This window comes from Abramis brama, assembly GCF_963993115.1.
Source record: "Abramis brama genome assembly, chromosome: 7".
NCBI lineage: Eukaryota > Metazoa > Chordata > Actinopteri > Cypriniformes > Leuciscidae > Abramis > Abramis brama.
The window spans coordinates 44,297,802-44,419,901 of NC_139969.1; the positions used below are offsets into that span (position 1 = coordinate 44,297,802).

The 122,100-nt window shown below is 38.4% G+C and overlaps 2 protein-coding genes and 3 long non-coding RNA genes across 6 annotated transcripts; 3 read left to right on the forward strand and 2 right to left on the reverse strand.

The window, feature by feature from the left end:
* Positions 1 to 16,536: 16,536 nt before the first annotated feature.
* LOC311087382 lies at positions 16,537 to 23,237 on the forward strand. Its single transcript, XR_014607251.1, has 3 exons — positions 16,537 to 16,844; positions 17,926 to 17,993; positions 23,111 to 23,237. It is a non-coding gene; the product is annotated as an uncharacterized lncRNA (long non-coding RNA).
* Positions 23,238 to 28,476: 5,239 nt separating this feature from the next.
* Positions 28,477 to 32,607, reverse strand: LOC311087377. Its single transcript, XR_014607247.1, has 3 exons — positions 32,423 to 32,607; positions 30,751 to 30,877; positions 28,477 to 30,417 (listed from the first exon to the last, which is right to left on the reverse strand). It is a non-coding gene; the product is annotated as an uncharacterized lncRNA (long non-coding RNA).
* Positions 32,608 to 74,458: 41,851 nt separating this feature from the next.
* On the reverse strand, positions 74,459 to 82,085 carry LOC311087394. The gene is made up of 3 exons (XR_014607264.1): positions 81,775 to 82,085; positions 76,154 to 76,240; positions 74,459 to 74,528 (listed from the first exon to the last, which is right to left on the reverse strand). It is a non-coding gene; the product is annotated as an uncharacterized lncRNA (long non-coding RNA).
* A 2,881-nt stretch (positions 82,086 to 84,966) lies between these two features.
* On the forward strand, positions 84,967 to 90,839 carry LOC311087336 (uncharacterized protein). Its single transcript, XM_084120676.1, has 6 exons — positions 84,967 to 85,466; positions 85,707 to 85,752; positions 87,698 to 87,771; positions 88,514 to 88,612; positions 88,929 to 89,209; positions 90,376 to 90,839. Exons 1-5 carry the CDS (start codon positions 85,165 to 85,167, stop codon positions 89,182 to 89,184), a joined length of 777 nt encoding a protein of 258 aa, XP_083976802.1. The 5' UTR covers positions 84,967 to 85,164; the 3' UTR covers positions 89,185 to 89,209; positions 90,376 to 90,839.
* Positions 90,840 to 103,322: 12,483 nt separating this feature from the next.
* Positions 103,323 to 121,130, forward strand: LOC311087347 (stonustoxin subunit alpha-like). 2 transcript variants are annotated; one of them, XM_084120690.1, is made up of 5 exons: positions 103,323 to 103,452; positions 107,550 to 107,736; positions 112,437 to 112,548; positions 118,698 to 118,733; positions 118,931 to 121,130. In XM_084120690.1, exons 4-5 carry the CDS (start codon positions 118,700 to 118,702, stop codon positions 119,449 to 119,451), a joined length of 555 nt encoding a protein of 184 aa, XP_083976816.1. In that variant the 5' UTR covers positions 103,323 to 103,452; positions 107,550 to 107,736; positions 112,437 to 112,548; positions 118,698 to 118,699; the 3' UTR covers positions 119,452 to 121,130. The 2 variants fall into 2 exon arrangements, with proteins under 2 accessions (XP_083976816.1, XP_083976817.1); XM_084120691.1 differs by lacking the exon at positions 112,437 to 112,548.
* The last annotated feature ends 970 nt before the right edge of the window (positions 121,131 to 122,100 follow it).

Genomic DNA, 122,100 nt, shown 5'->3' on the forward strand with positions numbered 1-122,100 from the left:
AATAAAACAAATACAAACAAGTAATTTCACTATGTTCGCCAGTTGGTAAAGTTGAATGTGTACTGTTGGCTATACTGTAATTTAATCGATTTATAAATGTAATAAATATGACACTGTTTCTTTAATAAAATGTTTTATGGTATTGCATAGATTTTAATTACCTTTAGGACTGTGTCTCCGTGTTCCTCATCTGAACTAATCTGAAACATATTGAAATATTTTGCAAATAAATTAAAAAAAAAAGTTAATTAAAACTGGTATTGTTCATAACAGTACTACATGTAATATGTTCGTGCTCTAACTTATGGTATGTCAAAGGGTTAGTTCACCCAAAAATGAAAATTCTGTCAGTAATTACTCACCCTCATGTTGTCCAACCGCATAAGACCTTCGTTCATCTTCGGAACACAAATTAAGATATTTTTGATGAAATCTGATGAAATCTGAGAGCTGGATCACTCCTCCATAGGCTGCTAGGTGGCCGAAACAAACTCCGAAGATGAACGAAGGTCTTACGCGGTTGGAACAACATGAGGGTGAGTAATTACTGACAGAATTTTCATTTTTGGGTGAACTAACCCTTTAATCATACAGCTTTACTTTAAAAAAATAGCCTACCGTTATGACTGCTTCACATGGTTTATCAGGTGAAACCTTCAGGAAAAAAAAAATGTCTACTCATTGGACATTTCCATCATGTTTAATGTTCTTTGTGGTTTTCAAAAGTGATTGATCAATTTAGCCAATATAACCACACAAATTAAACATGCTCGCTTTTTTTCAGATGCATACATACATCTTTAATCTGTTAGACTGGAGTAATGATAACTTCTAATAAAGTACAAAAAATGACATAACATTAAATCTCATTAAATTTCTCCATACTTTTAAAAAGACATTTAGTAAGAAATGGAACTTAAAAATAAAATAAGTACTCTGGTTGAATTTACCACGTAGCTTACACCATTTATAGAAGCATACAAGATAATTTTTACAGGAGTATATATTTTTACTGTTAAATGAAAAAGGCTGCCCGGTCCACAACCTCAATTCCTGTACATTTTTAAGGTGGAACGAATAGTTCGACGAATAAGGAACTGGCGAAAAAGGAGCTGGAGTCAGCCTTGTAGTACAAAAAAGGAATGAAATAATTCATTCATTTAAAAGAATTATTCTCACAAGAGAAGAGATGGTTTGCACCACATTAAGCTGCTAGCTAATTTCCATCTGTTGTCCCTGGGGAGATTGGAATTGTCCTCAACTATACATTGTGGTTTAATCAGGATGCATGTAAATTAATGTTTTGAAATTATGCTCTTTCATGTGCCCGTTTGAGACAATAAAAACGTACCTTGTCGCCGATTTCAGTGTCTTCTTGTGCTTTAGGTGGCTCCTGCACATCAACGGCAGCATGTTTCCTGTGACAAATTAATTTTTAAGCAAATTTATAGACAGAAAAACTGAAAAAAGAGAGCAAGAGAGAGTTACCTTTCAATGGCAAAATTCTCCATGAGAATAAGGCACCACCATTTTCGAATAAGAGGAAAATCCAACTTGCGTGGGGGGTGGGGGGAGTGTTAATAGATCAATTTAATAGATTATATTATCTAGTTAAAATTATTTTTTTTAACAAAGACTTACAGCTGTAAAATCAAAGGGTGCCTCAAAGACCATGTGCAGAGCATACTGAAATTAAAAAAAAAAAGGATATCAATCAAGTTCAGGCAACCATTTCATGTTTTCATTCTTATGATTTCTGTAACTTTTTTTCCAACTTTCCCTTGTTTCTCACCATCAGCATGAAGATCCCACAGTCCACAGAGCCGGTCAACTGTTGTGGAACATCCTAAAACAATGCAATTATCATTAAGTTATTCCTGGAAAGGATGTGAAAAACATATGAAAACACACAATCTATAAAAGTAGCTTATGTTTTTTGAAAGCCTAATACAGCTAACCTTGTTCTTGATCAGCTTCCATGGTCCTGGAGCGATTCTGTTTGTCAATTTACTGCAACAAAATCAAACAAAAATATTTGTTCTAAACAAGTTTATTCGTTCTAAAGCAAAAAAAAAAATGACTGAATTGCAAAAACAACATTTCAAATTTAGAATATAAAAAACAGCATGCAGAACATCATTTAAATGAACATCATGCCCAGAACAAACAGCAGTGAACATAAATGACTACGTTTACATGCAGCCAATACAAAATCCATGTATACAGGAGTAACTCTCTCTGCTCACGCATGTAAACGGGTTTTTCCGAATGTTTCAGAAACCCAAATAGTGACCTTAACCCGACTATAACCCGATATTTGACAGATTGTAAACGTAGTCAATGAAGAGCAAACTTTGGAACAGCGAACTTCGAACAGCAAACCTTGAACTGCGAACTCTGAACATATTTATATTTGTAAGTGCAACCTGAAGACAGTCACATATTTTACATCACCAATCCCGTAGGGGTGAGTTGAATCAAAAAAATACATAGCCTTGTTTTTAGGCTTCAGAACCTGTGAAATACAGTTGTTAGTATATTGAATCCTAATATTACTTTAATCTTAAAGAGTTAGTTCACCCAAAAATGAAGAGAACAACATACACATAGCATCCAGTGTCCTGGCATCCAAGCAGGGAGCAGAATGCAATCCTTGGATCCTATGTTATCCTTGGGGGATCATAAGATTCATTAATTTGTTGTAACTGCATTTATAACTGTTCCAGTTTTAGATAAAATACAACTTGATGGACTTACTGGAAACAATAAAAATGGGTCCAAATCAAATGGTGGTAGCCAGGTAACTACAACATAGGAATTTGCTGCAAACACATCTGTTCCCTAAGCATAGCATTCATTTGCACATCCATTACAAAAACACAATTACGTCTTCAGGTGATCATGAGTTATACAGTTGTAGGCAAAAATACCTTTTCCTTAGCCACCATGACGATCACATCAAGACAGCTGTTTGCAATCTGTTTTTAAATATATTATATATTAGTTATATAATAACATAACATTAGTTAATTACTAAAAAAAAAATATTAGCTGTATGGTCAATTGTTCTATTTTTTAAATCATTGTCTGTCCACTTACTGTTGCCTCAAGCGCTGCATTGAGGCCCAATGTAAAGAAATCTTTTCGCTGCAGTTTAATGCTTCCAACTTGAGCAATTGACTCATCTCTGTCCTTTTCACTCAAAATCTGGTCAAGCTTTACCACAGATTAAGATAAAGAGACCAAAATTACATTCAGTATACACAAAATGTGTTAATAAAAACAAACAATATTACCATTGATGACTGCCAATCACTTGGCTGTAAATCCCAACAGCTTCTACTGGCAGACAAGTGTTTAATGCCACAAACCATTCCTGTTGCAGCGAAGACATTTTGGAAATAAATTATAAACAAAAGAAATACACCACATAGTTTCAAAAGTGTGTTACCACCATTTAACCCCTGAATGAAAACACTCACCACCAGTTGTAACCATTGTAGCAGCCGGGGTACTGTCCTCCATCACAACATCAGTCCCACCTGGTTCCTCATGGGAGAAACAAGGATTATCTGTTTAAGAGAGTTAAAGCGGTCTTGAATTGAACTGTACTGAACTCAATTCATCAGTGGTTAATGGACCATTACAATATTATTAAAAAAGTAATTGTGTGCACATCCCACCTTCTGGCAGGTGCAGGACAAAAGAAACTAATAAAGTGAAAAAAATGTAATGTCCGCAACACTGCTCTTTGCTCCCATATTTAATAAAAAATGCAACGTTTTGACCCAGCAGGGTCGAAACGTTCCATTACAATATTATAACATAGGATATTTTAATGTCTATCTACAAATATTAGTAGGTTCAAATAAAATAAAAAATAAAAAAACAAAGGTAATTTACCAAACACAGCTTGTCCGTACACATTTTTCACCATCATGCCCCCAAATGTCTTCTTTAATCTTTCCAGCACTGTGTTGTTTTTCTTTTCATTATAGTGATGAATTATCTTCCTCATTTGAAAGAGATGGGTCGATGGCAAAGACATGTTCAAAAAGTAGTTGTTTTTTTTCATCTTTGCGAATAGTTGCTCTGCAACCTGGCTGTTCACTTTGCCAGCCAATTGAGGCACTAGAGTGAGCTTCCTCAACACATCTTTGCTGTCTTTCGTATTGGCTTCATGAAACCGATCATACAGCACATAGTGATCCGATGAACCCGTCACTGGGTGGCCATCAAGGTCTGGCTCTGTCTTCTTAGTGTTCAGCCAAGGTAGCGACACTTTAAACTGTCCACATTTGGCCAATTCGACGTTGGATTGAGTGGGTTCTGCCAAGCGACCTTCAAATGGAGAGATAGGTAGGTTTTCTGATGCCCTTAAATTCAAATGAGTTGCAAGACCACGTGCAAAGTCATAAATTATGACATTTGGCATATGCTTCCAGGATAATAGTAAGTCTGCAAAGTCGCGAGGGCTCTCAGCTCGGAGATTGCATTTGATACTGTAAACAATTCCACATGGGCACATAATCACTGCCCAGCCTCCTAAAAAAAAAGATATTATTGACATCCAATGAGTAAATCAAAGTATAAAATTAGTTTGTTTTGTTTCTTACTAGACATTAACTAGATTGCAATTGAAAATATTATGTGCAAGACAACTTAACTTACCAGAGGCCCGCCAGATTTTGTCAAAGATTTTGTCATACGTTTGTCTGGATTTCATTTCATTTGACAACCTCAGAAGAAGATCACTGCGGGATCCATTGGAGTCCAAGCCACACTCTTTACATAACTTCCGAATGACCCCAACCTAACAAAATATATAGTCTTGTTAAAAAGGTAATATTAAAAACACAACACAGTCGGGTGTTTTTGACTAACAAATCCTACCTTTTGTTTGTATAGTTCTTCTCTGAGTCTGTCCTCTGTAACCATAATTTCAGAAATTTCAGATACAGACTTCGAAACATGAATCTTTTCAAACTCTATGTTTAGTACAGAGTCTGAACGCCGTGTGGTCTTCCCTATCCAAGGAGCCCAAAAATGGTATGTTGGTGATACCGCACATGGATTGTGTCTACCACCTAAAAACCACAAAAAAAAACAAAAAACATTGTATTATGTTGCATTTTAAAGGGATAGTTCACTTTGAAATTAAATTTTGGTATGTTTTATCTTACCTGAAGGGCATCCAAGATGTAGGTGTCTTTTTTTCCGCAGTATTACATACAGAATTGTTCTGAAAGAAGAAGAGTCAAAATTAGTTTTTATTTTTGATTTTATAAATCTGTTGAAAATGTTACAAGTTCATGAGATAATTAACTTCATGACCCTATAAGCATAGCTGCTTTATGTCCAGGGAAAAGGATACAGAGGCGTCAGAGCTGGTTGTACAGAAAAGAGATCTTAATATAATCAGCAGAGTAAAATAAGCTGATAAGTGTTTTCATATAAAAATAATAGATCCATTATAAAATTAGGCTCTATGCAAGTCAATAAATGCAACTTGTTGAAAAAATGTAAATGACTTTGCAATTTATGTTTCTTTTAGGTAGCCTAGCTACTTTACTCTACATCTGTTGTTATTTGTGATTAGAACTCATGACAACACACTACAGAAAATATGATACACTAATGTTGAGAAGAAGATTCTTACACTTCTTCTGAAGTGCGCTAACACGTTCATCCAGTGAAACCGAATGCCCCATGTTAACATAGGCGTGGTTTCTGAGCTTGACACTAAAGTATGTTAAACTTCTTTGAAATTGTGTCAAATACACTTCAAAAACAAATCGCTTTATTATGCATACCAGTGTGTATACAACTGGTGAAACATACGTTTTTAATCCTTGATCTGTGAAAAATGGCTGTGACGAATCTGTAGCCGTCTAACATCTGCTGAAATCCAGGTAAAACTATCTGTGTGCACTCGCGCGTCCCCAGTTGATCCGTAACACTGGCACAGACAAGTAACGTTAATGTAATACAATCTTACCTAGAATCACAATATAATGAGGTTCCAAATGTCACACGCCATGCAAACTTGAAGAAGCTGGGTAAAAAACTGAGATATTTTAATGAAACCTGAGAGATTTACATCCCTCCGATAAACGATTCATCAGGGGCCTGTTTCAGAAAGGAGGTTAAGTGAAAACTCTGAGTATGTTAACCCTGAAATGATAAATCTGTTTCAGAATGGGAGGTATGTCAAACCTGAGAAAGCAGAGTAAGTCAAGCCCGTTTCTGAAAGAGAGGTAACTTATACTCAGAGTCAGTTACCATGGCAACTTACTCTGTGAAATTAACCTGGTCGGGAGCAGGTTTTCTTCGGTAAACCCAGAGTTTATTTCGGTCTCCTCCCCTTTGTTAAAGAGGAAGCGGTGTTTAAACACCTCATTCATTCTTTCAGTACATTTTTATTAATACAATTATAATAAATCAAATATTGATATTTTTACTGATGTTTTTTTCTTCTTTTTTTTAAATAAGATGAAGTCTATATAACTCCTTATCTGGCAACTGAAAATACAGTAGTAGATTAGAGTTACATAATGTAGTTCTAAACAAATTCTACAGAATTAAACTGTGGCATTTACTGAGAATCACTGAACTGTGTTCATCTGTGCACCAGAAGTTGATGGATAAGAATAAGATAAGAATACCTGTTTATACTTAGATTTAAACTTAGATTCTATAGGCTAATCCACATAAAAATGTTTCAAATCTGAATGTGTAGATTGTTTGATGTGTAGACACATAATATTAACATTACCTCTGTAGGCCTCTCTGTGGCAGCAGAAACTCTTTATCCCCATCGTCCTGTGAAGATGAGCATTTGGTCGAGTGCACTTTATAACACTATTTGTCATAATTTCTGGTGTATTGAGTAGGCGACTTACGACTGCCTGGGGTTCTGTTGGGACAGGAGGCTCCAAAAGACAGATATTACCATCTGTTGGGACCAACAAAAAAACCAACCCAAAGTAAAATAAATGGAAATATCAAAAAAAGCCTATATAAAAATAACACATATGTAAACCTCTTACATTTTATGAGGCCCTTGGATCTTCGGGAGGGACTGGCTCTGCTGCACTGCTAGATACTGAATGCTGTTTAGTTATTTAATATGTCAAATGTTTGTAAAGTCAGGTAGCCTACACCCATGATATGCTCAAGCCTTACATGACTGAATTATGTTTTTATATTTCATTTTCAGCTGCTGCCATGTTCTTTAAAATTAGGTTGAATAACATACTGTTCTTCCAGTTTCACCTCTGATATTATAACAGTTGGGTAAGTTACTCTAAAATAGTTATTAATTACTAACTACAAATGACATCTTCAACAGTGTAATTAGATTAATGTAATAATGACTATCTTTAGAAAGTATTGGTCTACTTATTACTAATTACTAAATCCCATGTCAACCTCAACCACTTGAACAATACAAGGAGAGACAAGAAACTGCACTTTTAATGCTTTCAAATAAACAAATATACAATTGCATGAATTATTCTTGAATTGACCAAAGTGTGTAGAGGGAGAAGGTTACATTAAACATATACCTTTTAAAAATGTATGTTAAATATACAGAATTGTTCTATAGTCTAATGCAATTACATCAGATTTTACTTTAAATTACAGAAGAATTAAGAGTAAGCCCTTTAATTAAATTACAGTATTTAGATTACTTGGTAATTAATTACACCCAACACTGTATAACAGTAATTAAAATGTAAACGTACGCATTGACTCGAGCAACTATTTTCTCCCTAGCTAACTCTCTGTCCTTCGCTGCTGCAGCCGATATTTAAAATAATAATAATATGTGTTGGTACTCTCCATATGCTTGCAGAAGCTCATCCAGTTCTGCTGGTGAGAAATATGAAGACCTCTTTTTGTCTGGCGCTGTTGCCATGGTGACTCATAACATCTGCGCTCCATTGATAATGGCTTTTTATAGTTGTGGTGCACGCGCTTAACTCAGAGTCAGTCAACTCAGAGTTGATTGAACTCATTTCAGCTGTTCTGTAACCGAAAACTCAGAGTTTCCCATCTCAGGGTAAGTCAACTCAGAGTTCAAGTTTTAACTCAGAGTTGGTTGAACCTCCTTTCTGAAACAGGCCCCTGTTCCTCCTCGTCTTCGTGTGCTTGCTACCACGTTACGTGACACATAATCAGACCCTCAACAAACTACTTGTCTGGCCTTAAAATTAATAATACAGAATTGTTATCACTTCCGCGTAGCCACGCGAACCGGAATTATCCAGACAACGCTTTATCTGTACAGAGGTAAAGGGAAGGGAAGGAGGCCTTCACAGGGGAGAGACTAGTTGGAACTTCAGGACTGCGTTGTCGTCACGTCCAGGCGCTGGTCCTTCATCAGATCTGGATACGGCCTGGATCCGGCGGACTGCGGTAAACCTCTGGATAAACAGAGAGACTAATATTAGCATAGACGTCATTCTTCTTATGATGTAACGAGTACATCAGGATTTATGGGAAGTGTTCCCGGTTCCGGCTGACCTAATCTATGCAGCCTAACATTGAATTATAGAAGTCTATAATGTGTTATGTGAACGCTAGGTCAAAGAGATGTGTTTTTAGTCTGGCTTTGAACTGACAGAGTGTGTCTGCTTCCCGGACAATGGTAGGAAAACTGTTCCAGAGTTTTGGTGCTAAATAGGAAAAGGATCTACCGCCAGCAGTCGATTTTGATTATCTAGGTATTAATTTAATTTAGGCCGTTAATTTTGTGAATTGGTAAGTTTTGTCAGGGTGTGAAGAAATATAGAGCTGAGTATCATCAGCATAACAGTGAAAACTAATGCCATGCTTCCTAATGATATCTCCCAAGGGTAGCATGTACAGAGTGAACAGCAGCGGTCCTAGTACTGAGCCTTGTGGTACACCATACTGAACTTGTGATCGATGAGACATCTCTTCATTTACTGCTACAAACTGATAACGGTCAGATAAGTATGATTTAAACCATGCTAGTGCAATTCCACTAATGCCAACATAATGTTCGAGTCTATTTAAAAGAATGTTGTGGTCAATAGTATCAAATGCAGCACTAAGATCGAGTAACACTAATAGAGAGATCAGGGCCGGACTGGGACACAATTTCAGGCCGGGAAATCCTACACCCATCCAGGCCATCCTATGCACCCAAATAAAATTTAGAAACACGGACAACCCTATTTTTTTTCTAAATTACATTTATTGGTCTAAATCCTTAGGCTGGGGCCGTGAAAAATAATTAAAGGTCCCGTTTTTCCTGTGTTTTTGAAGCTTTGATTGTGTTTACAGTGTGCAATATAACATGTGTTCATGTTTCGCGTGTAAAAAAACACAGTATTTTTCACACAATTTACTTATCTGTATACCGCTGTTTTCACTGTCCTAAAAACGGCTGATGACTTCCTTGTTCTATTAAGTAACGAGTATAATACCATAACGTGGAGATGCATGCGCTCAGTGTTATTGTTACAAAGGTGATTTGACTCCGGGATGAAAATAACAGCGTCTCGACGACATGGCGACAAACACACTCTACAAACGCAACTCTTCCTCTTCACCGTGGGAGCGCAACAAGACCACGCCCCCTTTTTTTGTGTATTCCTGTGGGCGGAGGTTAGTCAAAAAACTGTGCTAGCGACGTCATTAAAGCAGGAAGTAGAGGGATTTAGTCCAAACCGGCCGTTCGCTGTAGGCTTTGAAAGGGGACTTCTGTTAAATAAAATATCTCGCTTGGCATTGAACTTTGAGCTTTATAATTTTACAGGTATTATTTATGCTCTAACAGCAACATTACACACTAACTAAAGTTTGAAAAATGGGATCACGAAGAACAGGACCTTTAAAGGCTTTCTCTTAAACGGTACCCTCACTTCCCTTTTCCTTCTCTTCATTTTCCCTAATATCTCTCCATCTCTCCCTTCCACCAGGATCATCAGCCTCATACACTAAGTAAAGTGGAGTACTAGTGTTATTGGAAATTTAAACTAAAACATGACCATCTATATACTGTACATATATTGTTTGCCCAGAATCTACATTTATTTTAGTAAAAAAATTAAGTATTATATTTATGACAAAATGTTGTTGGTTTCTTAAAATTACTTAAATATTTTTCTTTAAAAAAAAGAAAAAAAAATCTTATTTTGCTTCTACATGTCATCTCACTCCCTGGCTGAATCTGATGTGTGATCATTGCCCCACAGCTAGTGATAGGTTGACTGTCTCCACCTTCATTTGATTAAAAAAAAAGGGAAAAAAAAAGTTTTAAACCTCACAAATGGACAGACATAATTGTCTAAATTGTCTAAAAAATGTTATTGCATTATTTTTTGTTGATGTCTGCATTATCACTCCCGTCTCCCTGCTCCCAGTACCTACCATATAAATGTTAATATTTGTCTGCTAAATTACTAATGTAACTTTACACTAAATAATATCAATCTCCTTTAGCATAGGCTACAGTATTTTGAGTGATGATAGTAATAGGGGCGCTACCGCTTACATTTGCTAGCATTTCAATACTAAGTTAACGAGGAAAATAATACAGTATTTACAGATGAAACTGACCTGCACTTGAAGCCCTGAACAGGTCATTCATTTTGCAACATTGTGCTGCTTGTTCTCTTGAGTGCTTTCTTTTTCATTGTCCTTTCCCTCTCTGCTCCACCTGGCTGTTTTCTCTCCATCATCGGGTGATGCTCGCATTTTCTGTTAAACCGTTTGGCTGAGGCTTAAAGTCGAATCGTATCCTTGCCAGTCAAGACTAACAGATTCATGATTTTATTTTATAATAATAATTTTATTGAATGACGAATTCGAAAATGATCACTGGTAAAGGTAGTAATATAAAAAAAAATATATACAATTTTTTTTTTAAACTGGCAGCAGGCCAAATAGTCGCCAGGCCACCGGGAATTCTCCCGGTGCTCCCGATGGCCAGTCCGGGCCTGAGAGAGACACAACCACGATCGGATGATAAGAGCAAATCATTTGTGACTCTAACGAGAGCTGTCTCGGTACTATGGTATGGTCTAAATCCTGACTGGAAATCCTCGCAGATGTCATTTCTTTCTAGAAAGGAACACAGTTGTGAGGATACCGCCTTTTCTAGTATCTTTGACAGAAAAGTTAAATTCGAGATCGGCCTGTAATTGACTAATTCTGTACGATCAAGTTGCGTTTTTTTAACAAGCGGTTTAATCATAGCCAGCTTAAAAGTTTTTGGTACGTATCCTAATGACAAAGATGAATTAATGATATTAAGAAGAGGATCTATGACCTCTGGAAGCATCTCTTTCAGTAGCTTAGTCGGTATAGGGTCTAACACACATGTTGTAGATTTAGATGATTTAACGAGTTTAGTAAATTCTTCCTCTCCTATAGCAACGAATGAATCAAATTTTTCCTCAGGGAGACTACAATGCACTGCCTGATGCGATACTGTAGTAGACGGTTGCATAGTTATAATTTTCTCCCTGATATTATCAGTCTTGTTAGTAAAGAAGTTCATAAAGTCATTACTGCTGTGCTGCTTGGAAACTTCTGGGCTTGAAACTTTATTTTTCATTAATTTAGCCACTGTTTCAAATAAATACCAAGGGTTTTGTTTATTTTCTTCTAATAGGGTTGAAAAATAAGCAGATCTAGCAGCTTGTAAGGCCTCTCTGTAAGCAATCGAGCTCTCTCTCCATGAAAAGAAAAAAAAATTCAATTTTTTTCTTCGTTTCTTTTTCTGCAGGCTGCTGGTAACTAATGCATGTTGATCACTCTAGGAATTTGTCAGATGAATAAACGCAGATGCCATTAAAATCTTAAAGCACCTGCAGAACACAATGATGTGATATTAATGTCTAATGCTCCTGTGGAGTGTAGACAGCCTGGTCTGACAGCTTCTAATGGCATTAACACTGCACTCTTTGAAAATGGTTGACGGTCTTTGTATTCAATTAGACTTTAAAGCCCTTAATAGCACAAGCACAAAACCTAAACATGCTTTCCCCCGTGCTGATTCCATATGTTCTCCTCACTAATAATAATAATAATAAAAAAAACTCAAATTCAATCCAACAGATCAATATGTGGACTGCAGTGGGCAAAAAAAGGAAAAGCTACATTTGAGTCTTCAGGCCCTCCTGCTGGTTGGAAGTGATGGATTACAGTTAAATTGTGAATTATGCAAACACCGTTTTGAGAAGTGAGGAACTCATTCATTGCTTGTTTGATTAAAAAGCTTTGGCTGCCGGCCACCCTTCAGCAGCCCTTTAAACCATTTGAGCATACGGGGGAAAAGTTAAAGTTTGAAGTTCATTTTCGTCGTGCTGCAACTGAGTGGTTTTTAGAGTCCACTTGCAACGGTCGAGCTCTTCACGGACTGCTTTTGTGGTTGATTGGTGTTTTCGTGCTCAGCTGTCATGTGGTAATGTGTGAATTTCTGGTGGGGGATGTTGGATCCTCTGGTCTACTGAGTTTTCACACTCTTTCTACTCGTGTCTCCACAACTGCTGACGATCACAGGGTTCTCAAGTCTCACGCATTGCCCGTGAGACACATGCAATTCAACCAGTTCACACGCTCACACGCCACACCATATATTTCTCACACTGAAAAGGCAATGCCAACCAAGTTGTCCTGCAAGCTTTATATATAACGTTGTATACGAGGCGAAAGTGAAGTTTCTTGCCGCCAGCACGTATCTCGGCCAGATTGCGTTCGTTACTAGGCAACATAGATGCGCGAACACACGGAAGTTGACGGAACATTCTCGGCCACCGTACGTTCATTACTAGTCAAGTCAAGACAAGTTTATTTATATAGCGCTTTTCACAATACAGATTGTATCAAAGCAGCTTCACAGTATTAAATTAAAATAATACATCAATGTTTGTTTCTAGTGGAAAACGTCCACGTTTGGTAATGCTGATCAATAGTATTGTTGATTGATTAATTAAATTAAATATCCCCAAATATCCCCAACTGAGCAAGCCAAAGGCAACACCTACCTAGGTAACCAACAACATCGTGCAAACACACGTCGTGATGGAGAAGGTAAGTTGGAAGAAAGCTCGTCTGACATTTTTAGGCTAGAACATTTAATATATAGCCCATCGTATACATTATTATTGATGCAGTCAAAAACTCTACAACTACTTTGCAACCTGATATCCTTAATCATTGCCATTGCATTTGTATTTTTCAAAGATGTCAGAGAAAAAGCAGCAAGATATTTTATCATTCTGGGCACCAAAGGGTAAGCCCCCTAAAAAGGTTGCCAGAAGAGTATATTTGATGTGATGAATTGCTCTGTCATTTATCAGATTTACCAATTGTTATAATTTCAATTTGTGCTGGTTAATTATGAACAATGGGTAAAATTGGGGGGGCGGGGCTCCATTAGGGCTCCTCCCCTAACCGCATGTGATCTCACTCCAAGCTTTTGATAAAACTTGAGAACCCTGCGATCACTAATGCGTGACGGAGCTCAGTTCCAACCCTAGACCTTATCATCAGGCAGACGACCTAGTCAGGCATGAAGATCCAGTGATACCGAAAGATCTTGACATTTTATAAGCCATAAAATCCAGGAATCAGTATTTGAATTATGTAATTTAAGTCATTTAAATTGAAGAAGAGTTGATAAATTAATTCAGAAACAATTAAAATGGAATATGGGCTGTGTTTCCCAAAAGCATCAATAATCAATTGGCACTAGTGGTCTCTGTGATCTACTTAGGCTTACGATGCTTATGGGAAAAGCAGCCCTGATCAATTCACAATTAAATGAATCAGTAGCCTATTACATTATTATTATTTTTTTAATTTCACCAGAAATAATAGAAATGTACTAAAAATGCTGCTTTTTTATTGTGCAAAGAGATTCACGTTTTTAATATTGATGATCTGATTTCTGGACAGCTGTTTATATGCAAGGAGAGAAAGTAGATCATTTTATGGCTGATGATGAATCTTTTGCCTTATTAAGAATGACTGAATCATTAGAGAGATTGAGGAAGATTAGGAAGATTCAGAATAATGCAAAAAGGTCAATTAGCCTGCCGACAGTGTGCTAGTTCAATATAATCAAGCTTGAGTGTTTGGCTAACCCAGATGCTTTGTACCAGCCGTGCCTTACAGTTGCTTGTGCTCAAGGTTAATGAGCATTACTGTAATGTGCTTTAATGGAAATATAATTGATCAATGCACATGCATGGCAGAGAACAGACACACTGGTCAAAGTTGGCACATACCCTTTTTGTGTTTTGGCTAGTTAGCAAGCTAAACAAACTGTTAATTGCTACAGACATAGCTAAATATCTTATCAGTTTTGGGTGGGTGAGTTTTCAATATCTCTGTAAATAATCAGATGTGTGTGCAATCAATCACCATCTCAACACTCAACCGGTTAAAGTTGTGGCCCATCTCTTAAAGGGGAAGTTCTGATATTCAGTTTGTCTTAAAGGAGAAGTTGACTTAGTTTCTTCAGCATGCGCCTTAAGCAAGTGTTTTCATCAGCTTCTTCTGCATGACTTTATTAGTACAAAGTTGTGCTATATAATACTGCAAGGCTGGTAAAAAGAGGAATGAATTTGAATCTAAATTTGAACTTTTTGCAAGTTGAGTGCTTTTGACTCTGTATGGGATCAGGTGAAAGAGTTTTAACTTTAGCTCTGGTAATTCTTCCAGCTGTGTACCGAGCCCTTGCACATTTACAAAGACTTTATGCTTTACAAAGATGCCTACACACACACACACACACACACACACACGCACACACACACACGCACAATCACACACAACACTCATGCACTGAAAACAAATCCTGATAATTTCAAATGATTTTTTATATATATATATTAGGGCTGGGTATTGACACAAATTTCACAATTCGATTCGATTTCGATTCACAAGCTTGCAATTCGATTCGATTTCGATTACGATTCGATTCGATTCAGTATTGATTATTTTGGATATCAGGTTCAATACACTGCAAATTTTCTCAAGGAAAACAAATCTCTTAACTAAAGCTGTAAACTATGGGAGTCAGTTGTAGCCTATAGGCTTCATTGGCCTACTATAATATTGAAGGTAAAAATGAACTGATTTGTATACAAACACTTAAATTACACTTATTTATTTTTATAATAATAAAGTTATATGAAATTATATAAAAATGTAAATGGTAGTTGTCATAAAAAACTTTCCAGATTTATTCAAACATGCATTAAATATTGAAGATCATTAAAATGATAATGAATATGTAATATGGTGCATATATTTAACAAAATGCTCCTCTCTAGAGTTAATTTTTCCAGCTGACTAACGAGTTTATGGTCACTGGATATGGTTTTTCTGAGGTAAATGTGACGTTACATGACATTGTTAACAAGCTGTTTTACTGACGTCTTTCCACGGTGATTGAGCACTGATTAAGCGATTCCACGTGACATGATACGGACTTCGATAAGTTGTACTCTATCATTTAACACACTTTCAGATGCTCATTCATTTCTCGTTTATTTCACGCTGTAACTGGTGTTATTAAGGCGGAAGAGAAGATCATGTGTTTCTCTTCAGCTGAGTCAGAGCGATCTCATGCCACAGCGACAAAAAACTATATATATATAATTTTTTTTTTTAATGTGTGATAGTTATCAGTGCATTGCACTTGTAAAAACACACTTAATGACCTTTTTAAACCAAAAATTGTAAAAAGAAAAGGTCGAGCCTTATTTGTTGGCAGATGCCACTTGGTTCGATAAACTGTGTCGAATGCAATGAAATGTACACATTTTAAAGTGTCATTTAAGTGCTGTTTTCAAGTACTACTTTCAGCCACTCAAATGCAGTGACAAATTATGAATGATGTCTTTATAAATGATGTCTTCAAAATCACACAAGGCAAATCAGTTAGATCCTAGTACTTTAGTAAAAACAAAAACAGTTAAATAAATATAGACATTGAAAAGAGTATATTTTGGCTCCGTCCGTCCATGCACATATGCAGATACAGAGCTGTATCTTGTGAGGGAAGAAGTGAGAAGATGGAGGCGACCTGATAACAGCCTCTTGTGTGACTCAGGTCAGGCAGCTCTGTGGCATCAGTGGGCTGAGTTTCATCTGCAGGCCTTATGACACATGAAAACTATATAAATACAGTTTGAAAATCATTTTTTATTGTTTTCTCTAACTTTAAAATTAAGTAATTAATGATCTAAAATTAATTGCTGCTTGACAGAATCTAGTTTTAAAAAAGCTGGCTAATTTAGCTGCTGTTTGGTGGGATTAGTTCACCAATTAGGTGATTAGTACTGTTAACATCCATATTTAGAGAATGAGACTGAAAGAATGTGAGAGAGAGAGAGAGAGAGAGAGAGAGAGAGAGAGAGAGAGAGAGAGAGAGAGAGAGAGAGAGAGAGAGAGAGAGAGAGAGAGAGAGAGAGAGAGAGAGAGAAATCCTTGCTAAGGAGGGAGGGAGAAAGGAAGGGGACAGTAATGAAAATTAAAGAGAAAAGGTTGGGTGGGTAAAGTTCCTCACACCAAGTTCCAGACAACTTCTCATCTGGATGATAAAGTCAAACCCCTTTACCATTTATTTTATGATTTTATGAGGGAAAATAAAGAAATATATAATCTCGAAGACAATTCAAGCTCATTTTCTTTCTTTTTTTTCCCTTTTTCTTGTGAATGAGGAGATTTAGAGCAGCCTTGCCGAGGACGATTGAGGGAGATGGATGAAAATGAGTCCACATCAAAAGGTCTCAAACTGCACTAACCTTCAATCTACCAGAAGTGGACCGGTGACCAGGCCTGTGGAGGAAAAGGTGAATTTACATAGAGGTAGCAATGGTTTGCATTGGACCTCAAACTGAGGGTAGGTGAGCTATACATGAGACATTTACTTAAACCTGTTATGCATTTAGTGGTAGTGCATGCATTTAGCTCATATTTAATCTTCTGATATTCACATCACTGGTCAGTCGTATCTAAATATGAAATTCTGTACCTAAATGAAATCTGGTTCCTGGGGGTAATTGCTGCTATCTCAGTGCAAATATACAGCATTCACAGCCATCCAATCTTTTTGCAAGTTAAAAGCTTCCAAGATTTTTACTTTTAATGTTTTTTATTCAGACCCATGTGTCCTGACATGACATGTACATGTTTTTCAGATATTATCTATTTGTTGTGTTTTGCAACTAAATAAGAGCATCTGCTCTAGTATGTCTCCTAAACATTCCCTGTCACAATTAGAAAGCAGTGCTTTCCAGATCTTTAACAGAAGTCTTGCTGGCATGTGTGCTTACTGGCATATGGTGTCTGATACACACTTTTTATACATGAAAGCTTGAGAAATCTTTTTTTTTATTTTTTTTATGGAACATTATGTGAGCTAATCTGACCATTGTAATTTAATCTTATTTGATTCTTAGGGGAAATCTTTATTGATCCTTAGGATCCTTATGGATTTGTTCAAAATAATGAATTTCAATTAGCAATTTTGGATAGGGATGTTTCAATGCGTCAACCAGAATAATAGCTAATATTGTGCATTCTTATTTTGCAGTTTTGCCTGTGATTTTTTTTTCTTGCAATAAATAAATAAAATAAAACATCCAATGACAAACCGTGCTACCTCTCCTTATGAAAATATGGAAAGGTCAGTGAAGCATTCACACCAGATGTCATATAAAGAAGAGAGATTATCTTAAAGGTGTGAATTTTCTTCTCTCAATGAACAGATAATTGCTATAGTTACCAAATTATTTGATAGCATATTTCTTTTAGTTTTCTCTTCATTTATTAGTACTTTTGTTGCTGCTGCCGATGATGATTTTGACCTTTTTTTGTTTTTGCGATGTGTATATGTAATTGGTGTGCAATTGTGTTTGCTTTTATTTGTAGATGATGAAGTCCACAATTCCAAGAAGAAAAAACGCTGTTATTAAAGCTTTCAGCAAAACCAGACAAAGGTATGTATAGACAAGCAAATACACACAAACTCTTTTTTTAGGAGTCTTTGGGCATTTTAAATTGATGTGGACTGTAAATGTAATTTTCACTTCCCCCTCACACACATACAAACATGCTCTCATTATTCTTTTCATTATTTATTATTTCTTCTCCTCCTTTACCCTTTAATTGACTCCAAACAGAACATCAAAATACCTCTTTTCCCCCTCTGTTCCTGACTGACTGATCTATGTGTGTCTACTTACCCACTTAACCATATTTTGGGGACACATTTGTACCCAGAAGTCAGCTACCCTGCGGGTGCCTCCTCAGCGGCGCTACGTCACTCACTCTTATACAGTGAACGCGCCATCTGCTCCTCAGATTTTCCACCGATGAAGAAGAAGCTCCTTCGGCAGCAAGAGGAGCTTAGCAGCGAACGCAGCGTCTCGTTCCATATTCAGAGAACATGGGTTACGCAAGTAACCCGAGACGTTCTCTTTCATAGGTTCATCCAACGCTTTGATGACGCAATGGGAACGATATACCACACACGCCAAGCTAAGCACTGCCAGATCTGGCCCAACAAGGAACTCTCCTTTAACCTTTTTTTTTTGACCCAGACCAAACTCAACTAGGACCTAAGCGACCAGTTCATATGGAAAGAACCCGGGAACCAGGGGCTGCATCTAAATCCAAGTAATCAAACCTGATAAAAGTGTGTGGAGAGGACCAACCTGCCGCCACACAAGTATCTTCTAAAGGAACTCCCTTAAAAAGAGCCTGGGAAGACGCGATACTCCTAGTAGAGTGAGCTTTATCGCCCAGAGGTCAAGGACGTTACGCACCTCATAAGCCAAAGAAATTGCGTCTATCACCTTGTGCTGGATGTGATAACTCCTGTCAGATGTCAGTTCTGCTGACGAGTCCAGACGAGTCCATACTGCGTCATCACTATGACACACCCCTTATAGCATTGGTCCTGGCTTTTGTTCAGTTCCGGGACTGATCCCGGCAATGTTACTAGGTCCCCATCTCGGCATCGATCCCGGCATCAATCCCGGGACGTGTTTGCGTTTACACAAAAGTCTCCGTCAACGCAGAAGTATAAATCAGCCTTAAGGGCGTTCCCATTGCGTCATCGCTAAGCAGTGTCCAGTGAACCCATGAAAGAGAACAAAATCACTTAGCATCCATACCTTAAAATCCCTGGTAACAACTCCAAATTTGGCACACACCTAGTCAAAACCCATATCTATAGGAAAACAATATATTCCACTTTTTTCCATGATACCACAATTTTTTTGCTTAACATTGATGAAACAGACAGCTATATATTAAGACCTACTGTATCGCACAGATCTAATTTTACACATCAAATGTATTTAACCGTTCATTTAAGACAGCAGATAATGTTTGCGTGAATTTTCACCAAGACAGATATTTTAAAATACTGTCTGTAATTCTGTATTCGGATCTGTCAGTCAGTCAGCGCGTGATAGATTGTTTTGCTTACATCAGCATGAGATTAAAAAAATTGCATTCATTGGTTCAGACTCATGCCATCGAGAATTTGCTATGAATATTCACAAAGTTGGAATGCTGCGCTGAGAGGAAGCGCCAGTCGTGGAGAAGCGAGCAGAGAAAAAACTTTTTGAACATTTTTCAAGGAAAAGGAAAGGTACTACTCCTCTCAGAAAACGTACAAATAAAGATACCTTTAGATGTTTAATTGCAATTTGGAGCATTGGGATCGCTAGACGAGGGCTTAATGAACACATTTTGGTGAAAACCTCAAATTCAACAAAATTCAAAAATGTAAAAAATTTTAATTTAAATTTTTTCACTTGTTTTGCCTGTAGTTCGAAATTAGCCCATGCGCACTCTGATTCATTTTGCCAGCACGACACACACACACACACACTGACTGACTGTTTATATCTGACCAATTATGGGGTGAGATTTCGGTCACAATTCTGCGCGCGCAAGATCACATTTTGAGCGTGCAAAAGGGCATTTCGCACGCGCGTGAACTGAGTTTTGCGGAGAAATGTTCGTCTCGCAGATAAGAAAATATTGCGAGCGAACGAAAATCAATTTTGCATTTAAAATAAGTATTTGGATGTGCGCGGACGTTCTCTTTCGCGTGTGCAAAGTTTCACTTTCTTGCTCCTTTCATACCAACCGTGAGCGCTCTCTAAGCGCAGACGGCTCGCTTGCTCAACACAACCCAGCGTTACAATATGCCATAATTCCAGCCAATCAGAGATGAGACTGCTAAATTCTGATTGGCTGGCTTGAAAACCAATCACAAGACTCCCTGCATTACCGACTGCGGAAGAGAACTAGTGCAGTTGAGTAAAGTTGGCGAACTTCCCGGGTCAATAACTCGTGAGCTAAACGTTACTGCACAAATAACACCTTTTTATTGTAGTAATGTAGACAAGCAGCTACAACCTAATTTTCCTCCAAACGAGCTTTCCCTCGCAGTGAACAAAATACATTGATCTCTATGTGCAGGCGGCAGCTAGACAGATCCGAAGGGACCGTCTGCAAAGTGCAAAACCCGAAAAGCGTTACTACGAAAACAGTCAATAACTTCACTGTCACACACTATAGTGTCATCAAATTCAGTTCACACATCACTGCTGTCCTGATGGTTATACTACAACACTTATTTTGTATAAATATCGTTTTGCGTATTTTTTACGATTATTATTTATGAAAAATATTCAAAAACTTCACTGTAATTCACTGTATTGTTGGCAAATTCAGTTCACACATCACTGCTGTCCTGAAGGTTATACTACAACACTTATTTTGGGAAAAATATATATTTTAAATTATATATACAATTGTAAATGTATAATTTTTATGATTTTTATGAAAAATATTCAATAACATAACTGTAATTCACTGTATTGTTGCCAAATTCAGTTCACACATCACTGCTGTCCTGATGGTTATACTACAACACTTATTTTGGGGAAAATATATTTTAAGTTGTATATACAATTGTAAATGTAGAATTTTTATGATTTTTATGAAACATATTCAATAACTTCACTGTAATTCGCTGTATTGTTGCCAAATTCAGTTCACACATCGCTGCTATCCTGATGGTTATACTACAACACTTATTTTGGGGAAAATATATTTTAAATTATATATACAATTGTAAATGTAGAATTTTTATGATTTTTATGAAACATATTCAATAACTTCACTGTAATTCGCTGTATTGTTGCCAAATTCAGTTCACACATCGCTGCTGTCCTGATGGTTATACTACAACACTTATTTTAGGGAAAAATATATATTTTAATTTGTATATTGTAAATGTATAATTATTATGATTTTTATAAAAAATATTCAATAACATAACTGTAATTCACTGTATTGTTGCCAAATTAAGTTCACACATCACTGATGTCCAAAGTTATTGAATATTTTCATAAAAATCATTAAAAAAAATCATAAATTTACAATTGTATATACAACTTAAAAAAACATTTTTTCCCAAAATAAGTGTTGTAGTATAACCATCAGGACATCAGTGATGTGTGAACTGAATTTGGCAACAATACAGTGAATTACAGTAAAGTTATTGAATATTTTTCATAAAAATCATAAAAATTATACATTTACAGTACAATTGTATATACAATTTAAAATATATATTTTACCAAAATAAGTGTTGTATAACCTTCAGGACAGCAGTGATGTGTGAACTGAATTTGCCAACAATACAGTGAATTACAGTAAAGTTATTGAATATTTTTCATAAAAATCATAAAACTTCTACATTTACAATAGTATATACAATTTAAAATCTATATTTTTCCCAAAATAAGCGTTGTTGTATAACCATCAGGACAGCAGTGATGTGTGAACTGAATTTGCCAACAATACAGTGAATTACAGTGACGTTTTTGAATATTTTTCATAAATAATAATCATAAAAAATATGCAAAATGATATTTATACAAAATAAGTGTTGTAGTATAACCATCAGGACAGCAGTGATGTGTGAACTGAATTTGATGACACTATAGTGTGTGACAGTGAAGTTATTGACTGTTTTCGTAGTAACGCTTTTCGGGTTTTGCACTTTTCAGACGGTCCCTTCGGATCTGTCCCGCTGCCACCTGCACATAGAGATCAATGTATTTTGTTCACTGCGAGGGAAAGCTCGTTTGGAGGAAAATTAGGTTGTAGCTGCTTGTCTACATTACTACAATAAAAAGGTGTTATTTGTGCAGTAACAACGTTTAGCTCACGAGTTATTGACCCGGGAAGTTCGCCAACTTTACTCAACTGCACTAGTTCTCTTCCGCAGTCGGTGATGCAGGGAGTCTTGTGATTGGTTTTCAAGCCAGCCAATCAGAATTTAGCAGTCTCATCTCTGATTGGCTGGAATTATGGCATATTGTAACGCTGGGTTGTGTTGAGCAAGCGAGCCGTCTGCGCTTAGAGAGCGCTCACGGTTGGTATGAAAGGAGCAAGAAAGTGAAACTTTGCACACGCGAAAGAGAATGTCCGCGCACATCCAAATACTTATTTTAAATGCAAAATTGATTTTCGTTCGCTCGCAATATTTTCTTATCTGCGAGACGAACATTTCTCCGCAAAACTCAGTTCACGCGCGTGCGAAATGCCCTTTTGCACGCTCAAAATGTGATCTTGCGCGCGCAGAATTGTGACCGAAATCTCACCCCATAACCAATGACCAATCCCTTGGTAATGGCTAGAAGACACACTCTGCCTTATATAGGCAGGAATGCAACAAAAGAGACACACACATAAGAAAGCTGGCAAAGTGCGTCATTCAGATTAGGAGCTAGAAGAGAGAGAGAGACAGTGTCAAGGTGCCAATAGAACAATTAATAAATATAACAGAAAGCTAAAAGTCTTGCAATTATTTGTGTTTGTGTTATAGTGTTATGTAAAATGAAATTCACACACACAGCATAGATTGAATAAATACATTTATAAACCAACCAATATCACAGAAGCAAGAATGCTGTTGTTCTGAATATTCAGTCCAGCACAGCTGCAAGTGTACAATGGTTTATTAAACTAGGAATAAATCTAGAAGAACTTACGTTACTGACAGGATTGTGTGTTTCGTCTGCAGGTCAAAGCAGAAGTTTGTGGAGCAACACACAGACTGACAGATGTTTCACAAGTTTCCACTGCCGTGTTTAAAGAGCTCTTCATTCACTGCACACACTGTAAAAACACACATCTTAAAGCTTGTGGATTTAATGTAGGAAATGCCTGAGAATACAGACAAACTATTTGATCCAATAGCATCTGTAATTGTCAGGGTGTGTGCAGGCAGAAGAAGACGAGGAAGGTAGAAGGTTCCAAACAGAGGGAACTAAATACAGACACTGATGAACATAAACCAGGTGACACAGATGAAGGTGATTGACAAGACACAGGTGATGATGATGAACTAATGAAGGTAGACATGGCAACGAATAAGTGGCGGGAAAACAAAAGACATATGACTAATAGGACTAAACAGGAACACAACTGTTACAGTACTTCCCCCTCCTGGTAGGCGCGTCCTCACGCCGTGGAGGGACCAACTGCAGAGGGAGAGAGGGACCAGGGCGGAGCTGACGGAGCAGGCAGCCAGGGCGGAGCAGACGGAGAAAGGAGCCATGGTGGAGGTAGGGATGACAACACCAGGGGGCTAAATGAGGGGGGCAGAGCAGGTGAGAGAGGTGACCAGGGTGGAGCTGTAGAGCCAACGAGACAGGCGATGGCAAAGATCCAGCGGGACATGACGGGACCGCCGGCTGAGGCGACTGAAGTGCAGCCGGGGACACAGAAGGGCGCAGTGAAGACAGAGTGAGTGAGGACCAAGGAGGAACTGATGGGAGTGTGGAGTTCAACTGAGCCGGGGGGACAAAGGGACGAGGCGAAGCCAGAGGAGTGCAGTCCAGAGTTGAGGGAAGGTGGACGAGCGACCAAGGTGGATCCGGGGGGACGAGGGAGCCTGGCGGAACTGGTGCATTGATGGGCAATGGTGGAGCTGAAGGAGGTAAGAGCCAAGGGGATGTCAATGGACTGTTGGGCGGAGGCGGAGTTCTGGTCGAGGAGGATTGAGGCGGAGACCGGGCATCCACCGACCCTGAAGGAGTTGGTAGCAGGCAGATCCTCAGCAACTCCACCTCCTCAAGGTGGATACAGGAGCAGAGGGGCTGCCAGGCAGTGGTGGAGGAAAGGTAGAGAGGTAGTAGATGGGAGGAGGTGGGAGAGGGAGGCTGGTTGGGAATTCAGGCTCTGGTGTCAAGACGGGCTCCGGGCTGGACAGGACCAGTGATGAAAAAGTCTCTGGGCTGGACGGGACCAGCGGTGAAAAAGGCTCTGGGCTGGATGGGACCAGCGGTGAAAAAGGCTCTGGGCTGGACAGGACCAGCGGTGAAAAAGACTCTGGGCTGGATGGGACCAGCGGTGAAAAAGGCTCTGGCTCGGCGGGCATTACGTGATGCGCAGGCTCGGCAGAACTGACGTGATGTGCAGGCTTGGTACTGACATGATGCGCGGGCTCAGCGGGACTGACATGATGCGCGGGCTCAGCGGGACTAACATGATGCGCGGGCTCAGCGGGACTGACATGATGCGCGGGCTCGGCGGGCAAGACGTGATTCCGGGCTCGGCGGGCAAGACGTGAAGATTCTCAGGCTCGGTAAACATGACGTGAAGATTCTCAGGCTCGGCAGACATGACGATAGGAAGCTCAGGCTCAGTATCAAAGTCAATTAAGTTAATTACCTCAGAACTTTGGCTGTGGATAGGAACAGGGGACTCATGAAGAACGGTCTCGGCAGAACGGGACTCTGGACAGGCGGTCTCATGTACAACAGTCCAAAAGATACCGAACCGCCAACTGATGCAAATGAGCCAGAATCAACAAATCGTCGATGTAGTTCATGATGCGAATACCCTGCAGACGCAGAGGTGCCTGGGCTGCTTCTACGCATTTTGTGAAAGTGCGCGGAAGAACTCGATATTGGTATGCTTTGTCCCCAAAAGCAAACCTCAGGAACTTCCTGTGATATGGAAGGATGGAAATGTGGAAGTATGCGTCCTTGAGATCTATTGTGACAAACCAGTCCTCGGATCTGATCTGTGGCACAATTTGTCTCATTGTTAACATTTTGAACTTTAGCTGCATGACTGACTCGTTCAGAACTCTTAGATCCAAAATGGGACGCAAACCCCCATCCTTCTTTGGAACGATGAAATGCCGACTGTAAAACCTGGTGCCCTAGCTGGAGGAGGTACATGTTCTATGGTCCCTTTTTCCAGATGAGTTTTCACTTCTTGTTCCATTACCAGAACCTGCTCGGGGTCCACCACGGTTGATAGGACCCCTTTTCTATAGTCTGCAGGACCCAACAAGAAATATTTGGCAGTAGCTTCCACGCTGTCAAAAATTATACTAAAGATACCAGCCTCTCGAGACTGGTTTCTGGATTTAGTTGTTGTTAAGCAGTCAGTTTGTCACCCCGAAACGGCGAACCGGCGGGGAACAACTGAACTGACTGCTCTGGGACCCTCCTCGGAGGGGGAGGGCATCCCGAGACCACTACGTTTCCAGGTGAACCTTGAGATATGTGATCGCCAGAGACCACCGCGCCCTGAATCACACGAGGTGGCAGGATTAGCATAACGTTCTCTTGAGGGCACCGAAGGGAGACGGGCACTGTATAGTGAGATGTTTACCGCTCTACTTCAAGGGGGACTACCCTCAATGGCCTGTGCCCTCGGGCGTCAGGACCTTTTTCACACAGCCTTCTTGGAAATAATGACGGTCTACAGATCCGTCTTACCCCTTTAAGGCTGCGGTTGAGCACGCTTTCTGTGTCCCCAGCTTCTTTCTTTCTGTGGGGGAGCACGGGAAGCCACGCTCTGTTTTTGTGTGGCACGGTGTGAGGAGCTGGCTTTAGATGTTTGGGGCTGCTCCTGCTCAGCAGCCCCGGAGACATGAGTACGGCGTGGGAGGAGTTTCTGGAATGCAGCCGAATGCTTGGCTGATTCCTGAAACCTCTCAACAACCGAGTTTACTGCGTTGCCAAAGAGGCCATAGGAAGAGATAGGAGCGTCCATGTTTTCTAAGTGGTAATGTAACTGGAAAAAGAGAGACATTATCAATGTATAGTTGGTAAGGTTGCATATACTTTGTGAATTATGAAACATATAGTTAATAACTGATAAAGAGTTATGACTGGTCAGTTTGAAAAAGAAGGAGGAGATCAAAACTATAAAAGAAAAGATGAAATGTCTGGAAAGAAAACAAAGGGGTGTTTGGTTGGATCAGTAGCCAACTGTGTAACTTATTTTTCCCTTAAGTTTGTTTTGTTAGCTTGTTGTTTTGTTTGTTGTTTTGTTTTGAGTTGTGCTTTTAAAAAATTCCTTTTGTTAGTTTGTTTTCCAGCAGAATTTCTGAGTTAAACTTGGACTTGCAAATGGACATTTTGCTTTCGACTGTGTTGCACCTTTTTTTGAATTTGTGACATCCTGAATAAACGTGAATTCTTCCATGGACATTTTTGAAGGTTTTCCAATTTTTTGCAGCTTGTTTAGCCAACGCACTGACCATCCTACAACAGTATGCCTACCACATTTACCTTTACCTTACCTTTTGCATATTCAGTGTGTGCAAATTTGACCAATTCCAAACCACATCAATCTTAATAATTAGCATTAATTTTGTTTTTAATTATTTATTAATGATAATTGTTCATGAAGGCTGGAAGTGAAAAACGCCTTATATTCAGATAAGGTGCATAAAGAAAACCTGCTTAATAATTATGCACACCTAAAATACACAATTAATAGTAGTTATTAAGATTGATGTGGTTTGGAATTGGTCAAATATGATCAGAAAATCAAATTGCATAATTACACATGCACTGTACTTACCTGGACTCCATTCACTTACCTTACTCCACTGTACAATTAAGAGATTTGACAAGATACTTAGCCTGCCGATGGTTATCAGCTGTGTATATGTCACAAACACATTAATATACTTAACTATATACATTTATAACATACTTATGTTAACCACACGAACGTTGCAAGATATTATCATGAATAATAAATACTAATAATGTGTGTGATAGTCTTACCTTCCATAATATAGAGTCTGCGTGGCTACAGGACCTTCCCAAAGCAGCGATGCACGAGCATCCAGTAGTCTCCACTGGTCCCTGGTGACTAACTAGCCCCACGCAGAGTGGTTTGGACTGCTCGACTGGCTGGGGTCACATTTGCTTTAAAAAGACGAAATCAGAGAAGTCCAAGAGCAGTCCAATTTTTACACTTTTCAGTCAGGGCTAACTGCTCAGCTAGTAATTTATCTAGCTGTGTTTGAAGATCTTGAATATTTGCCTCAGACTTTTGTGCCTCTGCATTTTTAGATTGCACTTCTTTACATTTAGCATCTATACTTGAAGATAGACACGTTGTTAACTCGCGTAGCCGTGTAAAACTTATGAAGTTTAAAGCCTCAATTATTTCACCATGTTTTGATTTCTTTTGATGTTTGCCAGTTGTGTCCCACCATTGGAGCATTTCCTCATCTGGACATTTAATCCCAATGTACTCTTTCTTGAGTTTACACAAGGTAGGCTCAACTTTTTTGCTCCATAAAGCAAACAATACATCACTATTATCAGAATTTTTCCCTTCCAACCCTGAGGAGATCTGAATATTCACGGATTCACAAATTATACAGTAATGAGACTATTAAAGCTATTCAAAACTTTCTAAATTCTGTTTCATTCAATTCATGCAAATGGAGACTTTTCCTATCATATCCTAGCTGCAAGACTGCCGAATGACTAAAGAAATGTTCTTAACAAGATGGTAGAAAACTTCTTGTCTGTTCCACCCACTGCTACCAAACCAACGACGGAAATAAGTGCAGTTACAATAGCTTAATATGTGGGAGAGCGTTGCTATAGAGAGTGACGATATTGTATTGCAATATGAAGCACTTGGCATTTACCAAGGCAGCCAAGCTTTATGGACTCCTCGAGTTCAAGAAATCGTAAAACTGTCCATGATTACTAGAGTAGCACTTCAAAGTCAATACCAAATCAAAACTAGTTAGCACATTAGTTGTAATTGAAAAGGTTTAATGACAAAATATAGTTATGGTTACACTTAAAATAGTTACAAAAGAGATGTATGAGATGATGATAACTTATACCATTAATCTTACCCAGCATATATGAAAAATGTTACCAGAGAGAGACAGTTGGATACCAAACATTTATAAAACTGTATGATAATTGTTAACATTTTATTAACAGTGGAAGAGGCGGAATAAGGCTTATACTGTAGCGGAGCGAGAGCTCTTTCCATGTGGAGTCTTTGCATTAAAGTCATACGAGCAAGTGGATTCTCTCTTCTGGAAGTGGACCTTCTCAGTTCAACTCAGCTGTTATTGGTCAAATAATCACAGACAGAAACACATACAGGAGAACTGAGAGCTCTTTAATTATATTAATGATAGAAGAGAGAGAATACAGGACAGTCTCTGACTCGATATGAAACACTTCTATAAAGACACAACAATATTACAAATAACTCTCTTCTGATTTCCATGCAAGCTCTGGTTAATATTTGTATATAAACTTCGTACTCTTCTAATATATTCTGTGCACTTTAAATCAAGTCTTTTTAGGGATAGTTCACCTGAAACTGTCCACTGACTTCTAATGTATGGACAAAGAAATCTCTAAATATTGTCTTTTATGTTCCACAGAAGAAAGAAAGTTATCCAGCTTTTGGTCGACATGAGGGCATATGTACATTATGTCAGTTTTAATTTTTGAGTGAACCATCTTTTTAATAGATTTACATTGAATCATTTAGCAGATGCTTTAATCCAAAGCGATTTACAAATGAGGAGAACAATAGAAGTTAAACTAACAATATTCAAGTGCTGTGAATAATAGCGTGAATAGTAGTTATTTGGTAAAAGAGTATAATGTACATGCATTAGAAACACAAGCAAGACTATGACATTAAACTACTTGATGTTGTTGATCTGTCAGTCTATCGGGGGAATTAATGAGAATAAACCATGCTTTATACAACCCTCCTCTCCATCGTATGATAAAGTCCTGCTGATACAGAACGTCAGCAGAAGCATCAACGGCACATCAATACATCTTTAATAAAACTCTGTTTACCGTATGTGTTTAATGGAGCGCAAACAGAGCAATCGAGTTTTGAGTTTTATGAGTCAAGAGTTATCTCTAATAAACCTAAATGTCACAGAAAGGAAGGGTGTGTGCAGTGAAAAGAATGACATTGACTTCATTTATTGAGTGCAGATGTTTAAACTGAACTGCAGGCGGTCTGTGAATGAGACGCAGGCTTTTGCATTGAAACACAGCAGGCAAACGCTGCACTACTGTCTCGAGAGTGTTCGTCCCGGCTGTGTGTCGAACTCTGATGTGTGTCAGTTCTACAACAGCAGTGAACAGACTTCATTAACCCTCCAACATCAGGCCTCAAGAACATGTACAATACACAGTCAGCCAGTGGGTTTAGATACACAAGATAACTAGACAAATACCAAAATATATCAACCAATGCAAAATTGTTGTCAATGTTAAAATATTCTGTAAAACAACTCAGGATTACAAAGGGGAGAATGAGAAAAGTGTAAGTCAGAAGCACCAGGAACAAACTGCCCAAAATTTTCTTGCGCTGTAGAGAAGTAAGTGATACACGTGAAAGACCGCGACAAGTGCCAACAAAACACAGAATGATTATCGGGTAGGGGATTAAACAGCTGATCGATGCAGACAGATAGCTAAACAGCAGAACAGAGTTAAAGTCTGCAAAGATCAGAGGAACAAACCAGATGATCACAGAAACGCCACAGCAGATTTTTAGTGAATGATGAGATCTGTACCAGATAGGATGAGAAACCAGAAGATATCGTTCAAAAGCAACACATGCCATAAAATACACACCCACAATCAAACTATACATATATGCATTCTCCATCTCCCATATGAATGTCATCATTAATATGGAAATGATCTGAATGAGATCTGAAAGAATCAAATGAAAAACAAACACTGGAGTGGAGCGATTAGATTTGATAAGAGCACACAACGCAAACAGAGTTAAGATCATGATTGGAATTTCAATGGCTGACATGATCTTCATAATTAATGGGTCTACAGACTTAAGTTTCCAGAAAAATTCCCTCATCATTTCATCTTTATAATTTACTCTTATATTTTTTTTATTTCTTATATTTACTACACTTGATCCGTTGCTGCTGGCATTGATATAATAATCTTCACTTGATCCGTTGATATAATCTACTCCACTTGATCCGTTGCTGCTGGCGTTTTGTTCTGCCATTGTTTTATGAAATCTTGACAGGCAACACTAAATAACAAACCAGTCATTAGTTTAAAAAAAACATGCATTCATTTACTATTTACTACTTAATTAAAAACATTAGGGAAAAAATATGACATAACTTGTTTTCTGTGTGATTGTTGAAATAAAGTTTCCTCAGTTTGCTTTACATGTTCTTTAGAGGAGATGTGTGTAATGTTAGAAAGCTTGAAATACGTGAAATGTAAGATTAAAGTTTGGAAATCCTCCATTTGAACAATATCACAGAAGCAAGAATGCTGTTGTTCTGAATATTCAGTCCAGCACAGCTGCAAGTGTACAATGGTTTATTAAACTAGGAATAAATCTTGAAGAACTTACGTTACTGACAGGATTGTGTGTTTCGTCTGCAGGTCAAAGCAGAAGTTTGTGGAGCAACACACAGACTGACAGATGTTTCACAAGTTTCCACTGCCGTGTTTAAAGAGCTCTTCATTCACTGCACACACTGTAAAAACACACATCTTAAAGCTTGTGGATCTAATGTAGGAAATGCCTGAGATTACAGACAAACTATTTGATCCAACGTGTGCAACTGTAATTACCTTAAAGACACAATTAACTAACAATGGTGGTTTGAGTGAAAAACCAGTCTAACTTTCACAAACGGTTCAGCTCAACTACGACGACTGAAGTAATCTGAAAACGCTTTATATCTGATGCTTTCAGTTTTAAAGTTCACTCAATGTTTTTAAGTCTTTCCCCGCAAGTGTTTTTGCTCATTTTCACTAAAGCTTCATGTAATATAACATGTAATATATTAAAAGAAAGAATCGACACTCTGATTTAAAAAAACAAAAAAAAAAAAAACAAAAAAAACATGCATTCCCTTTTTTAACAACACTTGAAGTGGGAAAGTTTAACAAAAATAAATAAAATAAAAACATTTTGAGCAAAAAGCTGAGTAAATCATGTTTATATCAGACTTCATCCAGATCATATTCAGAATGATGATAAAAACTCAGATGGATTATTTATTTAGTGATGTAATATTCATAGTGTACTCTTCAGTAATACAGGTATAACAGAAATGTTCTACAAAAGTGTATAATATAGCTCTGCCATATCATTTCACTGATCTTTATTATAATGTATTTTGTTCAAGAGATTATATCTGCTGCTGTACTTTTAATGTACTCTAGGTATTTATTTTGCAATGTACACAACAAGATAGTATATTAATGTTTTCTTGATTTTAAAGTGTGTGTGTCTTTACATTTATATATATAATATAATATAATATAATTATTTTTGCACTTTTAATATATCATTTTGAATACTGATTAAAACGGCTTTATAATAAACTATTAGTGTAATGCTAATATATTTCTAATGAGCTGAAATGCTATTAAAATATTCTTGAAGTGCATTAAAATTTAGCTTCAAATATATGATAACTGTAGTTTAAGAAATATGAAAGTATATTTTAAATGAAATATTAAAATATATTTTAAATGAACTGTAAAGAAATATAATTAAATGCACTAAATGTACTTGAAGTGTTTCCATTTTAGCACAATTTAAAATATTAAAATATACTGCAAATAACTTAAAATTGAGCATATCTTGAAATACACTTAATATACTGTTGTTTCAAAATAATACATTTAATACGCACTTGGTACAGTATAATTTAAATATATTAAGTATGTCCAAAAAGCACAATTTAAATACATTTCCTTTCACCTGGGAAAAGGATGATGAAGTTTATGAGCTGATCACCATCATCAAATGAATATCAAGAACCTGAAATGGAAACTGGTTCTGACAGGACCTTAAAGAAAACTCTGTGGTGAGATCTGGTATTTATCTCATCTCCTGAAGAACCCCTAGTATCGAAGTAGCTAGGTAGTCTTTTGCTGTCAGGTCAGAATAGGATTAAATCCTCACTAGCTTGTTTAGCCTATACCAGTAAATCTAGGCGTGTCCCTACACTCTCGTGCAACAATAACAATCATTGACAACTAGGCCTATTGATCAAACTCATACTTACCCTCCAGCAGAATCTCTCCTGGATCCTTCGTTGTCCTTGGTCTCGCAAGATATACTATAATGCTCTTTCTATTACTTATAGAACTGTCTTTGTAAGCTGAAGTAAAACTGAACAGTGCAGGCCAATCTGCTGACAGTATTCTGCAACATACGTCGTTGAAGGGTGATTCAGTTTGTCATGCAGTTCCTGCAAGTTCCTCTCGCTTTTATTGGTAACCACACCTATCTGAATGTATTGGTCAATTTTGCAATGATTTAATTACAAGCAGATTTTTCGCAACTGAAGCTAAAATATCTACAGGTGACAGATTCTCATGTCTCTTTTGGGTAGCTGGCTTTTCGTGAGAAATGAACATTACGGGAGATTTTGAGTTTCCTTCGTTATATAATATAACTTCCATTTATTCAGGCGTGTTATGAATTTGTATTGATATACAATATATATATAAGGTTTAATAAGGTTTTTTATAGGATCTATAAGGTTTTTATCAGGATCTCTTCTGATAATTCGTCCTGAGCCTAAAGCCATGTCAATAATGTCACATTAGATTTTTTCTAGGTTTTCATCCCATTTAAAATCATCTCCTGATGTGGCTTTATACAGTATTTTTGCTTTTGCACTGTATCCTGGAATTAAATCTCATACAAAATGTAATCTTCCTAAGAGGCTTTACAACTGTTTTAAGCTTGTTATTTGTTTATCCTTCAACTCTGTGAGTTTTCCTTGGGTTGATTTAGCTATGCCTCTATCCGTTCCTGAAACTTCAAATCCTAGAAAATCAACCTTTTCTTTTCCTAACTCGAGTTTTCTCAGGTTTAAAAGAAAACCAGCGTCCGCTAATCTTCTAATAGTTTCTGTCAAAATATCCATGTGTCCGTCTATTGTTTTTGTGGCTATCAGCATATTGTAAATGTAAACTGTAATCGGTAATCCTTCTAAGACTTCCAATATTATTGCCTGGAACACATTTGGAGAATTACATCCCTGTGGTAACCTGTTATAAACATATTTCCCTTCAAATGTGAAGGCTGTTTGTGCGCGACTTTCCTTTGCTAATGGTACTGACCAGAATCCGTTTGCTAAGTCGATTTTAGATAATATCTTACCATCATTTAAACCATTCATTGCGTCCCTTGCATTAATTCAATTTCTGGTATCAGGCAGTTACCTTGTTTAATGCTTTATAGTTTCTGACTAGTCTCCAACTGCCGTCCGGCTTGGATTGGGGAATTTGTTGGACAATTTTCCTCTACACTTATTACTCCTTTGCGAGATAATTAACTTATTGTTTCTTTTATCTCTCCATACGCAGATTTATTAAGCGGGTACTGTCTTTGCGGTACTGGAATTCCTCCCATTGTGGTGTACTCATATTTATCTGATAGTTTTCCACGCAGTTATTCTTATATTTTTCGAGTAATTTTCTTAACTCGTCCTTTGGCAATAGGGTCTCGTTTATAACCCTATTAATCTCTGACTCCAGGTCGACCTTTTTAAGCCATCTGATTGTTTTATCATTATCAGGATCTTTTTCCTTCATTTCTTTAATTAAAATAGCATCTTTTAGACACATCAAATTGGAGCTGTCCACTATACAGTGCGATTCTCCCACAAATATCTATCTCTGGATACTGGCTTAATTTCATTACTAAAGCCATATACTATTTTCCATTTAATTTAACGGCACCTGGAGGCAATTTGATTACGGTCGTCACTTCAGTGCCTGGGTCCAAAAGGAATCTAATACCCTTATAATTTATCAAAAATTCCTGCTCTGGTTTATTCAACCAGATCAGAGGCGATGGTCGCTTTTCCAGCAGTTTTATTGTCCTATTGTTTATTCTCTCTCTCTGTTTTATTAGATTTGACTGCGCGTGCCCGCTTCTCTTTTTGGTTCTGCTTTTTTATTTATCTTATTCATATAATTTCATCAGGAAATATTAATTATATTTTATATTAATATAATTTAATCAGGGCTTTTCTCTGTTCTTCAAAAATGTTTCTCATTTTTGCCCGTACTTCTGATTCTATAAATGTACTTTTTCTTTCAGGCTTCTTATTCTGTGCTGGTCTGGCCTGCAGTTTAGGTTTTTGATCTACGTTTTTTGAGGGTTCATATCTGCTTGGTCTAACTTTATTTCTATCATTGGGTCTGATGTTTACTTTTTTAAAGCTAGCTTTTTGTTTGACTCTAACCCCCTCTGCTGGACTACTCCTGTCTTGGCCTGAGTTTTCCTTCATCCTACTTAATTTCCCTGTCATATCTTGCTGCAAATGTAAACAGTTCGGACCAATCAGTCTCTGACCCCCAGCTTACTATCTCCCTGCAGCCTGGCAGTTCTGGGATTAGCTTTTTTAATTTGGCCAACATTTTCATTTCAGTCCAGCCTTGGCTGGCTTTTTCAGAAAGATATGGCCGATCGTTTCGCTAGATAAGACCCTATTCCTCAGCTGGGATCGTGCAGAGCCGTTTGAAGCACTTCAGAGCCCTTTGAAACTGCATTGATTTTGACTTCAACATGTTGGTTGCCAATGAAATCCATTGTGTGGATACAAATCCTGAAATGGTTTCCTCAAAAAACTTTATTTATTTTCCACTTAAGAAAGAAAGACATGAACATCTTGGATGGCATTTGGGCGAGTAAATTATCAGGAAATTTTCATTTTGAGGTGAACTAATCCTTTAAGTATCAACTATACAGGGCACACATCCCTAAAGTGTGACTGAACTTCAGTCATAAACAAAAGAAATGGTTTGAACTGTGCCTACCTTTAATTTCCCAAATCCATAAAAAAAGGCAAGAATTTATTGAACATCAATCATGAACTTGGAAATCAGGTCAGAGTCTCTTGTATCAGTTCCATTGGAATACTTTTTTTTAAATGGCAAGCCATTCAAAGTCCATTAGTTTCTGTAACAGTGTGCATACATGTGGGTTAATTCCATGCATTTTCTTGTTTCCAGCAGCAACTTTCGACCCAGTTTCCGGGTTAATGCCCACAAGTCCTCTGTGGAAAAAAAACACACAACATCCAATTATCAAAAAAAAAAAACAGTATACACTTAAACAATAAAATACAAAATTTGTCAGACACCTCATAAATTACATTTAATTTAAATTAATGAAGAGTTAGGGTCATATTTAATTTTATCCAAATTTTTTATATAAAAATATTTAGCCTTCCATGTTTACAATAAACAAACTATATCATTATTATACAGATTTAGTTTTAGTAATTTTAGATTTAGTTATTCATGCAGTGAATAAAATAATTCTCTATTCAGTGTGTGGTTAGCAATTTTTTGTTGTTCATTTGAAAACTTTTCCATAAAATATCTAATCCTGATAAACTTTCCTAAATTGAAAACCTAAAAAAAAAAAAGTCAAGAAAATTTGAAAGTCCACAATAAATATTGTGTAAGATATTATGCTGTGAAATACCTCTGAATAAATTCCAGCGTGCATGCAGCGTAATCCTGATAAACAAGATTAATTTGTAATAGGTCGCAAACAATGCTGCCAGGCCCTCAACAAATGCCTCTGAAAATGGGCCCAGGACAACTTCCCTTTCGACTGACAACATCCACTTGCATGGGGTCATGGATTCACCTATAAAAAATAACAAAAATACGGCAGGGCATAGATTAATAAGTGTTGTAAAAGTATGGTTCATGGGTAGCTCATGATAAAGGGATAGTCTGAAAAGAATGAAATGAAGTGAAAATTACCATGATTTACTCACGCTATAGAAAATATCCATATTTAAAACCATATAAATTAAAATATCTAGCTTTCAGCATATTTATGGCGAAAGAGTGAACTCTGATGTGACGCAACAAAGAACACGTAAGCGCAGAGGACAGAGCGCAAAAAAAAAGACTCGAATTAGAAGTCTAAAACAATCATTTTTAAAGACAAATTTTGATATAAGAGAAGACCTTGAGTTTGTTACACAGCCCTATTTGTTTGAACCACGAGAGGCGTTAAAGCTTGCACTATACATCATGTCAGGAGTTACTTTCTTTTGGCATAAGTCGACTTTAGTTTAACAATGTATATTTTACTTACACAAACGCATCGCTTCGCTTCAGAGGGCCTTTATTTACCCCTTGGAGTTACTTTTTACTGGATTACTTTTATGATGGATGATGCACTTTTTAGAGCTTTAAAATCTCATCCTCCATTCACTGCCATTATAAAGCTTGGAAGAGCCAGGACATCTTTAAAATAACTGATTGTATTTGTCTAAAAGAAAAAAGTCATATACACCTAGGATGGCTTGTGGGTGAGTAAATCATGATGCAATTTTTTATTTTTAGATAAAGATACTATAAACTATGGATTTATAATGAAGATTGTTACTAAGGAGAGAGAATGGTTCAGAGATAAAAAATAAAATAAAAAACAGGGCACAGAGAGAGCTAACTATGGAAGGAATATAGGAATGAGAATAGAATTGTGAAATAGAATACAGGGACAGAGGTGGCAAAATTGTATTTTTAAAATGCCCATTAAAGTGAGAAGAAAAAAACCAGTACAGGACAAACAGTTATCCATTTAAAAGCTAGAGAGCAAAGAAAAGTGTATATGATGGAGACACAGACACAAAGTAAAGTAAAAAAGGTGGAGTGGCGTTTATATCACGGCGCTGATGGTAATATGTGACCTCCATCAACTTGTGAAGTTCTCCTCTATCGGCTCCAGACATTCCTTCAGTAGAAATTTACTGAGAGAGACAAAATATGTGGGCAATCAGGTAGGCCTACACCACATATAAATCCTGATTTAGGCACATTTCTATGCAATTTAACATGCTGCACAAAACTCAGGATTGTACATTACTGCTCTCATTATTACAAAAGTGACAGATAAACAAGTTCAACTGCAAAAAAAAAATAAAAAAAAAATCAAAACTTCACAAGCTAATAAATGCACAGCAATAAAGCATGTGCACAGCAAATACCAATGTACTTTCTATTTAAAAACTAAATTACAAATATGAATACCAAGCACCCTTACAAGTAATATTAACATAAAACTAAAACAAAAAATACTTTATTACACCATCTTAAATCGAACAAAAACGTGCTATTACATTAGCTAATGGCTTGGCAGTCAAGTTAAACACTTTTTAGTTGCATAAAACCTACACAGTTTATTTGCAATGTTTAAAAGCTTACATATCTACTACCAATAACAATGTAAAATCATTTTATACCGAACAGTTATCAAAAATGTAATAGTAAAATGACAGCCCGGCCACACTTTCACGGTGAAGAAAATATAACAGTTAACGTTAGCTTGCTAATCGTTCATCTGTGTCTGGACTCATCAAGCAAATTCAGTATCATAAAATTGGACAAATAATCTAGATTATCCATTTTGCAACGTCACAAAATAAAAATAATAGTTAATATATTGTGGGTGTAACAGGATTTCACGTTTACACTAAAGCATGAATTACTAGCTACACACCTCGTCATCTCACTCTCATTCGAGGTCCTCCTCCGGTTGTCCGGTAATTCGTAGCGCGCATGAGGTGAGCGCGAAAATTGAGTGGTGATGATGATGCAGCGCGTGGAAAGTCCCAACTCCCAAGATGTCCACTGAAGATGACGATTGACGAAATGACATCACACGCACTGCGCTACTCCAATGTCGTTGTTTAATCATGGGAGTTTTTTAAAAGCCAACAGTTTTAAAGTACTAGAGGTGTACGTTATATAATCAAATGTCAGAGTTTAAATGGTGTAAATAATTCGCTAAAAAAGGCTGTATTTATTACAGTTGACTATTACTTTAGTGTTATTGACTTGTGAAGCGGCAAAACTTTTTGCAACCGTTTTTTCCTCTTAAAAAATAAATATATAAAATAAATTACAATGGTATGCATGATATCCAGTAGCATTTACTGCATAAGCATGTTTCCACAAGTCATAGTAACATGCATGCTCCCACATGGCAAAATACAGTAATACTGTAAATTTAAAAATACAGTAGTCTATTGTAAATATTTACAGTAAAAACTACACCAATTTTAACAGTGTACTCTTCCCCTTTCTTGCCTTGCAATGGCTGCCACAAGAGACAAATCTACTTGTGGTTTAAGAGGAGAGAGCTTTTTCTTACTTCTGCTCTCCCCTCTGGGTCAGAATCTGAATATTCAGACGGAGAATCGGAAGGTTCATCATCTACACTCATTCTATATGGTTCACTACCATGCTCTAGGGCAGTGGTTCTCAATTCCAGTCCTCGGGACCCCTTGCTATGCACATTTTGTATGTCTCTCTTATCTGACACACTCAGTTCAGTTCATGGAGTCTCTCCTAATGAGCTGATGATCTGGTTCAGGTGTGTTAAATAAGGGAGACATAAAAAATGTGCAGAGCAAGGGGTCCCGAGGACTGGAATTGAGAACCACTGCTCTAGGGGGCTCTCCAGACTACTCTTCCTCTGGATAAAAGGCAGGGAGAAGTAGAGTTGGAGTATGTTTGGTTAGAGAGAAGCATGGCCTCCTTCTGCTAACCTAATGTGAAGAGTCCGGGTTGAGAATCTGTTGTTTTAAGCTCATCCAAGTAAGTGTTGTTATCATTGTTTTTGCTGGGTTACATCATTTCATGTAATATGTTTGGTGTTAATGTTAGCCATTTCTTCCATCCTATGCTGTACTGTTCCTTGTGGGGATTCTACTTAGTCATGCCAATATCATCATTGGATAACTTGAATCAACTGAGATCTGGGATGTTTGAGTGCTGCAAGGACACCGTTATTGCAACGTACCCTAAACTGAAGCCTGGATTGACTGAAGCTAGAATTTGAAATAAACTACTGGACTTTTTGCTCTTTTCTTGTATGACAAAACCCTATCTTCACCTGTACCTTGCGCAAAGACCTTTCGAGGAAAGCCATTTCATGGACGATGACCAGATAAGCGCGGTTTCTTGTATCTTTTTTCACTATGACAACTTAGAAAACATACATTCATATCTTCAATTGTTGACTCACTGTGTTGATGGTTTTGTGTGACATATCTGATATAAACACTTCTGCAATTACTTTTGTGTTTGTACTTGGTTTGAGTGTTTCTGAGTCTGGTTAAATCTATTATAGTCAAAGTCTCCCTTATAAATTTATTTGTGATGCGAACTTCTGAGAGTTCTCAGTTGGACGGTTACAACCTCCCAAAAATGGAAAGTTCTTATGGTTTCGCTCACCACTTGAATGACAGGGTAGACTTAGTGCTTATCACATTTAATGTTTGCCTTCACTGAAAAAGCCACTGTCGTCTCCTATTGCCCCAAGAAAGGGAAAAATGTCCTGCTAATGAGCACTATGCACAAAGATGCACCAGACCAGACCGAAGACCACAAATGGTCCCGGACTACAATGAGACAAAGGGAGGGGTTGATCATTTGGACAAGGTCACACACCTTCAGCTGCCGATGACTGCCCGTTGGCACCTTGACAATTTCTTCAACATCACTGATGTGAGCAGACAAAGTAGTGCAGACAAAAGGCTGGAATGTACCTTCTGGTTGTAGAAAAAATATATATGCTTTTCATATTCTGTCAAACTCATATATTTGCATAAACCACTTAAAGTCTCATAAAACAATTTCTGACACAATGCTCAAATTTACTTTTTATAGGTGGTTTTGTAAATCTTTCTTTCTTCTTAATGAACTGTCATGTGTTCCGTACTGATGTTCTGATGGTAATGATGTTCAGTTTTAGAAATATAATAGGCTACTTCTAAATGCTTGAAATTGTGTATGTTTTTTTTCCTGGGGTCAAATTGACCCCAAACATAACTCAAATTGTTTTTCTTTCCAAATGTTATAAATTACAAATATCTATACTCTGCTGTATCACAAGACAGTGTACTCCTGTTAACATGTGGTGTTCATTGAATAAACAGTCTGAAAAATAAATGTATGAACTGGTGTTTAGCCTCTTTATTTCTTAAGCTCTCAAATTTAACGTGCTTAGCTTCTCTAATATACATTTATTTACCCCTATAACCAGGGACGTCACTAGGATTGGAAGACAGGGGGGGCTTAGCCCCCAGGGTATTTGTAACTTGCGTTTATAGAAAATCTTACAGTGAGTTTGAGTAAAAAACAACTATGTATATGTTTAGCTGTATTTGTCTCTTCAACCCCGTTACCATCTTTTATGGTGCATGTACAATTTCTGGTAAGCTACGCTTTTTTATTATTTCAATTCAATTCAATTATTGTGATTTGACTTAATATTGACTCATTTGGATAAATATTAGGTACTCAAAATAGGCATTAATTTTTCTCAAGAAAAAAACAACTCACCTAATGCTGTAAACATACAGACAGTCCTATCAGCTGGTAGTATTATTTAAGGTTAAAAATAACTCAAATTAAATATAATGCATTTTTTTTTATTATAATAACAACTTTATTTAATGATTTAAGTAAAAATATAATAAATATGTAATATAGAACACATATTTAGCAAAATACTCTCTATAGCTCTTGTTTTCTCGCCAACTAACGTATGGCTTTCCTGAGGTAAATGTGACATGTTCTCCAGCTGTGTTATTGACCTCTTCACGCTGATGAAAAACACTGATTGATCGATATTATGTATGAGTAATATACATTTAGGTAAGTTGTAGCCTACTAACGTTACTGTATCTTTCGACAGTGTTCGTGTTTTTTTACTATTAGCTAGTAGAGATGATCGGTTCACGTGCGCTATGGGATCGCTATGGGGTCACGTAAAATTTACAAACGCCAAAACGGTATTTATTGTTTGAATTTCATAATAAAATTGACAGAATCTGAGAGTTGAGATTCTTTTATATCATAAAGTAACCTGCTCTGTCTAGTCTGTCGGTCTCCGTGTCCTCTTTGCTTTGCGATTTTTCTGTGCGTGAGAAAATGGATGGGTGGCGTGTGAAAAGTGTAAATTGCGTGTGTCTCACGGTGAATGCGTGAGAGTTGGCAGCTCTCTGTCCAACTTCCGACTTTTCAGCTATTTTTTGTAGCTGGATATATATCATTTGTTGCGTCTAAATATGAATGAGGATACGGTTATTGATAAATCGAACTGTTATTGTTGTTCTTATTATCATTTAGGGGGGCTTAGGAACATTTTGGGGTAGCTTCAGCCCCCCTAAAATAGGCCTAACGACGTCCCTGCCTATAACTATGGTAATCTGCAACTTATTTATTTGGTACTACTGCCATCTAGGGGACAATAATAGGAACAACAACTTATCACCACAGGTAAGATATATCATTGTTTTTATTATAGAAATACATTACAGCATAGAAAACATCCTGTTGCAAAAATAAAACAAAAATGTCTTAATGCAGATTAACGATGTGTGATGAGAATTTATATATATATATATATATATATATATATATATATATATATATATATATATAAAGAATAAAATGACCATGACCTCAAGAGGAACATGAAGACTCAAGGTATTAGGGGTTTCTCTGTCTCCACACGGGATCGCTGGTTGGACACCTGGCTGAGTCAGCAGCTCTTTCTGTGCTCCAGTTTCCCCACAAACACATGCAGGACGCTCGGACACTGATGACTGAGGCTTGTGTTCAAGTGGAGTAAATATTTAAATATGGCAGTGGAGTCGTCTGTGTATTTGTGTTGTCACGATCTTACAAGTTAATACGCTTTTGACTGAAATATGGAAGTCTGAGGTTTGTACAAATTCGGGTGTAGTTATCAGACTGTGTTTATAGCTGTGAGAAAAGTGAATTGCTCAAACTGTGTTATCAATTGTCCGAGCTGAAATCTATCTGAGAAATAATTAGTGAACCAGGCGAGGCAGTGATTTGAGAGACCCAGACTCTTTAGCCTACCAATAAGGATGGTGTGGTTGACGGAGCCGAAAGCCTTGGACAGGTCTATAAAAACTGCTGCATAGTAATGTTTGCGGTCAGTAGCAGATATGATGTCATTTATGACTTTGAGTGTGGCTGAGGTGCACCCTCGGCCAGCTCGAAAGCCCGATTGCATATCGGAGGCTGTGATTTGATTCAAAATAGTCAGTGATCTGTTTGTTGACAAGGCGTTCAAAAACCTTAGAAAGCAGTTTCAACGAAAGATTAAATACAGCAACAAATGAATTGCTCATGGTTAGTTCATGCTAGTTAATACTTTAACTAACGTTAACAAATTAACCTTATTGTAAAGTATTACCGATTTTCTTTTCCAACATCATGGCATCCTCTTTTAGACTCCTAATATCATTACAAGTGAATATCCTCAATTCTCAGTGCAAACATGATTAATTTAAGACATTAACCCTCTGGAGTCTGAGCGGTTTTCTGGGCCCTTGAGATGTTCTGACATGCCCTGACATTTGTGCTTTTTTCAGTTGCTTATAAACATATTAATGGCAAAGGTGTAAATTCACTCTATAAAGCACAAACAGGGCTACCATAATATGTGAGCCACGTGTATGTACATGTTTTCATTTTTGAGAGAATAATGTTTATGCATGGTTATTGAAAAAACTAAAAACTAAAATTTCTGAAATAAGGCCACAAAACACATAGTAAATATGTGTCAATAAGACTTTTGACTAATGGATGTCCTCGCCTAGAGTTTTTTCTTCAAAATTATGTGAAAATAGTCTTGCTTTATCGTTCACATAAAACCATACATTGATTTAAATTGATGTAAAACAGGTTTTGCTTGGAAAGCCAATATGCGAGGGGGGCGTGAAGGAGGAGTGGTTTATACCTGAGAATACAATGTCCCACCCACTCTGCATAATGAGCCATTCACTCAGGTGTGAAACTGACTGAGCCACAATGCAAGGACAAAAGATATATTTAGAAGAAGACTTATATTGACCATTTAAGATTTTGCTTACATCTATCTTGTAAATATGTTTTGCCATTTTATTAAAAAGGTTACAATTACAACAATAATTACAATTTCAACAATATTTCAAGTGTACTCTTTCTTTGTAAAAAAAAAAATGATTATAGGCCTACATTTTATCTATGTATTCATTAGTTTGAATTTAGTCAACATTGGAACAGCTAACATCTTAGTTGATGACTTTATTTTTGACAAAAATAGTATATAGAAATTGCTAAACAAAAGCTTATTTGACGTGGCAGTATATTCTACAGTAAAAACTGTACCCAAATCTAGTCAACAAGATGTTGTCTTTCATATTTCGCCTGACTGTAACGTTGTTTTCATGAAATATTAGGGCATATTGTTAATTTGCAGTTTAATACGTTGCTTATACAAATAGCCTACATTTTATTTTAACATATTTCAGTCGATCGACTCGCGATCTTCGCAGTAGGCTAGTGAACGCACCGGAGAAATGCACATTTATTAGGCTACATAGTTTTTTGTTTTGGATGGTTTTGTTTAGAACCAGCTTTCTGTAAATATATTTCACATTTTTTAGACATGTGAGGCGAGTAGGCTACGGTCTGGTTCATGATGATCTCCAGTTCAAGCACCTTATGTTGTGATTGCTAGCCTATATTTACTTTAAATCCAGGAAATTTGTTAATGAAAAAATTATTAAAATTAAGATACAACTGATACAAAACGAAATTCGTTTTAAAGAAAGGATTTGTACTTTCTGTTTTGAGGTCTCTGTGAAAGTTTGAAAGTCTTTTAGTGCTGCTTTCAGAGCGCTCGCGTCCATAATGGAGAACTGTCACGTAATATTGTTTTTTCCTCATAAATGCGAACACGAAAAATAAAAGACAAAAGACTTTTAAGTAAAACTTACTCCGAAATTGTGTCCTCGGCGGAATTCGCTCTTCAAAATGCTGCCGTTCGTCGTCTGAGTTACAATCTTCCTCTGAGGAAAAGGTGCATTGTTCCTCGCTGTCCAGAATCATCTGAAGGGCGTCTTTGGAGAAGCGTGCCATACTCAAAACGTGATGAACTATCAGTAAGTCTGATGAAGAAACTGTGTTTTTATGGCATTGATCGGGGGGCGTATGCGATGCATACTAGATCACCTAAACTATTTACCATTTCAATAGCACCGGGGGGCGGGGCGGCTGCAGCTCATTTAGAGATAATGAGGCAGAAGGAAAAACGGTACCTCTCCTTGCTTTCAAACGGATTACATGAGTTGAAAACATTTGTTTTTTATATAAATTACTTCATTTAAAAGAAGAGATTTCAAGCTTCATAAAGACATAACTCACGTGCCTGTCTGAGAAGTATTCGCTGAGTTATGATTCATTTTCGGACGCGTTTCAGAATGGACTACACTGGCAGAGAGAAGGCAGAACTCGCCTCGTGTTTATTTTTCTTTATTTGGCAAAAAGCACAACACTTTGTTTTTATTGTGAGTATACACAAAAATAATACACATTTAACAGAATCGATTGATGTATGAAACTTGTTTTTAAAATCAAAGTCAAAAGAGTATTTTTGGGTCTCAATTCAACTCATAAGGAAAAAAGCGAGCAGATCACGCCGGCGTGATTGCCGACCTCTGAGGGTTAAACTATTAAGGTGTAGAAATAATTAACAGACCTTGTTTTTGAATGGTACCACACATGTACTTTTATTCATTTAAAACTGTTTTTACTGCTGAACATTAAAGAAAAGCATCCCTTCACAACACCAGACGTGCTTTAATGATTTGTTTGTATTCTGAACTAATACATTCATGTCCCCTGTACTGCCTTTCTCACTGCAGGTAATGTGTTTTAGTAGACGACCCTATTATATTGCTCTGTTGGGACACATTTGCTCCCGAGGGAAAACCATGACCTGAGGCTACAGCTGGGATCATGAATTTTTCCAGGGACCTGTATTTATTATGCATGAATGATTTTAAATGTCTTTTAAGGACAGACATTTCGTTGAAACTCCTTCCACAGGGTGCGCAGTGAAACGGCTTCACTTCGCTGTGAACAACCTGGTGCATTTTAAGGTGTGACGTCTGACTAAAAGCTTTTCCACACTGAGGACAGATGAAAGGCTTCACACCGGAGTGAGTTTTTAAGTGAAGGTTAAGGTTTTGTTTATGTGTAAAACATTTCCCACACTGCGGGCATGTAAAAGGCTTCTCATCAGCGTGAGTTCTCATGTGCATCCTAAGGCTTCCTTTCTGTCTGTAACTCTTCCCACATTGACTGCATGTGTAAGGCTTCTCTCCAGTGTGGATTCTTATGTGTTCTGTAAGAGATCCGCTTTGTTTAAACCCTATTCCACAGTAACTGCATGTGAAAGGTCTTTCTCCAGTGTGAATCCTTGTGTGATCCCTAAGGCTTCCTTTACATGTGAAACTCTTTCCACACTGAAGGCAGGTGCATGATGGCCTTTTAGCTCCTGATCTTCGAGTTTTCTGTGAAACATTATTTTTGGTCTTTGAGCGACTAGAAGATGTTCCTCTAGTTTTGATATTCTGAGATTTCTGATGTTCTTCCTCTTCACTCAGTTCTTCACTTTCCTCTTCACTCAGTTCTTCACTTTCCACTTCACTTTCCTCTTCCACTTTAATCACATCTGAAAAGAACAAATTAATTAAATCCCCATTTTCAAAATTTAAATTCAATTGAAGATGAATAAAGATAAAATGAGTGACCCCAGTTTACCCATCTAATATCGCATGTGATTCTTCAAAATTTGTGAAATTGTGAAAGTGACGCGGTCCTTCGGTCCGAAATCAGCATTTAAATTTTTCATAGTGACTCTTAATTTTATAATGACTTTATCTCAAACTGAAGACTGGAAGTGGTTTCATCTTGACCTGCTTGATAAGTGAATTTTTTTCACAGCAAAGCATCAAACTCTTTTTAAGACTGCTAGTCAAGAATGTGAAAGGTAGGCATTTTTTATAATTAAGATAGAAATTCAGCTTTTTAATACATGTAACCATTATGATCAGCTCTTAACGAGTGCTGAGTATTCCCTCTAAACCGGAGTGTAACACCCGCAGGTGCCACCTAGCTATGCAAAAATTCATAATCATATTTATCAAAACAAGTACCTTGATCAACACAAAATAGGTATCATTTGAAAGCTTAGAATCTGAACTTTACAATGAATGTGGCCAATTTGATTAACTCCCAAGTAGTGCCTAAGCCAGCTGGAGCTTATGCTCCTGGTGGGGTCACCCAACTTTTTCTAGTATTTTAGACATAAAAGGTAGATTTGAAATGGGTCTATAATTTGCTAGATTATGCGGGTCTAATTGTGGTTTCTTAATGAGAGGTTTTATAACTGCCAGTTTAAATGTTCTTGGAACATGACCTAAAGATAAAGACGAGTTAATAATATTGAGGAGAGGCTCTTCCACTACAGGTAACACTTCCTTCAGTAGTTTAGTTGGTATAGGATCTAATAAACATGTTGTTGTTTTAGATGAAGTGATAAGTTTATTTAACTCTTTTTGTTCTATAGTTGTAAAGCACTGTAATTGTTCTTGCGGGGTGATAATTGAGGCTGAATTATAAGGTGCGATTGAGGATTGAACGTTTACAATTGTGGTTCTGATGTTTTCTATTTTCTCAGTGAAGAAGTTCATGAAATCATTACTACTAAACTGTAACGGGATATTTTGTTCGGGTGACGTCTGTTTATTTGTTAGTCTAGCCACGGTGTTAAATAAAAACCTAGGATTGTTTTGGTTGTTTTCTATTAGTTTGCGGAGATGCTCAGCCCTGGCCGCTTTTAGGGCCTTTTTATAACGTGACATACTGTCTTTCCACGCGATTCTAAAGACCTCTAAATTAGTTTGTTTCCATTTACGCTCTAAATTACGGGTTTCTCTCTTTAGAACATGCGTAGTATTATTGTACCATGGTGCTTTAATTTTCTCTGTGACCTTTTTTAATCTAACGGGTGCAACAACATCCAATGTTCTAGAGAGAATGGTGCTCATAGTGCTTGTTAGTTCTTCTAGTTCATCTGTTTGTTTGGGTTCAGGCAGCAGCTGAGACAGATCAGACAAGCAACTCGAGAAATTATCTATGGTGGATGGAAGGATTGTTCTGCCTGGTCGAAAACGCGGCGCCGCATGACATATTACAGCAGTACGTAATATGCAAGTTACCAAGTAATGGTCAGTGACATCATCACTTTGTGGAATGATATCTATATCGGTTGGATCGGTTCCATATGATATAATTAAATCGAGTGTGTGATTAAGACGATGAGTTGGTCCGGTGACGTTTTGTTTGACCCCAAAGGAATTTAATAAATCTATAAACGCAGCCCCTAACGCATCATTTGGATTATCTACGTGTATGTTAAAATCTCCAACAATTAATGCTTTATCTACATTGACCAATAGATCTGAGAGAAAATCTGCAAACTCTTTTAGGAAATCAGCGTAAGGCCCAGGCGGTCTATATACGGTAGCCAAGGCTAGAGATAATATGGATTTTTTTCTAACATCTAAGAGTGTAACATTTAGTACAAGTATTTCAAACGAAATAAACTTATAACCCGTTTTCTGAGTAACATTGAGAATATCTCTATAGACCGCTGCAACACCGCCGCCACGACCAATCAGACGGGGTTCGTGCTTATAGGAGTATCCTGATGGAGTAGACTCATTTAGACCGAAATAATCATTAGGTTTAAGCCAAGTTTCAGTAAGGCAAAGCACATCGAAGCTATTATCCGTGACTATTTCATTTACAGTAACTGCCTTAGGTGTGAGTGATCTAATGTTTAGAAGACCTAGCTTTAGAAATTGTTTTTGGTTACTAATAGCAACATTTTCTGGTTTAATAACAATTAGATTTTTTCTAGATCCTGCAGTACATTTATTATTTGATCTCACTAAACGAGGAATAGACACAGTTTCTATGCAATGTTCTACACTATTTATATCAGTTAATTTGGTGCAGCAGAGACTATGATGATGACTATGGTTCTTTTGAAAATGTTATTCATCAAAGAATCATGAAAAAATGTATCATAGTTTCCAAAAACTGTTTTCATATTTCTAAAGGATCCTGTGACACTGAAGTAATGATTTTGAAAATTCAGCTTTGACATCACAGGAATAAATTACATTCTGAAATATATTCAAATACGATTTTAAATTGTAATACTATTCCACAATATTACAAGTTTTACTGTATTTTTGATCAAACAAATTCAGCTTTGGTGAGAATGAGCTCTTTATAAAAAAATATTTTGTTCCTTATGTATATGTATAAGGAATATTTTGTTCCTTTGTGCTTTTTTTGTTCCTTTGTGCACTGGCTAAGGAGCATGAGTCAAACTGAAAAAATAAAACCAAAGTTTTTCTGAGGTAATGTGTTATGTAATCTTGTTCAAATGGATTTCATAAAATTGGTATCGAAAAAAGTATCGTTCAGGAACCGGTATCGGTATTTTTTGAACGATACCCAGCCCCAGAGGTGGGTAGTAACGAAGTACATTTACTTCGTTACATTTACTTGAGTATTTTTTTGGAAAAATTGTACTTTTAAGAGTAGATTTAAATGTGGGTACTTATTACTTTTACTCGAGTACATTTCTAATGAAAAAACTGTACTTTTACTTCGTTACGTTGGGCGACGTTCCTCTCGTTACTTTATTTTAATGCAATGTGTTGTTAAATGCGTAAGTGCGATGTATCTTTTTACTGGGCTTGAGCGATGCTCAATTCACAAATGAATCACTCTTTTGAGTCGATTCTGTTCAAAGACTTCATCAAACAAGTTGGCAGATCTGTCTAAATCGGTTCGCGAATCAGTTTGAATGATCTGTTCAGTTCCTGCACGCACTGAATCGTCTGAAGCGATTTCAATTCACACTCGACTCGGAGTCGTAACAGGAAGATTTAAGGACATCAAGAGCGTTGGATGAAGTGGCAGTGGACCTACAGTACAGTCAAGTGAGAGCAAATCTTCAAATGCATCATATATTTGCCAGCGATTAAGATCTTTATTAATTGAACATCTTCGTAAGCCCGTTTTTTGTACATACATTAATTTATACATTAAATAAGCTACCATTGTTCACAGTTTATGAACACCCGCCATCCCGCGGTAGTGGGTGTGTATTGTTGCGCAGTGGCGTGCGAACTCGACTTGAAAACGAATGCCTTTGCCTGCCGTAGACACAGTTAACCAGTTTAAACATGCTTGCAGAAATATATATTTGATTATATTTTGGAGAACCGACAGAAGAAGATCCGTCGATGTACTATTGTTTGTTTTTTTGTGTTCAGATGTTCAGTAGCAGTCATGAGCACATGTGAAGAGTTTTAACTCTTTAATTCTTCTCTGTGTCAATTACATGCCTTTGAATGCAACACTCTGCAGATTCACTTTATTTCGACATTGTCTAATAATCCAAATGTAGTTGTATAAGTTACTATGATACAAACCAAAGGACAGGCAATGGTTTTCTTTTTTCGGGTTACAGATGGCAGAAATAATGCTTTTTGTTGCAAAGAGAGCCAATCTAGGCCTACTTATGAAAATAATAGTAATTTAAATTAAAAAAAATCTAAATAATATCATTTTATATATATGACTACTTCACATGCAAAAGCCTCTAAGTACCATCTGAAATTTTCTTCTAAAAGAGCATTTTTATCAAGCTTGTATGTTTATGTTCAGTTATTTCACTTAAATGGCAATGAAAAGTACCTATTAATTGTCATTAAAGTGAAATTACTGAAATTAAATATACGAGCTTGATAAAAATGCTTGTTTTAGAAGAAAGTTTCAGATGGCAGGTCATGGCACTCAGAGGCTTTTGCATCTGAAGTCTTCATATATATATATATATATATATATATATATATATATATATATATATATATATATATATATATATATATATATATATATATAGGCCTTTATGATCCGAAGTAAGTTACTCGCTACTTGAGTACTTTTTTCATTGGATACTTTTTTACTTTTACTCAAGTAACTATTAAGATTATTACTTTTACTTTGAGTAAATATTTCTATAAGTACTTGTACTTTTACTTGAGTACAGTTTTTGGGTACTCTACCCACCTCTGCCCAGCCCTAATGCGCGATGGGCGCCGCCATTTTAGTTTGTGCCGCAGACGCAGAGAATCGGATCTGTTGGATTTACAACACGTGAATTCATCCACTTCTCCCGAAATACATAAAAGTAAGTGGCTTGTGAACTGGGAGAAGAATAGAGTAAACTTTAAAGTTACTTTCACAATGTGTATCTGAATAAAACGTGTCTAATTATAATGGAAAGGATTATTATTGCCTCTTTGACATCCGTGTGTATTTTACAAACTCTAAATGTACTGTTTTTTTTTAGTACTTATATGTCTGAAACCTAAAATAAACATTATGTGGTTGAAAACACTGAAAAGTTGTGATTTATGACAGCTCTGAGCACGCCTGTCTCTGGCTCAGCGCCAGCCAATGCGCGAGAGCACATTTGAATTTAGCAGTTGATCACGTGATGCACTGACCGTTCTAATCACACCGGTGTGATCGTACACTCCAGGGACCAGCCTAGACTGATCACACCGGTGTGATCGTACGTGTGAAAGGGTTAATATTAAAATGGAATATGCAGTATATGCTTAGATAAAGAAGCAGGTGAGCAGTAGAAGAAATTAGCTTGATTATGAAAGCATGGCTGACCGCCTTGGTCAAACAAACATTCTGTTTAATGCTCAACTAAGGATTTTTCTATGCTGAATACTTGTGGTCCTTGTCTGGATGTCTCCACTGATTACTGCTACGGGGAATGGTTTGATGTTTCCACATTAGACATACATACATATATGTATATATTAGGGCTGGGCAAAAAAAAAAGTTTTTTCGATTAATCGTTTTTTTTAAAAATGTGGTCGATGCAAAATTGATTCTCAAACGCCACAAATCGATATTTTCCATATTTATTTACCTATTACCCAAAAGCCAGTATTAGTTTTCCTGCACTGTTCATAGGCTTGCAAACTCCATGCTGTGAGATTTTGTTTGTTTTATCTTAATCATAAAATAACCTCAACTAGTGCTGCGCGATTAATCATATCGCAAGCGCCATGTCAAGCCTACATAATTATATGACTCAAAATGCTGCGATATTATGTGAAATAAACAAATTTGTGCTGTTAACGTAATTAACGCAGCATCTGTTAATTTTTATCATCCTTTGGCTAGTGTTACATCATCCCGCTCTTATTCATGCTAATGTTTTTAAGCCATTCATCCGCGACAAGATAAAAGAGAGCGCGCTGCCTGTGAGTGTCCTGACGGTGACGCACAGAAAGACTCGCGCTGACAGCCCAAAATACAGTTCTCTCTCTCGCGCTTGAACGAACAATAACACACACAATTATGCCAAAATGTGTTTTTGTCGAGTATCTTCATAGCATAAGAACAGTCTGATGATGAACGTGAAGAGTTGTGCCTCATGAGAGAATGAGGCGTGTGTGAGCAGCGGCTGCTCTTAAAGGGACAGTACACAGTAGCCACTAATTATCTCTGTTGCTAAAGTTAATCAAAGAACAGAGGGAACAGAGAACAACACTCACTCTTGACTAAAGAACTTTTGTAACTTTAATAAGGATTAGTCTATAAATAATTTATAATTAATGCAGCACAGACTGTTTGATAACTTTATTCAGTTTCTGTATGTCCTCCCTGTTAGACAGGAAGAGCACAGGTAAATAAAAAAAAATGTTCATCTTGCATTAAAATCCTGTCTATTCATTGTATGCATTTGAAATATAGAGTTGGGTTCTGTTTTAATGTACTCAAGTGTACCTAAAGAAAAAAAAAAAAAATTTAATATATAGGTTTGTAGCTCTTCATTTCTTTTTATTAATTAACCACTTGTAAACCTATGCTCACTGTTCTTTTTTCTTTTTCTTTTTTTATATAAATATAGGATTTGTATTAAATCTATATTCATTGAGTGGAATCAAAATCGAATTTAGAATCGAAAAATCGAGAATCGAAATTGAATCGAATTGTAACATCTGAATCGATACCCAGCCCTAATATAGACTCATTGGTTTAAACATGTTGATGCCTATGACCCTCCCTAAAAACAGATATTTACTCAGAGAAGCACGTGTTGGTTTATAGGGTCAACAGACCAAGCCTAGTATGTACTAGACTAGATGACTATTATTTAAACTTATAAAATAAGCTGATTTATCTAATGGCCTGGATCGTTGTTCATTGGCACAGCCTGTATTTCTTTAAGAAAGAGAGGAGAAAGCAGAGAGAAACAATATAGGCTACTGATCAAAGGCGATTGTGAAAGTGTTCATAATGTCGCTTTCCAGGCAACCTGTGTTTTTCCAACCTTAACCGGTGAAAGTGCACTGGAACGGCAGTCCAACCCGTGACTTCCCACCCGTGAACTCGTACTAGATCGATAGACACATGTTTGTATAATATTAATGCGGGATTCGTGTTTATTGTAAATAGACGTTCGTGTAGAAACACAGATTTCGACCGGAGGATCGTCAGAATTCACAGATCATGAAGACGGATCTTGTTTTTAGATCATATTAATGATATTAACATCGTTCTCTCTCTCGCTCTCTCTCAGACTCACACACACACACACACACACACACACACACACACACATCGAGAGAGAGAGAGAGTTATGCTCAGTCAGTTACAGTCACTATCGCTACTGTAGAAAGATCACGAACCTCTTTGTTCCTCAGTGTCTTCATCTCTCACTCCTTCACTCATGTCTTCACACTCCTCTTTAACAAACTCCATCATCATTTCAGCAGGAGACTCTCTCTTCTTCTCCAGTGTGTGTGTGTGTGTGTGTGTGTGTGCTGGTGACGGAGGAAACCAAGCGTGCCGCACGCGATAGTTTTTTCCCCAGGATGGTAAGGGAAGGTCCCGCCCTTTTCGCCTCTGATTGGCTAGAAGGGCTCTTCTCCGATTGGTTATTTGATTTGGCCGTGAAACGTCATCTCACGTTCATGGCAGACTGTCGGCTAGTCTGTTTTGATCGTCTTTACAACAGAAGTAAACGAAGTCAATCCAACATAGCCTACTAAGAAAAGCACTATATGTGCTTGTCTTCAGATTTATATTCCAAGTTCACAATTTCATAACCTGTTTAGATCTTGTTTAGATTAGTCTTAGCTGTTTGGGGGAATTGGGAGTACAAATCTGACCAGCCTACGTTTCGTAAACTCGCCGCGTGGCTCTCAAGTACCGAACAGTTAGAGTAGGCTACATAAGCATATTTAGGCATTGCCTGGGTTAAGGATGTATGCAATACAATAAAACGGCACTATTTTGCCCAGCTGTGTGCAGTGCAGTGCACTATTCTAGACTAATGAAAACTAGTGATGATGCATCATCATGCTCAGCTTGGACTTAAGATTCATAAAATAAAACAATCACACAGAGGGAGCCATCACCCGGAAAACACAAGCTTGTGCCAGCCACTCAGGTGCTAATTAACATTAGTCTGGCAGCTTCCCACGCACTCCAATGGCTCAGCATGGGATGGCCTGGAACAATACAGAGCTATTACAATTCAATAGGATGTTGGAGACAGAGACATTAAATTTCCATGTGTTGGAGACACCGCCCGGAACGTCAGAAAGACCTTTCCAACACCAACACCTACAGAGGGTTTTTACATACAGGTGATAGCCCTAACAGTTGCGTCTGCATTGCTTTCGGAGACTGATTGCAGGAAGAAGGTCTTTTGGAAATGCAATAGTAAGGTTTACCCCAATGAAAATCATACAACATCCCTTATGAAAATTAACCATGGTTTTTTTGTAGTAACTATGGTTTTTTTGTAGTTACCATGGTTTAACTATGGTTTTTGTAGTAAAACCATAGTAACCATAAAATGAACCATGGTTTTCAGTGTACTTTTTTTTTTTTTTTTGAGCATGTTTTTGTTCAGTCCAATGTTAATCTGCTGTTGCATATGTTGCACTGACTTGTTTGGTGAAAAAAAAAAAATTCCACAGCGTAGTGTATCTGCAAATATGTATGTGAATAATCTGAAGAATTTTCTACAATTTGAACTATTTTAGTATTATGGCAAACATACTAAAGTGATTTTATGCCCAACAGTGTAGTTGGTTAGACAAAAATCTGGTGATATGAATGAAGTGCAAACAATACTATATGTAGTTTCATTTATGATTGGTTGATGTATTTAATATTTGGCATAGCAACAAGACGCTGATTGGTCGAAATTGCTTCAGCCAAGGAATTTTCCAACTGACAACTGGAAGCAGGCTATTTCAATTCAATAAATTGAAATAGCGAAACGAAATTGAAAGGTGAGTTCTGATAATTTATGTTTTTAAGTAATTCACAAGTTGAAAATATAAATGTTTCAGCCACTTGACGTTAATTTAGCGTGTTAAACTAGCTTTGCACCGAATGCTTTTTAGTCATATGTATGACTAAGTTAACGTTACACTTTGTAATCTTTGACTAGTAATAAGTCTTTGCGTGTACATAATATGGCGTTTGTTCTCCATTATCCACTATAACTGTTAAATGTTAACTTTGCTATTAGGCAATATAAAACTGGTTGCCCAAGGTCGCTGCAGACGTTACTGCATTTTCATATGGAGAGCGGGAACTTCGGAGCACGAGCACCACAACAACCATGCCCTCTATATCGTCAGAACACACACTCGAATTATATGATGAAGAGAAGAGGAAATTCAAAGGTGAGTTTTATGTTTATGTCTACCAAATAACAAATGTATAAAGCGTTACAGCTACTCAACATGATAATAGCGAGTGTACATTGTGTAATTAGGTACGAATCGAGTCGGTGATATTAACCGTCTGCAAATATATTTTAAAGCAATTGAGTTTCTGTGTCGTGAGTACACATTTAATAGGTAATTATTGTAAATGAATGCTTAACCAGAGGTGCCGGTGCACTTTACATTAGTCCACAATACTGTATGCAGTTGAACAAATCAAATCAAATCAAATCAAGTATATTTGTATAGCGCTTTTCACAATACAGATTGTATCAAAGCAGCTTCACAGTATTAAAATAAAATAATACAACAAAGTTTGTTTCTAGTGGAATTTATTGATTGATAGAATAAAATTAAATATCCCCAAAATATCCCCGGTGACTGAACACCACCGAACAGTAACGTTAACTACACAGATAAAATAGTTGATCACTCGTTCTCTGTGTTTAAATGAATGCGATTACCTGATTCTGCCCTAATATACAGGTCATTCATTTTAACAGAAGTTTGTTGAAACTCAGCAAATGTGTGTTTGATTTTTAGATCATGAAGATGATGGGGTAATCTGCCAGTGCTGGTCTCACTGATCATCACACATCTGAAAGTCTTCCTGCATCCTCAGCTGTGAGGCAAGCAAGTTATCAGTACAATGAGTTATTTCAGTTTTTTAATCGTATGATTTTTTTTTTTTGGTGAGGTTGAATTTTTAGTCCTAAGAGTTTATTTGCCATAATGACAGAGTGATGTCAATCTTGATAACCCAGCAGGCACAGGATATAGACGTCGGTCATACATTGGATTTTGGTTGAAAATGAAAGTCAGGTTGATGTCTAAATCCAATGTTTGTTTGAACGTTCCAGCGTTGGGCAGTCGTTGAATTTTGGTTGGAATAAACCAAACAAAAATGTGAAATGCATGGCCGTACACTTATTACCAGCTTGACTTAAAACTAACCAGATTTACTTTATTTAATCTCCTGGGCCCAGTTTTTCAAAAAATGTAATCTGGATCAAATTGATCCGGATTTGGAAATCCCATGTTTTGCTATCCAGGATCACCTGATCCATTTTACTTTTATGCCAGTTTTTTAAAGGAACCTTGGATTGGATCACTGTGATCCAAATACCAAATTTCAGGATTACCAAATCCTGTTTACTAGAGCCTTAACTGGAACCAACAGTGTAGCCTACTGGCTTAGCAAAGAACAACAGCTGGCAAAATACCAGCGGCCACAAATAACCATTGTTTATTTTAATTTTAAGAAACAGAAACACTGTAATAAACAGAAACATTTTACTTTCCTTATGTTGTTATAATGTTAAATTGTAGATTTTGTTGTTTTACCATATCTCATTAGATGTGACATGCTTCATATATGCTTCAAATATGAAGAAATGTATATATCATCAGTAAGCATTGATTTTGTGATCATTCACTTAAAAAAAACTCTGGTTTTATTTGGTTAGAAAATCACAACTGAATCCACCCTTCTGATGGGATCAGGATAATCCTGTTTTTTTGGATCAAATAGATCCCAAACCGAGTTCAAAGTTCTGAAAGACCCAAAGGGCAGGTTTGATCCAGATCGGATTACATGATCTGATCTTAGTTCAGAATCCCTCTATTGCTTTTGAAAAACCCATTTCCAAGATTTGATCCAATCCGTGATCCGAAATCCCACTGGATTACTTTTGAAAAACTGGCCCCATATTTTGCATTTTAAAGCCACCATGATGGTGGTTAGCATTTGCTTTAGTTGTGCTCTTGACCCTTGACTCTTTAATATAAAAATTTCTCTAATTGCTATAATTGTGTGTTTATAAAGCACATGTGTTGTAGCTAAAAAAAGCCATGAGATCAGGTGATGATGACGATATCATCATGTAATTGCCTGAATCCCAGATCTTATTCAGTGTCTAATGCTTTGATTATCTAGGACTTGTGGTTTTAATATTGTTTTATTCATAATAGAAGTCATTTGATTCTACAGCATATCTAGCAGTGTTGCTTATCAAATAATAAACTTGGTTTTTAAAAACTTTAGTGCACAAAAACCTTTCATCTATGGCATTACTTAGACGCACACAGACATCAAGAAACAGCATATGAATCTCAACGATGGTGACAATCAAACAAAATATCCAGATAATCAGATCAACTCTGAGCATAAAACAAGCTACAAAAAATCCAGCTGCATAATTTATTAATGCCGCAATGCATGCTGGGAGATAAGGGTGAGTTTTGATTGGTAGTACCCAGCATGCACTGCAGCATGAAGCATTTCACTGATTTTCACCATTGTTGAGAGTCATACACTGATTCTTGATGGCTAAGTAATAATGCAGAGGAAAAAGTTGAATGTTTTTAAAATCCTTTATATTATTTGACAAACAACATTGCTCTCATGCTGTAAAATTAAATGGCTTCTATTATAAAACAACATTAAAAACACAAGTCCTATATAATCAAAACATTAGACACTGAATAAGATCAGGGATTCAAGCAATTACATGATAATCAATAAACAGCCAACATCACCTGATCTCATTTTCTCATGGCTCTTTTTCCACAACAAATGTGCTTTATAAACACACAATTATAGAAAATTATTTTTTTTACTAAAAAGTCAAGGGTCAAGAGTCCAACTAAAGCAAACGCTAACCACCATCATGGTGTTTTAAAATACAACTACTGATTTCATTAAAAAGGAAATTAAATAAAGTAAATCTGGTTAGTAATGAGTGAAGCTGGTAATGCTGTTTGTGGAGTTGTTGTGAAGAAAAGACTAAATTAAATCTGTTCATCATAAAGCGATCATGTCTCTTCATAAAATTTGGACTAAACTGCTCAATTCAAATGCATTAGTTTTACAATATCTATGATAAACTTTTTAAAGCATTAAAGTGGTAGTTGCGTAGCTGTCTATGGTTGGTCAGAAAGCTCTCAGATTTCATTATTAAGATATGTATATCCCTTTATTTACATTCTGAAAGTATAAAAATATTGTCCATGTGACTTCTTCATCTTATTTTTTAGTGAACATCTTGCCTTTCATCATACAGTAGCCCTAGCTCTACTTTGCACAATCAAGAGTGCATGACAAATTAAAGTTAAAGCAATATTTTTCACAATTTCTCAAATGTGGGAACAAGCTTCTATCATAAAAGTGCACAGTATGGAGAGGATTAGCGCTGTAAAATAGGGCTCAGCTAACATTTAACTTTTCTGGGTGCTTTATATGAAGCTTTAAGAGAATCGTTTAAAACTGCTGTGCTTTTGTGTGAAACTGTTGTTTTCTTATCTGCATTTCAGTAACTCCAGAAAATGGACCGAGTGCATGCTGTGGTTGAGTTAAGGTGTTTCCAGGATTCCTTAAAGGTATAGTTCAGCTAAAAGTCATTAATTACTCACCCTCATGTCGTTCCAAACCCGTAAGACCTTCGTTTATCTTCAGAACACAAATGAAGATATTTTTGATGAACTCCAAGAGCTTTCTGTTCCTCCATTGGTAGCCTACGCAACTAATACGTTCAAGCCCCAGAAAGGTAGTAAAGACACCATTGAGGTAATCCATGCGACTCCAGTGGTTTAACCTCAATTTAATGAAGCAAGTGCTTTGTTTTGCGCAAAAAACAACATTTACAAAATAATATTATCTAAAGCACATTCAAGGAACAACTTCCGGTCTTGAGTCAACACAATACGCATGCGTCATAGTGCTCCCCCTACTGGACTGCAGGTCATTATTATTTTTACAAAAACAAGCAAAGCGTCGCTTCATAAAATGGATTACATGGATTACTTCAATGATGTCTTTCCTATCGTTCTGGGCCTTGAATTTGTTAGTTGCATTGCTCCCAATGGAGAGACAGAAAGCACTCAATTTCATTAAAAATATCTTCATTTGTGTTACGAAGATGAACGAAGATGAATCGAAGTGGGAGTGCGCTCTATGGGCTGAAATATGTGCCACCAGAAACTGAATTTGAAAAAAATATATTTGAATTTGAATTGCTAAACTTGAACAATTGCATTGGAAAACTGAATTTGAATCAAATAATTTGAAATTGAATTTATTTGTTTGGAACTGAAGTCCAATACAATTTGATCCTCACTGAAAATTCAACTCTCTATATATCCTCACATTCAGTTCTCACAATTCAGATTCAGATCACTAAACTCAATTTCAAGTTACTGTGACAGACGTCCGGGTAGTTGGAGGATGAAGGAAGAGCAATCGATCGCAGATCGATAGATAGAGTTGAATTTTCAGTGAGGATCAAATTGTATTGGACTTCAGTTCCAAACAAATAAATTCAATTTCAAATTATACAATTCGGATTCAGTTTTTCAATGCAATTATTCAAATTAAACAATACAATTTCAAATTATGTGATTCAAATTAAGTTTTTCAATGCAATTATTCAAGTTTAGCAATTCAAATTCAAATATAATTGATTTAAATTCAGTTTCTGGTGGCACATATTTCAGCCCATAGCGCTGGTGTGAGAACCTGGCAGATCTATAACCAGTACAATTTGACTCTAAAATCTTGTTCAGTATTGTTAATATATTTTGACATCCACACAGAATTGTCTATCCATGCACAGATCTTAAGCATTACATTTAATGACTTTGGACAACTTGTAACTGGCAAAAATGTCATTTCTAATTATCATCTTCCTTAATGCAGACAAGAGAGAGTGTGAAACCATCAGCTGTGTGCCAGGTAAATAGTGAAGGCATAGTGAATACCATTAATAAACATATAATGATTATATGGTATGTACTGTATATCTCAATTTTCTGTCTTTTAAAATTGTTTTTCTTTTTCTTTTTTTTGTCCCCAGCCTGCCAAAAAACCTGTCCAATCTATACCAACATGAGGAAAATAATTGTTGGACTGGAAGAAAGTGAGTTCTATTGGCAATTCAAGTGTATTTGCGGTAAGTTTATTTCTAAACCAATTACATTTTGTATAACAAATGTCAGTATAACTCCCCAAAATATGATAAACATTAAAGGGATAAGTAACTTACCAAAAAATATTGTATATCTGTCGTCATCTACTCTCACGTTTCTTCAGACCTTTATGACTCTGTGGAACACAAAACAGGAACTTTTGGAAGAATGTTCTGATTTGTTCTTTTCATGTAGTGAAATTTAACAGAGCCAATCTTTTTTGATTCATTACCTGGGAAATGAAATATATTTAACACAAAAGCATGGAAATGCCAAAACGGACAGTGTTTATTCCCTCCAAAAAAGAAGTTTTCTCTGACATACTTGTAAATGACCACGGTCAGGCCCCTTCAAACACCTACAGAACTGTCCTTGCTAAAACATGCAGTGTTAATCTGGAGCACATGCCAGTAAACACCCCACGAAACCTTAAACAAGACCAGAACACAGTATATGCACAACGAGGCAACCAACGCATCTCACGAGATGAACTGTTTAGTTTGCATGAATTGGCATACCAACTACCCGGATTCACGTGGCACATTACCACATTCCCGGACCTTCTTGTTTATGCCGGCATGACAGACATTGTTGATTTGGCATGTGCAAACTTAGAGGAATCAGTGAGGTTAAAGTTATTGTAGGTGCTTTGAAAAAAAAACGTTACCAATATAAGTGTAGTGTCCTGCCGCAACCACTTCTTACGAGATGTGGAATATTGGGTTAAGACACATGTGGGAAAAGGATGATGTGAAGGTCCTGAAAGACCACGATGAGCAGCTCATTGATTCCTCCTGTCCAAATGAGTTTGATGCCCGCTATGATGCCTTCGCAAAAGGATGGTCAGAAGGATTCCTCTGCTACTTCGACCATCACATGAAAGCAGGCATTTGTGAAAACATGGCTGCATACTACACAACACAATTCTGTGCATTTACAGACAAAACAATACAAGTGAGAGCATCAACAAAATGATAAAATCCCCAAAGGAATGGCAAGTGGACGCAGTGGTGCTCTCACTGTACTACATGCAGTCATGCTTTTTATTTGAATTTCAGAGGGCAAAATGTGGCTTGGGAAATTATGCAATGAAGCAGAACCTCAATGACGGATGTGAAAATGCCCCCTTTTCTTCCTTTTAATTATCAAAAGGATCAAGACCAACACAGAAAATGAGCCATACTTCTGTCTTCTCAGACATCTTTGGCCAAGACAGTAATGGAAAGATAGTAGCTTGCATGCACACTTCAGCAACGGAAAACGTTCAGGCTTCTGACTAACTTCAGATGTGGGGAATACTCCACAACAGGGAAACGGGTATGACTGCGGTGTCTTTGCTGTAGTGAACGCTGGCGCTATCATTGACAACACACCATTAGGTCCAGTCAACAGTGTCGAGGCAAGAATGTGGATTCATACCCTTATTGAAAAGTATGAGCCTCCAAAGGTCAGAAGGGCGGGACTCTCACACGAAAAACTGCAATGCTTTAAAAAAGAAGTACAGACACATGAGGCACAAAGCAGATTACACTGGTGCCCTGAAAAGACTAGAGACTGGACTCTCTGCTTAACCTCAGCGTGTAAGGGCAGAGATCACTGTATCCTGAGCATTATTTGCAGACGGTGGTAAATGCACAGAATCAGCTGACCGGATAGATGTTGCTTGCACTGATTATCATAAATGTCGCATGTGCTGTTCCTGAGGCAACACATCTGAAACAACACAGTGAAATGTGCTAACACTGTGAATGGAAAAGTGCAGGTTTCGCTGATCAATACAACTGAGAGTGAACTGTTGCAAATACCCCAGAAAAAGAAAAAGGAAAAAAAAATATATATATATATACTATAAAAAAAACTATAAAATATAATACTATAAAATATATATTATAATATTATTCCACATATATATTATTATTGTTCCATATATATATAATTATTATTATTCCACACATATATTATTATTCCATATATATACTCTTTGTGCCTAATTATTATGCAAGTTGATTTTCTGATAATATTTTTCCCCAAGCATCTTTTAAATCTCTTTTTTGGCTCATTGTATCTGTATTTTCATAAACAGTTATATATCACTTAAAAATGATTAAATACAAAATTAATAGTAGTTATTAAAATTGATGTGGTTTGGAATTGGTCAAATGTGCTTGGGGTAAAAAATGTGATCAGAAAATCATAAATAATACATATGCATGCAGTGTATATAGATGGATAGAAATATATACATATGTATATAATTTGTCAGGGTCCGGCCAGACTCCATCACCACCACATCCCGAAGATCCTCATCACCTGAATACTGATCACCTCCTCATCATCACAGGCAGTGTAAGAGCACACACCTCACTCTGCCACTGCGCCTGGTCCTGTTTTGGGCTAGGACTCACTTACCTGTTGTTCCTGCTAAATCCAAAGTATATGTTACCTCCATTGTGTTCCTGGTCCTCCATGTCTCCTGTCCTGTGACTGCGCTTCTCTCACCGTGGACGTGTGCACCGTCTGTCATCCACGATCTCCTCCATCTTCTCCATCACGATAGACTGTCAGTATTCACTCCGGTTACGTTCACCTTTCACCTGCCGTCTACCACCTTATCGCAAATAAACTGTTGCTCATCATCATTTTCTCTTTCCTGAGTCTCTGTTCTGTAACATAAGTAAGGGTTAATGCCCGACGAGGTGTCCATTATCAGGTATTAATGGACGACGGCGAGGCGTGAAACGGTTGCCTCCGCCGAAGTCCATTAATACCTGACAATGGACACCTCGTCGGGCATTAACCTGCTTATACCATGGTCACTTGCCAAATAACACATTTTTAAAACATTAGTTTATATTTTAATTAGTTTTACAATAGAAATCTAAAGTTTTTACAAACAATAACTTGGTTTCCCTGGTTACGCCTGACGGTTTATTTACTAGGTGTCCTCGATCACTTTTTAATGGACACCCTGCAGCCAATCAGAATCGAGTATTTACCCAGACCATGGTATAATTATCATTTAATAGCTATATATTCTTTAGATAATGTATATTCTATGTATGAATGTCTGTGTGCCAGTCTAAATCAAATTTGAAGAAAGGTATACCATATCCATATATTTAATATGGTCATATATATTTACCATACTCACAACTCTTGCCCGTCACGCCCATTTTCAGATGCGGAAGTAAAATTTTCTCACAAAAACGACTCCAGAAGCCACTGTAGCGTATTTATAATTTTTTTTAAAAGAAAATCTAGTTCCTACATTATTTTTCTATACATTGACTTGTTGGGTCTTCTAACCTGCAAGATGCTCTTTAAGTGTTTGAACAATAAACAAAGGTAGAATATGTTGTTTTTAGATCTATAATTTGTGTACAGGCATACGAGGATGTGTAGACGTTAGGAGAACCTTCCGGGAACGTTCCCCTAACCTATAGGGAACGTTCTATTAACGTAAAGAAAACTTTCCTGGCTAACCAATAGGGAACGTTCTTGGGAACATTCTGGGAACCAAAAACTAACGTTCCCAGAACGTAAAATTGTTAGCTGGGATAACACTGTTTGACAGATGTATCGCTTTTATTTCCTTTTCCCTTTAAAATATTCACAAACTTGCCTACCATGTCATCAACTATCTGATATTCCGATTCTCAAACATGTGAGTGTGTTTGGTCATTTAAAAACCTTTATAGATAATCTTGATCTATAACGTGAGATGGGCGCCACAATGTTTCTTTGCGCCGCAGTTCAGAGAATCCTGTGAGCCTGTGAGCCAAAAAATGACTAAATGTAAATCAGTTTCTTCCAAAATACATGCAAGAAAGTGGCCGGTGAACTGTGATAAGAATAGAGTAAACTTTATTGTTATTTCCACTATGTTTGTCTGATATGAATAACACACGTCGGCAAATTATATTTGAATAGATTCTTATTGCTGCTTCCACAGACATCAGTGTGTAGCCTATTTTATAAACTCCAAATGTATTGCTTTACTAGCTTATGTGTATTTAAATGTCTGAAACCTAAAATAAACATTGTGAGGTTGAAAACACTGGATAGTTGTGATATATGACAGCGCTGAACGCGTCCGACTCTGGCTCAGCGCCAGCCAACGCGCGAAAGCACAGTTTGAATGGCAGTTATGTCGTTTTTTCGAAATAAAAATCCCATATATGGGACTGTACCGCTCAAAAGGTTAAACATTTCATTTGTAACCATGAATACAAAAATTAAACTGAGGGGGCACAAATCAGATCTGAGGGGGCGATGCCCCCTTTTGCCCCCTCGTGGCGCCGGGCCTGGCTAGTTACCTACAGCTCCGAAGCGGAAAACAGACACTTCACGGTGCTGTAGGATTTTGGGCTTCTCGTGAGCTTCCCATTTGTTGTGTGGGCAAATCTCATATGCTTTTTACATGTATGATATAGTTGTGTGTTTGTGTTTGTGTTAATAAAGCTCTTTCTTTGAATAAACAGCACGTCCCTGGCAAATTTTCCTTTCCTCAATAAATTAATTCATGTCCTTGATGGTAATAATAGTGTAGTCCAGGATAACAATGACATGAATATACAACATAATATCATATATTACACAAATAATTTTATATTTATATATAATTAATTTTATATTTATATATAATTATTATAATTTTGGGGTGGGGTTTAAATTTATAATGACCCAGGGTGACCAATAGTAACAGATCTGCCAACCAATCACGAGTGATTTTTCTTGTGTAATTGTAGTGGTTTCAACCAATCCTGAGTGAGGAAATTCAAGCCATTCTCTGGCAAGGCGCGGGCGCTGCTATTCATATGCTAATTAGAGCCATTATCACCTCCGCAAGCTCTGCACATACGTCATGGTTTGTTTCCGTCAATATGTGGCACAGACGAACGCGACGTTCACAGGCTTCAAAAAGAGCTGTTCAGAAAACATCGTGATGATTTGTGATAGTGCACTTAAATTTGACAGATAAATGAAATCGTTAGGACGTGCTTTTTTAAATTGAGGATGATTTCCAAAATTAAGCCTTTTTTATCCCAGAAAGATCTGGAAAAAAAATTCATGCATTTCTCACTTCGAGATTAGACTATTGCAACTCGTTATATTATGGTGCTCAAAATAAAGTTTTAGATAGACTGCAGATGGTCCCAAAATGCAGCTGCAAGATTGCTTACAAGCACTTGCAAATTCGATCATATTACTCCGGTGTTAAAATCACTACATTGGTTGCCTGTCATTTTAAAATTTTGTTATTTGTATTTAAATCTCTACATGGTTTAGCCCCATTTTATATTGCTGAACTAATCCAGGAACAAAAGTCAATGAGATCACTACGATCACAATTTCAGAAACGTCTTGTTGTTCCTCGGTCTAAGATGAAGTCTAGAGGGGATTGCGCTTTTTAGTCTAGATGGGATGTACCCAAAAAGTGAAAGTGAGGAGCATTTATGGGTACAAGTCGGGAACCGGCCTACTTTACATATTTCAAGGGTGCTGAATCCAAAAAAACTGGTACCCAAGCACAATTTTGAGTTTTTGACCTTCTAATTTGCATATCAAAATGGCCGCCAAATTGCCTATCTTGCTCAGTCGTTGGACCATTTTCCCCTAGTTTTTTTGTAAGTAGGCAATCAAGATGAGGAAATTAAGTTTCTAGATCGATAAGGGTCAGAGCAAAGATATAATGGAGGCTCACTGCCTTTTTTATGTATATATTTATGCAAAATACCAACTTTTAAGGTGAAATTAAGCATTATTTGTGTCATTTTTTAAGGCCGACATACATATTCAATCAATATCACTCTTAAATGTTCCCAGTGTATATATGATATGTGATGTATTCCATATTACATAATAACTAAGAAAAACACCATTGCAAGTTGTCTGAGATTTCATTTTTTATGCAAATTAAGGCGAGACAGGTGAATAGGGTAACATTTTTAACTAGCAGATATCACCATGAAACTTTCACAGTTGATTACCTACATTAAGATGAGAAAAAAATGTATTACAAGTTTTCTGTAATTTAATGTTTAAATATGCAAATTAGGCAATATCTAATCAAATGTGCACTAATTTGCATATATTTAAAACAACGAAATCTGAGTATTGGATAAAGCCAGGTTAAAAAAGATTTTTTCATTGTGTTCACATATTAGATGGGAAAAAAATTACAGAGGGATTTATGGATATCTACTTTTGTTATCCTGTAAATCAGAAAATACTGTCAATAACCTTAAAAAAATGATTTTCGCCATGTTTTTTGGAATAAAATGTTATATAAATCAGGCTAGATTTAAAATGCCTGATGCTCGCAACTGTTTTCTCAGCTTCCATTGCCCATAGAATATATCTGGTGTGGGGCACCACAGGGAAGATGGTAGAATTAAAAAAACAAAACAGGAAAAAGGTGTTTTAAAATCGGCACATGAACTGTTTAAAAAGTTAAATGTTAAATTTATATCCTACATAGGCAATGCATCTTGGGAGAAAAAGTTCATTTTTTCCAATTTTTCTAATGTTGTATGGATAACATGAAAAAATGTAGCTAATTAATTGGTCATTAAATGTTTTAAAAGTTGCAAAATATTACCCTAAATGAGCAATGTATCTCGGGAGATGGTCATATTTTGGAAAAAATGCATGAACTGTCATTTTAGTCTAGATACATACAAAAATAGCAATGAATCATTTTTCCATTAAATTTATTCATTAAAAAAAGGGTTAAAATTAAAAATGTAAATGTAATCCACAGAATATACTATACACCTCTGAAACGTTTTAGAATGAAACTGATTCCCTCCCCTGTGTGTGACAAATGTAGCACTGGGGCAATCGGCAGCTTTCTCCATGTATTCTGGGAATGTCCTTCAATCCTCAACTTCTGGGTTGATGTCTCTTCTGTATTATCACAATTTTTGGAACTGACAATTAATCCTGAACCATGTCTTTTCCTTCTTAACGATGTATCCTCTGCTGCCCTTACGTTAATTCAAAAACGGACTCTCTTCTCAGGATTAATAGCTGCCAAGAAAACCATAATTAGTTCTTGGTTTCCTCCTCATTCTTTATCAAAACAGCAGGGGTTGTCTTATGTTACAGATATTGTCCGTCTGGAGCGATCCACTGCCTTAATTAATAGGGCAAAGATTAAAACTATTATGCACTGGAGCCAAGCTCATATGACCGCTTCATTTCTATTCTCAAAACCTAAATGATCTAAGTTTGTTTTTCTTTTAATTTTATTGAGGCCTCAATTATCTTTATTTCAATAGACATTTTCTTCCTGTAAATCATTTATCTCTGACTATGCATATAGTTCAATTTTTATTTTGCATTATTTTTATTTTATTAGTCCTTCTGTATGTGTATATGTTTCTCTTCTGTATATCTGTTTTATATTTGTTATCAGTTATGTTTTCCATATTGAAGTAATTTAGTGAAAATTTGTCAGTTTGAATGCTGATAACTTTGTTTGCAAGAAAATCAATAAAGTATTGGTCACAAAATTAAAAATGTAAATTATTTTTATTCATCTCAATCCATCCAGGCCCACCCATAAATTAGCCGCTTCATCATCTGTAGGCAGATGATTTAGTCGGCAGATGATTTAGTCTGCCTTCATCTTCAACTGCAGCACGACTAAAGAAGGGGGGAAAAGAGCAGAGATTAAAATGGATGTAGTATACTTTGTTTACGACACATTTAAATAGCACATAAATTGCTTAAAGAACACTTAAATCACAGGGACGTCTATCGTTTTGTACAATTGCTGCCCCTGAGGGTTGTTCCATAAAAGACGCTTAGAAAAGCGGGGATTAAACTCCAAAACCGGATTTGAATGAGCCTAACATATAAGTTGGGGCTAAAGTGGTTCCATAAAAGGTAATTGAAGTTCACGCAATCTCACTAATTTGATCCAGGTTTATCAAGTCTAGATAATTGCGTGTGGACGCGTTTTTGAAGCAGCCCAGTCAGAGGTCAAACAGCGTATATATTTTGTGCTGTTTTATGCGTTTGTGACGTGTTTTTTCCCCCCTCAGTGCAAAACTTACATTTTACTGTTATATTCTCCATCTGTAAATGTTAGAAAGTCATGCAAATGTATCCATTTTGCTGCTAATCTTCATATTGAACAAGCGCTGCTGCGCGCAAAATACGAGCGCAATAATTCTGACTAAAATATACATTTTGCTTGGAAAATTAATATGTGATATTTTATAACACTAGAAATATCTTCTAATTATAATAATTTATCTTTGGATAAGTTGCAGTGAACTTCTAGCGAACAGAAGTACTTCTAGCGAACAGAAGTAGCCTAATTCAGGGAAGTTTATTTTAAGAAACTAAATATATAAAGATACAAAATATAGTTTTACAAGAATTACAGCTTTTAATGCAATACTTTTTTGGAGAAAGCAAGAATCCCCAGTTTTAAATGAGTAGATTTAGTTTCTAAAGTACACTATGGAGAGGATAACATGAAATTAAGAGCAAATTTTGAAAAGATATGTGCAACTCTAAAATCAAAGAATATTCCATAAAATAAAGGAATATATATTAGCCTACATTAACTACATTTTTATACAACCCTCCCTCCCTTTTATTTCTAGTTATTTGTTATTTTATTTATTGACTTATTTAATATTGAATATTTGATATTCAAATAATATTACTTGAATAACTATTAGGAATTGTGTGTCATTATAAGAGTTTGATATAAATATGTGAATGTTAAATTTTTATTAATATTTATTTATTGTTTTTTGTCTTTTCCCCCTTAAATCATATCTAAAAAAAATTTACTAAAAGTAAATCATATAAAAAAGTCCGATCAATTTTTGTTCCAACGCGACGCCTGTGACGTTTTCGCTGCTTGGGGGCGGGGTTTGTGGGCTGGACATTGTACGGACGTCATTTGTGAAGTTTTGGAGGGATAATTTCTGTATAAATACTTTTGTATCATTTATTTATCATTTCGCAATGGATCGACGACGACGACTCGCTATCAGGAACCGGGTGATCAGCATTGCGGTGTTGTACCTGCGTTGGAAGAGGGGAAGACGGCAGTTCTGGGTCCATCCCATTCTGCTTGGCCGGCAGCAGAGTGGAGAATATCACCGTCTCGTCCAGGAGCTGCGACTGGATGATGACCGGTTTCAGCAGTACTTCAGGCTGTCGAGAGAGCTATTTGACGAAAGTGGGGCCGCAGATCGCCAAGAGAGATACGGTTTTCCGACTGGCTATTTCTCCTGCCCAGCGCCTTGCCATCTGCCTTCGGTAAGTTGCACATTGAAATATGTTGCCGTAGATTTGTTTACTCCTGTTGAGATAGCTAGCTACATTTGGCCCCTCTGTGGGTGAAAATTGTCTTAATTTTCTTTTAATTTAATGTGCTTTGTAGGCCTATGTAATGTAAAACGCACATAGATTCATTTGATCATTTCTAGTGTTTTATAATATATAATATCCATAAACTTCAACAAAGATGATCCTGTCCCTGTATCCAACTTTATTTATTATTCTAATAACTCTTTTTTGCAACTTCATTATCGGATCTAAATATGTTTTATATGTGTTCCCCCACATTTCCACACAATATGTCATGTAAGGCAAACAAAGAGAAATGTGCATTAAGTGAAGGCAGCTCTTATTCACAAAATCTCTTGTTTTGTAAAGAATAGAAATAGACTCTGATACTTAATAGATACTTCAATGTTACTCCTACTACCTCCAAACAACATAAATTTTGTTGTACGTTCATTTAATGATAGCTTGTTCAAAGCAAACCATCTATTTAACTTGTATACACTAACTTATATGCGCTTGGCATAAGCCTCTGATAACATATGTTTGTCCTACTTTTTCTCTCTCCCTTTTCATAGATATCTTGCTACAGGTGACTCATTTTGTAGCATTGCTTTCGGCTACAGGGTGGGTCACTGCACTGTAGCAAGGATCGTGAAGGAGGTGGCAGGTGCCATTTGGGATGTCCTGGTGGAGGAATACATGCCCATGCCGGACATGCAGGAGTGGAAGGCCATTGCACAAGGCTTCAGTTCCCGTTGGAACTTCCCCAATTGCCTTGGCGCAATCGATGGAAAACACGTTGTCATCCAGGCCCCCAGCAACTCTGGGTCGTTATTTTTTAACTATAAAGGTACCTTCTCGATTGTGTTGTTGGCGGTAGTTGACTCCAACTACCTTTTCAGGGTAGTTGATGTTGGTGGGTACGGCAGGACGAGTGATGGAGGATCCTTGCATAACTCGGCCTTTGGTGAGCGCCTTCGCGACGGTACCTTGGACCTCCCAGCAGATGCGGTCATCCAGGGATCGGAGCACCGAGGAACGATGCCCTTCGTGTTTGTTGGTGATGAGGCTTTCCCCCTGCGCCGAGACCTGATGCGCCCCTACCCTGGTCTGCATGCTCCTGGACCACAGAGAGTATTTAACTACCGTCTCAGCCGTGCCAGGTTAGTAGTGGAGAACAGCTTTGGCATACTAGCTTCTCAGTGGAGGATGTACCGGCGGATGATGGGCGTTAGCCCCACCACTGCAGAGCTGTGTGTCAGAGCAACGTGTATTCTCCACAACTACCTGCGTGTGAGAACACTGCAACAAGGGCAGCGGACCTCCTGTGCTGGTGATGCTGGTGATCCTGGTGGCGACTGTCTGAGGGAAATCCGAAGATTGGGGGCACGCAATGCCACACAGGAGGCCCTGAGACTGCGGGAGCAGTTTACCTCCTACTTCTTTGAGGAAGGAGCAGTCCCCTGGCAGGTCCGTCCTTGATGACATCGGTGCAACCCACCGCAAAAAAGTTTTTTTTTTAAAAACAGTAACGGCTCTTTTAAGAGCCACCTCACTAGCTCATTAGAGGCAAAATTCCAAAGTTGCAAAAGCATTTCAACTCTCATTTTCATCCTCATTTTATTTTACCCCATGAAGCACTCTCTAAATGTTTGTATCAATAAAAATATAGAGCACTCTCTAAATGTGCTGATTATTATTATAATTATTGCATTATAATTATATTATAATTATTATTGATTATTATTATTGCATTAGGCTTAAAAGGTCATTCATTCTTCAACAAGATAAAGATAAATTATAAACACGCAAATTAATTAATTTATTGATTGAACAACAACAAAACAAACAAAGCATTGAACACAAGGCCAAACAATAATCTAAACAATCCTCTCAAACAGTGAACAAAAACAAAAGTAAAAAAAACACAAATTAATTGCTGGTAACATTTCCACCCTCTCTCTCCTGCCTCTTGCCAGCCTCATAAATTAATTTATGGATGTTAAATTTTATATCGGCCTTTGCCGACTCCGTCAGTCGGCTGAACTAAGGGAGTATGCCCATAAAAAACAACTCATCCTCATTGTTAATGGACAAAAGACGTGGCTGAGGTGCTCGCGCTCAAAATCAGAAAGTGCCTTCTTGTGGCGCTTCCTCAGTGGCGCCTGGTAGGATGGTGATGGCGCCGCTGCTGTTTCCAAGACATCGACAGCAGGTGGAGGTAGAGGTGGAGGGGGCGGTGTGGCAGCAGGAGGGGGCGGTGTGGCAGCAGGAGGGGGCGGTGTGGCAGGAGGAGGGGGGCGGTGTGGCAGGAGGAGGGGGGCGGTGTGGCAGGAGGAGGGGGGCGGTGTGGCAGGAGGAGGGGGGCGGTGTGGCAGGAGGGGGGGGCGGTGTGGCAGGAGGGGGGGGCGGTGTGGCAGGAGGGGGGGGCGGTGTGGCAAGAGGGGGGGGCGGTGTGGCAGGAGGAGGGGGGGGCGGTGTGGCAGGAGGAGGGGGCGGAGTGGGGGCGGAGGAGGGGGCGGAGTGGCAGGAGGAGGGGGCGGTGTGGCAGGAGGAGGGGGCGGTGTGGCAGGAGGAGGGGGCGGTGTGGCAGGAGGAGGGGGCGGAGTGGCAGGAGGAGGGGGCGGTGTGGCAGCTGGAGGGATGATACTCACTAAACAAGATGAGGAGGAAGATTCCAAAGAGTATCACAATAAAGATTATGCAAATGGCCCACTTCTGCAAAAATCAACAAACAAGTATACATTGTCATTTGGTGCCTATGATGGCGGTGTGGCAGGAGGAGGGGGCGGAGTGGCAGCAGGAGGGGGCGGTGTGGCAGGAGAAGGGGGCGGAGTGGCAGGAGGAGGGGGCGGAGTGGCAGGAGGAGGGGGCGGAGTGGCAGGAGGAGGGGGCGGAGTGGCAGGAGGAGGGGGCGGTGTGGCAGGAGGAGGGGGCGGTGTGGCAGGAGGAGGGGGCGGTGTGGCAGGAGGAGGGGGCGGAGTGGCAGGAGGAGGGGGCGGAGTGGCAGGAGGAGGGGGCGGAGTGGCAGGAGGAGGGGGCGGTGTGGCAGGAGGAGGGGGCGGTGTGGCAGGAGGAGGGGGCGGAGTGGCAGGAGGAGGGGGCGGAGTGGGGGCGGAGTGGCAGGAGGAGGGGGCGGTGTGGCAGGAGGAGGGGGCGGTGTGGCAGCTGGAGGGATGATACTCACTAAACAAGATGAGGAGGAAGATTCCAAAGAGTATCACAATAAAGATTATGGCCCACTTCTGCAAAATCAACAAACAAGTATACATTGTCATTTGGTGCCTATGATGGCGGTGTGGCAGGAGGAGGGGGCGGAGTGGCAGGAGGAGGGGGCGGAGTGGCAGGAGGAGGGGGCGGAGTGGCAGGAGGAGGGGGCGGAGTGGCAGGAGGAGGGGCGGTGTGGCAGGAGGAGGGGGCGGTGTGGCAGGAGGAGGGGGCGGTGTGGCAGGAGGAGGGGGCGGTGTGGCTGCTGGAGGGGGCGGTGTGGCAGGAGGAGGGGGCGGTGTGGCAGCTGGAGGGGGCGGTGTGGCAGGAGGAGGGGGCGGTGTGGCAGCTGGAGGGGGCGGTGTGGCAGCTGGAGGGGGCGGTGTGGCAGCTGGAGGGGGCGGTGTGGCAGGAGGAGGGGGCGGTGTGGCAGGAGGAGGGGGCGGTGTGGCTGCTGGAGGGGGCGGTGTGGCAGGAGGAGGGGGCGGTGTGGCAGGAGGAGGGGGCGGTGTGGCTGCTGGAGGGGGCGGTGTGGCAGCTGGAGGGGGCGGTGTGGCAGCTGGAGGGATGATACTCACTAAACAAGATGAGGAGGAAGATTCCAAAAAGTATCACAATAAAGATTATGCAAATGGCCCACTTCTGCAAAATCAACAAACAAGTATACATTGTCATTTGGTGCCTATGATGGCGATTTCAGATCACTTATCCATTATTTATGTTTTATTTTTTGTTTGTTTGTTTAAATAAAATACTGTATGTCGTTATATTTCCTATATTTTTAACTTTAAATGTAATGACGTTTTGGAATAACAAAAATAAATCTCACTGTATTTTAACCATCGGCTGCATATTAGTTTCTCTGTTTTTGAGTATGAGTATTTTGAGCTTATGGAAAAGAGGAAAAGTAATTCTCTGACTATATTATTTTGAATAATTATGTATTATATTTTAAATATATGTATTTGTTAATAATTATACTTTTTAAATTATTAATTATTACTGATATTTATCCATTACAGCCAGTGGCAGTTCTAGAGGGGGGCCAGTAATATGTACTGAATATGTAATGCAAATGTAAAAATATAATGGAAATGCAAATACATTGTTGAATGATTGTAAACATGGTATTTTGCCTGTTAATGCCTGGCAGTGCAGTGCAGAAAATGATATGACAACAATAAGGTCTAACTGGCCCCTCTAACAGTACAACTGGCCTCAGTTTGGCCCCCCCAGTTGAAATGGTCTAGAACTGCCACTGATTACAGCTAGCCTGGAAATCCAGACCTAAATCTGAAAGAAGAATGGTCTGGCATCGACTAATGAAAATCGCCCAGCTCGAGGGGCGGCACCAAGCATGCATTTGAAAATCTCACTGCACGCAATTGGATAACACTACGACCAATCAACTTATCACCATCCTTAGTATCATTATTGTATTATTACTGTTATTGTTATCACTGATATTACTGTTACCGTCACCACAAAATATTATTATCATTATTATTATACATGCTATTACTATTTAAATACTTCTACTTATTACTATTATTATTTGTCATTGCTGGGTTTTTTTGTCGTTGTTTTTTTCATTACTGTTATTATTACTGCTGTTTTATTGTTGTTTTTGTGTTCTGTTGTTGTGTTCTGTGTTCACCTTATGTATAATAAAAAATAATAATAATAAAAAAAAAAAAAAAAGAACTCTGGATTTCCAGGGTACATTACAGCTGCATGAAGAACAAAACTTCCAATCATCTCTAAAGCCTTAATATCTATTATAAAACGCATTTAAAATAAATGAGTGCATGGTATGAGTGCTGAACTCCCTTGTTTTACCTTTACATTCCTCCACCTTTGCCGCAGGGCTGCCAGTGGTCCCGGTGGTCTTTCTAAAGGAGGTGAGTTTCTGATAAATGATGAAAAAATAAGAATAATTTTACCACAAAATGAAAGAAAAGTAGAAGATTTAACATTAAACAACGTCTAGACAAAGTGACACGGTCCTTATTCCAAGAATTGTTGGTGCACAGAGCCCTGAAAAGGGAAACCACTTCATTTTGTGGGTATGTGTGGATAAAAAAATACATTTTTACTCAACAGTTGTTACTCTGGTTAAAGCAGTTTCTGTTTATTTTGTAAAAGTCTTGGATGGTTTGCTGAATCGTTTTCGAGTTTACGACCCCACTGGCAACTACAAGTCAATTTCTGAAAATACTTGGGACTTGGGAAATGGACTGTTGAGTACCCAGAACAGTGGAGGCTGGCTGACTCTTAACAACTGTGGGGTTTTGGTTTGTACAGTAAGTTAAATAAATGCTATTATTTATTTATTTTATTAAATTTTTATCTACATTACTTTAACAACTTTTATTGTTTATGTAATATGTTTATTGCATTAGATGGCAGAAATGGAGGTGAGGGACAAATGGACCTCTATGAAAAACAAAGTGATACAGGGAGAAGATCTGTGGCATCTGAGAAGATATCACGCATCATCAATGGCAGCATATGCTGTTGTTGGATTACATTTTTATTAAATGTTTAATTTAGTTTTTCCACTGCAATAGTATATAAACTGATAAAGTTTAGTAGACTGATTTCAGATGATTATTGAGTCTCCAGCAAGAGTCTCCTTTCCTGCCAGACCTGTTTTCTCTATTGTGTTTTAAATGAGTCAGATCACTGAGATTCTCACCTTTCGGAGCCCAGACGTTGAATAGTTAGGTTGATTGACTTTCTCCTTATTGTCTTTAATGGCTCTTTGAGTCCCAGTATCACTCAGATTGATGGGATTAGCACACGAATGATTCGTCTATGCAATTTGCAATGCAATAGACTGTTATGCTGATTGAATTAGGACTGGTAGTGCTCTCAGAGTAGGGTGTGTTCCTACTTCATTTGCATGCTTTGTTCAGAGTCTCCACCTCTATGTAATCCCTCCCCCTTGGAATGTATATAACTACAATGCATACTGTATTAGAGTTAGATCATGTTGGAAGTACTACAGCAACGTACAGCGGAGTTCTCAATAAAGAATAACTTCCGTTGAACGCGATCCCGACTGTCTCCTGGTCTCTGCTTCGATGAAAGAAAACTTTCCAACACTGTTCAGCATATGAAGTATAAAAGGTATGTGTAAAATGTGTGTCCTCATTCATATAAATCAATTTAAAAGTTTAATAATTCAAGTAGATCGATGATTTTTAAAATATAGGACAGTCGAGGAGGTGGGAAAAAAAGGAATTTGTTCTCTTGTCAGTGATACTGAAATTCAGGTATAAGACTTTACAAAATTTAAAATGGCTAGATATTGTTTGCTATACTAAATATTTTTTTCAGGAGTTGTTTCAAGGAATTGTGAAAGGCTCACTGAAACCCATGTGGAACAAATGGTGGCAAATAAAGACTGGGAAAATGACAAAACCTAAGAGCTTTCATCCAGCCTTGTCAGCACATGTTGAGGAACTTCTAGGACACATCGACAACATTGTGTTTGAGCAAAAGAAGGACAAAAAGCTTGAACATACTGACCTTTCAATGATGACATTAACTGAAGCGTGTGCGTGAAAATGAAATGAATCTTTTGGCTGGGAAGCCATTGCTTGTTTCGGTGAGCTCCTGATAAATGATGAAAAAATAAGAATAGTTTTACCACAAAATGAAAGAAAAGTAGAAGATTTAACATTAAACAATGGTAAAAAACCAAACATATTACATGCAAAACAAGACCGCCGTGACACACGACTGTTTGCAGAGGCTGTGGATTACAGGTAATAATGTTGTAAATAATGTTCAGTTTCTTTGACAGACCAATTGTTTTGCTTCATACGACCTCAATGAATCGTCAGGAGCCACAGGTATTACTTTTGTTTTGCCTGTAATATGTTTTTTTGACTCAAACTGCCTGTAGCTATTGACTTGCATTATATGAATCATCAATGACCACATTTTCAGCTAAAAATCTTTACTGTTTAACTTGTAGTTGCGTAGCTGTCAATGGAGGGAAAGAAATCTCAGATTTCATTAAAAAGATCTCAATTAATTTGTGTTCAGAAGATGAATAAAAGTCTTACTGGTTTGGAACGACATGAAAGTGAGTAATTAATGACAGAATTTACATTTTTGTGTGAACTATCCCGTTAACGGCAAGTAGAGACTTAAGTGTTTTATATAAACTTTGAGTACTTGTGCAAAAATGATCAAAATAAAAAGAAAAGATGCACAGTGGCACTGTTTTGCATTGTTTCTTTTGTGAATTTGTTTTAATATGCTTAATAAATAAAAAATGGATCAAAAGTAAAGCCCTTGAATATGTCAAATTTACTGTCCAAATATTTTTTCTTTGAATGCATGTTTACTGTGAAGTAGTGGCTGTGAGTTAGTGCTAACAATAGATTATCAGGTGGTATTTTAGTGTAAAAAAGTACAGTAATTCACTTTACTTTTTACACTTTACTAGTACTTTTTATTGCCTAAGCATTTTGTGTTAAAAACAGAAAAAATATCAGTGGCATAAGACCATAAGATATAAGATCATGTAAATGAGAAGATTCATGAAATTCTAGATATGTAGAGCGAGCGAGTGTGTTTGTGTACTGTCAACAAAATGAGCTGGCCCTGATCCGGCATGATTCTGGACCAGATCCAGAACAGAGCTGGACCAGATCTAGGGCCTCATTTATAAACGTTGCGTACGCACAAAAGAAGGCGTACGCTGCTCTCTACGCAATAATTGGTATTTATAAAAAGCAAACTTGACTGGAAAATGTGCGGTCCTTCACGCAAGCTCTGACCCAGGCATACGCACAAAAACGGGTGAAATGAGAAATGGAGACACCGTCGGCAGATGGAAGAAACACGTGAAAGTGTGTGAAACTTTAGACCGTTGTGTAAAAGAAATGGCAATACTGCCTCTCATAAATAACATAAAGACTTTACAAAGCAAGTCTTACAATTAACAGCCTACACGAACACCCGTTTGATCGATCTGCAGTGTATAACAAACAAAATCAAACGAACACTACAACAGAAATGCAAATTAACACATATTTGCAAAAAGAAAAGTGAAATATGTTCTGCAATAATATTGGCATGTTATGCAATTCATCCTCATAACACATCTGTAGCTTGTCAGATGCAATCAAATGGGTGGTAATAAAATGCCATGATGCCATCACAATGCGTAATGATGTACAATGGCCGTCAAGACGCACATTAGTAATGCCCACACTGTGCCCTTCAAACAACATTTAGTGAAGTTACATTTCCTGTTTTTTTCCTCTCTGTGTTTGCCATGATTTCGCAATCGATGAATATTAACTTGTGGGCGTTTCACGGACTATTTATGGGCAACTATGGGCGTGACATGAAGCCGCAAAAGCTGTGCTACATTTAGAATTGATTGTGATTTATTAAGGGAAAACTGCGTAGGATGTGCGTGCGCACGGTTCTCTTACGAGAGGTCTCTCGTACTGCGTAAGATATCTTACGCTAGGGGAAAATCCTTTTTCCGCGAGATATTGAAGAATTGAATATTAATTTTTCAATAATGCAAAACGCGTTGCGGCAGCATACAGACATAGGCGAGGCAGCTCGCGCGCCTATTGGCTGCTCTGTGGCAACTGCAGCAAGCCTATCGAGCGAGGCCTGGTGTGACGTCAGACCCAATGAGGGCCCTTCGCGCCCGCTGCGTCACATCCCGCCGAAACGGGCGAGGCCTAGGCCTATAAATACCGCTCGCAGGCAGCTATTATCTGATTTTTCAGCCTTCAAGCGAAGCACACGCATCGCTGGATCCGGAGAGAAGCCGCGCCGTCTGAAAAAGCACCTTCAGCGGGACGAGTCACTGAAGTCGCTGGCCGCGCCGCCTTCCTTGCCTTCCTGCTGCGCTATCCGGCGCTCATATCCTTTCACTCTCTGTTATTGTGTGTGTGTGTGTCGCCGCCGCGACACACATCCTAAAAGAGTAGCGTCTTTTTTAAGATGCCTTCCTGCGGCTCGTGCAGAGCCACACTCAGCGACGGGGACCGCCACGTGATCTGCGTTTCCTGCCAGGGTGAGGAGCACGCAGTTCTCGCGTTCGCTGACGGCGGCTGCCCTCACTGCGAGCTATTGCCCATGGCGACTCTGAGGACTCGCCTGGCATTTTTCGCCGAGACTGCTCCCCCGCGGTATCGCGCCATAAAAAGCGCCGTGCCCAGCGGGTCCCGGAACCTTCTCCCAGCCGGCAAAGATTCCTGCCCGCCTGCTTCACCGGCTTCGTCAGCTTCTCTTCCTGACGGACAGCGGCCGCTGTCTGCCGCCGCTTCCATCGACATCGCTGACGAGGAAGCCCTGCCGGGAGAGGATGGTTCCTGCTCTATCCTGGCGTCAGGCAGTGAGGATTGGGCGAGCTCTGAGGATCTCGCGCCCCCTGCCCGCACATCGTCAGGCAAGAGAGCGTCCATCGAGACGGAGCTCATGCGAGTACTCGCACAGGCCGCGGCGAGCCTCGGCCTCGAGTGGTCTTCGCCCGAGCAGCCCGCTCACAACCGGCTGGATGGCTTTTTTTCTGCCCGGGTAGCGCGCTTCGCCTGCGTCCAGACCAGCGCCTTTTCTTCCTGAGCTACATGAAGAAGTCGCTAAGTCCTGGAACGCCCCCTATTCAGCTAGAGTGCGTCCATCTGTTTCTTTGGCATTCTCTGCAGTTGACGATGCCAAGAACAGGGGATACCATTCGCGGCCGCCGGTCGAAGAGGCGATAGCAGCCCACTTATGCCTGCCCTCCGCTGGACGGCGCGCTAAGCTGGCCCTACCCTCAAAAGCAGGCTGGCCGCACGACGTCAAGCCTGCTCCGCCGCGCTTTCTTCTTTTTTGCAAGCTGCGTCAGCGCTGCACACCATGGCCACGTTGCAGATCTTCCAGGCCGATCTCCTCCGAAAGCTGGATGAGAAAGGACCTGACGCGATCTGCGTGCCGGACTTAAGGAGCGCCATGGACCTCGCTCTCCGGTGGCTAACGCTCTCAGAGATGGCCGAGTCCAAGCGCACTGCGTTCCTCGACGCTCCGCGTTCTCCCGCTGGCCTCTTCGGATCCTCCGTGAAGGATTTTGCGGAGAGATTCGCCGAGGTGCAGAAAGCGTCGCAGGCCATGAAGCACTTCCTCCCGAAGCGCTCCAGCTCTGCAGCAGGCCGTTAGAGTTGTGACGTTCGCGAACGAACCGATTCTTTTGAACGGCTCATAAACATGAACGATGGGAGCCGAGTCGCGGCTGGAGGGGTGCCGTTCTTTCTATCGTTCTTTTTTTCCTATGCGTGTTTCACACAGATGCACACAAATTAGCTCCTCCGCGAGACAGAACAGTTATAGGGGGAGGGGCGCACCCAGCGCAGGGGTGCTACTGCCTAACAGCATGATGATAGTTGTGCACGCATCCTTCACGTGAGTACTCCAGTGGAAAAAAAACCCTGCGTGCCTCTGTCATTGGGTAGAAGCTAAAGGCTAGATGTCTCGTGCGCGCTGCTGGCCAATGGAGGTCGACGTCCGCACGTGGCGGCCATCTTGCCACAGTGTGCTCGCTCACTCATTTAATGGTGCATATACTTTTAAATAACCATAACTTGCTCAATTTTCTACCGATTTTCAAACGGTTTGGTTTGTTATAAACGTCAGAGATGTATTTATGACACTACATACATACACTGCATACATATGAATAATTATAACATACATGTTCAAGCATTCGGAATTATAGCCACGTTAATAACGTTTGTAAGAAACCAAACCGTTTGTAAATCCGTCAAGATTTCAGCGAGATATGAGGATTTGTGTGCATGCTGATCACTCACCTAATGCAGTGGTTCCCAAACCTGTCCTGCCGGCACCCCAACACTGCACATTTTCTTTGTCTCCCTAATCAAACACACCTGATTCAACTCATCAGCTCATTAACCCATGTGATAATGAGCTGATGAGTTGAATCAGGTGTGTTTGATTAGGGAGACAAAGAAAACGTGCAGTGTTGGGGTGCCGGCAGGACAGGTTTGGGAACCACTGACCTAATGCACAGCTTCACTGCGGTAAGATGGCCGAACGGTGATGCCGGAAGTGACTGCGCCATAAGACATCTAGCGTTTATATATGATATCTATGGGAGCGGAGCCATGACTTGTGCACGCTGCCGTCACATGCTTACTCCAGTTAAAAAAAACAAAAACAAAAAAAACACGTGCGAGTGCCATGTAGACATTTCCATTTTATTTATTCTAATTTTATCTACAGTATATATTTAAAACTTTAAATATTTTTTGTTTTCTATCAAAATGTTCTTGTGTGATAACAATGTTCTTGTGTGGAAGTGTTTGTAGTAAAAGCTGTTTTGCACAGAAATTCATTGCAGCCGGCTTTGTTTTTGATGTTTATTTGTGAGTAGGTATTGTATGAATAACATAAGTCAACGTAGCTTTACACATACACACACTTTGTACTAAAGGTAAATCCAAAATAGTGATGTCACTGTCTAAGCAGAGGGATGTTGTGCAACCCTATGGAATATAGTCCACACATGACAAATGAGGTAATAATCAATATTTCAGAATAATTCAAACTCAGATATTGGTGTGTGATATCTGAGTTTTAATTATTTGACTACAAATCTCACCTCATCATTCCTCCCAGTGATTATTTCCAGGATAAACTGAGATGCCCCCAAGCTGGCTTCTTAAAACTGACTAAATATTTAAAAAGAGCCAAAAGAGCCGTTCTTTTGAACGGCTCTTTGAAAGGAACGGATCGCCAAGATCCGGATCCCCTCAAAGAGCCATAAATCCCATCACTACAGGCCGTGCGAAACCGTCTGCCCAGAGCTCACAGCCACCGCCCACCGCCGCCACTTCACAGCGCCGTCAGGCCCGAAGCGCGAGACCGCGCTCTCGATCATCCAGCCGCCTCGGGCCGCGTTAAAACCGAGCGCTCGCAGAGCAATCGGACCTAGATTCATGCCGAGGATCGGCCGATTGTTTTAGCCTTCGGGCCGCTTTTCGGCCCGCACAATTTTTGCTAGCTGGGCAGGCCTCGCTCGCCTATGCGTCTGCCGTAAAGTTTTGTTTTCCCCTAAAAAGGGTGGTTACGAAATTGACAGTTAACATTTGAAATTATTTTTCTTTTATAAATACCTGACAATGCCTCATGACCAGGCCCGCACGGAATCCGCGCCCGCAGACTCCCGCAGAAACCTTCTTCTTCTTCTTCTTCTTTTTTGTTTATTGGCGGGTGGCATCTAACGTCTAGGTGCATTTCCGCCACCTACTATGCTGGAGTGTGAGTCGGAGTAAGATCATAATAATAATATAAAAAAAAAAAAACAATAAAAAAAAAACTAAATTCGATTCAATAAACCACTTTGTTTTAAAAACTCAATCACCAACTTATATTTACTTTCTTCACCATCTAACAAATTCTTTACATTTATCCCTCCCCCTCCTATGTTTTTTAATTTCTCCCTGAGTTTTCTTCTATTTTCCTCATATTTTATACAATTACATAAAACATGTTCCACTGTTTCTCTCTCTACCTCACATACACACAAGCCTGTGGGATGCTTCCGCAGAAACCTCCGCAGATTTCCGCAGTTTTCCCCGGAATGTAGTGTCCGTCATTGACAGGCTACAACCTGCGCGCGCGCGCACGCGATTGTGAGGGGGTAGTAGGCTGCGCTGATTCCTGACATGTCATGACTCACATGTAAAACACAAATGTGTAAACACATTTTACATGTAAAATAACATATACTGTATAGACCAACGCTACTTTTGCGTCATCGAAGGGCAACGCCCCTTTTTGGGGGAAGACAAACGGATTCCCCTGAGAACAGAACTCGCTCGCTCTAGACCTGCAAAGTTTCTTGATAGCAAAAATGGCACAAACATACACTCTCTTTGCCGGCCGAGGACCGTGAGCGGTATTTAAAGAAGCTACTGGATAGGGAGTTACAGAGGTGTCCCTTTGAAATGGTCGAAAACTGGATTAATGACCCCACGCAGTGGCCAAATATGGACTATTCTGACATCTACCACTATCTCGTGGAATCACCAAGTAAGTAACGTTAGCCCTTTTTTTTGTCATTAACACACTCACAGTATGACAAACTAGACGATGAGGCCATGTCAAGAGGAGTCGGTGGTTTACTTGGATCATATTTCACTTGATTTAAGCTATTGACAGTTTTGTTGTCGACTAGCTATACTAGTAAGAAACCCTCAAACACTGTAATCAGAACAATCATGTCAGAGGCTAAAAACATAAATAGTCCGTACCTTAAGTGGGGTAGAGACAATGAAAAACATGCCCCATACATAGGTCCCATACATATTTTGCCGTACACTGTAAACCTTTTTACAACTTTCAAAGTCCTAGCACTTTCTAGACACAAGCAGAAACCAGCCAAGTCCACTTTAGTCCTAGCCTGCCACTATTTCAACAGTAAAATCAGTTAACAGCCAAGGTAGCGTGCCTAGTGAGAACGTTAATCACGTAGCTGCTAGCAGCTTCGTCTTTCTAAAGTTATAGCTAGTCGACAACAAAACTATGTCAATAGCTTAAATCAAGTGAAATATGATCCAAGTAAACCACCAACTCCTCTTGACATGGCCTCATCGTCTAGTTTGTACTATTTTTTACAGTCTATGAGTTTGTCATACTGTGAGTGTGTTAATGACAAAAAAAAAAAAAATAGGCTACTTACTTGGTGATTCCACGAGATAGTGGTAGATGTCTGAATAGTCCAAAGAGAGTGTATGTTTGTGCGATTTTTGCTATCAAGAAACTTTGCAGGTCTAGAGCGAGCGAGTTCTGTTCTCAGGGGAATCCGTTTGTTTTCCCCCAAAAAGGGGCGTTACCCTTCGATGACGCAAAAGTAGCGTTGGTCTATATGGTGTATTTTTACTTACATGTTTGTTGCGTATGTGATGGCAATTATTAACGAGTTCCTTTCCCGAGATCACTATGGCAACCAGTAACGGCTTGTCAATAGAGCTTAAGTCCCGCCCCTTCCGCACTTGCTTGGACCTAAATTCGCCTTTGGCTAAGCCACACCCTAGAATGTAGATTGACCAATCACAGCGCAGCCAAGAACGAGCTCCGACCGACCGAGGTCCGACACTTTTTCACAGCGCTCCATTGACTTTAACGCAGGCGTCTCATATTTTTGGTCTCGGCAGGCTATTACCGTCGTAGTTTTATCAAAAATATGGTTAAACGTTGTGCCTGGGGCATTTGTAACACAGATACGCGTTTCCCAGAGAGGTTGGAGGGGGGTTATGGAGCTAAAAGAGTCTCAATAAAGATAAATGCACACACTACATTCACATATGCACACACAGGATTCATAATGCATACGAAGATTCACAAATGCATACAAAATTCAGAAATGCACACAAAATTCATAAATACACACACAATTCAGAAATGCAAACAAAATTTACAAATGCACACAAGATTCAGAAATGCTCAGGACAAGATTCAGAAATGTATTTCTGATGCACACACAAATATATCTTGATTTACAAACTGCTTGCGGTCTGTGAACTTCACTGCATTTGTGTGTGAATTCTGAGACTCCCCTGACTTGGCTCGACACACAAATGCCTTTTTTTTAAACAGGGAATGATCTGCGACCAATCAGATATCTCCCTTGTTTTAGCCAATCACAAGAACGCACCCCACGTGGGGGATTGTTTACTTATAAGCCAATCACATGAAGTGCGGGCGCGGGCGCGGTGGGTGGAGTTCTGTCAGTTGGTTGAGACCTCAACATGGCTTCTGGCAACGACAGGGGAGCGGTAAGTATAACTTGACGTGTTTAGCTAGTTATCTCCTTGTTATGAGATGTTGTGTAATTGTTAATGTTAACCGGTTTAATTGTGCAACTATCAACATAAGCTAGCGAGCTGAGCTAGCGCGTCTGCATGCTAATATAGGGTCAGGCTAGTATCTTTCCATAAAGTTCTTGTGAATTAAGTGACTGTTTGACCCAGTTTCGGGTCCAATTTTGCGTTGTATGTGAAACCGGCATAAGACGAAGCTGAAGTTGGCCTCCAATTCACAGATTCTGATTCTGCATTTAAGGGGAAAGTTGAGAAAAAGTTTACAGACAGCAAGTGAATAAAATTAAATGTCTATTTCTCTCTATCCCTTAGGAATCACTGAAGCGTGAAATCCTTCAGAGATTGCATGACCGACTGCTACACATCTTGGAGAGGCAGCCTCTTGACATGGAAGGGTTACATTTTGTTTGCCATCAGAATTTAGTTTTATTAAGTGCTCTGGATGACGCAGTGAATGTAGGTGAAGAATTACTGTATGCACTTACAAATTTAAGTACTGTTATCCAGCAGGAGATAGAGAATGAGCAGACATTTATAACACTGGATTTGCAGAAGGGCTTTCGTGGGCGTCCACGATTGACGACGTCAGCAGAGACCCTCACACATCTTCTAGAACTTGGGCTGCCATCAAAATGCATCGCTAGACTCCTCGGTGTGTCGAGAGCTACGCTTTTTAGGCGGATGGCTGAAAATGATCTGTTTATATCTGCCTCATACAGTGGCTGCAGTGATGATGAATTGGACTCATTGATCACAGGAATTAAGAGCACAATGCCAGATGCTGGGTGCAGAGTAGTCAAAGGTGCTCTACTTGCACAGGGACACAGAGTGCAATGGAACAGAGTGTATGCATCCATGCATCGCGTGGACAGTGTAGGTGCGCTTTCCAGGATGACTCGTCTGAGATGTGTGGTGAGGAGGACGTACACGGTTCCTTACCCGAAGTACATGGTGCACATTGACACCAATCACAAGCTCATCAGGTATGTCTGCACACTATCTGTATAGTTCGTTTTTGTTTCTAGTTGTGTATCTGGCATTGTGTATATTGCATCACATCAACCAGAGTAATAGATCACAGTGAACTTCATTGAATTATAGTGCCATGAACTGATTTTATTCTGCTTACATTCCCATAGATATTGTATTGTAAGACATAGGCTGTTGGAGATGTTATGTAGTGTGTTTTGGACTTAATACTTGTCTGATTTATTTTAACCTAGGTACAACTTTGTTATTTTTGGAGGAATAGATGGCTATTCAAGAAAGGTAAGAATTTTACCTGTCAAGGACAAAGAACTGCAAAATGTTACTGATAGACCCCATTTTAAGCATGGAAGATGTTTTCTTCTCATACGTTTCAGTTTATTTTCTGTACAAACAGGTAGTGTTCCTTAGAAACTGTTCAGTTCAGTTCAGTTCAACTTTATTGACAGACTCAAGGTCCATTAGAAAACCATCCAACATTACAGACACTCAACCCCTCCCTAAAAAAAACAAAAAAAACAATTACCAATTATAAAAGACAGTTATACCAGTGCTTCCACAGATGTGACTGGTATCGCACAACACTTTCACTAGGATTTGCCAGTAACTTAATAATACCATTCTGAGAACCATCCAGTCGACCAATAAATTTGTACATCAGATTTCTCAATAAAGCCTGGAAAGTGTTGACTCTTGCCTTACAAAACAATTCACTTGCACTACACCACCTAGGTTTTTGAAGCAATATCCGCATACAGTCATTATAGGCCACCTGAAGCTTATGTATGGTTGTCTTTTTAAACTTGGCCCACAATGGGGCAGTGTAGAGTGGAGTACAGTAGGCTTGAAAGAGCCTTATCTTAACATTGTCTGAACACATATAGAATTTTCTTGCTAACATGTTAGCTTGAGCATAAATCATACGACACTGCCTATACATGTCATCATCATCAGACAATTGATCTGTGAGGAAGTGCCCCAGGTATATTTGCCTGACAGATAAAAAACTGGAAAGTTGAGGTCTTTATCCCCTTTTGTTCTGCATATCATGACAACACTCTTCTTAGCATTATACTGCACATCATATTTGAGCCCATAATCAGAACATATATTCAGCAACTGTTGAAATCCAGCACTGCTAGGGGAAACAATAGCCAGATCATCGGCATACATAAAATGATTTATTAAAGCGTTACCAATCATACAACCGGTTTTGCCGCCTCTTAGTTGTTCTGATAAGTCATTCATATACAGGTTGAAAAGGGCCGGGGAGAGTAACCCCCCTTGTCTTACTCCATTACCAACACTAAACGTTTATATATATATATACGTTAAATATATTTGACTTCTATGGTTTTCTGTCATCAGCAGTGTAGCCTACCCCTAGGGTCAGTCCATACCAACTCACCTGTAACCTCCTAATTCATGTTATAGATTTTCACTGTAATTTGAAAAAGTCAGAATCAGCCGGTCTTTGCAAACTCCTATAGCTTTACTCCAAATACTGATTAAATTATGCATTTTAAAGTGGGGTCTTCTGATCCTGATTCTTTGTATGTGTATGCTAAGCCTCACCAGTTGCTTATTTTTTAGATTTGCCCTGAACATCCAAGAGACCATTAGGATAATTTGCAACATGAATTCTGTATGTATTTTTGAAATGTGAAAACGAACGGAGAAACTAATCTTTGAAAATTAAAGATTGTTTGTTTGCATTAGGCTATTTACATGAATACATGTAGCAAATGTCCTTATGTTCTCTTGGATGTTCATGACAAATTAAAAAACAAGCAACTGGTTAGCCTTGGCATACACAGCATATTCCTGAGTCCCGTTGATTTTTAATAGATTCTTTACTTGAATGGTTTCAGGAAAGTCAATGACATGAACATGTTAACTTTGAGGGTGTACTTTTAACCTTTAACAATTTTCCTGCCATGTTTACATCTGTCCCATTCAGTGAACTATTCCTCATACCAATGCAGTTTTATCAGTGCTGAACTCTTTATTATGAACTGAACTCAAATTAACTGTTTTGATGATTTCTCATGTCATGAAATCCCGTTGTAAATTGAATGATTCAATAGTTCAATAGTTCTTACTGTTCCACCTGTCATTTAGACATTGTTTTTACCCCTTCAGAACTTTGTCAGCTGACTTATTTTACAGGGGAAAATACACTCTTGACAGTATTGATGTATTATTCTATTTGTTCCTGTATGTGTAGATGATGTACCTTAAAGTAGCAGACAACAACCGATCTGATACCCACCTGGCATTCTTCAATGAAGCTCCTCTGAGGTAGTGATGTTATTTAATTGTAATTATTATTGTAATTGCGTAAATTTGAGGCTTCCCTCAAAAGGCTTCATCAGATAAAAAAAACACTCAAATTATTATTGCACATATAGTAGTGCTTTGCAGTTGGTTCAAAGTAGCATAGTCTGAACACATGCTTGGACCTACAAGTGGACGGACATCATCATCACAAACCCCTCCAGGTCACTAAATTGCATCTGAAACTTGTATAAGCTCATTAGCACATCTATGTACAATTGTTAAAGATGATATTACAGAATTCTCAATGGTCTCTTTCTCTTTCACATGACATGGGCTACTTTTAAATTGTTGTCTCTAACATTAATCAACTACAGTATGCTGTAACCTCACACATACTTACTTAGAGTTATATATACAAACATACTTCGAGTTGACTGAACTAATTCTGATCAGCTGTTCTGGAACTCAGAGTTTCACATATCAGGCTCAGTTTTTAAGCCTGCTTTCTGAAACAGGGCCCAGTATTCTTGCTTTTTTACCGGTTTAGGAAAGAAAAACAATTGAAGTGACTTGTATTTCTCATTATACGTTATGAGCACCTACAGATCAATTATACTACATACAGTACATAGACCTGTCAGACCATATTTTATTACAATATTATGCAAAAATGCAGGGAAATTTAAAGGATTCACGTATTATTTGTTGGCACTTCTGCATAATTGTGTCCTTGATGGGACCAAAATTCATGTTTTATTTTCAGAGTGAGAGGAGATCACAGAGGGATAGCGGATTTAATGTTCTCAGTTCGTGGAACTGACATTAACAGCTTCATTGCGGGGAAAAGCGTACACAATCAGCGGTGAGTAAAAACTTAATTTTGGAAGCCTAAAGGTAGTATTTATTAAGATGCCTACCATAAGCATTTGTAAGAACAGACAATATCCTCACCAAAAAAATCTACTGGCCATGATCGCAAACATAAAAAATAAAAAAAACTCTTAGAATTTAATTTATAGTATTAACTCCCATGTCAGTTGATTTCTATTAAAATGTATACAATAATCAATTTGAAACATGGCCATTTATTCAATGGCTGGGGAAAAGTTAAGTTATTCAAAGGATCTTAAAGGACAAGTTATGAAAAATGTATTATTTTCCTCCTTTTTTTTATACAGGATTGAGCGCCTCTGGCGTGATTTGTTCATGAGTGTTACAGGAGTGTATTACAATATCCTGCACTCTCTTGAGGACGAACACCTACTTGACATCAGCAACGTCATACACATATTCTGCTGCCACTATGTTTTCCTACCGCGCATTCAGGCAAGCCTAGATGTCTTCAGTGATGCGTGGGACAACCATCCCATCAGGACTGAGCAGACCCTGACACGTGACACCCAATCAGTTGTGGCAGGTGGGCCAAGCCCTTAACCCCGTTGCAGATCCTGATTCTGAGGTAAATAATGCATTAGTAATGTTGATCCTAAATCAATTAAAAAGCCAAATGCCAAAAAATGAAGGTTGTTCTGATTCTTGACCCTTATTAATTGAAGTCCCTTTCTTGGGATTCAAAAAGCCATGGCTTGGTGCAAGCAAGAATAGGATTGTTTGTGTGCACCTCTAGTGAAGTGACAAGAATCTGAGCATAGCCAGGGCCCTGTTTCAGAAAGCAGGCTTAACAAACTGAGCTTATCCCTGAGCTCTGAGTTCATTTCGTGTTTAATGAAATTATGTAAAACACATTCAGACTATCAGCAGATAATAATGCAAAAACTCACTTTTAAACTACATTTCTTTGTTTCAGCTGCACCACAGTCATCCTCACTCAGAAATATGCACATCATAGCCTATCCAACATAACTACCATATAGATGTTCCGATCAGTGCAACTACCATATGAAAGATTTGTTCATTGATTGGTTTTATACAGATTAGTTTAGTGATTAGGCTACTACAGTAGTAGCTGTCCAACCTGACAGCTGCCTTAATGTCCACATAGTCACAGTAAAGGACAGTGTAGCCTATAGATTTTATTCTGTGCTGAAGAGAAATCCACGATGTCCGGAGATTCTCTCCGTCATCGATGACAGATTTTAATCTGATTAATCAGATTAATAAAGCGGTCATGTTCAAGATCATGTTTGGGTAAAAAATAAAAAAATAAAACGATCTAAAAAAAAAAATCTAACCGGGATTTCAATGTTTCTAAAGATGTAAATGCGTTCAGATATGTGCTTTGATAGCGACATTATGAATGAGGAAAACTCAGCGTTTGTTCACAGCGCAAGTTACGAGGGTTACTGATCTAGAGTTTATCTGATCTTGCTCTCTGAAACTGAAAACCCAGAGTTTCCACTCATCTCAGGCTGAACATACTAATTCACTAAACCTGCTTTCTGAAACAGGGCCCAGGTCTTTTCTTGGTCTTGAATATGTAATTACCTTCACATTTTAACACAATCAATGATTCATTTATTTACATAAAATAGAATCCATTTTTCTATATTGTCTGAAATGATTACCTGTTTTGTAATAAGTAGTGATATGGGCTCAGTGCACAAGTGTAAATTTGTTCAATAACATTTAATATGCCTAATTTTTATACACGCATGTCTTTGTCAGGGAATACCCATCCCAGAGATTCAATGGGAGGAGAGTGGCTACACAAATGAGCCTCATTCCGGGGTCAATATCCCTGAACTGGACAGTCCTCTTTTGGATCTGGAAATGATAGCACTGCGAGACAACATGGATCCATTGCAGCAATCGGACTGTTTCGGGGCGGATATATACCTCAACACTGTCCAATATGTTGAGAACTTAATTGAGGCAAGATAAAAGAGCATGTGGCTCTCTTGCCACTTTCCAGTGGCTTCCTGTGACTTTGACCAAAATTTTTACAGAAAATACTTAAGAACATTTTAAATGATATTTTGATTTTGCCTTATGCTAGGAGCCCAGGATCCTCCATACTAATTGACACTACAAATGAATACAGTAAGTTAGTATGAATTTTATAAATAAGAAGTTTGTGTCTGGGCATTTTATTTTGAAAAGGAATAAAATCCACCCCTAGTTTCCTCTCTACAGTGGCCATTGGATGTTTTGGAAAAGCAAGCCTCGTCCTTAGCTAGGGTGACTGAAAGCTAAGTCACATTTGGTGCTGTATCCTGGGAAAGAACATGGTCCACACGGTCTATGGAGGACAACGCAAAGGATTTCCAGGACTTAACAGCTGTAGCTTAGTCAGGAGAAAATTCCATAGGACGAGTCTTTTCAGACAAATGATCATTGGAATTAGTTTAATAGATACCTTTCAGCAACAACATTAAAAACAACCTGCCATATATTTTTCCGGTCCCCCTTGTGCTGCCAAAACAGCCCTGACACAGTTGGGGCATGGATTCAGGACCTTTGAGGTGGAACTGGAATGTTGGCACCTGGGGCCTGTACCATGAAGGCGGTTTAGGTGGCTAGCCAGCTGTGTTTCAGTTTAGTTTCCACTAACCCTGGGTTTTAGGTACTATGAAAGTAGCTTGGCTTTAATCGGTGTTCGTTGCCATGGTATCTTACGCTGCACGGCTAACCTGCTCCGGGGCAGGCTATGTTCTGGATTCAAGATCTCAGACTGAAGTTTGACCAATCAGCTGAGAGCAAAGAAACATATAGGTGACGTAACTTATTCCCAGTGTCTGTTACAATGACTTCACCTTTTCTTCCAAATCTTGTGGACATCTCAGCGCAAATTGTTTGACGAGCACTTCGTAGAGAAAGAGTTTTTAGCCAGACAAAATCCCCTTGCCTTTCCTGGTAGTTACTTGTATGAAAGATACATATTTTCCACGGAAGGAATGTCTTATCTTTGTGTCTTATCAGGAGTACATGAATAGTTTCATTAATAGTGTTCCCCGGACATTTATTGACCATGTTCATAAAAGAGGGCTTTTATAAAATTGCCAGTAGGGTGACATCACATGAACACACTTCTTTTTTCTTTTCTTTTTTTAAAGCAAATTTCACAAATGTACTATACAATATAATACATGTTAAGAATTATTTGATATCTTTTTTATTATTATTCTGTTAATCTTATGATAGGATTCCCTAGAGTCATCATTGCTACATGTATGCAGTCTATTGCTCCAATCTCCACTGCTCTAGGAGAATATGAGGCAGATCATGTTAATAGGAAGTCCTATCACAGCCTTAATGTTCAGGTAGAGATGATGTGAATGTTAGATGATTATTTTCTGTGAGATGAATCTTTAAATTAATAGTAACATTAACATATATAACAATAAACTACTAAACATTTCATCTGCAGACGACTTGTGGTCATGAACATATGATCAAGTTTGGATGCCAAATGGCCTGGCTCCAGTGCTTGACTCATGAATTTCCGTGAGTCTGTGTTGTGTCAGCGCTTTGAGGAAAGCAAGTTAAATTTGGTACAGTACAAAACACTGTTAATTTGAACTGAGCTAGAAAAACCTACACAATAACCCCCTATCATGACCCTCAGACAGGGCCACAGCACCGCTTCAGTGTGGCCCTCAGTAAAACCAGAGTGAAGATAGAGATGACCTTTGGCCTCCTAAAGCCACATTTCAACTGTGTTCGGCGCTTATAAAGGCTCCTCTGCCCTCCCTCTCGTTGTCGCACTTGTTTCACAGACTGTACTGGTGACTTCTGTGTGGCAACTGGGCCTTCTTGCAAGAATAAAATACTTTTAATGATCATTTGAATTTCAGAGTGTCTCTTACGCAGTGATGATTGTTTAATGAGAATTTTTTGCCACAACAAGGCTATATTACACATACTGTAGGCTACACACATACTTTTACATCAATATAGAACGTATTTGTTTAACTTACACATTAACAATCAGCAATCTTTCTCCAACGTCTTCTCTTGCTTTGGCAGCAGAGACCGTATTGTTTCGAGCTTGAAATACATATTTAAATTCATCGTAATTATGAATGATTATCTCTTGCTCCTCCGCGGAAAAATATATCGCTCTCGCTCTACCCGCGATTGGCTGTTCAGTGCCGACGTCACTCTTTTATGTGCACGCGCGCGTGGAGTAATCATAGCTTAAGGATCAAAGCCTGAGTTGACAGAGAGAGTTGATGAGCTGCATCATGGTACCAATAAAGCCTGACTGCATCAGTTTGGTTTTGTCAACTCAAAACTAATCCTGTAACCCTGAGTTTGTTCAACTACCATCATGGTACAGGCTCCAGGTCCTTTGGGTCTTGTTTGTTGCTGGGTTATTTTCAACATTCATGGAGTGTTGACTTTTTACGTGTGCTTTGCATACTATTTGTAAATAAGACATTTTAATAAAGAACTGATTTATTGCTTTAAAGAAATTCCTGTATTTTTTAAACCTGGTCCCTGTAACGGTGGTGAAAACAATTTTGGAATTGGTCCAATATTGAGTGAGAAGGCCATTTCAAATGGCTACATAAACCAGGGCAATTGTGCTACATAAAGAATAAGACCATAAAAATGCTTGTTTAACACCTTTAATGTTGTTCAAGGAAACACACAATTCTGGGAAGTCTTGTGTAAATTTATCAAATGTAGCAGTACAGTTGTATTTACAACACATCACTAAAGGGGTAACACATTTAGACAAATCGGTTTTACTAAACCAACATTGTTAGAACATTCATCATTTAGAACATTACTGTAAAAGGGCAACAGTAATATTGGAGAAACTGGTATCTACCTAAACATCTGAATGTATTAAACATGTACTAGCTGTATAAACTGTTCAATAATTACAACTAAATGTCTATGAAAGTCTGAGCTTAATGAACTAGAGAGGCCAAGAAAGCTGCCACAGCTCTCAAAGAGATGATCTTTATATGATCCAAGCTCATTGCACTGCAGAGGACATCACAAAAGTACACTAGCAGCTAGATTAAGAATATGAAAATCACTAAAGAACTAGTGCAAATTAAAAAAACACAGGCTAAAGACAATCACCAAACCAACTCCAAAGTATTTATTGACAGGTGAAGGTGGTGCCTAACAATCAAGTAGAATAATCAAACTTTATAACGTTAATGGTGCATAAATTAGCAGGAATTGCTCTTTTAAGTGATTCCATTTCAAAAGAGGGACTGAGTGCAAGAACTTGATGACATTTGCACCTACACAAGTCCAAAGCCAGAACTTACAGAACTGAGGGCCATCATCAAGTCCTGGTGAAAAATCTTGTAGGTCTGGTAGTGGCTAGTCTCGCGTAGCCAGACCTTCAGACTGACGGCTGAAGGTCTGGAATTCATAGCAGCTTTCTTTGGCCAAGGCCCGCCCATAAGGCCGTTTGACCGACATGTCAAACAACCAATTACAGTTCGTTTCGTTCAGCGTCACGTTTCGGGGCGTGGAAATGTCCCCACAACAACAGACCGGCGTGCAACAAGTCAGTCAGCACAGAAAATCAAAGAAGGAGAAGAAAACAAGCAGTAAGTCATTGATCTGTTCGTGCACGCATACTTTTGAGAATCCTACGTTTAGCTGATCTTGATAAATGCGCATTGTCACTCATGTAAACACAACAGTTTTTCTTCCGCAATCACACGTCTGCGCTTTGATTCCCGGCGGACCGAAAATAAACGCGACACTCGCGCCCCCGGAAATCCGCTAAAATTCAACCAATCAGATGACGACTTCGACATTCCTGAAGTGTTTCCAGTTAAGTGTACCATATGCATCAGACGTTTAGCCAACGTTCCGTGGGCGTGACGTCTGAGGCTGAGACTAGGTAGTGGCTGGGGAGCTTCACCTTGAAGAAGCAGGTGTGAGCCACTGGATAAGCTGAGGTTACAACCTCAACATTGAGTTTTCTTGTTGGCAGTTCCCACCCCACCCAAAACTTCATCAGGTCACGCAGCACATCTGGTGATGCTATGGAAGAGAAAATTGTACTTGTGACCCCTCAAAACTTTACATTGGAGTAGATCTTTAAAAAAATATGAAGTAACGATTCTCTCATAAAATTCTTATCTTTTCAACAAATCCAGTTATGGCACTCTTAGATACTCAAGTAAAGATAACACATCAGCAATGCTTGCTGTTTAGACAGGCTTTAAAACAGATGACAAATAATAATGTGCTAAACTTCAAAATATCACAGTGCTGAACTTAAACAGTACAAACTTTACAAAAGTAAAATCCCTGTAGTCTCTTTTCCTCTCCTAGTTTAGAACGTCAAAAGGATTACGTTAAATGCTGCTGTAAAAACTGTAATGTAAACTAAGTATAAAGTTTACTTTAGCAATTTTATGTGCATTTGTGTTTCATTTCATCTCAGTGTGAGCTGGGCTTTACTGTTTCTGTCAAACATTCACATTTGTGTCTTCTCCTTTCCCTGCGCTGTTGTAAAGCACACAGCAGAGGACAGAAAGGAGGAGCGAGAGAAACATGACCATTTGACAATAAAACAGTAAACCAGCTCACACTGAGATGAAATGAAACACAAATGCACATAAAACATGGTAAATATGAAGAACCACTTTATTATTGCAGCAACTGGGATTGTTATGAGGAAACAATTATGTGTGAATTAAGAGGAGAATGAAAAATAAGGAAATAAAGACCATTTACAGAATTACCTTCCTCTATGAATTTTCTCAAAAATCCAGTGACAAGACTGATTTTCTCCAATGGAACAGTGTCGTCCTCATCCTCGTCGCTGTCAACGTTGGGTTGTGGCCAGGTAATGCTCTGGATCACGGTCTACAAGGGATCAAATATAAATATATTTCATGTCAGGATTGAAACTTATTAAATGTTGCAAAGTGATCTCAAAATTGTAGTGATCTTTTTATGAATGAACTATCTATTTCTGTCACATAAGTAACACAACTTTAACATATGACTAAAATAAACCATTCATTTTAGATGTACACACCCCTGTGACACCAAACAAAACTACACACAGTCTTTGCAAAAATAAAATCATAAAAATCGTGCAGTGTGAACTAGGCTTTACCTGTGGGTTAAGATCCTTACTTGACTCCCTTGGGAAAATTAAGGGGTGGACATCTGGCCTAGCTGAAAGAAGTGGCCAGATTCCTGTTTGTTTAAGGCCTTTCCGTATTTGTTTAATTGGCTGTTTAACACGGTGAAGTACCTGCAGACAGACAAAATTTACACAGAGGCACTATTTTATAGGAAAGAGATCGTAGGCACAGATGTAACATGACTCATGTTAACATGAACATGAGTTACACGGCCAACCTCCAATATAAATACTAACAAGGTAATTTATAAAAATAATTACTGCATGTGAAAGCAGTTCCTGGAACAGCCAGACACGATTGGTGGAGGTTGGAAATGGAAGATCCCAGGACAGGCAAAGATCAGTCACTTTGGTGTTTTCTTCTGCAGTAAGTTCAGCATTCTTCAGCTAAAGCAGGTACACATTCACAAAAGGTAAAATAATTTAATAATTACATGAAAAGTTGTCACCAGACAATCCACAAAAAGGCAAAAGGTACAATAAAAATAACTAACATTTGGAGTAAATAACAGACACCAAAAGCTTTGGAAATCACAAATTACAAAATGTCTTGGCACAGACACGTGTGTGACATGAACAAAAATGTAGTAATTCGTACAAATGTGCAATGTGTAACCAAGTTACTCACCAAACCAATTGTTTCACGATGGTCAATGTCAGGACAGTCCTCCAGTGTCAGAGCTGATGCTGCAGTGTCGATGCTCTCACCAGTCTATAGGGTCACCACAGGCAAACTGAGTCCAGAGAAGCTGGACCCACCATGCACCATACCATATATATGTTTATATAGTCCAAGTGACTACAGTGGCTTAATCTTAAGTATATCAAGCGACGAGAATACTTTCTGTGCGCAAAAACAAACAAAAATAACGACTTTATTCCACTATTCATTTCCTTCTCTCTGGGCCTCGTAGTGTTTTTGCGCAGCACGTCTGTGTTACACGTCATCACGCATCACACACATGACCAGCGTCGGCCAATAGTGAGCCTACGTGGTGACGTGTAACACAAGACGCGCTGCGCAAAAACACTACGTGAACCAACTAGAGGCCCAGAGAGAAGGAAATGAATAGTGGAATAAAGTCGTTATTTTTGTTTGTTTTTGCGCACAAAAAGTATTCTCGTCGCTTGATAAACTTAAGATTGAGCCACTGTAGTCACTTGGACTATATTAACGATCTCTTTAATAACTTTTCTGGGCCAGCAAGTTTCGGTCACCTAGCAGCCTATGGAGGAGTGATCCAGCTCTCAGATTTAATCAAAAATATCTTAATTTGTGTTCCGAAGATGAACGAAGGTCTTACGCGGTTGGAACAACATGAGGGTGAGTAATTACTGACAGAATTTTCATTTTTGGGTGAACTATCCCTTTAACGTAATATGTCATTGGCAAGTACTTGAAAATCAATATTACTTTTTTTAAATCACTTGAAAAGTTATTTTGACAACATTATTTTCAACAATGCAACACTATAGCAATAATTGTGCATAAATGACCTGCTGACGATTGTGGAACTGAGGGACTGGCAGTTCTTCTCCCCTTGGGGGACCGGCTGCTACGCTGGGTTGAACAGTTCATTCTTAGAACAGACCAAATAAATTATAATAAAAAACATTGCTTGGAAGAATGGGAAACAGCCAAATCATGAGTGGTGATTATTTTAATCATTTACCATCTATCAGACATAAACTTCCTACCTGTCACCACATGTGCTTGCATGAAATGGGAGAACATCAGCTGGGTCCGATGCAAGACAGATTGGGCAGACCTGAAAAAAAAGTCAATACTTTTCCTACATGAAATTATTATAAAAATAGTGTCATGTTTTCTGCATCTTACAGACATGTTATATTCACTAGCGACAGGAAATATGCTGTGATCAAATTTATTTACATATGTGTCAGAGTAAAAAAAATAAATTCAGTTTGAGATGTGTTATGCCCAATCTATTTATATATCTGCAATCATTACATTTTTCTGTACTAAAACCTCTGCTTGCTTACTTTACATGATGAATAAAAAAATAATGCTTTCTTACTAAATTCCAAAGCAACAGAAAAGACAACATCTATTACCGCCAAGGATTCATCCATGCCTATGGTAGATGGGACCGGCTGCTCAAGAACTGAACAATCTTCATCAAGACATGTCCCAGATTCACTCTCCTAAATAAATACAATACATTTATAAAAAAATATAATAAACAAATACTTAATACTTTGAAACAGTCATTTGAACAAACTAAAAAAGAGAAATGAGAGACATGATGTAATACAGCTTACAGTCAATGTGCCACTGCATCCCTCCACATGCAACGGCAACAGCTGCAAAGGCATTTGACTGCCACATGTAATGCATTTTGACTGTGGCATCTTGGCGAACTCTACTGAATCATAGAAAAGTGGTTCAGTAGAAAGCTTCTCCTGTAGTGGAACTACAAATACTATGTTTTTCCCATTGTTAGATGCTGATGTAAGAAGCCTTGTGGAGTAACCCTCAGCGTCAGCTGGAATTATGGACAGCTTGCGACGTCCGCTACCACCTATTTTAAAATGGAAAGTAGTAAGAGTCCTTTAAAACCTTGCAGTCTCACAATCATTAATATTAAAAGTTATATTTTGTTAGGCAAACAAGTCATAGTATTGTCCTCTACAACATGAATAGTGGTGTGAATGGTAATTCATCGCCGGACATCACATGACATATCTGAGGTTTTGAATTGGAAAAACATTTAACTATATTTTTTTCGTAATTGGAGATTTAGAGAAATTCTACCTGTAGACTTGAAAAACATCCAACCTCCTTGTAAGGTCTTCAGTTTAGGATATTCCTCCTCAAGTAGAGCTACAATCTTTAAAAAAAAAATGAAATTATTCACTATTCTGCAAATGATTAACATTTTTAATCATTACCCATTCTACAATATTATATACTATATCATGTCACCTCGTATATACCTCATCGTGTTTCAAGTTGTCTGGTATACTTAACATCCTCTTCCCAAGGCCAGCATGGGCAAGTTCTAGCTCTTCTGAGCCCTTTGGTGTGAACTGACTGGGTTCCGAAAGGACATATGAAAGTCTGTCCTTTTCACAATGCAAGGGGCAGGAGTCGAGAATCGACGTTTTCCTCTTGGCTGATCAGTATTAAACATACTCGGGAACTGCCTGATGTGGGAAAGACAAAAAGATTTGTAGGGAAACCAGATATTTTTGTGTTTCGCTTACCTACTTTTCAATAATTTAAATAATGTCTCAATAAAAGTATAAAATACACTAACGCTATTCATTACTGTTCCAGACACCAATAAATGAATAATTGATTTTATTAATAATCACCAATAAATCTAATATTAACTTATTAGAAATAAGTTAAATGTATCACCTTCTCATAGCCTGTCTCACCCTAGCATCGCTAACCGGCAGAGGAGCAGCACTGCCTCCAGCCCTGACTGCTGTACTCTCTCTCGGTGCGTTTGGGGCCGAGGACAGCTCCCGGGCCAATAACTGCACAAAAGCCCGAGCTGCTACCTCGGCTTGGGGCGACAGACCCTGTCAAACAGTCACTTAATTCACAAGAATTTCAACTTTATGGAAAGATACTAGCCTGACCCTATACTAGCATGCAGACGCGCTAGCTCAGCTCGCTAGCTTATGTTGATAGTTGCACAATTAAACCGGTTAACATTAACAATTACACAACATCTCATAACAAGGAGATAACTAGCTAAACACGTCAAGTTATACTTACCGCTCCCCTGTCGTTGCCAGAAGCCATGTTGAGGTCTCAACCAACTGACAGAACTCCACCCACCGCGCTCGCGCCCGCACTTCATGTGATTGGCTTATAAGTAAACCAGAGCCATAGAGAGAGAGAGTTGCGACAACGGAAGTTCAAAATGCTTAGTTGTCACGTGATTCGCGTAGACCTCAGATAGTTCCAGGAAGTGCTTCGGAATCAACTAGCATGCTTTAAAACACAAGTTTATTTGATTCAGATGTACTGATAATATACAATCTTATTCTTTAAACGTCTTACCTTTTAAAAGTGCATCACAAACGGTCTGTTCTACCGCGCTGTTGTTACTTCCGGGAACTATTGAGAGGCTCTACGAGCCGCCATTGCTGTAAAAAAAGCGTTCCATTGTTGTCAATGGAGTTGTCGCAACTCTCTCTCTATATGGCTCTGAAGTAAACAATCCCCCACGTGGGGTGCGTTCTTGTGATTGGCTAAAACAAGGGAGATATCTGATTGGTCGCAGATCATTCCCTGTTTAAAAAAAAGGCATTTGTGTGTCGAGCCAAGTGAGAATTATGGAAATCATTTTCTGCCAAATTTAAATAAATAAATTAAATGATTAAAATGAAAATTAAAACCAGATTAACGATTTCATTACAGAAAACAGTACGCAAAATATGTGACAAAATTGAGAATGAAATTAAATGATTTCATTTTCACAGCATTATCCCTGTCAAATTGAAAAATAAAATGCAATTGGTGATTTCACATTTCATTTTCACTACAGTCTCGAGGCAAGACCAAACGTGAAAAAGAAACTACAAATACAGTTTTTACAATGCTCTTTAGTAACGCTCACGCAATAATAGTGACACAATTCAAATACAAATGTAAATTTTCGTTTTCATTTTAATTCCTCTTTTATTTCACAGTTTTCATTTTCGTTTTCATTTTCAAAGACAACCTGCATGCAAATTCTATGTTAATGAGTGGGTGTGGCTTATTCAAGTAACGGCGCTAGAGGCACACCTTCTGTAAAGCTAAGTCGTCGACGTCCCGTGTGCATGAGTTGAATGTGTGAAACGAAATTATTTAAATGTGATTATATTGTAATCGAGACGACAAGATATGGCGAAATCTGTTAGTGAGCTTTTGCGGGAAGCTGCCACAGCATTAGAACATGGAAACAACCAGCCTGACCATGTTAGTTATGATGTTAGACTCAGACTAGACCATAATCGACGATGAGGTTCATTCATGTATTAGGCTGTTTTGGAAATTCAACTATTTGGGTGTACAGAAGTCTTAGTAACACAATTTCTACAACAATTATAGCCAGACATTAATACCCACTGGCTTTAACCGAGAACCTCGGCCAATGTTTCATATTCGCGTCGTGCCTAACAACGCCCTTCAGCCGTGACTTATTCAGATACAGCACTTGTTCAGAAACACCTTCTTGTTGTTCCGCAGAGACCTATACTTGAGCCAAGTCAGGGGAGTCTCAAAATTCACACACAAATGCAGTGAAGTTCACAGACCGCAAGCAGTTTGTAAATCAAGATATATTTGTGTGTGCATCAGAAATACATTTCTGAATCTTGTCCTGAGCATTTCTGAATCTTGTGTGCATTTGTAAATTTTGTTTGCATTTCTGAATTGTGTGTGTATTTATGAATCATGTGTGTGCATATGTGAATGTAGTGTGTGCATTTATCTTTATTGAGACTCTTTTAGCTCCATACTATGCTTTTCAGCAAATCATTTGCACACACATTTCTGTCATTTTTTCTATCTGAAGCTTTGCCTGCATGCAACATTGACGGTCTCTGTGTTTAGCGCGAAAGCTCGCGTGATTGCTGCCGGCTCGGGATAAAATTCGTGCAGGACAGTCGTGCCGTGTACCAGCTGCTTTGACGCGATTATCAGTTAAACTGACTCGCAACGTGTGCAATATCTCACGACCTCCCGAGTGTCCGATCCTGGTCCGAACTCGCACCGTGTACGCCCGCCTTAAGAGAGAGATTACACAGGGAAAGGAAATGAGATGGCATTAGAAGTGATATGAATGCATTTCTTGATTTATGGCCAGGGTAGTGTAAGTTAGTGATAGAATCAGTATAAAAACTCTTATGCCTATGGAGAGTCCCCATTAAATTTACAGCTATATTTTTTATTTTATCTTTATGTTTCATTGTTTGTCAGTTCTCATGTTTGTTTTTTTTTATGTGATTGTTCATTCATTAGCATTGCTGTAGCAGTGATTCACTACTGTCAACAGGAGAATTCGCTGTGTTAGAGACACTGACCTTTAGAAACATAACAGTTTTATCCTCCTGGGACCCAAGAATAGACTTTTGTCCACTGTAGTGGACATTATATTTTAGTGAATTTCTCTGACATCATACATGTCACATGACACAACCTGGGTGTCCTGTAAAGAGCACATTCAGGACTTTCCAGAGATATGAAATGTTTGTAGGTTTCACCATGAAAACAACTTCTCCTTGGTCTTTAAAAATGTCTGACATTAATTTAGTGATCAAATGTATCATTCTTATGGAAATATGATAATATATTGTAATTATAATTTAAATTGGACTACTTTTCAAATTGTATTTCATAATACAACATCTCAGGAAAATGTTAAGAGGTTTCAAAAAAAAAAAAAAAATTCTGTTACAGAACAGGGCATTGATTTCAAACGTGTCCACTGTAGAGGACACCAGGACTTAAATCATGTTTATCAGGCATTTTGTGAGACACAACAAGTGAATATGGAAATAAATTATACATCAATATTCCTATTAAATATTAGATATTATTATTAAAATGTTGCCAATTATTACTCCAATTATTGCACTTCTTTTTTCATTAAATGTTGCTCCAAGAACACATTAAGGTGCAAATTAGATACAGTTTATAGATACATTGCATTGAATGGGAATATTAATTTATGGACATTTTACCCACATATTGCATAAAGTAAAATGGTGTATCAATTCATTCCGTTATTTCTTTCATAACATAGTTGAGAATCATCTTAATACAAATTTTGGTTGAAAAAATCCTGAAACCCCCAAATTTATTGGTGATTGAAAAAAAAATCCCATTGTTTTTGCCTATACATATAATTTCATGTCATTTTATTTTTTAAACAACTTAGTCCTGGCGTCCACTACAGAGGACATAGCATAACGTATGAATAAAATATTATTTTTCAAAAATGTTTTTTTAGCATTTGTTTATTGTGCTCTAAACAGTGTGATGACATGGAAAAAAAATAAATTCCAAAAACTTTTTTTTTCTGGGTCCCAGGAGGATAAGGAACAGAAATAATAACAGTTTCGCTTCTCTCTCATAGAAAGAATGACTTATCTTTTTATCACAGGGCCATACTCATAAATATAAATTTTTAGTCTAAAATATGATATCTAATATATAATTTAGTCTAAGATATCTATGACGTCATTACAGATATCTTAAATGGAGTTTTGACTAGTCAATGTATTTAAAGATATGTCAAATCAGATTTCTTATAATTGTGGATATCTCTCAATTATCATTCTGACTAGTCTATATAATTATAATAATTGTAAATATACATTAAATATGTATTATACATTATAAATACATTATATGTATTTAATATGTATTAAATATAATTATGAGTCGTCAAAATACATTTATGACTATCCAAAATACATATATGGATAGTCAAAACGTAGTTTTATATGCTAAAACGGCTTGCCACACAGTTCTCGGATCTGTCCGATTTGGTGAACCGGTTCGACCGGTTCAGTAAAAAGAATCGGTTCAAAAGAACGATTCGTCATCCCTAATGACCATAATTATAATACAGCTTAGACGCAAAACTGCGCTGGTTCACCCGATTCTTTCCTCGACATCTTGACAAGATCAGTCGGTGAGTACTACTGAATATTCACATCTCTCATTAACATAATATTCGCGGAGACAAAGTACATAGATGTGTTAAAACAGTAGACAATTCAGTCAATAAAAGTAGCCAGAGCAGATATGACTTTGGTGGTCTATAAATCATAACAACAATAGTGTGAGATCTGACAAGAAGACGGCTCTGATACAGAGATCACATTACAGCTGTCTGGATAATCTTATTTAACGTTACTGACTCTATCTCTGAGGAGTTATGAAAGCAGAGAGACTCGGTTTCTGTTTACTTTCACTTTGTAAGAAAGCAAAGGAGATCGGCGAAATGATATGCTGGCTCCCCATAATACCTCACAACAGCGATAATCATAAAACATGAACAAAACTATTACTCTTTTAAACTTTGTTCAATGTGAGTTGCGTTTGCTTTTGAACATGACCAGTCATTTATGACGTCATCACGCGGGTGTGTGTGTGTGTGTGTTTGTTTGTGTATGGCGTTCCGGTTATTTAATGTAACTTTGTAAAATGCACTGGTCTCAATGAACGTGACGTCTGCGTCTGCCAATGAATTATTTGTTTAAAACTGAACAAAGACCACAGGGGACACATGTATCAGGAAATATACTGGATCATTTTTATTCTGTTCACAAAGCAGCATATCGTTCACTTCCCCGTGCTCCTCTTGGGAACTCAGATCATTGTTTAATTCAGATGGTCCCCATCTACAAACAAAAACTAAAACTAGCAAGGGCGGTACAGTATACATCTAAAAGATGGACGACAGAGGCAATTGGGATGTTACAGGTCTGTTTAGACACCACTGATTGGGAATCCATGCGTGCCTCTTGTGACTCTATGGACTCATATACAGACACTGTGTGTTCATATATTTCATTCTGTGAGCAAGCTTGTATTCCCACCAAAACTGTGGTGAAATATAACAACAACAAACCCTGGTTCACAAAATCCCTCAGGCGGCTCAGGGAAACCAAAGAGCAGGCCTACAGAGACGGAAATGGAGATGAATACAGGCTGGCCAGACAAAAGTTAAATAAAGCCATTAGGAAAGCAAAAAGTGCCTACAAGGTGAATATGGAGGAACAATTTGGCATTAATGACTCCTCTTCAGCGTGGAGGTCGCTGAAGAACTTGACAGGCTATAAAAATAAAAAACAACAAGTCACTCCATCTGCTAAACTGGCCAATGAATTTAATGTTTTTTATACAAGATTTGAGAAATCTCCATGCCCTCATCCTTTCCCTCCCGGGGGTGTCACACTTAGAGAGGGGGAGAACATTGCCCCTCAAGATCAAGTCACCTTTGACATTGACATTGACATTGAGGAGAAGGCTGTGTATCGGCTATTTAGCCGACAAAATGTAAGGAAAGCGAGTGGCCCTGATGGGATTTCACCTGCCACCCTGAAGTACTGCGCTAGTCAGCTAGCTCCAGTTTTTACAGACATTTTTAATCAATCAATTGTTTTATGCAGGGTTCCGAGTTGTTTTAAGTCATCAACCATTATTCCAGTGCCGAAGAAAAACAAAGCTGTGGACCTAAATGACTACAGACCGGTGGCCCTTACATCAGTGGTCATGAAATGTCTGGAGCGGTTGCTTCTGTCACATCTTAAACCTATCACAGCTCCTTATCTTGATCCACTACAGTTTGCTTACAGGGCAAACCGCTCGGTAGATGATGCGGTCAATTTAGGACTGCATTATGCTCTGGACCATCTTGACTCTCCTGGCTCCTACGTAAGGATGTTGTTTGTAGATTTCAGTGCAGCCTTTAACACCATTCTACCCGAGCGACTGCGGGAGAAGCTGTCACTGATGGGGGTGGGACCCTCTATCTGCCGCTGGATTATGGATTTTCTTAGCTTGGCCAGCACATGTCTGATCCGCAGACTACTAACATTGGAGCACCTCAGGGGTGCGTGCTGTCACCATTTCTCTACTCACTGTATACCAATGATTGCACTTCCAATAATGGTTCCATCAAGCTGATTAAATTTGCAGACGACACTACATTAGTCGGCCTTATTAAGGGCAACGACGAGTCTGCTTACAGGCAGGAAGTGTCTAAATTGGTTGCGTGGTGTGATGAGAACAACTTGGAGCTTAATCAGCAAAAGACTGTGGAAATGGTGATAGATTTTTGCAGAACACCCGCCTCTCTTCCACCTCTAACTATCAAGAGCTCTGTTGTGAAGAAGGTGGAGTCAATTAAATTTTTAGGCACTGTTATTACAAATGACTTGAAATGGGAGGAAAACAGTTCCTCCATTCTTAAGAGAGCTCATAGTGGAATGTTTTTTCTGAGACAGTTAAATAAACTGAACGTTTCCAGCTCTGTTCGGTCTAGATTTTACAGAGCCACTGTGGAAAGCCTTCTTTCAGCATCTATCACTGTTTGGTTTGCATCGGCATCAGCCCAGGCGAAGGTCAGACTACAGCGTATTGTGCGGACAGCAGAGAGGCTGACTGGACAGAGGCAGCTGTCACTTAACGACCTGTATGAGGCCAGAGTCAGGAAGAGGGCAGCTAAAATTGCTGCTGATCAGTCCCATCCAGCAAGTGACATTTTTAGACTGCTTCCTTCAGGAAGAAGGTACAGAGCAGTGAGGACAGGGGACCTCACGCCATCTTAATAGTTTTTTTCCAAGAGCCATTTCCCTTATGAATAGCTGATTTAGCACTATTTTTGGACTATTTTATTATTTGATTTGATTGTTTTAGGCATGCTTTTTGCAGCTATACGCATATATGTTTGTGTGTTGAGTTTGTGTGTTACTGATGGCCATATCAAATTCCTGTGTATCTGCTGATGCATTTGGCGAATAAAGTGATTCTAATTTAATCTAATCTAATCTATCACACAAAAAGGAACTCGCGGCCGAGCAAGGCAATAAAGTACATTTTCAAACAAGATACAGTATGAGATAGTCTACTAAAAAAATGATTCATAAAACATTTAAAGGAATAGAAATTAAACATACAATACATGATTAAAAATAAATAGAAATAAATTACATGAAACAACGAAAAATAATTTTTGTCATCTTCAGGAATTCAGGAGGTCACTTAATCAAACCATAATTTTTTGACAACAGAGCAGTTTAAGCGGGTTTCTTGTTAGCTGATTAACAAAGAGAATCATGGAATAACTTTAAATCAACACAGAAAAGCCTAAACTTGGGCTTAAAATCAGTGACTTCACACTTATGGAGATGAAACTGGCCACATAGAGTTAACAGTTTTAATCTGTCGTCCGTCTCGTTTGACCCAGAGTCCCAAATCAGAAACAGGACATTCTTTATTTCAAATTTCTATTTCAAAAATAAAAAGTTTGTTGTAAGCAGAGAAAATAAGCCAGGCTACTTCTGTCCAGAACTCCTTCACACAATCACATTATGAGGTCAACTTTCAGTCTAGCATTTCCATTGTGTTTCCCCAAAAATTAGTTTATTTATTTATTTAGTTAGTTAGGAATATGTGGATTTAGGTAATTATGTATTTATTTTTAATTTATTTTTAATTTATATATTTATGTATTTAACTTATGTATTCATTAATTTGCATATTTGTTTATTTACAGTGGTATACTGTGGGGTTTCAGTGAGAGCCGCCTTGGTGAAGCTATTAAGGCTGTTCAAGCCCGCGCTGGTCCATGTTCCCTCACTGCTATTAAAAAGCAAACACGGCCAGTAAAATAGCTTGTTCCGCTCAGTGCTAGCTGTTAGCCAGTCATCGCGGTCGTAGTTGCCCTCAGTGAAGAGCCGCACAAAACCTTTTCCGGCCTTGGTCAGCCCATCCAGCTTAGGTGTAGATCTTCCTTTAATGCCTTATGTGAACTATATATAATATAAATATGCACAATATTAAAACTCAATCAATAAAATACATTAATGAAGAGCTATGCACAGTACGTAAAGAAACAAAAAATATCAAGACCCAGAATACACAGAAGATTATTATTATTATTACAGTATTACCACCATATTTTGTTCTGATTTCACCGTAAGTTATATTTAATATGCTCTATGAGCTTGTCTGAGTTGATTATTAACAGAGACACACACCTCTCTGCCCCTGAAACTGCAGAAGCCCCCGGCTGGAGAAACTGTGGCGTTCAGAGTGGAGAGAGCAGATTCTGGCGCTGAGGAACAGTGGACTATCATCAGCACCGCTGAGGACGGGTTTACTCCGACTGGGAAGCAGTGCTTGATCCGCTACAGGAAAGTGGGTAAAGTGTGAGTGAGTGAGGCCAGTGACACGCTACCGTCTTCAGGCAAGTGTCATGTGCATTAATCTCCGTTTACTTCATTCACACAGTCAATGTTTGTATTGACATATTTCCTAACAGGTGTGTCTATTAATAAATGTGTAACATTTTGTGAAGGGTTTCCCATTTGACTGTATATACTGTATATTAACATATTTCCTTCGTTCATGTTGTTACAAATAGTCCTTAAAGAGGCTATATTATGCAGTTAATGTCAAATGTAGGCTACTATTCTTATATCAGGGTTGGAGTGATGAACGGAGCGAGGACTCAATAATACAGAAGAATAGGCTTTTATTATAAAAATAAAACAGAACACAAACAAAAACTAACCCGACAGGTAGACATTCGACGACGATCTGGCACAGGACTGCAAACACAAGCAGAATAAATAGGGAGAAAACAAGGCAGGTAACGAGGGAGGACAGGTACGACAAATGAACCAATAATCAGGTGACAAGATGAGCGGGGTTAAGGCCTGGATATTCGCCGACGTTTAACGCCTCGTGACTAAACAAAGGGCGCCAATGTGAGTGTGCACACCGACGCGAAAAACGCCACGCGTAAAAGCGGCATTTTTTTTAAACGCCTCAGGGTTTGTTTTTTTTATTTGACGCACCGCGTCAAAAACTATCCGACCAATGAGATTGGCGCTTTTGCTCACGTGTCTGGAGCTTCTGAAGTTACAGTAAAACACAACTTGGGGGCGCTCAAACACAAAACGGTCTTGCCGAGCACACATACGTAACGGCGAAGAAGATATACGCCAAGTAGCGTCTACACTGCCGGGAAGAAATAAGACGAGGAAGATGCAAGGCAAGATGAATGTAGAGCTGCTGGTCTCGTTGGTGTCGGAACATAAAGAACTATATGACAAACGCGACAGCAACTGCAAAAATCTTGATAAAAGAGAACTGTTATGGAGTGGTATTGCAGAGCAAATGGGCCTTGATGGTGAGTTTCATTTCACTTAATTGTACCGGGGTATATCTGTTTTACATTAAGCGCCATCTAATGTCAGGGAATGAATTTGCATGTTCACTCGGCTCATCGTCAGTGAAAATCGCTTGGGTGTGAACACAAAAAACGCGTTGAAAAACGCTGGCGAATAACGCGTGCGGATATTCGTCCCGGTGTGTACGGCCCTTTAGACAATCGACAGGAGAGCACAAGGACACACACATGACAAGCCATGTGCTTTCAACAATCATGACAACAAACATGACTAAAACACAAGCACATGGCCAGTAAAAACAAATCACAAGCCATGTGTTCACACAAAATGAGACATGAACATGTAGCCAATGAGCACTCTCACAGACTGCGTTCACACGAAACACGAACACACAGCCAATGAGCACTCTCACAGACGGACTGTGTTACTTTTGTTCGATGTACATGGCAATCATAGTTTTTAAATTCCAATTGACGCATTCAGTGAGGTTTGACTGAGGATGGTATGCAAAGGTGAGTTTCGTGTTACTTGCCACTGCTTACATAATTGGGCCAAGAGGTTTGTGCATAAGTCAAAATTACTTCCTTCAGTTTTGCAGGGACTACAATTTGAAATCTTTGGCCTTCTTTAGAGTCTGGAAGACTCCTAAATAAAACCTCATTTTTAAAGACGTAGTGCGTTCTCTTAAAGGGATAGTTCACCCAAAAATGAAAATGCTGTCATCATTTACTCTCCCTCAAGTTGTTCCAAACCTGTATGACTTTCTTTCTTCTGCTGAACACAAAAGAAGATATTTTAAAGAAGGTTGGTAATTAAACAGTTGCTGGTCCCCATTGACTTCCATAGTATTTTTTTTTTCCTACTATGGAAGTCAATGGGGTCCATCAGTCATTTGGTTACCGACTTTCTTCAAAATATCTTCTTTTGTGTTCAGCAGAAGAAAGAAAGTCATACAGGTTTGGAACAACTTGAGGGAGAGTAAATGATGGCAGCATTTTCATTTTTGGGTGAACTATCCCTTTAAGATCACTTGCATCGGTCTGTACTTTAAAAGAAGAATCAGAGTCAGGTGTACTTAAAACAGGTGCTCTGGTGAGTTCATCTTTGATGAGGTTAAATGAACGCTGGCAGTCGTCTGTCCACTTCTTTCCTCTTCAGTGCGTGTAAGGGTGCTGTTTTAGTGGAGAAGGCGGAAATAAACCGATGGTAGCAAGCCGCAAGGCCTAGAAATCGTTGTACCTGTTATAAGGACTTGGGAGTTGGGAATGTTCAGATTGCATCCACCTTGTCTGAATTCACCTTGACTCCGTCCACTGTGATGGTATGGCCTAAGTAGTCAAGCGAAGAACATATGAACTTACACTTCTTGAGGTTAAAGGTGCTGTATGTAGCTTTTTTTACCAAAACGAATCCTTTTTTATTGCCTGTGTGTGAAGGGGTTGTAATCTCACATTAAAGTTATCCACTTTGCGGGTTTTGCTATTACCTCTGAAAGCAACTATTCTTATTTTTATGTGAAGGTCCCGGGTCGGATTTACCGCCAGTTATAAAACGGTTAGTTCCAATCCTTGATTCTGATTGGTCAATAGCTGTGCTTTATTCACGATAAAACACGGCTATGACCGCTTCACCCAATGGTTCTATGTATCACTACAACACAACCACTCTTAGCAACTTAAACACATGTGCAATCTCATTGATATTGTTCATTGAAGCTATAGTGGAGTATTGTGAGAGATCGAGAAGCGAGTGTAAAGTTACCTGCATTCACAGTAGACATTGCATTTTCCTTCAGGTCAGTCCTATATTCATAATAAAATATTCCGTTTGAATGTCCGCTGCGATATCTTGTCCTTTTAACAGTTAACCGTTAAGGGGTTTTCCCGTGTCATCTGTCAGTTGCGTCTTCCTTCTCCGTGAAAACAAGTTTGAGTCTTTTCAATATAAAAGTCTTCTCTACCGACTGACTCATTCATAAGACAGTCTTTGCCGCCATCTATTGGCGAAATAATGTATGTAACCTCTGTTCATAGACTCTGCTTCTGTTGCTGTTTACGGTCAGGGACTATTTTTTCCAGCGGAAGGAATGCTTTTAGTGATTTTACTTCATGAAAGTTGCATAGATAAATATTTTTCGGCTTTAATATTTGTATTGTGTGGCAACCGTTTTATAAAAGCAATAAGGTACTCGAGACAAGTGCTGTATCGTGAATAAGTAACGGCTGAAGGGCGTTGCTAGGCACGACGCGAAGCGGAGTTACTATAAGTAACCCCGTTACTTATTCACGATACAGCACAGCCTCTCGTACCTTATTGCTTACTGACGTCACCTGCATGCGCGCGCCTCTCGCCTCTCGCCTCGTCTAGCCTACTGACTTTGCACTCAACAGCGACGACACTGCAACTTATGACATGGACTAATGACTTATGCAACTTATGACATGTCTGATAACACTAAGAAACGACCTGCACCCAGCAAAACACCGACTCCAACACAAACTCCACATATTGATAAAAAACAAACAAAAAAGTTTTTTCTGCTGAAGCTTGTAAGGCCAGACGTGAATCGGATGAACTTCGGGTAAAAAACACGGATCAACATCGGCAGGGCATTTGAATCATGGAGAAACCTTATCTACAAACCTAGAATGTACATTTCCTGAAGAAAATGTGAAGTGGTGCTTGCAGTGGAGAAATTCGGTTGATAGGGTTCCATACTTATCATGGTACGAGCATGGAGCATTAGTTCAACGTCAAGCTGATAAAAGTAGCCTATTATTGTAATGTTGCAGTGGGAGTTTACCTGAGTTTCCAGCATGTTGTGGGATGCTTTGTGTGTTGCGTCTCAGTCTGGCCGGTACCCAGTGCTCGCTCATAAATTCGAGCACGCGTAAGAGCAGTGAGCACGCGCTTGTAAACTTATTGGTTGCAATCTGAAACATCACCGCTAGAGGCCGCTGAAAACTACATACAGCTCCTTTAAGAGTGAGCCTAATTTAGTTTTTCCACTGCAATAGTATATAAATTGATAAAGTTTAGTAGACTGATTTCAGATGATTATTGAGCAAGAGTCTCCTTTCCTGCCAGTCCTGTTTTCTCTATTGTATTTTAAATGAGTCAGATCACTGATTCTCACCTTTCAGCCTAGATGTTGAATCGTTAGGTTGATTGGATTAGCTGTAGGGGAGACTTTCACCTTTTGTCTTTAATGGCTCTGGGATGGCTCTTGGAACCGGAGAAACTGGCCAGTATCAGCATTTGAATAGTTACGCTGATTCAATTGGACTGGTAGTGCTCTCAGAGTAGGGTGTGTTCCTACTTCATTTGCATGCTTTGTTCAGAGTCTCCACCTCTATGTAATCCCTCCCCCTTGGAATGTATATAACTACAATGCATACTGTATTAGAACAAGTTATATTAGAACCGCAGCCACGCTCAATAAAGAATAACTTCTGTTTGAATGTGATCCCAACGTCTCCTGGTCTTGCTTTGAAGAAGAAAAAGTTTCCTACACCGGCCTAGTGCCGACTATGAAACCCTTGTTTGAGATGGTGCAAGTGTGTTTGGATGTCTGGGGAGTACACAATAATGTAATTGATATAGACCATGCAACATTTGTTCTTGTGCTCTCTGAGAACTTGCTCCATCAGCCGTTGGAAAGATGCTGCTGCGTTTTTAAGGCCAACGGGAAGACACAAGAATTCATATAGCCCTGAAGCGGTAATGAAAGTTGTCTTTTCCATACTTGCAGAATCCATTTCAAATTGCCAGTATCCGCTCTTTAAGTCCAACGTGCTGATCATCTTGGCTCCTTGGAGAGAATCAAGAATAGCCGTGATCTGAGGCATCGGATACGTGTCGAGGTGAGTTTATGCGTTAAGGCCACGGTCACAGTGTTCATTTTGGCAGCCATTTTTTATTTAGTCTTAGTCTTCATCTTCAGACGAAAATGCTTATTGGTCTTAGTCACATTTTATTCATTTTGTCTTTCATAGTTTTAGTCTAGTTTTAGTTGACGAAAAGTCATTGCATTTTTTGTCAAATTTTAGTCAAACTGCAGTTACCGACATACATTTTTATGTAGTCTTTAGACAAAAAAATTCATCCAAAATTTAAATTAAGGTAACAGGCTGTATTGACATTGCACTCTTTAGCACTTGTGCAATTCTACATACCCCTTTTCCTTAGTTCAGTGGTTTTTAGAGTGCCGTACCCCCTACCCCTTCTCTTCCACTTAGACTGCAGTCACACCTTTTCCGTTAAGGGACAATATTTGCTCCCTTTAATCGATTTTTCCAGTTCATTTTTTACCTTTATAAGTACCTTTATAAAATAAATAATGCTTTAAATTAAACAATGTTCAATAAATATGCAGTGATGGTAAAAACGGAGTGATACTTTTAAATATTAAATTAAAATCGCCTAAATAGTATGTGACATTAGTAATTGTCAATACTATTTAGGGCAGATAGGGCGAATAGTATGCACATTGGGACGCAGGGTTTGTCTTTATGAGTGAGTCTTGGAGTCATTAATTCATTCAGTAACGAAGCAAGTTGCTATATTTATGAACGGGTCAGGGGTCATTGAATCTCACGATTCGTTCAAAGCCACAGATTGGTTCACGAATCACCGCTGTGTGCTGCAGTTCTGCTATGGCTTTTGTTGCAAAATACAGCAATAAGCAACAATACTGTTTTAAATATAGTACATCACTTAATGTTACCTTTCTGTTTGTTGAACTGTTGTATTAAATCGATGTCACATTTGAAATCGTGTGGATATTCAGAAAACACTGCATTCTTGCTTGTATAATATGATAAACATTAAAAACACTGCTGGATATCAGCCTATATTTTGATCGCAGATATAGTCGCACAGATAGCGCAAGCAGCTCGTGACGGAACACAGACCGACTGAATGACACTTTAAGCAGAAAATCTCAAATGAAGATCGCTAAACTCCATCTTACTTGTCTGTGTTTTCAGATCATCGCACTTCTTCAGCAGTGTAGAGAGCGCGCGCACATGGTTGCCAGATACTATTGAAAAGGCCGGGTAGAAAACGTGTTCTTTTAACAGAAAAGCTCTAACTGGGGGGTTAAATTATTGAAATCTGGCAACCGTAAGGCTGAACGCTTGTAAAAACAGTTGATGTGTTGTCGTCTCCTTTATTTGACACAAACAAGTGGTTTTGGTCAAGTAAAAAAATAAAATAAAATGTTTAAACACATTTCAGTCCCGTTTTTTTTCGTCAACGATATTACATGTGTTGATATAGTCACAGTTATCGTTTAATGACGTGGGTGTCGTCTCTCATCGTCTTGTCTTAGTCAGGGAAAAAACATTTTTCGTCATAGTTTTCGTTAACGAAATTAACACTGCACGGTCATCACTGCATAACCGGGATCCTCCATCTTTCTTATCTACGGCCACCTCAGGTGAAGTCCACGGACACACAGAAGGTTTAATGATTAATCTTAATCTGTTCTTCAATAAAATCATTTTTAGCTCTAGAAACTCTATATGGTCTCTTTCCCAAAGGGAGTTCATCAATTGTTTTAATCTCGTGCTTAATGAAGTTCGTACGACCTAGCCTGTGGGTACATACTGAAGGCCAATCACACATGATAGCTTTCAATTGATTCTTTACTTGGTTGAAACGTGAGTTTTCCACCGCTTGATCGATCAGCTTCAACTCATCGTGAATCATTCCGCCTTCTCCTTGTGCAGCATAAAATTGGACAGCAGCGTGCTCGTGCATTTAATTAAAACACATAGCATGACTAGAGTTAGCATCAGGCAAGTATATACGTGAAACATTAAAGGTGAACTAAGTAACTTTTTTACCTTAACTGAACAGCTTCGGAGTCATTGGAATGGTTATATTACTTATTTCGGGTTGAATGGTGGTCGTTTCGCACCCCCCTGGTGCCCGTGAGCGGAGAATCCGCACTTGCAACTTTGAGCCGGCGGGCCGCCGGCCGCTGCGTCAGGACGCATCGCGTGATATCAGGTCTCGCGATGTAAACAATTGCTTTACGGCCAAAAGAAATCTGCTAAAATGCTGTCATTATTGCGCTCCCTCGCGCTGTTCGAACCCGAATGAAGAAGACGTTTTAAAGAATGTCCCATCTGCTTTGATGTCGTTGATCTACTAGCCTCTGGTGTCTGAGAATCGCCAAAGAGTTTTTACAACAGTGTTGTCAAATATCTATTCCGAAGCTGTGGCGGGAGCTCTAGAGAGAAACATGCGAGCAAAAAGCGAGAATACAGCGAAGAAATCCCGAAACTACTGAGCCCTGCTTTAAAATCGATAGTTTGGCTTCTTTGAGGAAATCCAATCCCAAGATGACAGGAACAGACCAGTTTTCATCGTCCATCACATAAACTGTGACTTCACATTTCACTCCATATATATTTCGCGTTCCTAGAGTACTTTACCCTGAGTTTTCTGACTCTGGCCATTAGCGAGCATGAACGTTTGAGCACTTCTGGTCAATTGCTCATCCCTCTCCCTTAATCTCTGCCATACTTTTTGCTGCAACAAAGACAATGTGCTTCCTGTATCATTGAAGTATGAATGAATGAAAATTATCGGAGCTTGTAGTACTTTGTTCCACTGAGAGCTAAAAGTGTGATCAATAAAGATGAGGCGATTAGGTTGACCATTCTCGTGGTGAATTCAAATTCAAAAATTGCGCCCGAAGCGTTACGACATGTTTTACGGCAGTGATATCAAACGCTCATTGGCTCTCGCATGCTTCGTCACAGATTGCGACATGCCGTGTTTAAAGGTATAGTGGAGGATCTTTACGAATTTTAGATAAGACCCGCCCTCTCCACTTTTTAAATAAGTTTGATTGATTTACCAGAATGATTGACAATTAGGAGGACCAATAGAATAGGTGATCCACCCGGAAGTAAAAAATCCTCCACTATACCTTTAAGTTGGTGTACTACATTTGAAACAGAGAAGCGCGCGCGCCTTCACAGAGCGAACAGCGAACCGAAACCGGATTAACGTTTTCATGGATTAATAACTTAAATTCTGCTCTGTAACGTTACCTCATACACAACTATTATATACTGCCAGAGAGGACTGCGACACATCGTCATGTGAACGACTTTTGGTACCGGTTTTGACATTTTCTCACTAACTAAATTATTGTGATTAAACGTGTATGTCTGTTGTTTTTCTTTATAATTGTAGTTACGTAGTTTTAAGAAATTGTTAGGGGTAGGGGTAGGATTAGTGGCTCAAACTATCTTTTAATGCTATATTGTTAATAAAACTGCCATTTCCCTACACATATGTCCATTAACGTTTTATCCTTTTAATATTGTCTATAAAATGGGTATGTTTAGGTGTGGGAGTAGGGTTAAGGGATCTATTTATAATCTATAAAATGTTCTACTATGTTTTTTCATATTGCAGTTCCATAAATACTGTGTGCCAAAATGTTGATAAAAATTAAGCTGTTTCCCTTTTATGCAGTCCTCTGGGACTTTTTGCTGTTTAAAAAAAACAAAACAAAAAAACGCTAAATGCAAGTCTATTTTTCACTTTTTCTGTCTAGTAAACAGCAGTTAATGTCTTGAATCTAGTAGGTAAAATGTCTTGAATCTAGAACAGTATTACTTTTGTTGAGCTTACAATAAGGTGAATACACTTGAGATGATGACAGGATGGTAAATTATGGGTTATTATGGCAAAAGAGCACTGCCTAATACGAGTCAGGAATGCTAACTTCAAGACATTTTGTCTCAAAATGCCAGTTTCCAATCTTATTTCAAGTTGGTGGTGACTTAAATCTAGAACAGTGTAACAATTATAGAGCTAAAAATTAGTTAAATACACTTGAAACAAACAGGATGACAAAAAAAATGCTACTTTTGAGGGGAAAATACTATTTTTGAGCATGACAAGCTTATTATGAGACACAAAACATCACAATACTAGTAAAATATAGCTAAAAATGAGTTTTCCCAGCTAATTTCAAGATCACTCATATATTGTAAGGCTTAAATATAATGTCTTATTTCAAGAAATCTTACCAAGAGAATTTTTACTTGTTCCATTGGCAGATTTTTTTGCTTATTACAAGCAAAAATATATTGTATTAATTTTTTTTTGTGCTTATTTTTGGAGTGGCCTTTTTTCCAGTGTAGTCAGCCAATACTCACGTTTGAGCGTAAACTCTACGAGTCCTCAAAACAGGACTTCAGATGAGTAGGCAGGTCGCATTAGTTCAACCCATAGACTGTAAAAAATATGGACAAAGCGTCTGTGACCCATAGACCATGAAAGTCACCCATAGACTTTCTGAAGAACGGGTTTGAAGCCGTTTATGGGGGGTATGGGCGGCGCCATCTTGGGAAATCTTGGGAAATCCTAACCCCGCCCACCTTCTGACGCAGCGCGCGTCACTCAGCTCGCTCTGCTACTCCGGTTATCTCTGTGTATATTTTAGGCAACGAAATATGTTATAAAACACCATACTAACTCTTTTCGTTTTAATTTAAAGAAATCTTAAACATTATAGCCACACAAATGTGGTTCAGGCAACGCATATTGATTATATTCAACTGCACATAACGTTTGCCTATTTATGAAAAAACAAAATATAAAACACAAACCTGCCTCTTTTCATTTTAAATATAATATAAAAATATTAAACATTTTATGGTCCAGGCAATATGTGCATTTGTACTAAACAACAGATGTTGCAGTAAACAACATTACAGATCATCTTCGTTGTATTAAAATTTAAAATGACAAAACTCAACCCAGTCTCTTTTTGTTAAATTTCAGTTTTATCAATATTAGCCATTATAAAAGTATAAGTAAAAGGTATAAGAAGCTATACAAATAAAGCAAACAATTCAGTCAAACATACAAAGTCAGCGCTCTAGTCTAACCATACAACGGTAAAGTTAAATAGCTTATAAAGTTATGAAACTTCCCCTCAGCCAAAACGATTGCCCAGGAAAAAAATTATAGATTCACGAGACCAAAAATCGCCCATTAGATATAGACAAGACGAATTATATCTCATGTTTAACCACTACAGAGACGCCAGAGTCAGCGGCAAACGTCTGAACGACTAGCCGAGGAAAGGCTGCTCCAGGCGGGGTACATGAGCGCCGAGCGCCCGGTCATCGCTGGATCAACTGGATACAATTTTCATAAATCTTTAAATAAACCACAGATTTGAGCTTTAAACAACTAGATTCTCGCCTGAAAAACTCTTAAAACTACATTTCATGATACAGAAACAGTAGTATTATATGTCAACTGTATTAAAAAATGGCGCTTCTTATGTTGTCATTCTCCGTGGCGCTGCCTTGTCAGCTGTCAATCAAGCTGTCAATCAAAGTTAACCACGCCCTTATTGTCATACATTTTATATCTAAATACGATCTAAACTAAGGAGTTAGAAAAAAATTCCCCCCCCCTCACAGTTGTCAGGCACTCGGAAGCTATCGAAAAATACAATAAAAGTCCATGGGACCAACCTGTAAAAACATGAATTTATGCTGTGAAAACGGACATTTTAACATGGGGGCTATGGACATTTGCTCCCTTTTGGGACCTGCCCCTAGCGGATTTTCGATGTATTGCAGTTTTTCGCACTTCCGGGTAGGCTTCATTTTTCAGATCAGAATGTTGCCGCTTGGTTCAACCATGCGTTTCCCTCTACCAAATGAACTGATATGTTCGTGGGTTACAAGTAGCCACCATGCACTAGCGCCCTCAAGCGGCTCCCAGTGGTATTACACTTGACCAAGATACCTCTTTTTAGGCAATAGTGAAATACAAAAATAAAAAACAGGTAATGTTCAGAGCGTTACAATGGTGACATGTCAATATTACCAAACCCTCAATAGTTATTGTGTTAGGATTTGGGCTCTGTAAATAATGTTGGAGGATTTCTGCATGTGTTAGCAATGGATGCAGGATCATTTCTTGACATGATAATCACACTCTTCATGTCTGTTGATTTCCACAGTCATGGCTCCCAAGACCAGGAGCGACTTCCTTCAGTGTAAGTCAGAAAACAAGCAGAGAAACTCACTGAGTGTGTTCATGTTCTTCCTGTAGAAGCTGAAAGAAAACATGACAGAAGAGTTTTAGAGTTGATCATGTGAATGATGATTAAACTGCACTGAGACATGAAGAGTTCAGATACATTGAAAGATCAGATTCATAATTCCTGATTGTGATGTGTTTTCTCTCCATCAGATTCCCGTCAGCTCACTCCGGATCTGAACACAGTGAATAAACACCTCCGTCTGTCTGAGGAGAACAGAGTGATTACTGGCAACTTCACAGAGCTTCAGTCGTATCCGGATCACCCAGACAGATTTGATTGTTATGAGCAGGTGATGTGTAGTGAGAGTGTGTGTGAACGCTCTTACTGGGAGATTGAGTGGCGTGGTGGTGTGTCGATATCAGTGTCATATATGGGCATCAGCAGGAAGGGATGGGGTGACAAGTGTGGGTTTGGATTTAATGATCAGTCCTGGAGTTTGGACTGCACTCCCTCCGGTTACTCATTCATACACAATAACATAGAGACTAAACTCCCTGTAGTGCCCAGTCGTAGAGTAGGAGTGTATGTGGATCACAGTGCAGGAATACTGTCCTTCTACAGCATCAGCGGAGACAAAATGAGCCTGATCCACAGAGTCCAGACCACATTCACTCAGCCGCTCTATCCGGGGTTTTATGTTTTTCTTGGATCATCAGTGAAACTGTGTTGATGGATCTGAATAGACTGTAGAGAGATCCTAGTGTTGATGGAGATCAGCTTCCTTTAGTTTTATAGTAGAGTCACATCAATCATTTAACATTTTATTCCAGGTGTATTTTAGAGGTTCAAGCACTGAAGCTGCTGCAACATTATTGTACTTGTACTATTTTGCCAGTTATTCCTTTCAATAAATAAATTAATAAAACTGATACATCAAAGCACTGTAATGATATTAGCATGTGTATGTATTGATCTGTATCTGCTAATCAAACCTAACGAATCCTAATACATTCAGAGGAAAGACACCAGCAAGATGCTCCGATCCGGCCACAGGGGGGCGCTACAACGTCTCGGTTTCCTCAGTAAACAACTCTTTGATATGCCAACGTGCTATGCAACAAGGCTGCTTCTCCGCAACTGCGTCACACATTATAAATCAATTTAAAAGTCTCTTTTTAGTCTCTTTCACATCAAACTTTATATATATTTTTTTCAATTAGATAAATTAAATACTCAAATATCTTTGGAGAGATCTGAATCTCGTCTGCTCTGCCGTGCGATCTCCAACCGCGTGTGAAATCCGGAAAACAAAAAATGCACTAAACAACATCTTTAACTCTCATTGGTCGGTCCTCACAAACACAAATTATTTTAATTGGCTGTTTTAATACAAATATAAATAACTAATAAAATGAAAATAAAAAAATTAAATGTTCTGCTCATTCATTTATTTCAATAATGTGTTAATTCCATCAGGTCATCGAAAGCTTTACACACACTTGCAGTCTTCACGCCTACTCGAACACTTGGGCCAAATACAGGAAATATGTCATATAAGTAGACAAGTGCAAAGACCACAAGTGTGTGTGTTCAGACCATAGACATAATAAATACATAGACGCCCCATTGGCCGCTTTGGACCGTTGCTGCGATTCGTCAACGAGTCCGCCATATTGATCTGGGCAAGACCGCTCTATAAGCAAATACAAGTAAATGGGGAGCTGCGACTTTTCTGGACAAGAAGCACAATAACGTTAAGATTTCTCAAATTATTTCATTGGTTTATGATCTATGTAGAGTACGAAAAAGGTTCCGTCTCCATTTATTAAGAATCTCGATAGTTGGTACTTGAAAATTATTAATTGTAATTAGGAATTGTGAAAACGTGCTTATGTCAAGCATAGTTTTGGTTTGTTTTTCTGGGTTAATAATTGTAGAGACGTCCCTAATGTAATGCAATTTAATGTTCAAGAAATATGCATAATGTATTTTATTGTGGAAATGACTTCTGTCTTAAACAATGTCATACGTGACCCCGACGTGAAGCGGAGCCTGAAGGGGTTGTATTCGCTATAACAACCGCCTCGCTCTACATTATCCCGCTCATTACATGGCTACCCACCAAATACATAAATAATTTGACACAAAATATTGATTTAAAAAGGAGTTTATTGATTTAAAAACGATTGTATTGTTTCCGCTAAAGAAAATAGTCCGTTCCGTCTCTCACATTTATGCTTGCAGTTTAACCAGTGTTGGGTAAGTTACTTAAAAAAAGTAATTAGTTATAGTTACTAGTTACTTCTCACAAAAAGTAACTGCGTTAGTAACTGAATTACATCATTACAAAAGTAACTAATTACCAAGGAAAGTAACTATTGCGTTACTTAAAAAAAAAAAAAGTTTAAATGTAAGAAATTTAGAAAATTACTTATAAGAAAGATACCCCCAATATGAAATGTTAAATGAATGAAATGGACACTAAATAGAACATCTTATTATTATAAAACATTGTACACTAATCTACACTATTTTAATGTTGCTGTGGGACAATGTGAGAGACAACTATTAAATTAAATATTAATACTGAACAATGTATCAACATAAATAATAATAATACAATATAATCTTTTGGGGGTTTATTTTTATAACCTACAGAGAACGTCATCATCAGAGGTTATTTATTTTAGCCAAATTCTAGTCATGTTTGCCGCACGTGTTCACAACCGTCAAACAAATATGTTTGAACATTCCCTGCAGGTTATTTTGGAGTTTATGTTATATAAACTAATTAAAACATTGCATATTATATGATACCGATATGCTACAGATATTATCCTAATGCTGAATTGTGTAATTTATTTATAAATAAAGTATTTAAGCTCGGACACATTCGGTCTCTGTCGCGCACTGTCGAGCGCGTTCTCGGACACACTCGTTCTCTCTCGCTCACTGTCGAGCGCGTTCTCGGACACACCCGTGTTAATTTTGACATCAAATTTTGATAGTCATAGTCTTTTGACTAAAATGCAATTTAGTTTTAGTTTTAGTCATCTGAATTGTTTTAGTTTTAGTCTAGTTTTAGTCGACAAAACACAATAAGATTTTAGTCGACTAAATCTACAGTAGTTTTAGTCGACTAAAATATAATGAGTTTAAATTGAAATGCATTAATTTAGAATTTCTCTAAAATTCCCAAAACCCATATACTCCCGGAGAAAACATATATTAACCTGCTAATATGAATGATTTTAAAGTTTGAACATGCAATACAGATACAGATTTAACTACTATAACTATAACTATAAAATATCTTAAAATTAAATAAAACACTTTTCCTAAAGTAGAACACAGTCTTCTTTTCAATGAATGATATATG

What these genes read in the sequence shown, in the direction of transcription:
- LOC311087336 (XM_084120676.1), top strand. Translation starts at nt 85,165, where the DNA reads ATGGCTGAAAATGATCTGTTTATATCTGCCTCATACAGTGGCTGCAGT. An exon ending in ACCAATCACAAGCTCATCAG is followed by an intron (nt 85,467 to 85,706) that starts GTATGTCTGCAC and finishes ATTTTAACCTAG; the next exon opens with GTACAACTTTGTTATTTTTG. An exon ending in TTCAATGAAGCTCCTCTGAG is followed by an intron (nt 87,772 to 88,513) that starts GTAGTGATGTTA and finishes TTTTATTTTCAG; the next exon opens with AGTGAGAGGAGATCACAGAG.
- LOC311087347 (XM_084120690.1), top strand. Translation starts at nt 118,700, where the DNA reads ATGGCTCCCAAGACCAGGAGCGACTTCCTTCAGT. An exon ending in CAGGAGCGACTTCCTTCAGT is followed by an intron (nt 118,734 to 118,930) that starts GTAAGTCAGAAA and finishes TCTCTCCATCAG; the next exon opens with ATTCCCGTCAGCTCACTCCG.